Below are 104939 nucleotides of genomic sequence, written 5' to 3' on the forward strand. Positions count from 1 at the left end.
TTGTGTATGCTATTGTATTATTGTATTCAGGTGTAGGATATTTATTGTATTATTGTATTCAGGTGTAGGATATTTATTGTATTATTGTATTCAGGTGTAGGATATTTATTTGCGGATGAATTGTCGTTGTTGAGTCGTCTAAAGTGTGTCCAGAATTTCTGGAGTAAGCTTTATCGTTTAAATTTGAGCAGAAATTATCCCATTTATCTTGTTTTAGTAGTTTTATTTGTGCTCTAATGTGATTCCTTATATTGTTTATTTGTGCTTTGGTTTATCTATCTTTTGTTATCATGAACTGTCTTCGTTTTTTTATTAGGTTTATCATTTGGGTGTTTGGTTTCCATGTGATATTTGTTGTTTTATGGTTTTGTTTCGGTATTGTTTTATTGGCAACTTTCTGAAGGCACTCCGTTATTGTTTGACAATAGTTATCCAATTCAATATGGTTTTTACTTCTTCTGTAACGTTACCAGGTAATATATTGTTTAATTCCTTTTGATAGTCTTGCCAATTTGTTTTATTAAAATCGAATTTTTCTTTTCTGTGGGTTTTACTTTTATGAGAGACAAGACCGAACACATAACATATTAGTAAAAGGTCGCTATCAACATCCCCCCCCTGAAATTTTATTAGCTTCTGGCTCTTACTTTATGTGTTAAGACACAGAACTAGTACGTCACTGGTGTTAGTAACATACGTTGTGTGTATGTGTGGGTGTTATCATTCAGTAGGGCAAAATTATTATCATTTATACTGTCTTACACTGCTAAATTAAGGACAGCTAGCACAGATAGCCCTCGAGTAGCTTTGTGCGAAATTAAAAAACAACAACAACAAATATAACAAAATTGAACGGAACATACATACAATGAGCCACTATGGTGGTTCATAAAAGGGATCGACCCGGAATTACAAAAAAAAAAAAAAATGCTATAAGAGAATAGAATGTTCGGGCAAGAAGAACCTTGAACAGTAGAGTTCAGTTCAAGTAACATTTCATAACATTTAATAGTGAATGCTAGAACAAGTAAATATACGAAAATTCCGAGAAAAAAACAACAACACGTATTTTAGATTTACAGGAAGGAGACATTACATTTGGTGACGTCAAAATAGCTATCTATAGTCTAAGTAAATAATGCTTCCCTACTTTGTACATTCCATATTTCCAACTTCTAAAATGTATAATTTTATATTTATTTGGTAACAAAGCCACGATGACAATAATTTTAACTGTATTTGAGTCAATTCTAAAAGGAACGGAAATATCCAGCATCAGTTAGGGTTTCAAACGTAATTATAAAAAAAAAAAAAAAAACTTGGTCATCTAATTCAAAGGAATTGTTGTCCCTGCAAGATATAACCCTGTAGTCTATACTGACAGAATCAAAATACAGTTACAGTTAAGGGAAAAAAATCTCTAAACAAAGGGAACAGTAACTCCTAAAAAAAAACTCATACTTTTGCACTTGTATGGTGCTCACGTCTATAAAACTTCCAGTTAGTAAGTATTGCCCCATTTCCAGCCATACGATGCAGGGTAAATTTGGGCAACACTACAGAGTTTCAGCTTTTAGCACACTCCTTTGAGTAATCTATGAAACACGTGGTATCGCAGTAGGCTGAAGTCGAGCCACTTACAGAATTTGATTCTTTTTTGTTAAATAACCCTACACAATAATAACCCACCTGGCATGGCCAGGTGGGTTAAGGCGTTCCCCTCGTAATCTGAGGGTCGCGTGTTCGAATCCATCCTCGCACCAAACATGCTTGCTCCTTCAGCCGTGGGGGCATTATAATGGTACGGTCAATCCCACTATTCGTTGGTAAAAGTGTAGCCCAAGAGTTGGCGGTGGGTGGTGATGACTAGCCACCTTTCCTCTTGTCTTACACTGCTAAATGGGGACGGCTAGTGTAGATAGCCCTCGAGTCACTTTGCGCGAAATTCAAAACAAACAGTCGTGCAGAGCTACACGAGTTTCCTAAATTTCCAGTCAACACTATTACACACCAAGAAAAAACAAAAGACTGGAGCACCCATCAACTGGTAAAACATATCACTGTAACAGAAGTAGTAACTGCTATTAACAACACAAAAAACAAAGCCCCGGGAGAAGATGCTATTCAAGCTATCCTCCTAAAACAAGGCACTCGGAGATTATATGAACACCTAACAGCGTTATTTAATCTCTCACTATCAGCTGGATATATCCCCGTTTCTTGGAAGGAAGCAACAATATTAATGTTCCAGAAAGAAGGAAAGCCAGCGAATAAACCAAACAACTACCGCCCGATTAGCTTAACCAGTTGTATTGGCAAAGTATTAGAGAGGATAATTAGTAATCGTCTGTCAGTTTACTTAGACGAAAATTCAAAATTACCAGAAATTCAAAACGGATTTCGAAAAAACCGCCAAACTACAGACCACCTGATTCGACTTACAGAATCAATTACCGACAGCTTCAACAAAAAAGAATGCACTGTAGCTTGCTTTCTCGACATTGAGAAAGCATTTGACACAGTGTGGCATAACGGCTTACGACATAGATTGCTTGAAATGGCATTACCCCAGGAAACTATTCGCTGGCTGTCCAACTTCCTGGATAACAGAATGTGTAAAGTAAATGTAAATGGGGCCCACTCAGGGTCCTTTTCACCCGAAGCAGGAGTCCCGCAGGGAGGGGTTGTTAGCGCTATATTATTTATCATGTACGTGAGTAATATGCCTCTGTCGGACATAAATTTAGGTTATGCATCACAGTTCGCTGACGATGTAGCAGTCTGGAAAAGTGCCCCCACTCCGTCAATAGCAGCAACGAACCTACAACCAGTCCTAAATAACATCGAAGAATATTGCCAGAAATACAGAATCAAAATTAATATTCCAAAAACCCAAGTCATAGTATTCAGCAGACTGAATAAGCTGAAAAAAGATCCACCAAAACTCTATATGAACGGATCACTTTTACTGACTGCTACTTCTGCTAAATTTCTAGGTCTAACCTATGACTCAAAATTAACGTGGCTACCACATATCAAAAATGTACTGATACGAATCTGGAAAAGAGCAAACTATGCAAGAAGTCTTTCAGGTAAAATCCAAGGAACATCACCAGACAACATACTTAAAATCTACAAAACGTACATTAGACCAACAATAGAATATGCATCACCTGCCTGGATTAACATAGCACCCACACATGTACAGAAACTTCAACGTATACAAAATTCTGTACTAACTTCAACGTATACAAAATTCTGTACTAACTTCAACGTATACAAAATTCTGTACTAACTTCAGCATATAAAGTACCACGTAGCACCTCAACCACATTCATGCACAAGTATGCAAACATAGATACAATAGCTGAAAGACTCTTGCATAATTCTCTAAAATATTTCAATAAGAATTGGCATAAAAATGACTTAATGTGTGATCTCGACAGATATCACGTACATGATGTAAATGGTCCTAAATACCTCTCCCCTTTTAACATATATTTAAGAAATGTAACACAAGCTGGCCACTATGCACTAGACACTTAGTCCTTGTTTCTTTTTATTATTATAATTATTATTTTCTTTTTAATCATTATTATTTTTTTATTTTTTTTCTCTTTTTGAATTATTATTCAAGTATTGAATAATAATAATTATTACTTTCTTTGTGTGTGTGTGTGTGTTACTACAAGTAGTAGTAGCATTCTCTCAATCGAGAAAAAGGAAAAAAATACAAAAAATATATATATATGAAAATACAAAAATATATATATATGGAAAAAATTAAATTAAATGAAAAAAACAAAAACTTCTTGTTCGTCCATGCATGGACTGAGCCATGAAATGGACCTGAGTATGATGTTATACTTTTACTCTGGCCCAAAGCTTAAAAAACAAACAAAAAAAAACCCCTAAAGACAGACGCTATAATCGTTCGGGAGGGAGGAAGAGGTCAAATGTACCTGACCCGCCTGGGTATTTAACAACATCAATACCCAAATACCCACACAGTCAAACTACTCGAGGTCGATCTGTAATCAAACAATCGGTATAAAACACTAACTTACAAGTTAATTACGTTTCCTAACCATTCGCACTGAAATCGTCCTTAAAATGATGCTTAACTAATTCCCTTGTTCTACATTTCTATTAATACGAAAATAGTCCAGAAAAAAAAAAACGTTTATTAAATATCATGTAATAAATAATTAAAACTTATATTTTTACCAGTTTGACTTTATTATATTGATATAACTTGACAATATTCATAAAAGTTTACATCATTTATTAACCTTACATGCAACATTTGAATAAATTGAAAATTCGTTGATAATATATTCAGTTTTCAGTGATGTTATATAACGTTCAGTGACATTCAAAATACGTTCGTTATTTCTACAATGAATGTATGGTGGACATACAGTTTGGTTTGGTCGCAAAGTTTAATCTGAAATGACAGACATTAACCCAGTGTTTCAGTACGTCTAATACTTTAGAAATGTGTACTTACTTGTGTTGAAGATAACACCACAGTTTTAAGTAGGAAGGAAGTGATATGTCAAGGTCAAAACATTCAGGACGACGGGGGCAAGTCAGTTTAGATACAGATTTCAAGTGCAGAATTTTTGTTTTTACATTTTTAAGTTGGAGGGAGGTGATATGTCAAGGTCAAGACGTTAAGCACGACGAGGGACAGCCAGTTTAATTACAGATTTCAAGTGCAGAATTTTTGGTTTTACATTTTTAAGTTGGAGGGAGGTGATATGTCAAGGTAAAGACGTTAAGCACGACGAGGGACAGCCAGTTTAATTACAGATTTCAAGTGCAGAATTTTTGTTTTTACATTTTTAAGTTGGAGGGAGGTGATATGTCAAGGTCAAGACGTTAAGCACGACGGGGGACAGCCAGTTTAGTTACAGATTTCAAGTGCAGAATTTTTGGTTTTACATTTTTAAGTTGGAGGGAGGTGATATGTCAAGGTCAAGACGTTAAGCACGACGGGGGACAGCCAGTTTAGTTACAGATTTCAAGTGCAGAATTTTTGGTTTTACATTTTTAAGTTGGAGGGAGGTGATATGTCAAGGTCAAGACGTTCAGGACGACGAGGGACAGCCAGTTTAGTTACAGATATCAAGTGCAGAAATTTTGTTTTTACATTTTTAAGTTGGAGGGAGGTGATATATCAAGGTCAAAACGTTCAGGACGACGGGGGACAGCCAGTTTAGTTACAGATTTCATGTGCAGAATTTTTGTTTTTACATTTTTAAGTTGGAGGGAGGTGATATGTCAAGCTCAAAACGTTCAGGACGACGGGGGACAGCCAGTTTAGTTACAAATTTCATGTGCAGAATTTTTGTTTTTACATTTTTAAGTTGGAGGGAGGTGATATGTCAAGGTCAAGACGTTCAGGACGACTGGGGACAGCCAGTTTAGTTACAGATTTCAAGTGCAGAATTGTTTTTTATTTTATATATTCCGAAATAGAGAAATTTTGATTACTTTGGATAATTCCCTTTTATGTTTAATTTATGGTGATTTATTGTATGTTACTAATAGCCTGCTAGAAGAAGCGTACACTGCAGATATTGTTACATTGGTCTGTAAGTTATTACTGTAAGCACGTTGGATTTATAAAATATGAAAGACAGTATCTTTTATTGTAAGAAACAAAAATTAAAATAATTTATTAAGAAATGTTTTATTCTTATCACATTTATTTTACAGATTTTATTTGTTCTTCAAAGGAAGGATTCAAACACATTTTGTGTAATAAATCTTGGTTAAAGCTGTTTTTATCTATATTACTCGAGGACCCCGGCATGGTCAGGTGGTTAGGGCACACGACTCGTAATTTGAGGGGCGCGGGTTCGATTCCCCGTGACACCAAACATGCTCGCCCTTTTAACCGCGAGTGTGTTATAATGTGACGGTCAATCCTACTATTAGTTGGTAAAAGAGTAGCCCACGAGTTGGCGGTGTGTGGTGATGAGTAGTTATCTTCCCTCTGGTCTTGCACTGTTAATTTAGGGACAGCTAGCGCAGATAGCCTTCGTGTAGCTTTGCGCGAAATTCAAAACAAACCAAAAATATAATATCATTCCAGAAAATTTCTTTTATAGAACCTGGTAAAATCAAGTTTAGTTAAACATAGATTAAAATACATTGCTTTACTCTTGTCGATACTGATATCAAATATAGCCATGATTTATGGATGACAAGTTTGTTGTTTCTTCAGAACACTTGTTTAACCTATGTATCAATAAGGTTTAATGTTTTTATTCAGTCACTTTTCACTAAGCATTAAAATGATAAATCTGTACATATAAGGTCTGCCATTCTGAATTTTAGAAAACAAAGAGAATCTTATCAGATCCACGACAATGACCCTTAGCACACATCGAAATATATGCAATCCTGGTTGCAGAGGAACCATATAAGCGTTCTGGAGTGGCCATCGCAGTCACCCGATCTCAACCCAATTGAAAACGTTTGGCATGAGTTGAAGACCAGGATTCATCAGCGTCATCCGAAAAACCTTCAAGAGTTGGAGGCCTTCTGTAAAGAAGAATAGAAGAAAATACCAGTCGAGTACTGTCAAACGATTATGGAGGGCTATGAGGAGAGATTGCACCAAGTAATTCACCTGAAAGGCTACACAACTGACCATTAAAGTAGACACACGAACACTTTCTGCCCCTCCTATGTTTGGTTATTTGTTTATAAACAGTTTATTTTTCGTTCAATTTACATAAAAATTTATGTAGATGTGTGTTAGTATAATATTTATAATATACTTTATTTTCGTTATCCTAATCATGCTACATTTTAAGTTATGAGGAAAAAAGTACTCACGACGCAGGGGTACGAACACTTTCTGTCGTAACTGTATATACAGTTAAATAATTTTAATACGCTAAGTTAAACATAAGTTTTGAATGTACATATCATGAAACCATCTTGTCTTCGCACTACACAATATTCAAATTTGATTAGGAACTGCACACAAACAGTGTAATCAGGATTTCAACGTTCAGAACACTAATAACGGGTTTGTCCTCCATTCGTCGCCAGAAGAGCCTGGATCCTGGTGACATATATGTCACCAGCTTGCCAATCTGCCTCTGGGGGATGATGTCCCACTCAGCCAGAAGTACTGCACATAGATCAGCGAGAGAACTGGGAGCAGGAATCCGATAACGGATGCACTGATCCAGAATGTCCCAGAGATGCTCAATGGGATTTATATCGGGCGAATATGGAGGCCAGTCCAGAACATTCACATTGTTGTCACTCAAGCAATTTGTACACACCCTTGCCGTGTGCGGACGTACATTGTCGTGCATGAAGGTGCACCACAAAGTGTGCCGCGACCCTGGCTGGTGTCATCAGCATCCCGACCCCCTGATCTCTGCTTTCTTGCGTCAGCCGTGACATCTTTCTTTGTGGCGAAATTAAACTTTTAAAATCCGGCGTTTTATAGGCTGAAGGAACAGTGTGTACTGCATACAAAAGTTCTTTCTATACTCTCACATTATGTACAACAGCAAGGGATGAGTAAGTTTTGACTGGTTTAAATACTGACACGTGATCACGCTGATTAAAATGATCTGAACTACTGAACTGTTTTCAGAGAATATTCATGATTAAAATCCAGGCGTGTTTGTACCGTTATTGCTCAACCTGTATGAAACAACACATTTTATGACTTGTTGCGTTTCTAATGCCGCTCACTATAAACGCTGCTGTAATTTACTAATTACGTACTATTTTAGTTTATTGTAAATAAAATAAGTGCTGCTCACAATAAGGAAGTGGTTAAAAAGATAAAATTGAACAGTGAAGAAAAAGCAGTAAAAAAGGTCAAAGGTCAGTTTGTTACACAGAAGTAGCTGATTCGCCTCGCGCATATGCTATTGGGATTGGTCATTGCATCACCTCAACTTACGACAATTAAATATTCATGTTCGACAATTCAAGGACTTTGGAAAAGGAAATCCGTATCCAACCAAGGAAGGTTTCACTTTTAATACGACAGAATGGTAGGAACTTAAACAGTGGAGCTCAAACATTGGTGTTGTTGTACAGAGCACAAAGAAACAATACTTTTGTCTAGAACAGAATCGTGTAATTTGTATTGCATGTATTAATAACCTATTATGTTTTACGTATCAATCTGGTTATCGTGGTATTGATATAATTATCTGATCCAGTGACGCCCAAGCCACAAGTTCCGAGCATCATTCTTGATATAAGTCGTAATATATCAACGTACTTTTCTTTTTTCGTGATTCCGTTGACGCGGTGAAGGCTGCCTGCACCAAAAGAGCTGAAGGAACCCCATAGCATGATCGTGCCACCTCCGTGTTTAACTGTAGGGACAGTGTTCTTTGGAAGATTTCGTTCCCCCTTCTTACGGAAAATATAGCGAACAGCATTGTGGCCGAAAAGCTCGATTTTAGTCTCATCTGACCACAAAATACTCTCCCAATAGGTAAAGGGTTTATCTACATGCTTTCTTGCATACTTCAATCGTGCTTCTAAATGAACAGGCTTTAAATATGGAGTTCTACGAGGAAGGTATGCTTGAACTCAGAAGAACGTAACATGTTCGTAACTGTCAGTTTCCCTTACCAGTTTCTGTATGTCATTATGTGTTAAACGAGGGTTCCTACCAACTTCTCCGAGAACCTTCCTCTTGGTTCTCTCTGGAATTTTGGTTGGGCGTCCGGAACGAGGGAGGTCAGCAGTTGATCCTGAAACCTTAAACTTGGCAATTATGCTTTAAACAGTAGATTTCGACATTAAGTTGTGTAGCAATACCGGAAAGAGACACACAAGAATTATTTTACAATAATTCGTTTTTTTTAAATCACTGGACAGTTGTTTCCTGTTCGTCATGATGACCAAGCAGATAATGACGGAGACGGCGCTAAATTGCCGGAAGTACATTTTTTGCTGGCTAAATTCCAATAATTATGAATCCAGTGTCTAGTTCTGGAATGGTATAATGTAGTTTATTCACCAAACTAAACAATATTTTTACAGGAATATCAGTTTTTTTCACACGTACTGAACTGTACGAACACTTTCTGCTCCTCCTATTTTTGGTTATTTCTTTATAAACAGTTTATTTGTCGTTCAGTTTACGTAAAAATCTATGTAGATGTGTGTTAGTGTAATATTTATAATATATTATACTTTTATTAGCCTACTCGTAATAATTTTTATGTTATGAGCAAAAAACCACTCGGGACGCAGGGGTACAAACACTTTCTGTCTTAACTGTACGTTGTTACGTTTTTAATGTCGTTCAGTATATTTACAATAAACTAAAATAGTACGTAATTAGTAAATTACAACAGCATTATTTATTATTTTCGTGAATATGAATGAAAACAAAAATTTCACTGCGTCAAAGAAACACATAAATGTAACAATATACTTAGGGTTAAAGGTTATTAAAGTTTCATTATTCTTTCGTCTGTACAGTAAAACTTTATTAGTCTGATTACACTGGGGAACACTTTTTCAGTAACTTTGAGTTGCATTGGATATTGTAACTGATTCTGAAGGAGTTTTAGGCGCTGATTTCAAATCTGAAATTAGTTTTTCTCTACAAGCTCTAGTTTGTATGCAATTTGAGGTTAATGAAATTGTACAAATGTGAACTTGCGTAAACCATGTATAAGCATTTTGACGTCCATATATATAGATAGCTTCTAATATTTTGATCATTCTTCTTTTGTTTCAGATCAAACATGGCTTCCAAAAATAGATATCATTGCAGAAACAAGCCTGATGCCTTCTGCTACATATGTGGATGCTACACACTCAATCTTCAGAGACGTAACATATCCTCGTTCGTCAAGCGTGCCTACAAGGCATATTTTGAAGTTCATCTTGGTGATCAAGACAAGCAATGGGCTCCTCATGTTGTGTGCCACAATTGTGAGGAAATGCTTCGAGACTGGACCAAAGGAAAACGCAATGGTCTGTCTTTTGGTGTTCCAATGATTTGGCGCGAACCCACCAACCATGTAGGACCTGGCATGGCCTAGCGCGTAAGGCGTGCGACTCGTAATCCGAGGGTCGCGGGTTCGCGCCCGCATCGCGCCAAACATGCTCGCCCTCCCAGCCGTGGGGGCGTTATAATGTGACGGTCAATCCCACTATTCGTTGGTAAAAGAGTAGCCCAAGAGTTGGCGGTGGGTGGTGATGACTAGCTGCCTTCCCTCTAGTCTTACACTGCTAAATTAGGGATGGCTATCACAGATAGCCCTCGAGTAGCTTTGTGCGAAATTCCAAAACAAACAAACAAACAAAACCAACCATGTAACTGACTGTTATTTCTGCATGGTAAACACTACGGGTGTTGGGAAGAAAACCGACATAAGATTACGTATCCGAACATTTCCTCAGCTATTCGGCCTGCTCCGCACTCTGAAGAAGTTCCTGTTCCAGTTTTCAAAGGCTTGCCTTCATTGGACGATAAAGACATTGGACATGATACAAGCGAACAAGTCAGTTGTGACAGTGAATTGTCAGAAAAGTGTACACAATCGGAGAACTGTTCTTCAGACACTGAACCTTTCCCCGTCCCCAAGCCTCTTCCCCAGGCTGAACTGAATGATTTAGTGCGAGATTTAGGTCTTTCAAAGAAAGCAGCAGAGCTTTTGGCATCAAGATTACAAGGCAGAAATCTTGTTGATCACTCTGTTAATGTATCATATTTCAGAAAGCGTGACCAGCTTTTAGTGACCTTCTTTTCAGAAGACACACAGTTTGTTTACTGCCATGACATCCAAGGGCTTCTCAAAGAACTGGGTGTACCTTACTATAGTCCTGCTGAATGGAGACTCTTTTTAGACAGTTCAAAACGCAGTCTAAAGTGTGTTCTTTTACATAATGGGAATTTTTATGAGCAGTACCTGTCGGTCACTCAGTGCATTTGCGGGAAGACTATGATGATATGAGAATGGTCATGGACTTATTAAAATATCATGAGCACAATTGGATCATTTGTGTAGACTTAAAGATGGTCAACTTTCTTCTTGGACAACAGAAAGGTTTCACCAAGTTTCCATGTTTCCTCTGTATGTGGGACAGCCAAGCACGAGACAGACATTGGGTCCAGAAGGACTGGCCTATTCGTGACACCCTTGAAGCAGGCATGCCAAATATCATACAAGACCAATTGTAAGCAGACATAAGATCATCTTTCCTCCTCTTCACATCAAATTAGGTTTGATGAAGCAATTTGTCAAGGCACTGGAAACCGAAGGTGAATGTTTCCAACACATCATCACAGCTTTACCAGGGTTATCATTTGAGAAGATCAAAGCAGGCGTGTTTGATGGCCCACAGATTCGAACCCTAATTCGTGATGATCAGTTTGTTGCTAAGATGACCGCTTTAGAAAAGGCAGCATGGTTATCCTTTGTGGCAGTCGTTCAGAACTTCCTTGGAAACAATAAGGCGGAGAACTACAGTGAACTTGTGAACAGAATGCTCCTCGCTTTTCGTGATCTCGGGTGCAACATGAGCATCAAGCTTCATTTTTTGAACAACCACCTTGATAAGTTCCCTGACAACCTGGGGGCTGTGAGTGACGAACAAGGAGAACGATTCCACCAAGACCTAAAGGTCATGGAAGAACGCTACCAAGGGCGCTGGGACAAAAGTATGATGGCTGACTACTGCTGGAGCATTAAACGAGATTGTCCAGATGAAGTGTACAAACGCAAAAGTTACAAACGCAAATTCCTACCTGAATAAAATACACAAACAAATTGATAAGCTATTCCTATAATTTTTTATAATAACGAAAAATTAAAAAATAAATAAAAATGTCAAATTGCATAAAATCTGTAGCTTGCAGACAAAAAACCGACTTCAGATTTGAAATCAACACACTCAAATTGACTACAGAAAGGTCTTTTTTTAAATGCAACGAAATGAGTGTTCCACAGTGTTATTAGTGGTCAAGGGAACAGGGTATTTATTTTTGAAAAGTGACCCAATATGACTGGGTGTAAGACTATTTATTATAGACTTATATTAAAAATTAGAAAAAACCTGAACTTGGAACGTATCAATACTAATCATAAAAGCTAAACGTGTTACCATTCAAACATATGATTCATTGTGTTGTTTCATGAATTCTCAAACATTTTACACGTTTTAGTAAATATACATTTAGTGTTCTGTATGACAATGTAATGTGGTTTGGTTTGTTTTGAATTTCGCGCAAAGTTACTCGAGGGCTACCTGTGCTAGCTTTCTAATTTAGCAGTGAAGGCAGCTAGACACCATCACTCACCGCCCACTCTTGGGCTACTCTTTTACCAACGAATAGTGGGATTGACCGCACATTATAACGCCCCCACGACTGAAAGGGCGAGCATGTTTGGCGCATAGAAAAAGAGACCTAAATTATAAAATAGCACATGATATAGTAAGAACTAACGACAGATTAAACAGATAGAATGAAATCAGACAAACGTCCGTACTGCCAGAGCATACAAACAACAAAACATGCTTTCTGTGAGTGTGCATATGTAAAAGTATTTTGGCGGAAGATTTCCGCCATTTTTCACACGGGTTTGATGAGTTACATTACAGTCCTCTTCAATTCTCCTCTACCTGTAAAGAATAATCAGAATTTCTCCTTCATCTTTTTGATACCAGATATGATCCGCAAGATGTAAAGCTGTTTACTAAAACGTACAGGAAATCGTTCCGGTGGTGATGAGAAGAATCAGATCAAATACGAGAATTAGGTTAAAAATCGATAAGCATCGGTTAACGAATGAAGAATTTAATAAAAGATGAAAATAATGGAAATGAAAGGTGGATTCATAGATCTCAAATTATAAATTTACTATGTTGAAGCAAACATCGCACGCTGACTTCAAAGTAGACGACGGAGGAGGAAACCACGGCGGACCAGCCAACGTTGGAGGTGCAAATCTGGTTACTGAATGTGTTTGTGTGTTCACATGTGTAGGTGCTTGGACAAATGACTCGTGGACCGTAATAATAGTGACTTTGACTACACATATGAAGTTGTGTATTTTGTTCCCCAAATGTGTTCAACCCACACGGCAGGAAATCCAGAGGCAACTGTGATAAAGGAAAACTACAGAACAAGAAACAAGGAAACTAAGGTAATTTCCATAACTTACTTTGTGTTGACTGGGGTTGCAGGGTAGGCTGGAGATATGCCCTATCCTCTTCTCACAGTAAGGGCTTAGTTAGAATAGTTAGTGTGTTCTCTAAGCTGACGGAATGGAGGCAGGATACAGGAGATAGAGTTAGGAAGCCTACTTCTAGAGTACAGACCGTACCCTGGGGCCTGTTGGGTGGCGGATGGTCCTTGGCGACGGACTGCGCAAGAACCCCTGTGTGGTTAGCTGTTGAGTGGATAGTTCGTCATGCTGGCGGGCGTTGGTTCCACGGAGGTGAGCCCGGAATACTCAGGTTAGTGATGGAAGCCGAATCTTTGAGGAAGGAAAGACCTACATGATCATGTATCGACTTGGAGTACAGAGACCACACAAACTTGATAACTCGGAGTATTGATCCGAAGTCGCTCAATTTAAATTCCGAACAGAAATCGAATGTAGACTACAGCCGAGTTCCAACGGCAAAGTCAACACGTAATGTTAAAAAACTGATATCACTGGCAAATGTCGTACATAAAATAATATGTAATAGTTTCTCTAGCACAGGGATCTGGGTGATAAAGAACTATCCTTATCACTCAAGCCCTTATCGTTCTTAGAGCAAACATGTGTGGGAAGATGACGTTTAAAAGTAGGAAAATAGTAGGTATGGTTGTTGACCTAACCACAGAAACATTGTGTGTTAACAAGAGTGTGGAGTGAAAGTGATCACTGGACATGGTGGGGTGTTCTGAAAAGTGTCGGGAAATAGGTAGGGTTGAGTCGAGGGTTATTATAAGGTCTAGAATATCATAAGAGTCAGTAGCCATATGACAACCTGTAGGAGTATTACTGTTGACGACGTACGTATTACTATTTTGTAGAGAAGTGTAAAGGAATATGCAACCAGAGTTAGTGGAAATCGGTCTGTGTGAGTACATTGAAATCTCCTAGTAGAATGGGTTTAGGCTACATTAGGAAACAGATATGTTTATGTCTCATGGTTTACTCGATGAATAATACATGGTTACAAGTCAGATCAATTGATTAAGCCCGATACTGCATCGGATGTTTTCATTTATTTATGAAAAAGTTCTTGTTTCCATAGTTTACGATGTGAAAGATCGTATTTTCAAAATAAGTAGTTATTCAAAATAATAGTTATTCCGCTGTTTTAAGACGTGTGAATGACTTAGAGCGCAAGAGGTTTATATCAAATATTTTTATTCGCTATAGTTTCTGAAATTATAATTATTTCTCCACGTAGAAGACCTCAAGTTTATTGGTATCTAAACCTCCTTGGCAGTTTGTGTGTAACATGTTGAATGTATTTCTGAATGTTGTGCCTTACACTTAAGAGTTTTAATGTAAAGTTTGGTGTGGCTTGGCCTAAAATTCAGTAACAACAAACAGTTTCACTGGTTTAGAAGGTGATAACTGAACAGCTGTACTGAATATACAACAGTTTCACTGGTTTAGAAGATGGTCTAGGATAACTGAACAGCTGTACTGAATACACAACAGTTTCACTGGTTTAGAAGGTGGTCTAGGATAACTGAACAGCTGTACTGAATACACAACAGTTTCACTGGTTTAGAAGGTGGTCTAAGATAACTGAACAGCTGTACTGAATACACAACAGTTTCACTGGTTTAGAAGGTGGTCTAAGATAACTGAACAGCTGTACTGAATATACAACAGTTTCACTGGTTTAGAAGGTGGTCTAGGATAACTGAACAGTTGTACTGAATATACAACAGTTTCACTGGTTTAGAAGGTGGTCTAGGATAACTGAACAGTTGTACTGAATATACAACAGTTTCACTGGTTTAGAAGGTGGTCTAGGATAACTGAACAGTTGTACTGAATATACAACAGTTTCACTGGTTTAGAAGGTGGTCTACGATAACTGAACAGTTGTACTGAATATACAACAGTTTCACTGGTTTAGAAGGTGGTCTAGGATAACTGAACAGTTGTACTGAATATACAACAGTTTCACTGGCTTAGAAGGTGGTCTAGGATAACTCAACAGCTGTACTGAATATACAACAGTTTCACTGGCTTAGAAGGTGGTCTAGGATAACTCAACAGCTGTACTGAATATACAACAGTTTCACTGGTTTAGAAGGTGGTCTAGGATAACTGAACAGCTGTACTGAATACACAACAGTTTCACTGGTTTAGAAGGTGGTCTAGGAAAACTGAACAGCTGTACTGAATATACAACAGTTTCACTGGTTTAGAAGGTGGTCTAGGATAACTGAACAGTTGTACTGAATATACAACAGTTTCACTGGTTTAGAAGGTGGTCTAGAATAACTGAACAGTTGTACTGAATATACAACAGTTTCACTGGTTTAGAAGGTGGTCTAGGATAACTGAACAGCTGTACTGAATATACAACAGTTTCACTGGTTTAGAAGGTGGTCTAGGATAACTGAACAGCTGTACTGAATATACAACAGTTTCACTGGTTTAGAAGGTGGTCTAGGATAACTGAACAGCTGTACTGAATACACAACAGTTTCACTGGTTTAGAAGGTGGTCTAGGATAACTGAACAGCTGTACTGAATATACAACAGTTTCACTGGTTTAGAAGGTGGTCTAAAATAACTGAACAGCTGTACTGAATATACAACAGTTTCACTGGTTTAGAAGGTGGTCTAGGATAACTGAACAGCTGTACTGAATATACAACAGTTTCACTGGTTTAGAAGGTGGTCTAGGAAAACTGAACAGCTGTACTGAATATACAACAGTTTCACTGGTTTAGAAGGTGATGTAGGAAAACTGAACAGCTGTACTGAATATACAACAGTTTCACTGGTTTAGAAGGTGGTCTAGGAAAACTGAACAGCTGTACTGAATATACAACAGTTTCACTGGTTTAGAAGGTGGTCTAGGATAACTGAACAGTTGTACTGAATATACAACAGTTTCACTGGCTTAGAAGGTGGTCTAGGATAACTGAACAGTTGTACTGAATATACAACAGTTTCACTGGCTTAGAAGGTGGTCTAGGATAACTGAACAGTTGTACTGAATATACAACAGTTTCACTGGCTTAGAAGGTGGTCTAGGATAACTGAACAGCTGTACTGAATATACAACAGTTTCACTGGTTTGAAGGTGGTCTAGGATAACTGAACAGCTGTACTGAATATACAACAGTTTCACTGGTTTAGAAGGTGGTCTAGGATAACTGAACAGTTGTACTGAATATACAACAGTTTCACTGGTTTAGAAGGTGGTCTAGAATAACTGAACAGTTGTACTGAATATACAACAGTTTCACTGGTTTAGAAGGTGGTCTAGGATAACTGAACAGCTGTACTGAATATACAACAGTTTCACTGGTTTAGAAGGTGGTCTAGGATAACTGAACAGCTGTACTGAATATACAACAGTTTCACTGGTTTAGAAGGTGGTCTAGGATAACTGAACAGCTGTACTGAATACACAACAGTTTCACTGGTTTAGAAGGTGGTCTAGGATAACTGAACAGCTGTACTGAATATACAACAGTTTCACTGGTTTAGAAGGTGGTCTAAAATAACTGAACAGCTGTACTGAATATACAACAGTTTCACTGGTTTAGAAGGTGGTCTAGGATAACTGAACAGTTGTACTGAATATACAACAGTTTCACTGGCTTAGAAGGTGGTCTAGGATAACTGAACAGTTGTACTGAATATACAACAGTTTCACTGGCTTAGAAGGTGGTCTAGGATAACTGAACAGCTGTACTGAATATACAACAGTTTCACTGGTTTGAAGGTGGTCTAGGATAACTGAACAGCTGTACTGAATATACAACAGTTTCACTGGTTTAGAAGGTGGTCTAGGATAACTGAACAGTTGTACTGAATATACAACAGTTTCACTGGTTTAGAAGGTGGTCTAGAATAACTGAACAGTTGTACTGAATATACAACAGTTTCACTGGTTTAGAAGGTGGTCTAGGATAACTGAACAGCTGTACTGAATATACAACAGTTTCACTGGTTTAGAAGGTGGTCTAGGATAACTGAACAGCTGTACTGAATATACAACAGTTTCACTGGTTTAGAAGGTGGTCTAGGATAACTGAACAGCTGTACTGAATACACAACAGTTTCACTGGTTTAGAAGGTGGTCTAGGATAACTGAACAGCTGTACTGAATATACAACAGTTTCACTGGTTTAGAAGGTGGTCTAAAATAACTGAACAGCTGTACTGAATATACAACAGTTTCACTGGTTTAGAAGGTGGTCTAGGATAACTGAACAGCTGTACTGAATATACAACAGTTTCACTGGTTTAGAAGGTGGTCTAGGAAAACTGAACAGCTGTACTGAATATACAACAGTTTCACTGGTTTAGAAGGTGATGTAGGAAAACTGAACAGCTGTACTGAATATACAACAGTTTCACTGGTTTAGAAGGTGGTCTAGGAAAACTGAACAGCTGTACTGAATATACAACAGTTTCACTGGTTTAGAAGGTGGTCTAGGATAACTGAACAGTTGTACTGAATATACAACAGTTTCACTGGCTTAGAAGGTGGTCTAGGATAACTGAACAGTTGTACTGAATATACAACAGTTTCACTGGCTTAGAAGGTGGTCTAGGATAACTGAACAGTTGTACTGAATATACAACAGTTTCACTGGCTTAGAAGGTGGTCTAGGATAACTGAACAGCTGTACTGAATATACAACAGTTTCACTGGTTTGAAGGTGGTCTAGGATAACTGAACAGCTGTACTGAATATACAACAGTTTCACTGGTTTAGAAGGTGGTCTAGGATAACTGAACAGCTGTACTGAATATACAACAGTTTCACTGGTTTAGAAGGTGGTCTAGGAAAACTGAACAGCTGTACTGAATATACAACAGTTTCACTGGTTTAGAAGGTGGTCTAGGATAACTGAACAGCTGTACTGAATATACAACAGTTTCACTGGTTTAGAAGGTGGTCTAGGATAACTCAACAGCTGTACTGAATATACAACAGTTTCACTGGTTTAGAAGGTGGTCTAGGATAACTCAACAGCTGTACTGAATATACAACAGTTTCACTGGTTTAGAAGGTGGTCTAGGATAACTGAACAGCTGTACTGAATATACAACAGTTTCACTGGTTTAGAAGGTGGTCTAGGATAACTGAACAGCTGTACTGAATATACATTTTTTTTTGGCAAAAAATTACGATGTTCAGATTTTATCATTTTACTTCCCAACTTCCATTTATATATACATCCACTAATTAACAAATTATAGAACTGAAACTCAAATACTGTATTCCCTGCTACGTTTTAAGTCTAAAAGATTGCAAAGTACAACAATAAATGGTTTGTTTTGAATTTTGCGCAAAGCTACTCGAGGGCTATCTGCGCTAACCGTCCCTAATTTAGGAGTGCAAGACTAGAGGGAAGGTAGCTAGTCATCACCATCAGTCACCAACTCTTGGGCTACTTTTTTTACCAATGAATAGTGGGATTGACTATCACATTATAACACTCCCACTGCTGAAGGGGCGAGCATGTTTGGTGTGATAGGAATTTGTAAGGGTGCACCACAAAAACTTTCACACAAACAAACTTTTCACTAGGCAGCTCTGGAAAGTTATCAATAGCTTCTTAGAAAGAGAAAACAAACAACATCATATTCTTTACTACAACTAAATTTTAGAATCAAATGTGGCATTATTAAAGTTCACATCCAGTTCCCAAGTTTAATACTTGTTTGTTTATACAACTTTATATTGCTGTACCAGCACCCATCTTTTTATCTCAACAGTTCTAATGTTATAACATATTGCTGAGATGCTTGTCAGAGGAGCTTGCTAGGTTCTTAAAAGATTTGGGACTTGGGCCCATAGATGGGATAACTTTTGATAGTTCAGTATGAAATTTACCATAATTTTCTATTCTGAACTTTCAAGACACCAACAAGGAACTTGGGGCACTGTCAAATAAAATTTGGGCACAGGCCTTGTGTGCCAAGGCCTAGTGATGCTTGAGACAGTGAAAGTACTATTTTGATGTAGCTCATAGTGATCTGTGTGTAAAGTCCGTATGTCACCTAATTTAAAAACCCAAACAAAAGTTTCACCTACATTGCTTACATTAGTTTATTTACAATCAAATGAATTAGACAAGATCAACAGTATAACAGCCACATTTATATGTATATAGTAGAACTTCATACTTAAAAACAATGATTAATACAGTTAATAAAGCCCTTTTACATTCCAAATATCATATAATTCATATACAAAAGACCTGACCAAAGTTTATATATATATTACAACTGCACAAAATAATTATGTACATGAAACCTTTAAATTAGTGCAATTAAAAACAATTTGAAGTTAAAGATAATTGCAACTGTTTACAATTTAATATTTTATTTAATAAAAAAACAAAACAAAAAACTACAAAAGCAGTTTAAAAACTGGTCTGCCACTGGCTAGTTTCATAATTTTACAGCATTAATCTAAACAGGTGACAAATTAGAACTCAAATGTACAAGCCTTTTTTTCATCTATAAAAATATTTCTAATAATTTACTACCTAATCCATTTTTACAAAAAGTTCTGGTATGCTTAGTTGACATTACATTTCTTCTAGGGTAAATAACATCGTTTTTTAACCAGTACAACTATCCATTATTCATTCTTTAACAGTGTCATCTGAACAAGTTCTCTAGCTGAGAGAGCCTGTGTTTGTTGCCTTCTTCAAGACTCATTAACAAGAATTCCTTTTCATGAAGTTATAGTTTAAGTTGGAATGTTACTGTTAAAATTTAAAATCATAATCTTTAGCTATAGCTGGTTACTTATCTAATATAAGTATCTTCCAAATTATGCTCTATTTCTCATGGGGATATTACTTTCATCAAACAGAATTCAAAAGTTTATTTTTCTACCTTTAATTACAGAGCCTTCTATTATTCGTGGATAGTACAATCTAAAATAATTTATCTTTCATCTGTAAACAGTATTTGTAGGTATGATGAAGATATTAAAAATCAATCTATATACATGAGGAATTACACTTCAAATAACATCATTTGTATACTCAGTGAAGAAAAATGGTAGCTTGAAACTTTCATTAAAACTACCACCAATTTCACCTGTGACGTCAGACTGAGTTAAAGATTAAATACAACATTAAAATATTGAAAATTTAAGACATGACTTTTAGGGAAAGTTTATTAAACTAAGCAACTCCTTGCATTATAAAACCTGATTTTCAAATACTGTTATAAAAGAACTACAAAATATAATATATCCACTATCAATGTGTATAAAAGTGGCAAGGTATGTTTACCTCTTAAACAAAAAGTCACTGAAACTGAAGATCTGGTGACACCAATCTTCAACAATTAAACACATAAATAGGAAGCATAATTTTATAAAAATGTCTTAGAAAAATTTGACCCAAACAATCCTAGATACAGTTATAACTGTGAAATTAAATCCTAGTGTTACCAATACACAATGAAATGTGTGTTGTACGAAAATTAGCTGCAAGGAGGTAGAAGTATCGTACATTAAGGAACAAATTAATTCTGTAATTTGGTCTTCACAAAACCACTTACATGTTCCATTAAACTTAAACTTCAGACTACCCCAGTAGGTCAAAATGGTCACAAAGTGTTCAAGCTGATACTTGCAACAGATCTGGAAGAATTTTAACAGTCTTGAAAGGGAATAAGAACAGAAACTTTTGGTTAGAAGACCCTGGAAGCCAGATGGGTCTGTGTGTTATTAGAACATTCTAAGTGATGTTGGAGTAGTAAATATCCACATTATTTCATGATAATATGATCACTAGATACTGAACTTTCGATACAATAATTCTTCTGCCAATGGCCATTTCTTGAAATATTAACACAGGCATTACATAAAAGTGTTCGTAACTGTATAGAAAATATCAGTTAATTAAAAGCTTGTGATTTTATGAAATGTTGAGGCAATTCTTGTACAAATCAGTTTTCACTAGGACAGATTACCAACCAGTCATTTACAAACCGAGTCTTACATATGTTTGCATATGTATATCCCATTGAAACAAACTAATGCTTACCATAAATTTACATACTGTGACAACTTTTTCTCATTAGTACCAAAAACAAACTTCGAGATTCCTCTGGACAGATCTTTAATAATACTCAGAAAGGAAATCAGAGTTAAATCTTAAAATTTTAAATCTGACATTACAGTTCAATGTGCTATACAAACACATATGCAATTTGAACATCTTCCATACTTTGAACTGGAAAAAAACTCATACTGCTAGTAATTACATAAAAATTACCAACCCTATTAGGAACTTTCACATGAGGCATGTGCCCAGAAAACATCCAAGCATCTTACAAAAAATAAACAAAAAGTATGTAAAAATTAAACACAGACAGAGACAAACATTCCAAAGTGAGGTTATTCTGACTGCTAGTATCGACAAGGGTGTTTTCTTAAAGCAAAGTGATATGGAGCTATCTGTTGTGTCTGCCGAGGAAAATCAAACTCCTGATTTTAGCACTGTAAATCCGAAAAGTTACTGCTGTCCCAGGGGAAGACAGTAATGTCAAATCTTAACACTTTAATCACATACTATCATACCTAAATGAAAAAATACATATACATATTGTGCTGATACAGAAAACCAAGCATACTTAAATAAAGACAACAAATTATACTTGTGATCCCAAAAAAAATCAGATGATATGATGCTTATTTACCTTGATAAACAATTTGACTATAAAATAACCTTTCAAAAAAAGAAAAAAAAAGACTACCATATGATAAACGATTTAAAATGTTCAACTGCTTTTAAAGGAGTTTGCCACATTAATACTTATTCAATATGTTGTTTGTCAACATTGCTAAGTATAATTATTATTATTATGCCTCTCGATTCCATGAAGGAACATAGGGCCGCAATCACTTGCGGATTCATTAACAGGCTGGATTTTTAAGTGAGCAGATTGTTAGCCTACTGCACAACCCCCAACCATAACGGTTTGTTTTTGTAAAATGCAGTGACTTAAACCACATGTAGTAAAAACCTCTTAATGCTCTACTCACATTACCTTTTCAAAGGATACTTCAGTGTTTAAAATAGTGTGAATTCAGAATAATTAAGTATTTCTTGTGTTAAAACATCAACTTCTACTTGTGATTACAATAATAACTTGCTTTACCTCAAATGTATAACGTAACAATTTGATATCTTTCTTATTAAAGGATGTACAAATAAGTAAACTTAATTTTTATACATTTTCTCTCAAGGTCATACATGTGTAATTTTGCTTTGGCCCAAACTTTTTTATTGAATAGTATTTTTTTTTTGCCAGACTTAGAATTATTATGTATAAATATGTTTTTTGTTAATTTCAAAAAATGAGTGACATGGGACTCTAAGAAAGTACATTCACATCCAAAATCATGTCACTCATACACGAGCAACATTGGAGCAAAAGCGTTAAAGATACTATGAGAATAACACTTTATTAAATTGTTCTGATGAGATACGACACATCATCCAATGTTTGGAATGATGTAATAAAAAAATTAGTAATGAACAGATAGACAATAAATGGGACAAGAAGACTCAAGATTAGAGAAACATCTTTGTCTTACATCACCTAATTTAGTCTTCTGTTCATTAGTAATGAACAGATAGACAATAAATGGGACAAGAAGACTCAAGATTAGAGAAACATCTTTGTCTTACATCACCTAATTTAGTCTTCTGACAGTTTGTTCCACTTACCATAGGTTTTATTTATTAGCATTTTCCAACTTTTACACATGATACTGTGTGCTGTTGTTACATTCTTAACACTACTGTATAACTTGATGATGCACCTAACATGAATGTTACATTCTTAACACTACTGTATAACTTGATGATGCACCTAACATAAATGTTACATTCTTAACACTACTGTATAACTTGATGATGCACCTAACATGAATGTTACATTCTTAACACTACTGTATAACTTGATGATGCACCTAATATGAATGTTACATTCTTAACACTACTGTATAACTTGATGATGCACCTAACATGAATGTTACATTCTTAACACTACTGTATAACTTGATGTACCTAACATGAATGTTACATTCTTAACACTACTGTATAACTTGATGATGTACCTAACATGAATGTTACATTCTTAACACTACTGTATAACTTGATGATGTACCTAACATGAATGTTACATTCTTAACACTACTGTATAACTTGATGATGTACCTAACATGAATGTTACATTCTTAACACTACTGTATAACTTGATGATGTACCTAACATGAATGTCACATTCTTAACTACTGTATAACTTGATGATGTACCTAACATGAATGGCAGGATGTGAACATTTCTGTGGTATTATTCACAAACAAACAGATAGATATTACAAGGACATAATACAGGGCTAATTTTATGACTTGTGTATAAAAAGAGATAGACTTTGGTACACAATTAGAAGGATTCTAGCTTACTTCTGTCACATAATGTACAAAACACTAAAGTGGAGATAGGGAATTTAAGAAAGAATGCCCTTAATATAATGACATTGTAAAATTCACTTTAAAAAATAAGACATATAATCACTTAAAATTGAAATGTTTTAAAAATTCAATTGAACATTCATATTAATAGCTATGAAACTAGTTTCCACTAGGAAAGACATGATTAACAAAAACAATTTATTCAATAAATTTTATTACAGGCCCATACTTCCATGAATAACAGTATTATTCCATGTTATTCAGAAAGTTTTAAATTAACCAACATCAAAATATAGTTCATTAGAGTCACAACTCAGACAGCAAGGTTATGTTGAATCAACTTTGGCACATGGCTATAATATTGGGCTTTTTTTGGCAGTGGGCTGCAGCTACTGTAGCCCACTTGTAACAGAATAAATGCAGGCAAATGTTTTATTTCCACTGTTGGCTTGAAGTGTCTGCCTTGTACAAAATATTCATATAAATGTCACATGGTTCAGTCAATTGGATACTTTGGGTATTTTATGGGTTTTCTGTTTTACCATGTGCTTTCAAAATTCCTTTGACACAACAACAAGAGAATTTTCCTTTTAATTTTAAGACCTTTTGAACCTGACTTCACAATTTTTACAATTATATATTTATTTTATCCAAACAGCCACTTGGGAACACTATACCAAATACTGATTCTAATGACTGCAATAATTCATAAGTATTTATTACATTTTAAACCAGAAAAACTGTATTCACAAATTTATCATTTACTACTTGAATGTCTTGTTACAGCCACACACAAGCACAATAAATCATTTAAAAATATTCAAAATGCAGTAACTGTGCTCAGTACTAAGACATCATACAGAATTCACAGTGGTAAACATTTTGGATTCTTTTTTAATTGTAAGCTCTAACAATTCCAATACTGATATTCCAATAAATAGCAATGGACTACTCTTTAAGAGTTCCAGCTTTCAATTCTGGCCAATACTAGACACTGCAAAAATGTTTTCAGGTAAGAAACCATTCATATAGATATATGAAAAAGTAACTGATAATGTTCATCATAAAAGACCATCAACTATTACTTAGACACTGGAATGGTCTCTGCTTTCTCAGTACATTACATGCATTTAATGACCTTAGGTGTTACAAGTTCTGTTTTAACTTTCTTTATTGAGAGATCTCATTTAAGTCCTTCTCCAAGATAAGATTCTTTACAGAATATAAAACACCCTTTATGGCCTGAAAAAAAAAACACCTTTTGTGGGAGTTCTCTAGAAAACCAAAAGCACTTCCTTAGATTGACAACTGGAAAATCACTACATTCCAGAAATTTCTTTACACTGTATTGTTGTTCTTCGAGAACATGCACCACAAAGTTTTTATAGCATTTCATCCTAATATGAGTCATAATGGTCACTTTCCCTGGTTCTCACTCTGACCTATGCACTGCAACTATGCACACAGTTGATGGTCTTGTTTGTGAAACACTTTGAAAAAATGTATGGAAGATACCAGATGGTATACAATAATCATAAACTTGTCATTTGGCACAAGATGCACATATGCTTGTGGCTGCCTTGGAAATATCTCTGCTTTTCCATCCAAAAATGTTCTACAAGATCTGAAAGGAATGGTGTGTAAACTAACAACTTTTTTAAAGTAAGTTATTTGCAAGTTGTCAAAATGACCTGAGGGTGGCTTTAAGCCTACTTAGCCACAAGGTGTGCCAAATGTGAAGAAAGTGTACAGTGCTGAATCCATGGAGGTAGGGTTTTAATAATACAGGTAGTACAAGAGGCCAATATCATACATTACTGAATTTCAAGTTCAACCAGTGAAAGACACTAGACTGGGGAACACCATGGGCCATGTACACAGTATACTTTAAAAAACATACAGATATTTAAGTTGTATATAAATAATTTTGTATTATTGAGAACTTCTATGAATAACTTCTGTCATCAACTTCAACAGATACACAAAATTACCAATCCTGAAGGGCAAAGTAAAGTATGAAGCTGAATGATGTAAAGTGCAAAAGGCATTTGTGAACTGTGTAACTGAATGATGTAGAGTGCAAAGGACTTTTGTGAACTGTGCAACTGAATGATGGAGAGTGCAAAGGGCATTTGTGAACTGTGCAACTGAATGATGGAGAGTGCAAAGGGCATTTGTGAACTGTGGAACTGAATAATTTATATTGAGAATTAAATTTATGACCATTGCAGCTAAATGATGTTGAGCACAAATGCATAATTTTTCCATAGCATAACATATATATTGGATTTTCTCTAGTTTCTTTAAGTATACTACAATGATACTGAGCAATGTTTATGTGTTTTTTAATTCTTTTGAACATGAACTGTGAAACACATCAAGTTCCATATTGACAAATGTCATCAAAGACTTCATTATAACTATGGCTTGTAAATTTGATTCAATTTGATATTGGCATTCTAATAAGAGTTGTGTAAAACAAAAATGGTGATCTGTAAATAGAAAGTTGAGGGTGACATTGGTATACTGGGTTACTCAAAACAATGTATTTGGAATAGAATTTTTTTACAATGTTTTATCACACCATTCTAGTCATGATAAATGATTTGTCATGTGTTGAAGCATTCTTTCATTTTGATAATTTAGTATAAAAGACAAGTTAGAAAATAATCAATGCCATTCAAACATACATTTTGCCATGTATACATGATGCAAAAATACTGGTAAGAATGCCATAATCTTGGATGAGATGAAAGGACAAAGAAAGTATTTGGTCCTCACACAAGATAAGCCAACTGATTGAGTGGTGAGAAAAAGTGGAAAAGTCACAAGGGGAATAGGATTTCCATCCTTGTCAGAAAGGATAATGACAGGAGGAATATTGTTATACTGCACTCTGAGGCGAGACAAAGAGGTCTCGATACAGTATCCCTTAACTGACACCAACAGCTATTCCCAATAATTTGTACGAGTCTTTGCACCCCTCAAACCTTGATATGGTTTGCCCCATTCTACAGAAAGAACATAAATAAAACTGGTACAAGGACGTCAAACTATTATAGAACATTGGTTACGAAATATGGTAAAAAAAATATGGTGTCCTCTATAAAATTGCTTAAATACATAGAAAACTATTTGATTTTAAGAATTTAGATATTAAGTATACACATTTGTTTTATTGGCAAATAAATAACTTATTACATGTATTACATAACCCTTAATATTCTGTGAATGCAAATATACCAGAATACACGTTAAGGACAAGTTTATATGATTTGATGTAAAGTTATTACATTAACCCAATCAAAAATGTTTTGCATTTTTTAAGAAAGAAAAGGGTAAAAAGTTTGGGTTTGAAAATTGCTTCTGTAGCAGAGAAAGAGCAACAAGAGGAAATGATTTAATTTATTGAAAATCTTTATATAAAAGTCTTTACATCACATAATATGACAAACTTGATGGTATTAACAAAATATTCACAGTACTTAGTCCTTAGTAAGTTCAATTATTGATGGTTTCTTAATTTTATCTCATTTAGATTAACTTTTATTTACATAAGTATTTCTCAAACAACACCTTCACCATACACCGAATGTACTTTTCTATTTACCTGAATAGTTATTTAACAAGGCTGTAAAACATAAATTATTTTAATTAGATTAATTCAGTGGATTCACGGCTGCCAAAAATAGGTTTGGAATCTCAAATAAGTTTAAAAACTTTGACTTAAAGAAGAAGAGTGAAACTCTCAGTGACAAGGTTAGGGACATATGCTTCATCAGTCTGCTTACAATGGGTTATAGCAGTAAGATAAGGGCTACCCCATCATCAGTCCCCACAAGACACCCACAGCAGTCAGGTACAAAATTTGAAATTTGTAGTTTTTTTTATATTATACATACACAATAAATTATTTTAGATAACTTATATATGAACATGTTTCATGCAACATTAAAATGTCTTATTATTAAGAAGAGAAAGTTACATCTGAATTCCTATTGTCATAGACATACCAATATTGATCTGCCTTTCAAATTTAATGTATTGCATTGAGAAAGATAACTAGTTCTCTAAGTTCCCAACATCTTGAGCAGAACAGGTACAATCATCCATTTTTACCTGTTCTATAGGACAAAACAACTGTCTGGAAGAAGTGAAAAAGTGTTGAACCCTGACTGTAATACTAGAATAAAACTAACTAGGCTTACACTGTGATTTTAGAGACAGTAAGAACTCCTCCTCAAAGAAGGTTGTCAAAGTTCAAGTGAAGGCTGCCAAGGGTTGGATGTAGTACACCAAAGGCCACATGCTGCAGAACATACCAGCAGCTTTTTCCTCCTTCCCAAGACGTTGAAATGATGGAGACCAGTACAAGAACAATGGAAAAATAGTAGGAGAGTACAAGAAGAAAAAAAATAAGTTTGTTAATTGTTAATAAAACCAACACTGGAGCCAACAATAAGTCAACTAAACTGGCATGACTAACAACTTAATATTAAACAAACAGTGGAGCAAACAACATAGGCCTAATGAACAATATAAAGGTGGTTCAACATCTCATTGTTATCTGGGATGTCAAAATAGCTCAAAAATATTTTCTGCTCATTGAATCATTTAATATTTCGAAGTAAAATGGAAAAAAAAAGTACACACACTATTTTAAAAAAATGTTCTTCTACTTTCAAGAGTTAATTTTTTTTTTTGTAATTATAAGGGTAAAAATAATTTTTGCAAACTCAATGGTTATAGGAGTGCAACTACAATTTTAAAACGAGTTTTAGAGTTTCAGTGATTATAAAGGTATGGCCAATGATATTTCCCATACAAACTATGATAGTTCTGAAATGTAACCAAACTGACAGCATAGATGTTATACCAATGAAACTTAACTTTGAACTTCTTTTACAAAATTGTTTATTCATTTTAGAGCAAAGTGACAGTGGGCTATTAGGTGTGTCCATCATGAGGGATCAAACCTTGGATTTTAGTGTCGTTACTTTGTAAACTTACCACTGTCCTACAAGAAGACATTTCAGAGGTGAGTGAATTGCTTGTAAATTCAGAGTAAGATAACTATTCTATCTATTTCTTAAATGAGACAAAATGCAGTGTTAATGCACTTTACCAAAAAGAAATCATAATTTTTCATACATGTTAATTATCTCATTACTTTCTTTACTGGCATTCATTATTCGACTGGTTTTTAATCTTAATTTAAATGTTTGTTTCAGACAAAAAATACAAAGGAAACCTTTTATAATAAACTCAGAGATGTCAACCATTATGATTTTGGTGTATACATTATGACTATACGCTCATATAGACAAATATTACGACTTGTTGCAACTCCCAAATTATTATATATTTTATAGGCCTATACAATAAAGAGATAAATTGTTCCCCAGGGCTTGAAATGGGTGAAAAGAAAATTTCTAGTGAGATACAAATAAATTTTGATAATAAATAAAAAACATAGTCCAAATGGCAACTTGCAATAATCATGTTTGTGCTTGAAATAATAAAAAATATTTGTATCTCCAACGTCTACCAACAGTTTGAGTGCGGTGCTTCTCCATACTGGGTACGTGGGGGAATCCATAGTTACGTCATCAGTGCTTGTCAGCCAATCAGCGCTCGCATAGATGGGTATTTCTTGTTTTCTAAGTGGCATAGAAACACAAATGTGATCATTCACAAGATGGAAAAAAAGAGGTCTCGTTCACCAGATTGTCTTGTTTCTGACAAATTTAAAAGAACTAAAACTGTGAATCAAAAATTTAGGAAAGAGTATAGTGCAAAATATCTGGTCATTGCATCAAAAGTCAGTGAAAGTCATGCTTTTTATACAGTTTGTCACATCAATTTTTCTGTGGGATAAACGATTGTTCCAGACATACAAAATCGGCATCTCACTGAGGCGAAGACAAAAACGATGCAGATAACGACATTTATGAGTCAGAATTCAGAATATGAAACCATAAATGAAGAAGTGATGTTCATGCAATTCGTCATTGCTCATAATTTACCCCTAGCTGTAGCCAATCATGCAAGACATCTATTCAGAAAAATGTTCCCAGATTCTGATATTGCAAAAAAATATGGCTGTGCTAGAACCAAAACTACAGCCATTGTACAAATGTTGGGTTGTGAAGATGGCAAATTGATTTCAAGCATACTTACTAACAGTGTTTACAGTTTAGCCACAGATAGATCCACAGACATGGATGACTCAAAACTAAACCCAGTGGTTGTACGATATCTGTAAGGGCTCTGTCTACAATCATTACGCTCAGTCATTTGAAATTGTTGGCATCTCTGTAAACTTAATAATACTGCAAGGTAGTCTAAAAGAAAAGCAGAACACATACTAACAATGTAATATATATATTGCAATTACTTAAAGATAAATTAATTTCTAAATTCTAAAAAAATTATTGCTTCAAGTATCCTGTAATTTTAAAAAATAGTATTTTATTATCAGCTAAATATTTTCTTTAAGCTACAGCCAAGAATCAAATGTTTATTTTCATTCAAAACAAAATTCTTTAAGGAAAAACAAAGAGACTGAAAGTGTATCAAAATACATGACAAGACAGAACAATGCGTCTTTCAGTTTCTTCAAGTCCTATACGAAAGGGAATTTTTTCACAAAATAAACAGCCATACTGAATGCAAGATGAATTCTTCAATTCATCATGTGAAAGCTAATTTAAATACCACTTGCAAAAAAATGCTTATTTTAATGATGATAGTTTATGTATAATGGAATAAAGTACAATCTGATACCAATGGACGAATCAAAGCTCTCATCTGAGGCAGACTTGAGGAATTAGAATATATTCATTTACAAATTGATAATGTAGATTACAAAAGAAAGTTCAATTTCACACATATGCTGTATATCTTATGTACTATAAAACCTTTTAGTGATAAACATGAAAAAAGAAATGAAGAGAGGTTAAAATCACATTTTTGGGATGAAATTCATTCCTCCCAATGTGCCCTACTTTCCTACTTTTTAAATAATTTTTGTAGAATCCCCAACTTCCCCTTATTTTTAGGGAAAATTTGAGTTTTATAACTACATTTTTGGTTTATCTCAACATGGAATGCAAAACTGTCGTAAAAACTACACGTTTTGAGAGCTGTCTAGCTGCCTATGTTATTAATTCAATATGGCAAATGGTGGTTTGTACAAAAGTCACAGTTTCTTGGCTGCATCAGAGATAATTATTTATCTTGCAAGACAGACAAACTGTCTTCTCTGCTTTCTGGTGTGTGATTTTAGAGTGAAATAATCTCCATCCCAATAAAGAATAATTGAGGGATGATCAAATGTTCATTTTGAGTTTTCAAATTAAAATGTGTGCACTAATTATGGTTAAATTGTGTTTCTTGTCATGGTTACTGTTTTATGTAAGCTTTAGTTGCAAGATGTCTGCTTTCTTTTCCCCAACATCACATTCAACATGAATGTTGACTCCCTTGAGAAGACATCATCATTAAATGCATCAACCCACTAGATTATGCCTTGGCCTTCAGATGCCTTCAACTGTAGTCCCACAAGCTCTCATGTACCAATGAACAAGGAATCCAGGAAAGTAGTCATAATTTGTGGTATCCATCGTAGCATCAAATTCTCAACTTTTCCCCTATTAGATCCATGAAGACACAATGACTAACACCACTTGTCAGAGATCACCAATGCTATGCAATCATCACTGATCCTATACTCTGGTTCTATAGATCTTAACATCGAAAAACCCAACTTTGGAAACCATACTGTCCTGCAATGCTTCAGCCATACCAAATCTGCCTGCACTGGGAAAGCACAAAGTGTTTTTTTTTTTTTTTTTTAAACTAAGCATGAAGCTACACAGTGGGCTATCTTTGGTCTGACCACCACAGGTATCAAAAACCAAGTTTCAGTGGTATAAGTCTGCAGACATGTCACTGAAAACTAGGGGGTGACACAAATTGCATCAACTGCTGAGACCAGCATGCTGCATACTACCAAGGATGTCTGCCATTCATGTCCTGAAATAGCTAGATCCTCATAGTTTTATTACACATTACCAGTTTTATGTTAATCTAACATACATGCACTTGATGTTCTGTTACTTTGTGTCCATGGCATTTGAATTAGCTTCCTTAACAAGTTTTATATGGTCAAAAAGTTTCTGATGTTGGTATCAGACTTTGCCAGATAAACAATTTAACTCTTTCTATGGTATTTATTAAAAGACAGTCGTTTGTAATAATAATATCAAGTGGTAACTTTTGAAACATGCATAGGGAGATGAACAAAGAAAAAGTTCAGGTCTTATCACCAAATACAGTCCTACAGAACAGACAGTGAAAACAAATCTATCAGCAATATGCTTTTCTAATACTTCTTGTTCATGTAATACAGTGATTAATACTTCTATGCTTTCTCAAAGTCCTGTTTTGGATGATCAGAATAACTCTTTGAAGAGCAGTCCTTTACATCATTTGATAAAGTTTAGAACAACTGAAAGCAACGTTCTCAAATAGTGTAAACAGTGTGTTTAACACAGCCCACAAAAAACATCCTGCCTTGAAGTCTGGTTGATTTGACCCAAACTTGCAGCAAAGTTTTGCAAAGGTTACTTTGAGATTTGATGAAACAGCAAAAACATAACAAACACATGAGGTGACCAAAATTGTAGTTCATTACCTGATAAGTACTTTCTTTTGAAATGTTAAAGGGCTGATGAGCACGATACAATCACGTCTACTACGAGCACGATACGATTACGTCTACTATTAGCATCATACGATTATGTCTAGTATTAACATCATACAAGTACATCTACTGTGAACATGATATGATTATGTCTACTATTAGCATCGTATGAGTATACGATTACGTCTAGTATTAACATCATACAAGTACATCTACTGTGAACATGATATGATTATGTCTACTATTAGCATCGTACGATTACGTCTAGTATTAACATCATTCAAGTACATCTACTGTGAACATGATATGATTATGTCTACTATTAGCATCGTATGAGTATACGATTACGTCTAGTATTAACATCATACAAGTACATCTACTGTGAACATGATACTATTAGTATGTCTACTATTAGCATCTATTAGTTGGTAAAGAGTAGCCCAAGAGTTGGCGGTGGGTGGTGATGAGTATGTCTACTATTAGCATCGTACGATTACGTCTAGTATTAACATCATACAAGTACATCTACTGTGAACATGATATGATTATGTCTACTCGAAATGGAAATAAGATATTAGAGAACAACAGTTTATACACGTTTTCCAATCAATGGACTAAATGTTAACAGAATCACATTTAAGATTCTAGGAAAAGTAAAGGATTCCATAGTATGCTGTCATATGTTTCAAGCAGCTTAAATGTTGATAATGATATATTCCAGGCAAGGCTAAGGAGTATGGATTACAAATTGAACAACTATGTATTCTACTGGTTTAAACAGTCCTTGGGCCAACAAGAAAATTTTATAACTGTGCTAAGAGAGGTGGATCTTGAAGAAATATTCTTATATGTCATGTCCAAATCAAATGGTGAACTTTAGGGTTAGCTGTTGAAAGTGCTTAAATGTTTTGAGACTCAAAAGTTAATTCTCTGAGAGTCCTCCATAACTGAAGGACAACTGAAGTACACAGCTGAAGAAGAATAACAAATACAGACAGCAAAGCAGCATTACACAAGTTTAAATTTGTTTCTTTTCTTGCTAAAATATTTGAGCTCTTATACAACTCTCAGTCTTGAGGTTTTAGTTGTTCTTCTATTATAGAAAGAATGTACCAAGCTTGTGAAGACAGTTACAGTAATATTCTCAAATCAGACACAATGAAAGTCAGCCTAAAAGGAGTTAACAAAAAAGAATCAACTTGAGAAAGCTGAGGTACAGTTAGTCACTCAAATTACCATTAGATCTGGATACAACTTGAATGAAATTAAATTATGTAGCAATCATGAGATATCCATTAAGAAACTTACTCACTGACAGCCAGTTGCTGGAAGAAATGTCTACTTAGCACCTGTGGTTAAGAGTTGTCAAGTAGCACAAGGTCTAAAAGGAATTTGACCAATGTTGTTTGACACAGATGTGGTATCAGGCAAATGGAAAGCATCTTAATCTGAGGAAATTTCAAGAAAGTGGATTATTGAATCTGAGTCCAGTAAAAATGACCATTATTACAAACAATTAGAGAAAACAAAAATGGTGCTTATCAGCCAAAAGTATGGACATCTCATGCAAGCCATGTATTACTTTCTAACAGTTGCAAATGAAAATGCTAATATGAAATGGTCTCTCTATTACAACAGGAACGTTCCCACTCGAAAGGGAGTTTCAATCTCAGATTGCAGCTGAGCTCTGCTGTCTTTTCCCCAACATCATGTTCAACAACTCTATGTTGACTCCTTTGAAGAGGCATCATCATTAAGTGCACCTATCCACAGGATTATATTACTCTTCTCAAGCCTTGGCCTTCAGATGTTATCAATGGTAGCCTCATAAACCCTCACGTACCTATGGACAACATACTGGGGAAAGTAGTCATAATCTGTGGGATACCACAGACCAGGAAATCTCAGAAAAACTCAACCATTATGGCATCATATTCCTCAACTTTCCCTGTATCAGATTTTTGAAGATACAACAACTAACACCATTTGTCAGAGTAATTATCACCGACACCAGGCAAGCCTTACTGATCCTACAAGAAGGAATAACACTCTTGTTTCATATGTTTAAAGTTGAGGCACCCAACTTTGTAAATCCTATTGTCCTGCAATGCTACAATTGTCAATTGTTCGAACATACCAAGTCTGCCTGCACTACCAAGGCCTGCTGTGTACAGCGTGCTGGCAAACATCCATTTAGTGAGTGCCTAAAGACAAAAACAACACTAAGTGTTTGTTTGTTTTTTAAGCTAAGCACAAAGCTACACAATGGGATATCTGTGCTCTGCCCACCACAGGTATCGAAACCTGTTTTCCAGTGGTATAAGTCTGCAGACATACCACTGAACACTGAGTGGCAACACAAAATGCAGCAACTGCAAAGGCCAGCATGCTGCATGCTACCAAGGATGTCCCAAATTTCAGTTAATTGCAGGAATTAGGGCAAATACCTTCACCTGCCAACATGGGCAACCAGCACCTCCATCAAATGAACACTTCCCCCCACTACCACAGAAGCCCCAATTTAGAAGCTCAGGTCATTCAACAGCAGCCTCTCATATATGCCACTGCCACCAGACTACAATCCCAGCCAGTGGACCAACATCAAGAACCCATAGACCCACAAAACTAGCCAGTACTATACCCTATTTATGTTGTTGCCTTTATTGTCGAAGTAATGCTTACAGCTTCCAAATTAGAATGCCATAAGAACACATTCCTTGAGATTGTGAGTCATGCTGCTCACCAACACCTCAACCTCAGAAATCACACCTGAATCACTTAATTAATATCCAGCAGTCTCCCAGAACATCTCTCATAAGGAAGTCACCCAAGACTCCATCTTGCACGTGAATATTCAATGAGGACTTGACTACTAAAAATTTGAACTTCTAGAACTGAACTAGACAATGAAATTAATGTCTCCATAATAACCATAAATGGAAGCCTAATAAACAATAATTCTATTTTCTGACTTCCTAATTACAAAACTATCTCTAAGCCTAAAAGCTCAGAAACTAGAGGCATCACACTTTTGCATGAATACAACCTAAATATAACTACAATCGATCACAACACTCCTACACACCACAAACATATACTGTACAATATCAAGAACCTTTCACTACCTGGCATCACTTTTCTAGCCATATACATGGTCATCCAAACTTCACCCAACATCACTTTTCTCTCTTCAACACCAGACTCCTACAACATTCTTGTCCTTGTCTTCACTTTGTCATACCAACCAAATGAGCAATCCCCAACACAGTTCCAACAATGTGAACCCATTAAGTCCCATAATTACCTCTAGCCACGGAGCTCAAATGTAAACTCATCACCACAAGCGTGTTGAGGGAGGATTGCTTAATCTCTGAGCACTCTTGGGGATTAATTGTTTTCTAACAATTAATCCTATACCAAAACAACTGCCAGACTTAAAAGTAAAGGGATTTTCACTAACTAGTCTTCTCCCACAACAAGAATGTTCCCATTCCAGGGGAAGTTTCATTAAACCCAGAGACTCTGACTGGCTTAGAGTCACAAAAAACATGCTGCAAAACACCACGTTTAACCAAACTCTACAATAATTCCCAATTGCTAAATGACTTCTTGTTGTCCACAAACATGTTGCAAGTGTATACAAACTAAGACTAGACAAGGTAAGGGTAAGAGAGAGGATAAACAAAGAGCAAGAATGAAAAAAGAGACCAAGAGAAAAAGGATGTTCAAAAACAAAGGAAAAACTCATGCAGAACAGTTAGACTTAATGTAGTGACCACTGGTGTTATTACAAACTATTAGAGATTGTGTTCTTCATAAGAAATAATTGTCTTTGTTTGCAAAAGGTGGATGATACTGCATTTTGTGCTAGTTGTTCCTAACTGATGGCTGGATGCATGCATGCAAAAATAGTGCTCCTATTTACGGTTTACATGTTTTATTAGTTATGTGCTTAAGTGTTTGGCAGTTTCAATGTAAATGTTTGCATTTGTTTGTTTTTTTGATATTGTATATGTGATCACTGAATGTAATCAGATAACTGTCACACCTTAATCTGCTACTTGTTCTTCCCTTTGCATACTGCTGCTTGCACTATACACTTCATGTATTAACCATCATGTATATGCATCGTGCATGTTGTATGTATGTCTGAATTTGGGAGGCATGCTTAGCTTAACAAGTAAATAGTCATGAAGTGGCACAATTAGTGTTCTACATGGAAACTAGAAACTACTCTTTAATAATTAGAGATAGCACTTTTCACTGTATTGAATATTTTTTCATTCAGTGAATACTCTAGAGTCAATAACTGTAACTTTGTACATACATGAAGTTAACAATGTGTCCATTTCTGTTCTACTTGTAGTTGTTTTAATAAAATTTTAGATGTTTATAAAGGTTAAAAGTGGATCCATCTGAAAAACAAAACTATTCATACTTAGGTTTGATAAAAAGAAGAGACATGTATGTATGTATGTAAGTTTGAAACATTTCTTAATATTTTAATACAAGAACTGCTAAGGCCATCAACAGTTTTCTATTTTAAATTTTAAGTATCTTTCATTTCTCTACTAGTTCTAGGACTAATGGCTTTGACAAAGTAAATAAATATACAAAAACATTCTGGTAAGTACCATACAAAATCTAAAATATCCCTGTCTTTTGAAAAACTGCACTACTGAAGTCCATACTTTTCCTGAGAGGACTGTTGGAAGGCTTGCAGTAAAAATAAAACTGTTTCTAAATGGCTGTTCATCACTATAACATAACTTAGATCATAAGATGGTAAAACAAATTTATAATTTCTTCATGAATGTTTGATGATATTACTTTCAATGAAAGATACACCAGAAGCAAGTTTATTTTTTGTTACATGTACCCTACAGACTGGAGGGTGACATAACCTTGTTGAACTGGCACAAGAACATCCATAAATGATGAGGTGATAGTGGGTTTCATCCAGATGGGACATATTCGAGCCTTTCTCCACATCTGTGGAGTTTTCAGGTGCTGGATTCTTTAGGGCAGTAAACTAACTGTGAGCACATAAGTAAAGCAGATTTCTCTGAGGTAGTACTTGAGTTCTTCCAATTTGGTAATTTTTTATTACAACAGCCATAATTAATTTAAAACTTTAAACACTCTTGAGGTCTATGTTGCTTTTCAGTCAATAACTTCATGTAAAGTGCTCACCTGGAAGTAATAACACATACAATTTTAACTGCATGATTGATGTGTACACAAAACTTAATATACATATAATTAATGTAAATTTTCTCAGTTCAATTATACAATTAAATGTTATATACTTGTAAAATATTGAAATTATTAAAAGTTACAAATAATCTTATAAAACACTCACCCTTAAGCTAAACTTATCCTGTTGATCATCTAGAATTATGTAGTTGGTAATTTCATTTGATCAGAATCATTTGCATTAGATTTCTGTATTGTTACAACAATTCTTGGTCACATAGCTCTGTTGTTAACAGTTAGAAACAATAAAACTATAAAATTATGTCATTAGCTTAGTGAAGGAAAGTAACATACATTTAAGTTTTAACATTCAAGTAGAATTTGTTAAATCAGTGAAGCTCAATTACATAACAGAGAAATATTACTTTCGTTTTTTTTTACAGGGACTATTCTAAAGTTCATAAAACATGGCAGTCTGGAATTATGTATACATTATAAAAATGTATTTAATTTGATAAAATGTTGAGTCATTCCACGTCAAATCATCCAGGGGGCTGCAGGTGACCCCCACAGAATGCCTTGAAAAAAATTCACATGTGCTCATTTACCCATATAATGAAAAACTACCAAAGATTAGATCAATATCTCTAATAGTTTCTGATTTACAACCCTGTAAATTTTAGTTCATTTTTTTATTTTTGATTAACTCAATTATCGGGCAACTTTGGCTGCTTAAAGCTACAAGAGTAATGGTGGTAGAAGGCTGAAATTTGCTACACTGACTGAATTAATCTCACAAAATTAAAAAATGGTCTTAAACCAAGTTTATCTCTCTTAGGATTTGCATAGTGAGGCAGTAAAATAACCTGAAAACCCAAAATCTTAAAAATATTGGTTTTTTGAACTTAGTCATTGTGCTCCTTATCATATTTTGTTAAGTGTATATTATGCTCTCTTTCAATCTTTCTTACAATATTGTATTTCAATTTGGGGTGGCACATATAAGACTTTTTTAATTCCTATTCACAAGTTGCAAAAGTGTTTTCTCTCTTATTTTACTCATAGGCTTGATACCGATTTCAGTAAATTTAAGTCCCCTCTTTCATATGATAAACTTTATTTATATTTTTTAGCTTTATCTACATTGCATGTTTCTTTTAAAAGGCCTTTTAAAGTCACTTCATATTTTACACGACTTCAATCTTTTTCCAATTAATGTACCCACACCACATTAAAACAGTTACACTTCATCAATATCTTTATTTGGCACCTCGTATTCATAATTTTATTCCTTATAGTATAAGATCTTCTATTAATCGTGTTAATCAAAAGAAATACTTAAAACAATGGATCTTAAATACTGATGATAATATTTTGGGAACTTTATATTGATTTTGTAAGTTTTGATTTTACTTTATTATGTGTTTAACCATCACAGGACGAGTTAACTCTTTGTTGATGGTTTTATATTGATATTTGATTTTTTGTGTCTAATTTATTGCTTAATAAATTTATTATTATTTATTATTATTATGTAACAAGCCATAGCTCTAAGACGTAATATGATACAAAGCTGAATTTTGTTTTCTAATTTCCTATAAGTTGATAAATCAGCAATTGTTGTAATTAAAAGTCTATTGGATCTCCTGTAAAAAAATTTAGTTGCATGCAACTTTTTATGATTTAGCTAAAATAGCCTTACTTCAGGTCACAGTTTGACCATGTCACCAGTTATTCAGCCTTTTCAGATTTTTACCATATATTCTTACCTCTCTGAATATGATCTACAAATAAAATCAGGATGGTGTTCAACTTTTTGCAATATAATTTTCTAAAGTATCCTCTGACCATACGTTGTTTATTAAAAAAAATTCAGTTTAGGTGTGTTACTGTGTGCAAATATATCTACACAATTTTGAAAAATACCTGTCAGAATTTTATGAATCCCACAGAAATATTCTAACCAGCCTTTCACAATGTTAAATAATGAAGTTGTAAGAAACAAGAAAGAATTAATTCATTTCTGAACAAGTTTATTGGCATAACTAGTTAGATCAGATGGCAATGCAAATATATTGTGTATGCATTACAGTTATGCAGATATGGCTGAGTTTAAGATTCATAATATAGTAAATACAAAGGTAAATCAGACACAAAAAGCACAGTACTACAACATGGGATAACTGAGAAAGAATATAGTCACACCAAACTGCAATAATCGTGACAATGAAATGTTTCAAAAACTGCTTTGGTGATAAATTAGCTTAAACAACATCAAATAAACATTGCTTTGTTCAAACAGCTTGAATAAATTTCTGAAATTCAAGTTTGATTATGTTGAGATCGCTTTGACTTAGAACATAGTGGTGAGCACTACTGCCTTGCACGGTAGGTACACTTATCAGACAAAGAATATGTTGGAAAGGAATCCAGCTTTCATCTTTACGTGACATTGCAGGCCATGAGAACAGTTTGTTTCTTGATTTCTTCATAAATGACACCAACACATCAGAATGTTCATCTGATCTATATTTTATGTTTCCCACATACCATTCATGATCGTAAATGCATGCCACATATTTCCCTGGGTGATAATTGTCATTGTTATCATTAGACCCTATTTGAGCTGCTGTAGCATCACTTTCATTACTACTACCAACAGTTACAACTGTGTACAGATCATCACCTTCTCATATAGAATGTGTTGGTACAGTGGAGAATAAAGCTATGATGTGACCTGATACCTGACACAGTTTTGTATTTTTCATAGTGCTCAATTAGATCAAACTTTACACAATTCTGCAGGACTGATTCCTGTTTGACAAGAAAGAACTGAATGCCCTGAATGTGGTCCTTTGCCCAATAATACATATCAAAGACATTTAAAATTTGATAATTTATTATTTTTCATAACCTTGATTTTTTGAAGATCATGTTCCAAGATGTAAGAATATATGGTAAAGGCTGATTAAAATATTTCAATAGGTTTCATCAATTATTTCCAAATTGTTTGGAGATATTTGCACACAGTAACACACCTGAATTGAAGTTTGTGTTTCAAGTAAACAACGTATAGTCAGAGGATACTTTAAAACTTATAACTCAAAAGTAGGTTGAACACCATCCTGATTGTTTTTGTAGATCATATTCAGAGATGTAAGAATATATGGTAAAAATCTGAAAAGGTTGAATAACTGATGACATGGTCAAGCTATGGCCTGAAGTAAGGCTATTTTTAGCTAAATCATAAAAAGTAGCATGCAGCTAAATTTATTTACAGGAGATCTAACAGACTTTTTATTACAACAGTTGCTGATTTATCAAGTGATATGTTATAGGAAATTAAGCTTTGTATCTTATTAAGTCTTAGAGCTATGGCTTATGGAGTCAACAAAACATTTTATATTGCCCGATTTAATAATTCTACCTATTACAACACTCAATATAAAACACAATAAAGATCATAGTCATAAATGAAGTAATTACAGCTTTGATGCTATCTTTGGTGAAATCATTTTGTGAGGTTCACATTATTAAAAACTCTGTAGCCAACATAGTCATGAGCAATGAGAAATCTGATGCATAAACATTTATAACACCGTGTTTCAAAAAGCAACAGACTTCCACACCCAATTTTAGGGTTAAAGAGCTGTTTTGGTATCAGTCCCATTGTTTCATGCTGCCAACTGAGTATTTTTATATTTCATGTCTTGATTTGTTATTTCTTCATATCAGTTTCATACAAAATAAAATGCAGTTTTGTACACCTGTTTCCAATTTTCAAACTATTCTTTGTACCTTTTGCCACACCCACATAACTAACGATTACTTTATCCTACATGTGGCTAGTCATCTTACTTCCTATTTTTCAACTGTGTCATACTGTTATGCTCAACTTAATAATCCAGATTCTACATTGAAAATGATAGGTTCACCTCTAACTTTCTTTAAGATCGCTTTATCAAACTGTTTTTACACAATCATGAATATTTATTATTATATCACTACTCAGCTAAAGTGTCCAAGAAACAGTCAAGAACTAACCAGTTGTTACATGGGATTCTGAGCCTGAGTTTGGGGTAAGAGATTTGTAGAGCATCTTTATTCTTTCTTGCAAACAGCTGGCCGAAATTCTTGCTTCTGCATCGTGATCCCAACACTCTTCAATAGTACTGCATAATACTACTATACCCTAGAAAATGTTTAACATAAAATACACTCAGCACTGTACATGCACCACAATCATAACATTTTCAAACATTGTGAACTACTACACATGTAAAACAAAATTATAAATATAGGTTACACATTTATAAAGAACTAGGGTTGAAAGTATATTGATACCTCTTTAATACCTCTTCATCCAATACAGTGGATGAAGAAAACAAAAACATGTGGCAAGATATCATGAAAATACTTAGCCACTTGCTCCTTTAACATACCATAACATTATAAGACAGGAGTCCATCTAGGCTGACCTATCCAATAAATTAAATCCTAAACAAGAGCAATGAGAGAGAGTGTATACCATACCCTGCTGCTACTGGAGATTACAAGCATTTATATTGTATAATGTCAAATTTCACCTTTGAAAAACTTCTTCTTACATCCAGAATGATCAATGATTATGATCATTTTTGTAATGTGATGAATCTTGATGTATCCATGAAGTTTAATAAAAATCTAATCACACTTTACAGAGTTATTAACTGAAAACTACTAAAATGTCCCATCTTCCTATTATAAAAAAATCTTCAAAGTGATCCAGAACCTCGAACCAGACAAAATTTGGGAAGGACTGTTCATACTGATTTTCCATCTTGTATAAACTTTTAAACTTTTCGCATACATCAGTCTATTAGTGTGAGATGTGTGTGTATTAGATACCGGTATAATACCGCCCTCTACATTTCGACACACAGTTACACAACCCCTTTCAAACATGTGGTCAGCTTCTGGTCAGTTACCTCTTTCTTTGTGAACCTGACGATGACCGAAGAAGGTCGAAACATTGTTCGCTCTTCTATGTAAAATATTTTCTCAACCCAAACGAGCCGTTTTTGCATATAAATTTCTCAACAAGTGGGTTTCTCGACATTACTGATTATCTGTAATACATGTGTCAGAGCTTATGCTAATTGGTTCTACTCTAAATCCAAGACCCAGCCACCTGGAACTAACATCCACATGGGGATAGGATGAGGGATCCTAACTGAAGGGGAGAACATCAATTTTAACATCTCACTCCCATTTGTTTTTGTTTCATACCAGAAGAACTCACATCACCTACACACAGCAGAACACTGCTAAGTTACTCTCAACTGAATGGTTTGATAATTATTTTATTTTTTGTTTGTATTTCCTTAATCCATTCATGGTCAAATTCTTATTGATTCTGATATTATAGAATGGCTACAGGTGAAAGACAATAACCTGATGAAGAAAGAAACCATATGATATGATGCAAACAAGTGAGAGATGAATATCTTAAGGGTGGCCAACATGCCTGATTGAAGACGTACTTCCAAAGGATGAAAAAGATAAAATGTCAATTAAAAATGGAGGGGGACAAATTGGATGAGAAGACAATCGGAACAAAGTGCAAGAGGAAGAACCCAACTGGATGAAGAGCCAAACCCAACTGCTGAAGAATAAAGAAAACAAGATTGCCAAGAAAGAAAGAGGCAGGAATAGATACCACAGAAGGAAACTTACGGAGTCAAATAAACAGAGAAGGGCTTATAAAGGACATAAAAGTCTATACAGATTAGGATAAAGATAAAGTTGTGAAACAGAAGGAAGTGAAAGAGGCTAAATGGAGGAGTTATGCAAAAGAATAAAGAGTACATGAAACATTAACAGTAAATAAACAGATCACTAATGTCCACAGGCACACAGAAGAATGAAGGAAAACATAAGGGAAGGAGAAACAAAGGGTACTGGGAGAGTGATTTGAATATATGCAAAGTTAGGTAGCACAGGACCATGTTAATATTGTTATCCAAAAGAGCAGCATGTCATGGCAGATAACAATACTGGAAGAAATACATCCACAAGTAAAGTGTAGGAGAGGTGCTGGATTGAGAGTAATGAAAGATATGAGACAACTGAAAAAACCAAAACCAAAGAGATAGAAAACCTCAGATCCAAAAGTTAAGAGTGAACAAATCTGCATTACTAATAATATTGGGTTAATCAGGGGAAAACCATGGACCAAGAAACCAAAGACAAAAAATGTCCATGTACAAACGGTGAAGGAAACATGACAAAAAATAGGCTAACCACTGAGAGAAACTCTAACACCTCAGCAGTAAACAGGAAAACCAGGTGTGAAGGTGGAGAACAGGTTGGTCTGACTGAGGGTGGCAAAGAAGGGACAGAGGCAGAAGGAAAGGTAACAGAAAAGAGCTATTATAAGGACTGGACATGGAGTGTAAGGATGAACAAAATCACCCAGAGAAAAAGGAGAATGAGAGGACAGAAATACGTTGGACCAATTCCAGGTTAAAACATCAATAGCCAGAGCAAGAAGACGAGTAACATAACTGCAGATGAAAACTAAGCCAATTTGTAGTGAGGGGATGTAGCAAAAGCCTCAATGGGAGGATTACCCCACTGAAGCAACAGCCACTGGAAAGCAAAAGGATCGAAATACCACTCTGTCAGATAAATGTCGTCTGGACGAGAAACTAATCCACAACAAGAGCAAAAGCACCCAGAACATGATACACAATGACAGGAATCTCAAGCATCTAAGCCCCAAAAGATGTTCTAACATGACAAGATGTTGGATAGGTTCCAGTAAGAACTTCTCCAACCTGATTAATAGCCATTTATAGCCTCCAGAAGCAGATGATAAGGGTAACAGGCAGTCTCCTATTTGGAATTAGTGAATGGTAGCCAGTTGGCCAAAGAAAAAGTAAAACACAGTTGAAATTCACTTAAGCAATAAATGAATGCTCTAAACACCCAATAAGACATATAGATCCAAAGTAATCTGAAGGGCAGTGCATGAAACAGAGAAACCACCCCATGGAGACTAAATCAAAGAGAGAGTTGCAAAAAATGAATATTTAGATATGCAAATAATCAATCCCGACTTTTCTCTCTGTCTTCGATAAATCTGAAGATAAAGTCCACCTAAGGGTTAGAAATAACTCAAAGGAAGATGGGACAGATTGAAAATTAGAATGAGGTGGGTTAAACATAGTACAGCTTGCCAGTCTCTGGTTTGATGAGAGAGACAACAAAAAGCCTGATGAAAGATGATGTACAGGTGCAATGACCCTTAGAGATGTAAAATATTGTATTGCCTCAAATAAATGCAAGTTGGTGGCAGGATACAATGTCATGGAATAAGTGAAAGGGTACCAGGAAGGAAGAAGGTGGGGAAAGAAACAGAAGGACATGTCCCTCTGATAAAACCCAAAATGCCCATGGAACTGTAGTAAAAGACTGCCAAAAGGTAACAATATAATATAAACAAGCTCCCAGTGGGTCAAAACCCTTAGGTAGTCTTTAGTACTGTTTGTGACATGTCTACCAATGAGAACTAAAATAATGAAATTAGAAACCTTGGAAGGGAGACAGGAATAGATAGTTGAGGATTAGGATGAGAAAGGAATGGAGGTGCATAATGGCTCCAACTGTGACAAATGTGCAATCAAAGAGGAAAGGGACACAGACAACACAGAAGATTCTAAATTCTTAGAAACATGATTAATAACACATCAACCAAAAAATACAGAAATCTCCAAATGAAATATGTGTCAAGTGTACTTGATACAAGATCTCCTTGCCACCTGAAAATCTCAACTACAGTGAAACGACATGTGCAAAGCAAAAGCTGAAAATGACAAATGAGCCAACATGTAGGTAATAAGGAGTCATACAAAAATAGGAGATTGGATAAAACATACAATACCTGAGAAATCATGTTGAAAATGTCATATTATATCTCAGAATTCATTGTAGATAAATCATAAATCAAACAAGTGTTCATAAGTAAAATATGCAAATATGTGAAAGAATATAAAGACTAGGAAATTAAGTTAAACGAAAAGATTTTTTTTCAAAGAAACGGAAGTAATAATGAAGAATCCCATTATAAGAAATTAAACTATTTAAATTACAATTCATAGCAAAAGAACCAAAAGAAAAAAAAAGTCTAAACATAAGTACTTCCAAATGAGAAGCGATAGTTTGGTAGACTTTAATAGAGGAAATCACATGCATTATGAGAGTTTGTTGAACTGTTATTAGTGGAAGGTTGACACATGAGGATTTGCATGAGAGATTCATTGGAACCTGCCAATTTCAATGAAGAGAAATAGAAGTCTTGTGGCATGTGTATAAAATGTTTTTGCACATAGAGGGCAGTACTGAATGAAAATCGCAATTTGTGCGAGAAGATGTAACGCACTGTATGAGAAAATTAGAATTTAACAACACATCTATCTCATGATCATCCTTCAGTATCATCCTTGAAAAACCTCACTCCTAACATTTTCCTTACTCTTTATTTTGATATTATCAGCCAACTATTTTCCTAATTTATTGTTCGACCAATTCTCTTTATCTTCTTTTCTCTCCAAATCTCTCATTATTGCAGTGGATTTAAAATTGTACATGTATACATAACACTTTAATTTTATCTATTATACCATCTGTGAGCTAACCTAGTTTTTACTTGTAGTTGCCATTTTTTTGTCTGTAAGAAACAAACACATCTACAATATCTAAAAATTTAACTTTAAACTTTTCTCCACGTTTCATCTGTGTCTCCATCCAATTCTTGTCCCATCTCTTCAGAATTGATTTTTTTGAAATTTAGAACCAAAATTTCATTACTTCTTACATAACATAAAAAACACTTCATGAGCACTGGAGTTTAACAATTCTTAGAAAATATCAGTATGATGTTTCTACAATAATAACTCACAAAGGGGGAGACCTCTGGTGGCTGATATTGCAACATCAAAACATTTTATGAAAATATAATTCTCAGTATGTTGATAATGAGGACCACATTATGATAATATCTGATACATTATAACACAGAGTATTACACATCTTTCAGGTATTGATACAAGGACCACATTATGATAATATCTGATACATTATAACACAGAGTATTACACATCTTTCAGGTATTGATACAAGGACCACATTATGATAATATCTGATACATTATAACACAGAGTATTACACATCTTTCAGGTATTGATACAAGGACCACATTATGATAATATCCGATACATTATAACACAGAGTATTACACATCTTTCAGGTATTGATAATGAGGACCACATTATGATAATATCTGATACATTATAACACAGAATATTACACATCTTTCAGGTATTGATAATGAGGACCACATTATGATAATATCTGATACATTATAACACAGAATATTACACATCTTTTAGGTATTGATACAATAGTTTTTAATTGTTTCAATGGCCACAGTATAATGGGATCAGTTTTCTTGATGCAAAATTATAAAGTTTTTCTTTCATGGGGGATTACAAAGACACTTTAAATAACTATTCCAATCAGATGTTAGTTTTTTTTATTAAACATTCTGGTAAAAATGAAAGATTAAAAAAAAAAACCTTCTTCCCATGAATTTCAAAACCAAGTGGTAAAAATGCTTTCTGATGCATTTTAACCAATTCTAGGGCACTAAACTTGTGTTCCAATGGTCAAAACTTTAGATCAGTTAATGCACAAATGGTCACTTCATGAGATATATAGACAGATACCACACATAAGTATTTATAATTGAATGATTAAGTAAAAACTGGTCATTTAAAAAAAATATTTAAGCAATAATTTTAGAAACCAGTTTTCATTAGGTCAAATTAGTGATGAATCATTTAAAGACTTAGTCTTCTAAAAGGCACACCTAGTTACTTTAATTTACCGAGATGGGAAGATAAAGAAATCTAGGCAAATTTACATGGATTTTTAACTAATTTTGCATGTCTGGAATTTCATGGTGTTACAATTTTTTCTCCTCTGTTTTGTATAACATAATTTGAAACTGATAAAATTTCAGAATCTGTGACATTGAATATGTTTGTAATATGTTTCAGTTGACAAAAAGTTAACTAATTATTAAAAGAAATTGTCTTATACCTGTTCCCATCTAATAATTATCAGCTCATGTCTGCCTAATTTAGGCTCAATCTAAATTACTTCCAACATGAAAATAATGTCTGACGAAAGCATAATGTTTATTAGATGCAAGTTTAAACAACTGAATGAAAAAGATTACACCATTGAGGCAGATAGTAAGATATTTAAAGCCTACCTCTATACTAATCATTTCCAATTGCCTACCATTGTCTTGCACCTCAGTAATAACATGCTAGTAGTTATTTGTTTTGTACATAAAACCAACTGCAGTAACAATATACACTAGTTTTCTGTCATTGCTATCACCGATCAAGGATAGTGTTTGAAAATATATTACTTAGTTTTATTTCTTGTTTCAATTAACAGCTGTTGTTTGGTGTGAATTGCAGGAAAATACACCAATGTTTATACACATTGTTCGTATTATTAGCTGTATGGATCATATTAATAACTGAGTGGGATTTTCACTTACTGTTTTTACTTATTCATGGTTAGTTGTATTTCTATTTTTACTAGTTATGGAATACTTTAATAATACTGCCTTACTAAGTTAACTTTTTTCTACGTGCTTACAGGATGTTTTTTCCATGTACTTTTGAATTTTGGTCTTCCTTTCCTTTGCACCACTAGCTCCTGAATTTCTTCGAGGTTTGGATGTTGACCGACTTCTTCTTCAAATGGAAGCATGTATTCCTCAACAGGACCTGCAGCAAAAGTTACAAATATATGTCAATTTGATTATTGTATCTTACCATTTAAAACCTTTTACACTTGTAACAGTCATATTGCTTTTCTCAATGGTCTCATGCTTATTTATTAAGTGACTTTCTAAATGGTATACCTAACTGACATCCAATAGACAGTATCCTAACATATAAAAGATGAAGATTACTATAATAGATCACATTGCAATAACTTGTGTGGAAGGAAGGATGGGAAAAATTGAAGAAAAGAAAAACATGAACAACACTGTCAACTGAAAAACACAAAGTTAGAACCAAAAAGTGGGAAATAATACCACCATATGGCCCACATCAGAAGAGAAACCAAAGAGTTCTATTCAAAAAGCCAAGGCAAAAAATATAGTATGTGAGGAATTGTATAGTGGGAAGGACCAGAACTCTTAAGAACAGACCAAAAGCAGTATGTGTACCACTTATGTAAGAAAACTTCCACAGAGGAAGAAACAAGATATAAAATGAAGGAAGTCACACATGAAGATCTGGCACTCATGATGAGGGGTTGGACAAAAAACCACAGACTGATGACATCCTCTGTGGTGGAACGACAACAGGCCCTAGTACAGCAAATCCAATGTGAGAAAACAGAGGTTTGTCAACTGAGTGCCCCTTGCCCAGTGATGTACAAAACTACCATTGAAACAGTGGAGTAAACAATCACAAATAAGCCACTACAAGTTTGCAGGAAATGAAGAAAATTTGGACAAAAGACAAGAATTTCCACGAGTGATTTGGAGAGAGGTCTTGGAAGGATTCCATTGTCCCAAAACCTCCTAAGTGCAATACACACCTTTAAAAGGTGACATTCCAGACAATGAGAAGGAAAACTAATGGTAATATTGTCCAAATCCAACCACCAGTTTAAGTTGGTCTATAAAGGAGAGATAAGGGTATGAGGAGCATATAATGGATTCCAAACAAGGCCCCATTGGTCTATCAAAGCCCACTATGATGACACATAAGGGCACAAACAAGAGGAATGAGGGCTTCCTGAGTAGCCCAGGCCCTCAAAAGATACAGAACCTTTTGTGCAGTAGTAGAATGAGAGGATGGGATGCTGCAAACAAAACATTCTATAGCTTGCAAATGAGGTAAATCAGGTAAAACCCATTGAAGGAGGGAGTGGAAAAATACCTCATGATAAACCAAAAAACTGTGTGGGTGTAAAAAAAAAACTTGCTCCACTTTGACAATCCAAACCACCGGAAAATGTCCTAGAGAAGAAACTGAGGATGTAGGGCAGAAGGTGAGGAGGTAACAAGTAGCCATATTTCTATAGAATGATGGAAACAAAGGCACCTGTAATGAACCAGGCAGGTACAATGTGGCATCCCACAGATGAGGGAAGGAAATGGGAGTGAAAGAAAAAGTGAGAGATTAATGGAAGTAGAGGACCAGCTTAACTGAAACAATTTTCAGAACTCATTACTTTACTGCCAAACATGAGTAAATTGAAGGTGTCTGTCCCTCTTAAACACTGACCAGAGAAAGGTGGTCCATAGGGTTCGAGGAATACTAACCTTCAAATGCAAATGCTTCCCAACACAACTTGCATGAGCCTCAATATCCACAGGAGAAGAAAACACCAAATAATGATCCAAAGAATAATCTTCAATTAATAGCTGGAAGTGGTTAAATCTTTATTTAGCAAAATTAAGTCTCAAATGAGCAAAGCTAATAAGGCTGTCTGCTGCAATCTCTAAGTTTGAACAATTGACCAGAAAAAAAGGCAAGTAGCAAACAGCAACCACTATCAACTCTTGGGCTGCTCTTTACTAATACATAATGGGATTGCTTATCACATTATAACGTCTCCACAGCTGAAGAGACAAGCATACTTGGCATCATGTTTTGATTTTGCAACTAGAAGATTGCAAATCGAGCAGCCTCACCATATCAAATGAAATACACTGATGAACATCAATCAAGCTGAAACTGACTTGTACATAAAAAGGAAAATTATTTTATGATTTTTTTTTAAACAAGTGTCTCCCAATAAAATTTTGGAAATCTCACAAAGTGAAACAATTATAGCAGAACTAAATCATGGTCTTCTGCAAGCCAAAACTAGACATTATTTAGTAAGTCAGTACCAAGCTTCATGTAATTTGGTTAAATATTTTCAATTTTGGAAGAAAGAATCAAGGGATATCAATGACACTCTCGACTAAGAAGATAATCATGTAAAATCAAGCATTCGAAAGTTTATTTCTATTTCTCTGTTACATAACCCATACAAAACAAGACAAAATACTAATACAATTAACTTACCATCTTGGGATGAACATCTATTCAACAGCTCCCATAAGACTAGCCCACAAGCATACATATCTATCCTTAGAAATGCATCCCTGTTGAAATTGATGGCCCCTTCCAGGACCTCAGGAGCCATGTATCTTCTTGTCCCAACCTGAAATTGCCAATAAATACAATATTTATCTGTTTGAAAAATAAATATTCTACACAATGCTTTTAACATATGGAAACTGTTTACAATGGTAGCTTGACTCTGTTTTTTTTAATATATTAATTACTACTAAGCTGGAGCTGAATAATGTCTTAGCCACTCAAGATAATATTTTTATTACAAGTTACTATGCATCTACCGTTTTCTAACTCTTAAATCACGTTCTGTACTTTGGTTCTTCTCTTCTCTTTCCATACATATCAATATTTTAAATACAGAATATATCATTATCACACAAAGCTCAAACTTAGATGATAAACTTTCCAAATTGATGAGAAACTGTTTTAAAATGCAACTAGTTGCTCATCAGTGGCACACAACTGTTAACTCATTGAAGATTTCTTTTTTTATGATCATTTTCGTTTGTTTTTCAGAATTATTAAATGTTTGAATTAACAAAATCTCTTCCATACCAGTGCTGGTAAGGAAACTGGTCTACTATTGCACCAATTTCACACTGGTAAGGAAACTGGTCTACTATTGCACCAATTTCACACTGGTAAGGAAACTGGTCTACTATTGCACCAATTTCACACTGGTAAGGAAACTGGTCTACTATTGCACCAATTTCAAAGACGTTCAAATTCTTGTTCTTTGATTTACAGGGAACCAGCTAGCAACTAATATACATCTCACTTGTTATACATATCTTATTCATTCACTTCAGTATTTCATCCATAATATTATTTTCATGAAAAAGACTGAATACAGATAATTCTTTCTTGTGTATCCAGTTGGACTGATCCTTCTTTAGAAATACTTGTATGTAATCTTCATATTGTGAGGTCTTTTTTTTTTTTACAATAACTTTGACTTCTTTTCATAAGTATCATCATAACTTTCATTATTTGTCTCACTTTCAACTGAGGTTTTACCTTTTTCACTTTCAATAAATGATGTCGTACAGTTATTAGCAACAATTTCATTCCCACCTTCAAATTAATATTTTTAGCCAGCACACTTTAGACCCTTGAACTACATTATTTACTGCAAAAGTATTTAGAGAAAGACTCGGAAATAAAAACAAACAAACTAGAAGTTCACAGTAGAAGTGCTGGTCTTTGATATAATGTGAAGATAAGTCATTGTGTTGCAACTGGTTACTGTATACTGTATCACACTGAGTAATATTATGTTTTAACACTCAGAGCAAAGAACTGAATGAAACAAACTGGGTAAAATGTACTGACTCTAACAGCAATTAATAAAATTACAATATTCATGATAGATTTGTTTATATTTATTTTTGTATGGCTCACATGTTACTGAAGAGTAGGTAAAAAAAAAAAAGCCAGAGGTCTACAAGCATTATGGTAAACAAAAAATTAAAACAATTAAATAAAAATGTATTTAAATCAAAAAAATGTACTTAAAAAAATCCAAAAGGATTCAACCTTTCATAATTAAGAAAAACTCTGAAACACTTCAAAATTTGCAGTTAAACCTAAATGACATTATTTCTTTTATTTGAAAATATTAATAAAGAGGATATCTAATTAATGAGCAATAAATTCTAACATTTACAAGCCTGATTTTGAACTTTGCTAAAACAGGGAACTTGCTATAATCAGAAGTTAATATTAACTGCTCCAGTTAAAAAGAGTAACATTGAGGTCATTTATTTCTAAAAAGATGGGTGTTCCATTTAGTACTTTTCTTGGAAACGGCTACTTTTAGGTTTGAAACAAAACTTATCGAACTTTCCCCAGTCATTGTTATTTCAATGTTTGAAATCTACACAAACAATACTTGAGTATCAAATTAATTTACATAAGATCTGTGGAATGATAATTTTATTCTTTCATTTAATAATTCAACAATCATTTAAGGTTCTTTATAGTTAAAAACAGAACAAAAAAGCTAACTGCTGTTCATATATTAATGTTTATAAAACTAAAATCCTTTATATATTTCATGCAAACATGGAATATTTTAAAAAGAATTTCCAAGGAGTATTTCTCTCCAAATTTTGTACCTCATAAAATCTTTTAAAGAAATTACACAAAACTGGCCCTTATGATACAAAAGTAATTTTGTTTTATACCTGTAAATCCAAATAAACAATGTCGAATGAAGCTGTGAAAGAAGAAAGTTATATTCTACAAATTAAAATATTTTACTGCAAATTATGCACTTCACATTCACTGATGACATTTATGTGAGCTTTGTACACAAAACCTTAGTGTACCAATGAACAATCAGGACAAAAAAACATCACACAAGAGATACTGCACATACTAAGTACTGACAGAAGAATGTCATGTGAACAGACTTTAGCTAGCTTAAGTTACCATCTAACTGCAGTGCTGTGCAGTCTCAAGTAAGTCATCAAATCTCTTAAGTCTGCGCTCCATGTTCTGAAACCAACTGTTGTGATCACTAAGTGATTTTTGTCATCTTTACAAATGTATGTGGAGTGACAACAGTGTCAAATTTTGTTCTACTTTAACAAATTATAAATAAATGCTTACTTGACCATGAGTATCTCCTGGAGATTCTCCAGCATAGAAAACTTGGGCTAAGCCAAAATCTGCAATGCAGGCTGTTAAGTCATCCTTTAAGAGAACATTCTTACTTTTGAAATCTCTGTGTGCTATAGATGGTTTGTAGGCTTCGCCTCTGGTTGGTGGTAATTCTTCATGTAAATGCGCGAGACCTTTTGAAATCGAGTCTGAGATAGTTAATACTTCTGCCCATGAAACAACATTTGCCTATGAATAGTTGGACAATATATACTATGTAATTAGGTTATCTAATTTCCATACAAAATATGCTATCTGTTTAAACCTTATGACAGCTTAACTGTTACATAATCCTATATCAAATGAAATTACTATTATTAATCCACAGATAACATCATACTACAATATCATTACATCTTAATGAATTATACTTTAAGTACAAGCCTTTTCACAAATGGTCTAACTTCAATAGTAGCCTTTGCTTGTGAAGTCTCAAACAATCAACGACAACAGTATAGATAATGTAATGATATTTTACGTTTTCATATAACCATATAATTCCTACCGTACTACATGAAAATACGGAATGTTTTTATTGTGACACTGAAATAAACAAAGCATTTTAATGATAAATAATTATACAACATCCACCCAAGAATAATCAGAATATATCGATCATTTTACAGGAAAATTCAAAATTTTGCTATCTTACCTTACTATCATCTATACTATTTCTATTATACTCCAATCCCAAAAGAATTAGGCCACAATACCAAGAGAATTCACAGTATCTTTTATTATACAAGATAACAGTCCAAAACTTTTCTATTGTATCCAATGAAGGCTTATAATATATATAATTTACCACTGAAGGAAAATCAGAACAACTGCTATGGTCTAAGTACCTTTTTTAAGCTGGCAAAGTAGGATTATAATTAATTACTATTTCATATTAGTATAAGGCCCATTACTTATATTTTTTAGAGTCTATTCTATACTTGTACCCCAGAGATTTTCAAAAATTAGAATAGTACACTAAATATACTTATAGTGATACTAATGATAATACAACAACAAAGAAACTACCATGAAATTAATGTACCAAGGTTAAAGTTAGCCAATAGTTATAAAATTAACAGTACATCAGCTCTCTCTCTCTCTCTATATATATATATATATATATATAAATTTTTAGTGTTCATTACTGAGAAATGCAATATGAGCATACTAAAAGCTTTAAGTTTTCTTTAATTTAGTTCAATCTAATTGTTTTTACTTTTTTAAAACTTGTGGTTTATGAATTTTCTTTAATTACTATATAATACACAAGACTTTATTTATAAAGTGAAAAATAACACTCACTACACTGAACAAAATAAAACAGCCCAGGAATATTACACACTTAGGCTCTTTACAGATATTGTAAATACAATAACTAATTTTACCCGAGTGTTCTTTACATTTTTAAAATGACAGTTACGACATTACTTACTTTTATTACCAATATGAAGAAACATTTAGTAAGTAGTAGTATTACACAGAGAGGTTTTGAAAAATATACTTTGAAGCCAACGAACACAATGTACCTTCATATTCTTTTTGCATTTACTGAGGTTAGTGCTCTTAAAACAGATGAAAAAATTACCTGATCAGATTAGATAAGGTGCACTTGAAACAAATGATAAAATTACCTTATCAGATTAGATAAAGTGCACTTGAAACAAATGATAAAATTACCTGATCAGATTAGATAAGGTACACTTGAAACAGATGATAAAATTACCTTATCAGATTAGATAAGGTGCTCTTGAAACAAATGATAAAATTACCTGATCAGATTAGATAAAGTGCACTTGAAACAAATGATAAAACTACCTGATCAGATTAGATAAGGTGCTCTTGAAACAGATGATAAAATTACCTGATCAGATTAGATAAGGTGCACTTGAAACAGATGATAAAATTACCTTATCAGATTAGATAAGGTGCTCTTGAAACAGATGATAAAATTACCTTATCAGATTAGATAAAGTGCACTTGAAACAGATAAAATTACCTGATCAGATTAGATAAGGTGCACTTGAAACAGATGATAAAATTACCTGATCAGATTAGATAAAGTGCACTTGAAACAGATGATAAAACTACCTGATCAGATTAGATAAGGTGCTCTTGAAACAGATGATAAAATTACCTGATCAGATTAGATAAGGTGCACTTGAAACAGATGATAAAATTACCTGATCAGATTAGATAAGGTGCACTTAAAACAAATGATAAAATTACCTGATCAGATTAGATAAAGTGCACTTGAAACAGATAAAATTACCTGATCAGATTAGATAAGGTGCACTTGAAACAGATGATAAAATTACCTGATCAGATTAGATAAGGTGCACTTGAAACAAATGATAAAATTACCTGATCAGATTAGATAAAGTGCACTTGAAACAGATGATAAAATTACCTGATCAGATTAGATAAGGTGCACTTAAAACAAATGATAAAATTACCTGATCAGATTAGATAAGGTGCACTTGAAACGGATGATAAAATTACCTGATCAGATTAGATAAAGTGCACTTGAAACAGATAAAATTACCTGATCAGATTAGATAAGGTGCACTTAAAACAAATGATAAAATTACCTGATCAGATTAGATAAAGTGCACTTGAAACAGATGATAAAATTACCTGATCAGATTAGATAAAGTGCACTTGAAACAGATGATAAAATTACCTGATCAGATTAGATAAAGTGCACTTGAAACAGATGATAAAATTACCTGATCAGATTAGATAAGGTGCTCTTGAAACAAATGATAAAATTACCTGATCAGATTAGATAAAGTGCACTTGAAACAGATAAAATTACCTGATCAGATTAGATAAGGTGCACTTAAAACAAATGATAAAATTACCTGATCAGATTAGATAAAGTGCACTTGAAACAGATAAAATTACCTGATCAGATTAGATAAGGTGCACTTGAAACAGATGATAAAATTACCTGATCAGATTAGATAAGGTGCTCTTGAAACAAATGATAAAATTACCTGATCAGATTAGATAAAGTGCACTTGAAACAGATAAAATTACCTGATCAGATTAGATAAGGTACACTTGAAACAGATGATAAAATTACCTTATCAGATTAGATAAGGTGCTCTTGAAACAAATGATAAAATTACCTTATCAGATTAGATAAGGTGCACTTGAAACAAATGATAAAATTACCTGATCAGATTAGATAAGGTACACTTGAAACAGATGATAAAATTACCTGATCAGATTAGATAAAGTGCACTTGAAACAGATGATAAAATTACCTGATCAGATTAGATAAAGTGCACTTGAAACAGATGATAAAATTACCTGATCAGATTAGATAAAGTGCACTTGAAACAGATGATAAAATTACCTGATCAGATTAGATAAGGTGCTCTTGAAACAAATGATAAAATTACCTGATCAGATTAGATAAAGTGCACTTGAAACAGATAAAATTACCTGATCAGATTAGATAAGGTGCACTTGAAACAGATGATAAAATTACCTGATCAGATTAGATAAAGTGCACTTGAAACAGATGATAAAATTACCTGATCAGATTAGATAAAGTGCACTTGAAACAGATGATAAAATTACCTGATCAGATTAGATAAGGTGCTCTTGAAACAAATGATAAAATTACCTGATCAGATTAGATAAAGTGCACTTGAAACAGATAAAATTACCTTATCAGATTAGATAAGGTGCTCTTGAAACAAATGATAAAATTACCTGATCAGATTAGATAAAGTGCACTTGAAACAGATAAAATTACCTGATCAGATTAGATAAGGTGCACTTAAAACAGATGATAAAATTACCTTATCAGATTAGATAAGGTGCTCTTGAAACAAATGATAAAATTACCTTATCAGATTAGATAAAGTGCACTTGAAACAGATAAAATTACCTGATCAGATTAGATAAGGTGCACTTAAAACAAATGATGAAATTACCTTATCTGATTAGATAAGGTGCACTTGAAACAGATGATAAAATTACCTGATCAGATTAGATAAAGTGCACTTGAAACAGATGATAAAATTACCTGATCAGATTAGATAAAGTGCACTTGAAACAGATGATAAAATTACCTGATCAGATTAGATAAAGTGCACTTGAAACAGATAAAATTACCTGATCAGATTAGATAAGGTGCTCTTGAAACAAATGATAAAATTACCTGATCAGATTAGATAAAGTGCACTTGAAACAGATAAAATTACCTGATCAGATTAGATAAGGTGCACTTAAAACAAATGATAAAATTACCTGATCAGATTAGATAAAGTGCACTTGAAACAGATGATAAAATTACCTGATCAGATTAGATAAAGTGCACTTGAAACAGATGATAAAATTACCTGATCAGATTAGATAAAGTGCACTTGAAACAGATGATAAAATTACCTGATCAGATTAGATAAGGTGCTCTTGAAACAAATGATAAAATTACCTGATCAGATTAGATAAAGTGCACTTGAAACAGATAAAATTACCTGATCAGATTAGATAAGGTGCACTTAAAACAAATGATAAAATTACCTGATCAGATTAGATAAAGTGCACTTGAAACAGATAAAATTACCTGATCAGATTAGATAAGGTGCACTTGAAACAGATGATAAAATTACCTGATCAGATTAGATAAGGTGCTCTTGAAACAAATGATAAAATTACCTGATCAGATTAGATAAAGTGCACTTAAAACAAATGATAAAATTACCTGATCAGATTAGATAAAGTGCACTTGAAACAGATAAAATTACCTGATCAGATTAGATAAGGTGCACTTGAAACAGATGATAAAATTACCTTATCAGATTAGATAAGGTGCACTTGAAACAAATGATAAAATTACCTTATCAGATAAGATAAAGTGCACTTGAAACAGATAAAATTACCTGATCAGATTAGATAAGGTGCTCTTGAAACAAATGATAAAATTACCTGATCAGATTAGATAAAGTGCACTTGAAACAGATAAAATTACCTGATCAGATTAGATAAGGTGCACTTAAAACAAATGATAAAATTACCTGATCAGATTAGATAAAGTGCACTTGAAACAGATGATAAAATTACCTGATCAGATTAGATAAAGTGCACTTGAAACAGATAAAATTACCTGATCAGATTAGATAAGGTGCACTTAAAACAAATGATAAAATTACCTGATCAGATTAGATAAAGTGCACTTGAAACAGATGATAAAATTACCTGATCAGATTAGATAAAGTGCACTTGAAACAGATGATAAAATTACCTGATCAGATTAGATAAAGTGCACTTGAAACAGATGATAAAATTACCTGATCAGATTAGATAAGGTGCTCTTGAAACAAATGATAAAATTACCTGATCAGATTAGATAAAGTGCACTTGAAACAGATAAAATTACCTGATCAGATTAGATAAGGTGCACTTAAAACAAATGATAAAATTACCTGATCAGATTAGATAAAGTGCACTTGAAACAGATAAAATTACCTGATCAGATTAGATAAGGTGCACTTGAAACAGATGATAAAATTACCTGATCAGATTAGATAAGGTGCTCTTGAAACAAATGATAAAATTACCTGATCAGATTAGATAAAGTGCACTTGAAACAGATAAAATTACCTGATCAGATTAGATAAGGTACACTTGAAACAGATGATAAAATTACCTTATCAGATTAGATAAGGTGCTCTTGAAACAAATGATAAAATTACCTTATCAGATTAGATAAGGTGCACTTGAAACAAATGATAAAATTACCTGATCAGATTAGATAAGGTACACTTGAAACAGATGATAAAATTACCTGATCAGATTAGATAAAGTGCACTTGAAACAGATGATAAAATTACCTGATCAGATTAGATAAAGTGCACTTGAAACAGATGATAAAATTACCTGATCAGATTAGATAAAGTGCACTTGAAACAGATGATAAAATTACCTGATCAGATTAGATAAGGTGCTCTTGAAACAAATGATAAAATTACCTGATCAGATTAGATAAAGTGCACTTGAAACAGATAAAATTACCTGATCAGATTAGATAAGGTGCACTTGAAACAGATGATAAAATTACCTGATCAGATTAGATAAAGTGCACTTGAAACAGATGATAAAATTACCTGATCAGATTAGATAAAGTGCACTTGAAACAGATGATAAAATTACCTGATCAGATTAGATAAGGTGCTCTTGAAACAAATGATAAAATTACCTGATCAGATTAGATAAAGTGCACTTGAAACAGATAAAATTACCTTATCAGATTAGATAAGGTGCTCTTGAAACAAATGATAAAATTACCTGATCAGATTAGATAAAGTGCACTTGAAACAGATAAAATTACCTGATCAGATTAGATAAGGTGCACTTAAAACAGATGATAAAATTACCTTATCAGATTAGATAAGGTGCTCTTGAAACAAATGATAAAATTACCTTATCAGATTAGATAAAGTGCACTTGAAACAGATAAAATTACCTGATCAGATTAGATAAGGTGCACTTAAAACAAATGATGAAATTACCTTATCTGATTAGATACTGTTAACACAATTTCAAGTGTTTACTCATTTCTTAGAATAAATACTCCAGCATTCTAGATGTTAGCCAAAGAACAAGCTGTTACATACGTGAAGGAAAGAACTACGTGCCTTTGACTGACAATTATTTTATCAAATTTTATTAATATACAGAATTTATCATATAGCCTTATTTAGGTATAAGAGTGTGTTATCTGTTTCAAGAAACTTGGTTAATAGCTTAACTCTTATGGAAGAATATTTTGCATATCTCAGGAAAATCTGATGTAAAATTACAAATTATTTATGAACATTTCATATGAGTACCTTTAAAAAGTCATAAAGTGAATTTGTTTCATGGTAAGCTGTAATCAACCAATATTCCAAATGAAGATTATCTGTCCTTTCTTCTGCTGTGATAAAGGCCAAGATATTATTATGTTTCATCTGGGGCAGTTGGAAAATCTCTTGTTCCACTTGCCAAGAGTTCTTGTCCTACACACATTCATGAAACTTTGTTAGTACACAAGTAAGTATTGGATTCATTCATTGTATACAGTGACCAAAAACTAATAATATACACTAACATGGTTCAATACACTAAATATGTACATTTGTGTATAAAATCAATCAAGATGTTCTAATTTTTTAAAATGTTGTTACCCTAATACTCTTTTTCAACATATTAAATATAATCTATGATCTAACAGAATGTGACAGATAGATATGGCAAGATGTGTTTGATTTTCTGTATTATGGCTCTGTAGTTAAATATGATTGAAAACCTAAAACACTTAACATTTTCTTACATTGAAGAAGTATTTTCAGCGAGTACTTACCTCCTCTCACAAATAGCTTTCCTCAACTTATACTGCCCTCTACTGGAGTCAATTTTTGCTCAACATTAGCCTTGATACCCTCTTCTACCCTCACATGCATTCATAAGAGACATCTGCATGCTATCATAGAAACAATCATGCTGTAACCCAACATTAAGATCAGGCATTATGTACAAAACCTACACTGAGGAGGTTGGGTGGGAAATGTAAGAAAAGGCAAGTATCTATCAGCAACACACTTCTAGTGCAGAAAAATGTTAACTTCCCATACGATATCTTACCTCTCACAGATAATTAGAATCACACACTAAGTTGGTAGGGGGTCAAGGAAGAAAATGATTCCTCTTTAGAAAGCTCCCAAAGGAAGAACATGCTAATAAATGAAGGCAACACACCCATGAGAGACTACACCACTTTTGAGCAAGGTATTCTTTATGCCCATGTAAAAATGTATCAAAATAAGGGCAGAATCAAAGGAAGAACTTTGGTAAATTAATTAAATTAAAGCAAGGGCCCCTAGGGTACAGTGGTGAGAACACAATGGACCATAAATGGGAGATTTTCATCAACCAACGTTAGTGGAACTGTGATAGGGATTTCTAGCCCGCAGTAGGAAGAGAGCCCTCAACCTTTGGCTCAGATGGAAAAACTGATAGAAAAGATAAGCTTTCATACCAAGAGCCCACACCATGTGTGCATATCCAATACAAGCATCACTATATCCACCAAGAACCAACATTCAAGGGATGGTAGGAAAATGGACACCAAAGTAAGATTAACCTAAAGTCCAGAACCATCCAGAATTTGGAATTTATTGTGCAGCTTGTAGAACAAGTTAAGGATGTGATGCTGCCAAGTGATGGTTGATGAACTCTGTCAACTTGCATTTCACAACTCTAGGAGAGGCACCCTCCTCCTTAATGTCCCTCAAAATGTCAGTTCCTTGTATATATGGTGATGATTGGAGTTGGACAAGCCACATAAGTGTCCTCAGTTAGAAGTAAGAGCAAGCACATTCAGGAGGAAGCTTCTATGGTCCACCACTTCAGTGACTAGACTCCGCCATGTGAGCAGGTCTCTGATACTCTACTGGAAGGAGGAGGGAAACAGTGCAATGGGTAACTGTGACAACTTACTTTTAAAACAGACAAATCCAGTGACCTACAGTACACAAATCATCAGGAGCAGGCATTAATCTCCCTCAGATTTTCTTATGTTGGTCCACGAGTGTACAGTCTGGGGTGTGAACAACTTTATGAAGCAAAATACCATAAGGTATTTCTCACAAGCAGTTTTGCAGAACACCCCATCTCAATAGTGGAGGTATTTTTCACATAATGTGGATTTAAAAATATGTACAAGAAAAATGTTACCTTTCAATTTATCTTACCTCTTACAGATAACTAGAATCCCACACTAAGTTGGTGAAATATTCAGGGAGAAAATGATTACTCTTTAGAAAGAGCCCAAAAGAAGATCAAGGGGTGTGCTAATAAAAGGAAGGCAACACACCCATGGGGGACCACATTATTTCTGAGTATGGTAGTGGGGTATTTCACATACAGGTCTTACAGTGTGGATTTAAGACTAAGTACACCTGGTCAGACAACACTCACAACAAAGCAGGAAACAGATACCCGAAAAAGTCTCTACAAATAAAAGGTAATAACAAGGAACACTTACCCAATCATAGAGAAATTGTGAAGTACATAATGGTGATGGAAGGAATACAAAAATTAGTAGAACAGGAAATGGCCAGGTGGTAAAGATAATGAGCAGTGAAGATAGGGGGAGTGGTCAACATATCCTCCAAGGGTTGACAGAAATGGGCAGCCACAGACATGGTAAGTTGATGTATTTGATGTAAAGAGACATGAAAAAGAGGACAATTGTTTGGTGAAAGGGAAGAATAAGTCAGGCAAATACATCGTTGAGTTTAACCTGAAAGGAAAAAAATCACAGGACTGGGAAGGATTCCAAGGAATAAACAAATGAAAACCAAAGCATGCCATGTAACAGCAAAGAGCCCTGATTGGACTGAGATGATGATCAGCAATGGAATGGATATAAAGGCATAATTACTTTCCTGTGTGATTGAAGTTTAAGACAGGAAGAAATGATCAGGGAAAAGGATAAGAACTTTAAAAAGAAAAGAAAAGAGGGTGGTGGTTAAATGCCAATTGGAGAATGAAAAAGGACATCAGGGAGAGATAATATAAAGAACAGATGGACAATGGGCACTAATGGTAAGGGCATGGACATCTACAGTGAAGTCTAAATCTGGAAGAGAGATGTAGGGCAAGATGGATAGGTGAGGCAGAGTGAATGAAGCAAATGGAAAGTATGGGAATAGTGTGTGAAATGAAATGTGGTTGCCAAAACATTGTGACAGCCATGATGCAGAAGACTGAGAAACCATGCTATAGAGTCAAGTAAGAAAAAAAAGTGATGTGGGGAAGAACGTGACTAGAAGAAGTATAACCCCAATGTATGGACCAATTACAGTACATGTGCAACTTTTATTGGTACCCAGCCATGGAGAAAAGATAAAAAAGAAGGGAAATCAAGGAAGTTATATGCTGTTAAAGACCAACACAGTTGGTTATGAACTAGAAAAGAGATAATACAGAGTGGACCAGGGATGATACAGAATGATGAGGAAATGAGGAAGCAGAAGAAAAACCACTACTCTGTCAGCCATAGGAGATTCACTGAAAGAACACAACCCAAGTAGCCAGGATGATGGAAAGTAATGAAAGGGTAGACATAGAGGTAGAGGCTGTCCAATCCAGACAGGAGATCAAAACCCAAGTAGCCAGGATGATGGAAAGTAATGAAAGGGTAGGCATAGAGGTAGAGGCTGTCCAATCCAGACAGGAGATCAAAACCCAAGTAGCCAGGATGATGGAAAGTAATGAAAGGGTAGGCATAGAGGTAGAGGCTGTCCAATCCAGACAGGAGATCAAACCCAAGTAGCCAGGATGATGGAAAGTAATGAAAGGGTAGACATAGAGGTAGAGGCTGTCCAATCCAGACAGGAGATCAAACCCAAGTAGCCAGGATGATGGAAAGTAATGAAAGGGTAGACATAGAGGTAGAGGCTGTCCAATCCAGACAGGAGATCAAAACCCTAGTAGCCAGGATGATGGAAAGTAATGAAAGGGTAGGCATAGAGGTAGAGGCTGTCCAATCCAGACAGGAGATCAAAACCCAAGTAGCCAGGATGATGGAAATTAATGAAAGGGTAGGCATAGAGGTAGAGGCTGTCCAATCCAGACAGGAGATCAAAACCCAAGTAGCCAGGATGATGGAAAGTAATGAAAGGGTAGGCATAGAGGTAGAGGCTGTCCAATCCAGACAGGAGATCAAAACCATGGGAGCTGGAAAATGAGGTGTCTAGCAAAAGCATTCAGAAATGGAACACTTTAATGGTAACAGTGCCACCAAAACACTAGTGGATCCAAGGGCTACTCAGAAGAGAAAAACTTATAAGGATAAAATAAGCAATCTGCACCATGATTCAAGGCATCAGAATATTATAATGAATACGATGGCTGCGTAGTCAAAATCAGGAGGTTCAGTATTGGATAACAGACCTCGTGACTGAGTGCACTCTTGTTACAAGCTCAAAGTTATCACAAACGAACCATCACCAACCAGTCTTAAATAGCCTGAAAGAGGTGTACTAGTGTCCAAGAGCCTGTGAGGAGCTCCAAGAGATTTATATTGAAAGAACACTCTGATAAGAGTTCAGTGTGCCAAGACCTACTGAGCATCCAATTAGGTACCCAACTGGAAAGAGAGATGATTATCTGGATGAGGAGGGAGAAGGTAAACATTCATAGTGGTGGGGTTTCAATCAATCCATCAAGCAGGCTTGATCTGTATGGAAGGAGAAGTTGGGCATTCAAGAGATTCTAAACTAAGCTCCGATGGGTTATGAAAGACCACTGAAGGTGACACATATGGGCATGATTAAGAGGGATAAGAGCTTTCAGAGATGCCCATGTCCTCATAAAAGATAGAACCTCACACAGTGAGAGGATAGGTTGAGAACTAGTAGCTGCATAGCCTGCAAGTGAGGGGGAGATAGTTGGGCATATTTGATGAGGGATTTAAACAATACTCCAATGTAAAATGAGGTACTGCATGGGATCAGGATAACTTCTCCACCCCCACTAACTAACCTGAGCAGCTTTACATAAGAGAAGCAGTATAGAAAGCTGAGATGGCCTGCAAAGGAGCTTTAAGTAGCTTAGTCATCTATGTAATGGTGAAAACAAAGTCCCTGAGAATGAAGAAAAGGGCAAATTAAATTCTACTGAACGATTACTTTTAGCAATACTGGTGGTAAGTCAACTGCAATCCAAAACCTTGATGCCAGGTACTGAAATCCATGTGAGAGTAGGAAAGAGGATTTTACCATCTTCATCCCAAGTTCACAAGACTGGAGGAAATCTAGTACCCCAGATTCAAGAATGAGGTGTAGGTGAATATGATAAACTTATAGATCAATCTCAGAACCTGACATCCAGAATCAAAAAGATGCCTACATAATGTAAATTATCTTCCTAAGATGTGAAAGTGACCAGAACCACACCAAACACAATAACATCCTCAGAACAAGAAATATCAAGGGATAGTAGAAGGGAAAGAATTATGACAATCTCCTGTTACCTCCACCTTTCTACTTTAAATCCCAAACCAAGCCATGGGGTAGGATGAGGGATCCCAATCAAAGGGAAAAGCTGCAATTTAGATGTCTGTTTGTTTCTGAATTTTGCACAAAACTACACAAGAGCGATCTGTATTAGCAGTCCTTAATTTAGCAGTGTAAGACTAAAGGGAAGGTAGCTAGTCATCACCACCCATTGTGAACTCTTGGACTACTTTTTTACCAATGAATAGTATGATTGACCATGACATTATAACAACCCTATGGCTTAAAGGGTGAGCATGTTTGGTGTGAAGGGGATTTGAACCAATGACCCTTGGATTATGAGTCAAGTGCCTTAACCACCTGGCCATCCCAGGCTTACAATTTGGATGTCTCACTCTCATTTTTTTTTATGCTTCATAATAAAGGATATCATGTCATCTACACACAGCAGAACACCAACATCTAGAATCAAAGATGGGATGATTAGAGGAAAACTCTGTACCCAAAAGAAAATAACCGAAAAATTCCATTTGTATTCATAAACTTCCATGTAGGAATGTGAAATGAAATAAGCAATAAAATATGTTAGTGTCAGGAATCATTTCTCCAATGTCCAGAGAACAGGATAAAACACCAGTGACTGAGAGTGGTAAAGAATGGACAAAGCAACAGAAAAAGGAGAAAGTTGGAGCTGTAGAAGCCATGGAAATCACAACTGAGATAGCCAGCAAAGAGCTATCAGAAGGATAGAATATGGAATGCCAAGAATGATTAAAATCACCATGAAAAGAAGGAGAACAGAAGAATAGAAAAAACTGTAGGTGAAAACATTAATAGTCACAGCAAGAAGAGGAGGAATCAGAGACCAAAACCAAAGTAATTTGTGGTGAAGGGATATAATAACAAAAGCCTCAATGTAAGGATGTTAGAAGTACCCCACTAGAGTGAAAGCCGCTGGGGAAAAAAAAAATTGAAGACCACTTTGTCAGATTAGTGCTGTCTAGACCAAACTCTAATCTACAAGAGTGAAAGCACCTGGAATGTGATACGCAGTGATAAAAATGTTGAGCGTGTGGGTCCAAAAAGAAGATTCAATGTACAAATACAAAGGAATGGAGAACTGAAGCTGCCATGATAATTGAGATAAGCAATCATTGAAGAAAAGTCAGAATGGATCATTATTTGATAATTTCTGAAAATAACTTAACAAAATGTGACCTACAGGAAGAATCTGCAAGACATTGATAGGATAAGACTTCGTGCCTGCACACCAAAAACCCCAAATCTTCAAGATGATCAACCATACTTCCTATCCCCAAAGAGATGTGTCATTGAAATGCAGAAAACCAGATAAGGAAGAGGAAGTGGGTAACCCACCAACATCTGACTCATACCTAACCCTAACCACCAATGCTGATTAATTAGAAGGGTAATAAGAGTTGAAAAAGGATTCCTGAAAAATTCCACTGGTAACAAAAAGCCAACAAAAGAACCTGTACATAAACCTTACCCAAAGGGATTAGGGCTACCATGAAATATCACATCCCTAAAAGCAATAGAACATCACAAGTTGTAATCAAATTGAAAACCCATTAAATGAATTTGAAGAGGAGAAGGGCAGGTCTCACTGAGATGTGTGCAGAAAAATAAAAACACAAATTGCCAAGATGCTGTATAGGGTGCAGTAAGGACTTTCCCAATTTGACTAACAGCTTATTAAAAACCAGCTCCAGGAGTAATAAGGGTAACATGGGGATTCCTGTTTTGGAACAAGCAAATATTAGCTTGTTGATCACAAACAGTGGAAAGTACAACCCATGAGCATTTAAGTGATGAATTAATGCTCTGAACACCTGAATAAGTATACAGGGCCAAAGCATATCCAAATGGCAGTGTATAAAACAGAGAAACCACCCAACACTGAATAAACTGAAGAGAAGGTTGTGAGTCATGAAACATTGAGATTTGCAAATAAGCATTTATGACATTCCTCTATCACCAATAAATCTGAAGCAGACTGAAAAATTAGAAGACAATAAACCTGGTTTGGTGTGAGAACAAAAAACAGCCTGGAATAAAAACCTGGAGAAGCAGAACATCCTGTATCACAGATGCAGATTGATGGCAGGATCCTAAGTGATGGGGAAAGAAAAGGGTACCGAGGACAAAGGAAATGGGAAAAGTACGACAAGTCCTTCTGATAAAACCTGAAGATCCCATAGAACTGTAGTAAAATATTATGAAAGGTAACATTATAATAAACTCAAGCTTTCACTGGACAAGATGAGAAAATCCTGGAAGGAGGAAAAGGATGGGTATATAAGGACCAGGATAGGAATGAAATAGGGGTGTGTCATGATAAAAAATGCAACCAAAAAGGAAAGAGTTAAGTGTTGTTATGTGGGATTCCAAAGTTTGAGACAATGATCAAAAACATATTCCTCCCCGAACAAGGTCTCATTGCGACCTAGAAACTCCCAACCACAGTGAAAATGCATGTGTAAAGGAAGAGTTGAAGATGATAAATGAGTCAACATGGAGATAATAATGAGTCAACATGGAGATTATAAGGAGTCATAGAAAAACATGGAACTGAATAAAACATACCTGAGAAATAATGTAAAATAGTGCTGTATTAAGCCTAGCCACTTCTGCAGAATGGGTAGGGAAAAACACAGCAAAATTCTATGATGTATCTCAGAATGGCTGGTGTGGGTATTAACACTTATTGATAAGGAGAGAACAATGTTTCGACCTTCATTTTCAGGTTAACCCATACCAGCCATTCTGAGAGACATTTTTATTTCTAGTGGGTTTTCTTGTTATCAAGAAAAATTCTGCAATGTAAAAGAAGACTGTTATAGCAGAAAAATTCAATGATGGGTCTCCCTCACCTGCAGCCTGTGAAAATAGCACTAGAGGTATGACATGGTAAACATGAACTGCAGAATTCATGGCAGAAATACATTAATAAATAAAGAATGGGAAATTTAATTAAATCAAAAGAAAAAAAATAATGAAGAAAAATTAAATTATTAAAATCACGACTTACTAAACACAGAGCTACAAAAAGAAAAAAACTTCTGAACATGAATACTGCCAAACATGGAGTGATAGTTCAGTAAAATTGAATGAAGTCACATGCATCATAAGTCAAATTCTTATTGGTGGAGTGTTAATGCATGTTGATTTGCATTAGACACACAATTAAATCACTCAATTCTAACAGAAAGAGAGAAGAAAGCTTGTGGCTGTGTAATGATTCTTTTGTATACAAAAAGGCAGCAATGAAAATAGCTATTTATATGAGTGAGATAATGTACTGTATCAAAATAGAGCTCATTTTATACTATAATCTAATGATGGTTATTTCGAAATTTGCACTAACAGTCATCACAGAGTAGACATAACTGCTTACACTATTGTTGGGTGCATTGTTCGCAATAGCACCTCAGTTGTTTATCATCCAAATATGTTATAGTAGAGAGACAGTTTGTAGCTTACCACAAAGCTACACATTGTGCTCTTCCCACCACAGGTATCAAAACCTAGTTTCTAGCACTGGGGAGGTAGGCAGCTAAATTACATTTAGGTTTCACTTTAATATCTCAGTTAATTTTGTATTATTTATGTTTTAAAATTGACAAATATTAACATTCTTAAAATTATCTCAAACATTGCCCCAGTGTAATGCTTACACTCTTGTGCAAGTGTAAGAAAATTTTGTGAAAGGCTCGAGTATCTATCTGAAAGAAAGTGTAATACACGTCAATAGTGTCGTTAACTTGTGTTGAGATGAATAACAAACTCGAGTATCTATCTGAAAGAAAGTGTAATACACGTCAATAGTGTCGTTAACTTGTGTTGAGATGAATAACAAACTCGAGTATCTATCTGAAAGAAAGTGTAATACACGTCAATAGTGTCGTTAACTTGTGTTGAGATGAATAACAAACTCGAGTATCTATCTGAAAGAAAGTGTAATACACGTCAATAGTGTCGTTAACTTGTGTTGAGATGAATAACAAACTCGGTATCTATCTGAAAGAAAGTGTAATACACGCCAATAGTGTCGATTAACTTGTGTTGAGATGAATAACAAACTCGAGTATCTATCTGAAAGAAAGTGTAATACACGTCAATAGTGTCGTTAACTTGTGTTGAGATGAATAACAAACTCGAGTATCTATCTGAAAGAAAGTGTAATACACGTCAATAGTGTCGTTAACTTGTGTTGAGATGAATAACAAACTCAGTATCTATCTGAAAGAAAGTGTAATACACGCCAATAGTGTCGTTAACTTGTGTTGAGATGAATAACAAACTCAGTATCTATCTGAAAGAAAGTGTAATACACGTCAATAGTGTCGTTAACTTGTGTTGAGATGAATAACAAACTCGAGTATCTATCTGAAAGAAAGTGTAATACACGTCAATAGTGTCGTTAACTTGTGTTGAGATGAATAACAAACTCGAGTATCTATCTGAAAGAAAGTGTAATACACCTCAATAGTGTCATTAACTTGTGTTGAGATGAATAACAAACTGTAACACCTCAATAGTGTCGTTAACTTGTGTTGAGATGAATAACAAACTGTAAAGGCCAGGAAATGGAAAACAAAACAACAACAAAAAACTATATGTGACTAAGAGAGGATAGTTTTTGGTTATTGAATGAAAAGTAAAAAGATATTTACATATTCCTAATTCTTAATTTCAAACATTCATTGCACTCTACATTGATGATAACAGAGTTAGTGATATGGTAGAGAAATAGGAACATAAAATATAAACATTTATTTTATAAGTTCTTAAAGTTATATAAAAGAAATTTGGAAGCTATAGAATGAAGAAAATAATTTTTATATTTAAAACAAGAATCACCTTGCACTGAAGTTATTTTTTATATACTTTCAGTGCAAGTAATTATAATATATAAATAAAAATATGTTTAGTGCAATTACGTTTAATGTGATATGATTAATGTTCATTACTTATAATAATGTCATTCCTTTTGTTGAAGATACTCATAAAAGTTAATAAAATTTTAACTAGTTTTGTGACAATATGTAAAGAAAGCTCAGAATTGCCGTATGCATTGTTGCACACGTATCCTCAGACTTAATTTGCATCTGCCTATTCTGAAAGGGTTAAGGTGAGTAACTTTGAACTTTCTTTCATCAATACTGCAATCAATGCAGAGGAGAAAACGTTATTGTTAAGTGAGCTCATATTATTCAACTTTTCATTTCACTGTACATTTCACTAGTTAAGTCTTAGGAGACAGAAAGTAAAAGATATAATACAGAAAGACTTGCTGATCATTTAGAAAGTTATTCTAATGAAGAAAGAAACCTGAATGATGTAAAGAAGTACTTTTATTCTTGACACAGAAATGAGCTTTCCTTCAGACTAACTCAGTAAAGGCTTTGGAAATCTGCAGACTAAAGTTTAGTGAAAATGCTTAGTTAAGAAAGAAACTTTTGTATACTTGTTACACGATATTCTTTTGTTTATTTATTAAAAATATACAAAACTTTGTGATGTTACAAACAGAAGATCCAGAATTATAGCAATCATTAATTATTATGAATAACTTTATGTATACAGGGCTAATTAACTTGAGCAAAACCATGAACTGGTGATTACATCACAAACATTTTGTCAAGCAACTTATACCTTCACACAGGGTATATTGATGCAACATACCAGTTACACAATGTGTAAATACAAAATGTGCAATCACTCTTTAAACTGATTACAAAACAACACATACCTGTGGAGGGAATATTTTCACAGCAACAAATTCATTTCTCAATTGAGCTTTCCAAACAGCACCAAAACGACCCTGAGCTTTAACTTCTAAAAGTTGCACAGGTTTCAGATGGAGATAAGATGAAGGAACAGAAAGATCAACAGTGGGAATTTCATTGAAGTAAGTCATCTTATGGTGTCTATACAACCAATAAGAAGCAATGAGAATAAGTGTAATTACTAGTAAAGGTACAAGTGTGTACAACAGTGTGTTAAATACTGGATTTCCTTCCTTAAGAAGTGGAACAGGAACATTAGTACTGTACTCCACTGCTGAAAGTAAAAAATAAATAAAAGTAATCATTTAATAATGTCACACAAACAGTAAAAATCAATGTTTGTATATCTTTGAAAACAGTTAAAAAGCCCACATACATATTCTGCATTTACACAGATAAAATATTACTGAAGATGGTTTTTAAGGAACACACAATATGTCTGCAAGTTTTTTCATAAAAAATACAATTTCATGTTTGAACATTTATATTTTATACATTTTTATCATACTTACACACATACTATGAGGTTTTTTCATACAAAATACAAACACACATACCAGGGATATTCCATACTTACAAAATACATACACTCATACTAGGGGTCTTCCATACTTACAAAATACATACACTCATACTAGGGGATTCCATACATTATCCAATAATAAAAGCTGGGAGATCAGTGGAATATACTAATTGATTAATCATTGGACTTGTTCAATTATTACATTCAAGTAACTGTTTAATATCACGAGACTCAAATATTTAAAATAACTGAAAAATATTAAAATATCAGAAACCCTAATTTTGATTTTGTGAATAGTGACACTAAATGATTAAACTCTATACCCATGGGAGGATAAAAGTGCACAACATATGATAATAGATTTGGCATTGAAACAGTTTATAATTCTACTTTTTTGTATTATCCATGTTTACATTTATTTACTTCAAAAGTAATTAGATAAATTTTCAATCTGTAGTCTGAGTCACACAACGTGGCACTCTATAACACGTCTGAGTCACGCAACGTGGAACTCTATAACACGTCTGAGTCACGCAACGTGGCACTCTATAACACGTCTGAGTCACGCAACGTGGCACTCTATAACACGTCTGAGTCACGCAACGTGGCACTCTATAACACGTCTGAGTCACGCAACGTGGCACTCTATAACACGTCTGAGTCACGCAACGTGGCACTCTATAACACGTCTGAGTCACGCAACGTGGCACTCTATAACACGTCCGAGTCACACAACGTGGCACTCTATAACACGTCCGAGTCACACAACGTGGCACTCTATAACACGTCTGAATCACACAATGTGGCACTCTATATTTACAGGTATTTTATTTTTCTTTATTGACAGCTTCACACTGTTCAACCAGTTAGAAATGCACATTATAGGTATTCATAATTCAGATTATAGGACTTGCTTCACTGAGATATCCCTTTATTTGATCAACCTACATAATACATTCTTCACAAAAGTATATATTTCTCTCTCTCATTTCTACATTTATAACCAATAGAAAGAGCACATTCTAAAGTACAAAAATTAGACAAATGTCTGTTTTGCCTTACTGGTGAAAACTAATAGTTTGTGAGGAGAGCTTTGCATGTTTAGACAAAAGATGTTGCTTTCAGCTGTTGTTGACATGAGGCAAGTTATCATTTTAGAATATTAAACACAAGGCACAGTACATTCTGATGAGCATGCAGCATTTACAAAATAAATAATATTTGTGTTGATATAATTAATGGTATTGAATTTAGTCAATTAACCCTTCCAAAGAATGACAAATCATTCCAGCTCTATGCACCAATGGACTGTGTTTCGACTTGTACCTCACCCAGCAGTACCATTATATGTGTATATTACATTTTTATCATGAATGCTCTATTCCACCAACACATGCTGTAAATGTTCAACATTAAGTAACATTTTTGAGACAAAATATTAGAAGCATTGTTGTTAAGTTTGTGGTTACAGTAACAAAGCTAACCTGACTCAAGTCGAGATCAGTGCACTAAAAAAACTAACAAAAGTACTAATCTGGTAATTTAAGTGTCTGATAAGGGCAGTAAATTTGTTGTAATGGATAAGGGTGTCCATGTGAACTAAGATATGGTCCATCTTAATGATTAAAGTATTTATGATTCTAACTTTACAGGAAAACTCAAAAGAGCAGGTAATAATCTCTTTAATGATAATTGCAAAGATCTTCAAACACAGAGTTATTGTATGGTCTTACATATCATCACAGTAAAACAAACACTGAGATATATGACCCACCAAAGGACCACAAATCTGCCACTTAGATTTACTGTCTCAGCCTTATTTATTTATGAGTGCACTCAAAATTTTCATATATCATGAATGAAGTGTCACCATACTAGTTGACCTATCACAAACATAGCAGTGCTAACTATGTAATCAAAGTGTTTTAACAACAATTATTGGGGTATGAATTGGTGTTAGTTAGTGAATTGTAAAGTTTAAGTTACTACAAATCAGAAAAAAGGACAATAATTTTAAACACTATATTACTAATTTAACATTAAAGTTATAATTTTCCTATTCTGAAAATGTATTTCCAACAGATAAATAAATAGCTATTCTCATTCAGTGCTGCTCTCTATGTGCAAAAATATTTTTAAGCATGCCATAAGCCTTTAACCTCCAACTCAACTGGAACTGACTGATTCCAATGCATCTCTCATGAAAATCATCGTACAGTAACCCTCTACCAATAAGAATGTGGCATACATGATGTATGTGATTTTCATTATTCAATTCTACCAAACTATCGCTTTGAGATTTGGCAGGATTTTACAGAGAAGGAAGGGTGGGAAGTGTGAGAATAGATAAGTACCTTGCAGTAATATATTTTCATCTTGGAAAAAAATTCACATATATGGGCAGTCAAGTGGGACAGAACTTTAGCAAGATATGGATCCAAACAATATGATACTTATGAAACTCAACCTCAAGAAATATGAAAGTGGGCATAAATAAAAGGATGAGTTCTAGATGTAAAGTGGCTGAGGCATGATGGACCATACACGGCAAGTCAACTACAACCCAAAACCCAGCCATCCAGTGGGGGTAGGAAGGAGGATTACACCATTTTCACCTCAAGTTTATGAGATCTGATCCAATGAACATGGAATGTGATAATACGAAAAATTAAAAGATTGATCCAGGAGCCTGACACTGAAAAGATGTTGGTTTAATGGAAAACACCTCCCTCAAATACAAAATTGACTGGAATTCCCCCTAGTGCAATAACATCTTCAGAATAATAAGCATTGAAGGATAGTAAAAGATGAAGAACTATAATGATCTACAAATGCCTTAACCTTTACTCCCAACACTAACGGAGTAACAAGAATATAAATGTGGGAGAAAATATAGACATCTGTACTACATATTTGAGGACTTATGGTGATTAGTTCAAGTCTAAATCCAATCCCCAGTTCCTGGGAACTGACATCATTGAAGTGGACAGGATGAGGATCATACTACTGGTTAAGCCAACTATGATCCACAACTTGGCTGCCAGGTACCAACATGCATGTGGGAATGTGGGATCACAACTGAAGAGTAAACTGCAATTTTGATGTCTCACTTCCATTTGTTTTTGTTTCATAGTGGAAGATATTGCATCATATACACCAGCAGAAAACCACCACCTTACTCTCAAATAAATGGTTATATATATACTATATGTATTTCATAAACACATTCAGGGAAATGCCTCTATGATCTACCATCTCAGTTGCAAAGTGTGGAGAAGAGTCCAGAGAAACAACACCTAAAACAATGCAATGGGTGATCAGAAAAACCTATTTTTAACAGCAGACCATACCAATTTATTTAATACAAAGCATGGCAGGGATGGGCAGCTATCCTGTTCTGCTTTACCCATGTAAGCCTACAAATGATTTTGGGGAACACTCCATCTCTGCAATGTGCATTAAATAGTAATGGAATGATAAAATGTAAGTCAACATGGCTTACAGTGCAGAGTTAAGCAGTTAAAGAATACCTGGTCAGGCACAACCTGCCACAGAGAGTAATGCAGAAAGAAAAATAAAAGGTAAATATACTAAAGGGTGACATATCCAGTCACATTCCTATGAAAGAGAGGACGGCAAGAGGTGGATGACAGTACCCAAACAAAGAAAGGAAGAGCTATCTAAAGCAGAGAATTGGACATTAATCCAGTAGATTAATGCAGATCCAGTACTTGACATACAAAGTACCCCCAAAGGACAGCAGGAAAAAGAAAGTTCATGATCAGGGGAAAGATACCACGATGTGATGATGGGAAAAAGGAATAAAAGGCCAAAAAATCCAAATCCAATGAGTAAAGGAGGAAGGGAAAAATTGCAGAAGTAGAGGAAATCCAGGTCCTCTGAAAATGGATTTGGTTGTTATAGGATGAAGGCAAGTAACCCTGGGAGCAGGTAGGGTGGACCCCAGTCCCTAGGTGCTCTAACAAACAAAAGTAAATGGTAAGATGTAGAAATAGTCAAGGATACAAAATTAAAGGTAAGAAGTATAGACTACAAATAAAGATGAAAATTAAATTGTTGAAACAGTGGAAATGTTAAGAAATTGTGTAGCAAGTTAAATATATGCATGTGATGAAGAAAAGATATTTAACCTACTTATCAATTAATCTATAGATAAAACCATGAACAAACCAAAAATGACAGTTATTAAGCCTAATAAAGATATTTAACATAATTTATCAACTAGCCCACAAACAAAACCATGAGTAAACCAAAAATGACAGTCATTAAGCCTAATCAATCAACATATTTAAAATAATCATTGATTAATCTTGAAGTAGAACTAAAGGTAAACCAAAAATAACAAACACTTGTGAAGCCTAACTGACAATGCAAAACAGAGAATAACATTAATCATTAAAATAAAAACTTAACCAAATAATAAGATGTAGAATATAGGGAGAAGTTTGTGTAGACACCAGCTCAAAAATTCCACACAAACCAAATGATCAAGTGAACAGGAAGGAAAGACAAATAATGAAAATGAAACAGGTGTGATTGTATAAGGAAGTGTGTAGTAACCAAAACAGATATAAGACATGATGTATGGAAGAAAAACAATACAGTTAAACTAATGATTGATATACCAGTAAGATGAATTACAAGTAATCCTAAAGTAATAAAGAGAGTGGCAAGCCTAAATGAATGGTATAGGATAAAAGGTACAACTAAGACTAATTACTAACCTGAACTTAAATATGAGTATCAACCAATCTAATGAAACTTATCTTATGGAACCAAGTAACTACAGATGATAATATTAACAGTAAGATTATTCACAAACCATAACAGCAGAATGTCTTATCTTTCCACAGTTGGTGGACTGTATTTCAAGTGTATGGGCTCCCAAACCCAAGGCAAAACCAGAGGAACGTCAGTTCCTTGGGTGATCAATCTCTCTATGTAGTAAAGCCAAAAACCTTCCTGCAGAGTACTTCAACCTGAAGGCTGTGTAAAGGTATTAATAGAAAATATAAACTCTGAAGTGGTAATGTAGAATTCATAATGCAAAATGAACAACCAAACACAACTGTGTTGGTAGAAACAGGTAAGTTTTTGTAATGAAATAAGTTCAGTAACCAGGTAGAAATGTAAAATAATTCTACTCTGGAATAACTCAACAAGTTACAAATATTGTATAATAAAGAGTCAACTTGTTGAGAGAACTTAATACAAAGATATTAAAATACTTATAGAGAGCAAAAACTACACATTATAACATGGGTAAAGCCAAACGAGAAGTGACAGTAAGGTACGATTTAACAGGAGTCACATGATCATTTGCATAAGAGATGCATTGTAATTGGTCAAAACCAGCTGAGTGGGAAATTAAAGGCTTCTGGCATGCATAAAAATATTTTTTGCATATAGAGAGCAGCACTAAATGAAAAAAGCTATTTATGTGAGAAGACTTAATGTGCTGTAACGGTATGTTATTTTACAGAATCAACCTACTTATTATTAGAAAAACTGACAAACCAGCAATCTTGTGTTAAGTTTGGTGATAATATTGATGGATTAAAAAAAAATGAGGTAGACTTAAATTACAGCCTATTTTTATTATTTTTAGAACAAGATCTGATTTACGTTTTAAAAGATAAAGATACATCTTGGATAAAATATGGTTATATGTGTAAGCCTAATGATGAATGACACTATACAGCAAAACAGAAGTTCATATAAAGTACAATATTAAAATATACTTTTACAGAAATCATATGATTTTTAATGTTTTTCTCTGCATGCAAGGACATGGTGCAGTATTTTTCAAAATTTTAAATACCCAGGACAATGTGGTAATCAAATTTTGGCAAAATATTTTAAGGCAATAATAATAACACAAAATTTCTGAAGCTCTATTTCAAAGAAACAAAACTTCATTTTATGATGCATTAGAAACCACCTACACTGTATGTACATTCGACAATATTTAAATAAAATAAAAAAACTTATTAACATTCTCCAAGAATCTTACAAACGTAGCTTATGAATTATATTGTATAAATTATCCAGTGCTGTATATTGTCTAAATAGAATGTAATTTTTTCTTTTTATTTTGTGCAACTCTACATAAAGAGTATATAGAGCACTAGCTGTCCCTAACTTAGCACTGTAAGACCACAGGAAATACAGCTAGTCAAAACCACACCTCCAACTTTTGGGCTACTCTTTAATTACCAGTAAATGGTAGGATTGACTGTGACACTATTATGACCCCACACAGTTGAAACAATAAGCATTTTTAATACTTAATTCAACCCCTTGATCTTCAGAATAGGAGTTGAGCACCTTAACCACCTGCCCATGCTGGGCCAAAAGGAACGTTAAGTAAACATTAATGTTGTAATAAAAATGGAATTATTTTTGTCAGCATAATATGTGTTTAAAATAATACGTAATTTAATATTATGAGAAAACCCAAAAATGAAGTTATTTATTTTAAAATAATTACACGAAAGATTTGTTTTACACACAACATGAATTCTGATTAAATCTTTCCACGCCATTGGATAAAAGTTTGCATGTCACGACCTTTTAAGGCATTAAATTTGAAATTTAATTAGAAAACTTAATCATCAATAAACGTGGAGAGGGAACATAGTTTTTACTTCAAATATTTATGTTATCAGTTTTAACTTTGTCATTAAAAAAATGTAAGAGTATCTTAATATTCATTCTTCTGTATTATGCGACATTTTGAAGCTCTAATTTCTCCATTCAAAAATTTGCAGCTGCAATTCCAAACCAACTAAACCTATAAGCAAGAACCAAATATTCCAACCTCTTACCTTCTTGATCTGCAAAGATCTCAATAAATTATTCAAACCTAACAGATAAGCACTTCCCCCCCAGAATTTTGAGATTTACTAATCAACCTAACATGGCTGATGAACATGTTTATAATTATAGAAAAAGCAGTTTATTTCTTACAAAATCTTCTATTTCCATGTAATAAACTGATGAGAATTATTTGGTATTTACAAAAACAAACTTTTAAACCTATTTAACCTTATGTAAAAAAACTGGATAATTTATAGTAGTTTTGATATATTTTATTCTAGTGATTTATGTATTTTTTATGTTCTAAAATATATACTTAAAGCTACATGAATTTGTTTAGAAGACCAAAATCTGTAAAACTCAAGACTTAGAGAAGAATGTCACATTATTTTACTTGAGTGCAAGTGGTTTGAACATGCAGCGAGTACAACAAATCCTGACTTGCAATTATATTTTTATTTATTGTTGCATAGTTTGTAACAAAAGTAACTAATATTATTAACTTATCAGTTTACCTCAACCAACTTCATTATATTAGCTCTTTGGGAAACAGCTATGAGCTTCTGTGATTTCTTTTGATACAAGAAATACTTCTGCACTTGCTACAAAGTTAATTAATTAATATAACATGGATGTGGAAAGGTTAACAAATGAAACTGTTGAAATAAATAACTTCTAGGTTTTAATTAATACTGCAGAAGTTTGATTTGCATTTTCAATTTTTCATACCAGTGTAGATAGATGATCTCTGTACAGTTGGTGTTAACATAAAGAACATAAAAACCTAAATATAAAATTTTAGCAAACTTTTTTTTATACTCATTAAGTAAGTTCTAGTTTATGCAAATGAAATATGAAAACAACAGTATTTTTATTGTGAGCATTAAAATCACTTTCACTCACAATGACTCAGTAAAGGCTTCAGAAATTTGGAAAGAAATCTATACTACAAACACTGTACTATAAAAATCGTTCTTGAACAAAAGATTTATTGTCTATTAAAACCCTGCAAAATTTCATGAAAACATATTCAGTAAATACAGTTATAGTTTCACAGTTTCAAGGTTTGTTGGTTCTTATAGTGTCAAGCAACATTTGGAGAACATATATTATCTCAATTAAATGAAAGTAAATAATCTACGTACCCTTCACTTTTGTTTAAACAATATTACATGTTAGATTATTAAACAGCACCTTACTACATACCTACAACAAAAAATCTGCTTGGTTAACTAAAATATTTCTATTATATTTTACTTATTTCTCAATTTTTCTTTGAAGCATAATAATTTTTCTCAAAATTTTACTATAAACCATTGTAAGTTTCATATCATTAGCCATGATTTCAGAGAATATATGAAGTATAAAATTGTAACTTATTGGACAACTTGTAAAATATACTTCAAAACTAAACTGTATGAATTACAGAAGAAAACATGCTATAAAGAACAACTTAATGAATATCAGAAATTGAGTTCAGTCAATTTGTAATACTTTTAAGATTATAACATTTTCTGTTTTTCTAAGAATTAATTGATACCAATTCCAAGTTACTAATACTGGTTCAAAATGACTACAGCCATTCACAACATACAATAAAACATAATGTCAGGTGACAACACCAAAATGCATGTAAAAACTGACATGTGTAAAGACAAGTACAACATATTTTGAGATGTTCAATGAAACAGTGAAAAGCGCATAAATTTTCATTAACAGTTTGAGAACAAAAAAGTTACCAGATGACAGTGTTACATTTTCTTAAACTGATAAAAATTTCTTTGCCCTTTGAACTAAAGACTGGAACTTCTCAAGTTGTTTGAACTTAATCTTTTTTACAAAATAACAAAATTTAAATAGTGGATTATTATTTAACATCAATATGTTCTGGACAGTATCAACTTAAGCCTATTTACTTTTTTTTTTTAAACCACAATCAAACCTGCCAGATTGATCTGACATCTTTTTTGCAAACCCACGTTTATCTCTGTATACATTGAAAAATAAAGAAACTTTAGTACATACCAGACTCTGTCGTTAATATACTTTGAAGATAAACTGTAGTCATATTCTCATTACACATATCACCCTCACAGCAGCAAAACAGTAATGATATATCTGGATCTTTTTGGGTTTCTGTGCATCTTGACCCTGAAATATCATTAAGCTTGCTTCCAACCCAGCATCCTAATGTAGTAAATACACACAAACAGTGAATAATTACAGGTTTGAATACCTTTATGTAATCTTATTACTGCAGTGTAACAGCCATCAATATAGTGAAAGAAAAAGGCATTTTTCATATCCTCAAGAATGCAGACATATTTTAAAACATTTTTTTGAATATTTCAAGAAGACAATTATAGTGTAAAGCTGAAGGCAGGCAAATAATCAACTCTCTTTTTTAAAAGAAAATAAAACCAAAATACACTAGTATGTCACCTTTATATAATATTTAAGGAATGTAATCGATTTTTATCCCCTTTCTGAAGTTAACCTACAAGTGTGTTTTTACTCTTTACATTAATCCTTGGATTTCTATGGACTCAAAGTTTACTCCAGTGAATTGGCCGTATAGTTGCTTCAAAATGTTTCTTTTTCACATAAATTGAAAATATACAATTCTATGCACAATAATAAAACATTATGTGGTTAATATAAAACTAATTAATTGTTTCACATCAATTAAGTCAAACTACACATCAGAACATTTAACAGAATTACATATGAAATTCAATTAAACCACTTTATTATCAATGTATAATAATAAACATGGCATCAAAAGGTACCTAATATTTAATATTATTTTAGCTTTAAGTTTGAATTTTAACAGGAAATATTCAGAGAAACCTCAATCTATAGTAGGATGAGAACTGTGATGTTTCTTAACTATCTTTCCTTCCCTCTCTAATTTATATACCACCTATCTGAGAAGTAAGGAATTCATTATAAATTACTCATTATAATATGGTTATTGTTCAGGAAAATCATAATTTTTATAGCATTCAATCTTATTTATAACAAAGAGAAAGTCAAGATTTCAATTTATCAAATGACATTATTTTATGTTCTTGTCTGTACAGATAATTGTAAAATTTCCTTTCAGTTCAAGAGAAACACACTGACAAACTTGGCTGAATATTTTTAATGACTCATGTTGCAGTTGCATAGCTACAAAGCCAGAAAAATTGTGATAACTCTGGGACAGTGTGTGCTCTAGTTTAAGAAAACATTGAAACCAGACTTCTCTCGCTCCTACTGGATAGACAAGGTTTCATTTTGAGTCCTTGGTATTAACAAGGAAGAGGACAGTGCTGAAAAACCAAAACAACAGATACAATGGATTGTGGCTAGGGTAGGAACATTTTCTCAACTGTAGAACAGGGTTGCATACTGTCCACAATCAGAATTACAAAATGGATGATGTCCATTAAGCTTAAATTATAAAGCAGGCAAAGGAAAACTTTTGTGACCAGAATTACCAAGACAGAAACTATACACTTAAACTCAGAGTCAAAATAAAGCATGAATTGCTACTGGAGGAAGACAATACTCACCAGAAAAGAATACAATTAGGTGATGAACGTAATGAGACAAGAGTATGAGTAGTAGCTCACATTCCAACCCAACAATCTCCTCCACGGGATGACAAAAATTAGTTACCAGAGGTATGGCAACGTGTCTAAGTTGACGAGAGCCAGCCGAGTACACTAAATAACTTGACCCATAATGTTGATGGGTAAAATATCACAAAATATAGAAGAAAAAAATGATAATGGGAACCGTAAAAGTAAAATGTATGAGTAACCATAAAGTCTGCACAGGATACAGAAGGTGATCAGGATTTGATTGGGAAAAGGAATAGAAAGAAATGGGAGCAAAGGCAGACTTGTCTCCCAGACAGCATAAATTTTGGGGAAGAAGAAATGGTCCAATTAGAGCACAGCATATATATTGCAATGAAATAGATGAGAAACGTAAATGGCAAAAAGGCCAGACAGATGCTGACTGTGAGCCAGCAAGAGAAGAATATAGATCTTAAGAGAAAAAAGTTAAGGGGTTACAGGGAATAGGAAACCAAAGGTTTAAAGGGAAGTTGGAAAAGTACAAAAAGGACAACATTGAGATCCCAATCAAGAACAGGAAAGAAATGGTGAAGACAAATAAGACACAATGACCAGAAGGGGAAGAAAAGAAAAATATCTGGTGAAACCTGGTAAAATTGAATGTGATTGATAAGGAAACCAGAAACAGTCAAAAATGAAAGGTCCTGGTTAAAGAAGAAGATAAAAACCAGGAAAGATGAGGTACAGTAGGATGGAAAGCCATGGAAGATAAGTCAATGATGAAAGGTAGACCAATGGCATTGGTAAACTAGCAAAACAGAGAAAGGGACTGAACAAGAAAGAGGAGAAGCAACATGGTTTCAGGCCCAGGCATCTCACAAAGAACCCCAGAAAAAGCCATTTGTAAAGCCAGAGAATGGGAAAGGCAAGATGAAAGACGTTCAAATAAGGTTGACAGAAGAGTCACAGAGACAGAAGTAGGGGCAGAGGTGATCACATTTGTAGTTGTACCATAAGAGAAAAAAATCAAGGTTCAGCCAGCCAATATGGAGCTACTAAAATAACCTTATAAAGTGATGTGGATGAGGGAGATAACTTTGAGGATGTGGCATATAGGAGAATAGGTATAAATATGAAGGCCTCTCAAATACTGGCTAAAAACATCAACTCCTGAAACCCAAGGATGAAAAACCAGAGATCAGAATGATTGCAAACTGGGGTTGCAATGAGCAGCAAATGGTACTCATCCACTGTAAAACCCAAGAAACTAAGAGCTAGTCTGTGAGAAGAACTTTGTTTGGACATGACAACTGATCTACCACCTGATTTAGTGCACCTAGGAGATGGCAAGCTACTAATTGTATCCAGTGTTTGTGGGCTCAGAACAGGAGTTAGTTCCAGCATCTGAAAACAAAGGGACCTGGACTTGGTACCCCATTGTTTGGTTTGTAGGAGATTACCGAGGAGTTATCAGAATGTACCATAAGTACCATCCCAAGTAGAACTTCCAAGAGCTTCAGAAGATTGACATAGAGTTCAACTAAAGAAAGCCCCCAAATGAACTAGATAAAGCATAAGAAAAATAACAGACCTCTCTGCTGTGAACAGCCAACACACTGTCACCATGAGAAACAAGTGTGAGTGTAAAATACCAAACAGGAAGAAGGCAAAAAAAGTTAGTCATTCATGTATGATGAGTCCAATATCCCAAAAACAGAGGTGTCGAGTACAGGATCTGAATTCTCAACAAAACACTGAAGGAGCTAAGACATATCTGAATGGAAGAGCCAAGAACTGGAACATGCATTCCATGTAAACAAACTGAAGAAAACAATATAAGGAGATAATGGGTACATGAAGATTCACATTGAATTTGGTCATCTATAGACTTGGAGTGAAAACCCAATGAGATGACAGAAAAGACTCCATAGTGAAATGAGAGGGATCCAAAAACTCATTGAGACAGAAAATATCAATGAAAGGTCTTCAATTCCTTATTTTTTTTATGAGGGGAGTAAAATGAAGGTTTAAGTGGAACTACAGGCTCTATAGCATTTTTGAGAATAAGCTCTCTCACAGCCTCAGACAGAGGAATACAGGAAACCAATTTTTACAGTGGCAGGTAAAAAAATGGAAGATGTAGAAAGAAGATAAGGAGATCTAATGTGAAGAGACAGAAACCTTATGTTAAAAACTATAGAGCCCACTTATCTGTAAAAGTCTCTCATATATCCACAAAAGAGTAGTGCCCATCTCCAACAGGACCTGACCCCACAAGGCAGCTATTGGTGCTGGTGCCAACGTTTATGACAGGTACAGGAAAAATAAGAACACTGAGACAACAACAGAACCAGGTGTGTAGGAAGGTAGGGTTAAACAATTGGCAATGGAAGATAGTGAATTATAAATCTGGTGACATCCACCCACAACTCCAAGGAATTAGTGCGTCTCCTGAACACAGTGTCATGCAACAATGAAGCAGTCCACAAGTTCCTTTAAGGAAGGTGAGTCCTGGCAACTAACAAATGAGTTAGGAAAGGGACAAGAGAACCTCACCAAGGTACACTACAACAGTTACCTTGTTGGGAAAAAAGTGTATAGAGTAGATATTAGTAAGGGTAAACTGAATCTTCAAAAAGAGAGTAAAAAAGAAAAGACTGAAGTCCCAGGAGTAGAGCCCCAAAGGGTTAACAGTAAACTTAATCACTGAGAATTCAAATAAAAACTGGCAGAGTGGTGAAAAGCCTCAGCATGGTGTTCAGAAACATGCAGGGTCAAAGCATACTTTCCTTAGAAAAAAACTGTGACATAAATCTCTTAATCAGGGGAAGGAAGAAAACCAAATTACCTGAGGAAGAGGAAACATCAAGGAAATAGGAGAAGCATGAAAAATATGGCAAACCTCAGTGACCAACTGCAGAAACAGAGTTGAAGGGCAAATTTCCTCCAAAAATACCTGAATTGATGACATAGTAAGTAAAGGAACAAGAAAAACATTGTCAAAGCCATCATCTTCCTACACATTTTGATTGGCTTGAAGGAATGCTGAACTATAGGGAAAAAATATGGAACAAGGCCCAATTTAGGAAGCTAACTCCACAGAAACTAAAGCATATAACCTCTCAATCGATAGCATCTAACTTAATACTTGATTGATTGAAAGGATTAAACATGTTTCAAGAAAGAGGAGTCACAATGGTAGTCATATGAAATTGTGAATTCATGATTCATAGTAATCATGAAAAAAAATCTGAAGAAACGAGCACTCAAAAACCTGAAAGGAAATTAACTTAAAAGGAAAAATAAATATGTGCAAGTATGAAACCCAATACAAATAAATATGTGCAAGTATGAAACACAATACAAATCCCCACAAAGGATGGAAATTTAAAAGCAAGCAAGAAATGTGTCAAACTCTCAGCATATCAGCTGAAAATGTGAGATACACATACTGGAATACAGAGAAAGCCAGCTGCTTTGGGAGTGGATGTCATGCTCCCATTGGTGGAGGGTTGTAGCATTGCATTATCCATGTTAAATGAACAATTTGACTTAAGGGGATATAAAGGACAGTGCATCAAGCAAGAAACTATGTTTTCATTGCATTTGAGGGCAGAAGAAGATTGAGAGAAGTTTTTTGTGAGAGAAAGTACATATTGTACTGGAGATAAATATTTTTAATCTTAACATGAAAACTATTTTCCACTCAGAGAAGCCTACACTCTGACAACATATAATTAAAGACACAGTTTTAGTAAAGTTACATAATTAAAAATCCTGATTTTTTTGCCTATGAAAGGTTTTAAAGTCTACTGAAATCTTAACAAAGTTTGTGAAGATATATTAAGCACTTCTAGAATAATAATATGTATACCACCATAGTTATAAAGATGTGTACAATACATGAACCAATTGCATTAAAATATCAGTAATAACAGAACATTTAAATATATATATAATTTTCCAGTTTACTTCCAGTGTTTCACAATGTTCACTGTCTTCCTTTATGACAAAGATAACATTTTAAAAAAAGCATAAATATACAAAGCAACAATTTTCAATATGATGCAATGTTGCTCACATGATGGCTTTGCTAGCGTAAAGCAGTTTTAACATGTTACAATCAGCACAATACTAGTAAGGATTATGTCTTATAAATGACACCAAATCTGAAAATTAAAAGTCTTAAAACAAGTTCTTGACTATAAACATTTTAACTCACCTTTCTGTTTAATACTAAAGCCATGCGATGATTTCTGCCATAACACATAACACTGGTTTCCCTTGTCAGGAGTTAAAGATTTACAGTCCTTAGTTCCACTGCAGCCAACACTAAATCGACTGTTTTTGCATACAGTTTCATTATAATATTCACATCGCATGAGGTTGGAGTCTGTTGTCACAATCACTGCTAAAAGTATGATTAGTATTACCAATCAGTTCTTAATCAGTACTTCACGTAATATATCTTTATCCTTCTTTTAATATGGCAGTTTTTATGTATTACCAAAAATGCACAATCCAAACTATCTTATAGGATCTATCATATCTAATATCAGATGTTATAAACACAAACCATAAATTTTTGAGTAATGGTTCAAAGGAGTTTGTTTGGAATGAATACACTTTGAAAGTGAGTTTGCTGACATCAAAGAATTTTAATCATGATGTGATACTTGTTAGCTTTGATGTAGATTCACTATTTACTAATATATCATTTATAACAAAGAATTCAGTTTTAATGGTTTACCCAAGGAAATGTGAAATTTTAACATTTGCCTACAATGAAAATGTATTTCCAATAAATCTTCACCTGCATGATAGTATGCAAACGAACAAGCGACATCCCTTCATCAACAGAAGTATGACACAACTCCTAGCACAGATGACTCCCTCCATGCAGCTTAACTCAATTTCACTTCAAGACTGAGCAATATAACACACAAAAAAGACTGGAAGTAAAGACAAAGGGTGGGAAGTGTGAGAGGAGATAAGAATTTATCAGAAGTACATTTTCAGTGTAGGAAAATGTTAAATTCTGACAGGATATTTTACCTCGCAACAACATGGTATAACATGATCTAGATGAGTCTTATTCAGAAAGTACCCAGAGGAAGCCCCCATGGTGTGTGTAATGAAGAACATGTAAAAAACACCTGTGGGTGACTGGATCAGTACTGAACCAGGCATATTCTTCATCCATGAAATTGATGTGTTGTGATAACAGCAGAATTATAGGAAGAGCCCAATAAATTAAATGAAGGGATCCTTGGTGTAGAGTGGCTGGGAAGCTGTGGACCTTTAATGGAAATTCTATCTCAACCAACACCAATTGCATTGTGATATGATGATATGAGTATGACTCCATGAATTGAGCAAGTGGTTAAAAAAAGATCAATGATGAGTGAGTGTTTGTGCTGAAAGACTCCTACACAGTGGTAAAACACAAAAACCTAGCACCTAACAGACCCATACCTACAATATAGTCAGTGAGATCACCAGAGGCATTGAGGCCATTGAAGAAAAACTGACAGTTGACCTCAGAGACCATGAAGCTGGAACTAGTAAAGGACAGGAAGAAGGGAGACAAGTAATGGAAACAAGCTTAGGAAGAGGTTGAGAGAAATGAAAATCCAATGAGGAGAGTGAGATGTGCAAACAGGCAGATAAGACTTAGTTCTGAAGACAGATACTCAAAGACATTTTACACTAAAAAAGAGAGACATACACAAGTCTTCTAATGAGACTGTGGTAGAAGGACATGGAACATAAAAGCATTTTGACCCAAAAGATCTCAACAACAGAGGAGCTATATTAGGAGGGAAAAGACAGAACAGGACAATTGTGCCAGAGTGGAAACCATCAAACTATGAGACTCCACCAAAAAACACTCAGGAAAATGATGAATGGTCTTAGGCAAAAGGTTTAGAGTACAGGTACACCAAAACAAGGCATGACAGGATAATCATCACACAAATATGAAGCTTTCATGAAAGTAATCAACTCTCAGAAGAATCAAATCCATAACATTTTCTGCCAATAAATGCAGACCTGAAGCCAATATAGACAAATTACAGGTAACTGCTGTAGAACCAACTGAGAAATGAAATTGGGTTAAGCTGCAGAGAGGTAGTCAGCTGTGCTAGTTGTGTTGCACTCATTTTGATGGAGAATGACCACATGCTCATTAGCATGCTATAACAAAGTTACCACATGTGACAATAGGTGGAAGTTTTAAGGCTAGTGGCAAACAAAATTCTGCACATATAGAGGGCAATAAAAATCAATAAAAGTTATGCGAGTTGATATAAGATATAATATTGGAAAGCAAGTAAAGAAACAAATTTCTTGTTTACTGGAAAGGCATATAATCATATAGATGGAGGATACAGATTAACCCCAATATCAGTAAATATATTTGCATTTTATTATGAGAAGGTTTGGTTAAAAGACTGTCCTAAAAAATTTAATTCACGGTGATATAAAAGATATGTGGATGATGCTTTTACTGTATTTCACAACGAAAACACGTGTAACCATTTCTTGATTACGTAAATAACATGGAAATATTAAATTTACTATGAAAAAGGATACTTATTTACCATTCCAGGTAATCAAAAGGTGTGGAAATTTTAGAAATGGTATTCACAATAAGCCTACATTTTTCTGGCTTATATTTTAACTAGAATAGTTTTATTGTAAAAGAATTTCAGAAAAATGTTAATAAAGTTTTGCTCTACAAAGCTCATAAACTTTCCAGTTATACAGAATTGTTAAAAAAATCCAAAAAACATTAATAAGTTATTTGAATAAGAATGGCTTCCGAGTGAAAGTACAAAATCAACAAGGACATCAAGAAAGTTTCTACTCTTTAAATAACGTATACCAAGTATCAAAAAAGATTCTTCCTATAACAGTACCATTCATTAGTAAACATGTCCTGAAAATAAAGTAACTCAAGACTGTACTAGTGTCATACTTAAACCCATCATCAGAATAAAGAAACATATCGTGCTTAAAAACAAATCAGTAAACCATACCGCTCCAATGTTTTCTAGATGTATAAACGGTTTGAGTGTTCTAGAGCATATAAAGGATCAGTTAGAAGAAAACAGGCAGACAGAGTACAGGAACACAGTTTACTATGATACAGAAAAGGATCAAACATTTTGATTCTGTGTGCATGAGTTATAACAAAGTCACAACATCGAGCTATCTGCTGTGTCCACTAAAAGAAACTTAACCCTTGAATTTAGAGTTGTAAATCCAAATAAAAGTTTCAAGTTACTGACTGGAACTACAGATAATTATTAGTTACTATAAAGTAAAGAGATGTTGGTCATTAAGTGTCTAAAACCAGAACTAAATAGACAGACTTGTACTGGAAAAATTTGACTGAAAGCTTCTTGACTTTATTAAACTCTAATTAGCCCTAATTTAAAATATGATTCATCAGCCTACAAAAGAAGAGTGTCCAGTGGAATGCTTTAACCTGTTCAGTGCCATAGATGAGATTACTCGTCCAAGCCGATCGGTAACACAGTGCCACAGACGAGTTATTGTTTTGTGTTTTGTACATATTTCTATATTTTGTGTACTACTATAAGTTTGGCTTAGAGAAAAAATAGTATTTGTTGCTTATTCCTTTTGTTTTAAAAATTACTCAATTTTGCTGGAAAAAAACCTGGCATAGGAACTGCCGTAGCAGCTGAAATACTTGGCAGTCAACAGATTAAAGCTTCTTGGGCTTATTAAACTCTAATTAGCTCTAATTTAAAATACGGTTCATCAGCCAACAAAAGAAGTGTCCAGAATGCTTTTAGTTGTCTATCTTGACTGTTTCTGAAATGTGACCATAAATATTTTAATTCACACAGCTTGCACTGAAACAGTATACGGTATATTAAGGTTATTTTTGGAACTCATAACCACCATGTCATTTAATCCATGTCACAAAATTGGTAATGCTTTACCTCATACCAGTGCATTTTGACAACAACCATGAAATATATTTTTCATCACAAAAGGCTCCATCCACAAGGCTGTTATGTTCAAAGCACATGACTCTTTTCTATTAGCTTTCCATAAGCCATTTACTGTACAAGAAGAATGATTTTTCATTGTCCATTTGAAAAGACTTATTGTACAAAATTCCATAGTAAGCATATCTGGCAACTTGACTTAAACAGCGTAAGTGGCTATGGCAGTCTTCAGCTGCATGAGGTTTGTGATAGTTGAATGGGAGGCATGATGAGAAGCCTTGATTAGACATTACCTCTTTGGCTTCATTTACAGCTGAAAATCTTTCTTGATTGTGTCAAATATTTCCACCTGCACATGGATAGGTTGGCCACTGATCTTTGTTTTTCAATTCTCATCTGTCACAAGATAATGAACTTTGCTTAACATGGCTGGGATAAGACTTGTTGAAGGTCTCTTTCTGGATGGTTTAGTTTACTTTGTTTTCTATTAGCATTAAGTACAAAGGCTATCTCTGTATTGGAAATTCTAAATAAATGACCTGAATACATTCTTACAAACTGAGTGAATGAATATTTTGTGTTAGAAAGAACTATTACCCTTCCTTAAAAAAAAAAAAAAATTTTTTTGTGGTATCACACTGTCTATGAAGTAACAAAAAATTCAAAATGAAATTTTGACACATCCTATTCTGCTACAACTTTTATCAGTTGTGGTTGTCACATGATTTGGTGATTTGTAAATACAAAATAATTTTAATATAATGTTTTAAACACTGTACTAGCAGTTCAACCACTGAAATGGTTAAGAGTTTCTCAGAGTTTATATAGTATCAAGCTGTACATTAAGTAATATAGCAAGAGACGATGAAACACAAAACAAAGACTAGCCTATTACTTTTTTCCATATGTTTAAAGTCTTTCCATTACTGTCCTGGAAACTGAAAGTCTTTCAAAACCAGCATTATAAAAACAACAATGAAAAACAAAGTATTTGCACATTTTCCCACATTCTTGTATATGTATAGAACTTATAAACAAATCTTTAAATAGTCCTCATTGGCTGAGAGAATACTCATTCTAGTAGGATTTGGTTTGTTTATAATTAAGTACAAAACTACACAATGGGATATCTGCTCTGTCCACCATGGGTATTGAAACCCAGTCTCCAGCATTTTAAGTCTGCAGACATAACCTCTGTGTTACTGTGGGGGTCATTCTGACAAGAAATGTAATGTGTATGTGATTGGTTTTATAAGAATACTTTACTCCTAGGTGAAAAACATGAAAATAACTGAATGTTTTACTGACTTACCAAAGAGCATCCCTAAGGAAAATGCAGAAAGACAGTACTTCTGTGATATCATCATCTCTTACAGAAAGTTGGTCACATGATGCTTAAATTGCAGCTGCATAGGAAATGATGGCTACATCCTGTGAAAGAAAATACTGCATGAAAAATTTGAAAAGACTCAAAGAAAATCTGATAAATAAAAACCTGGTATTTTTTAATATAATTTTTGCAATTAAGAGATGTTTAATGTCACAATATAGAGGTCCACCTTTCGAGAGTGCTTGAACTATAGGTTTTGTTTTTATCTCTATAAGTTTGGTACCTTCTTGATTCTTTAACAACTTGAATGTCACAATTTACACAGAAGTCCTCAAATATTGTCAATACAACTAGCTGGATATATCAAAACAGTTGTTTTCTTAATCTAAATAAAATATTCTCTATATATTTGATCAACAATAAAGAATTCACTGAAGAAAATCATATTAAATAATCTTTAAATATAAAAAAATGTAAATAAAACATCTTACACGAAAAGAAACCCTCTTGAAATAAAAATGTATCTCAGTATGAGTATTAGCATTATTGATAAGGAGAGAACAACATTTCAACGTTCCTTATGAATACCAACCGCTCTGAAACACAAAACACCTCACACTCCTTCCTTTTGATAGAACAACATTTCAACATTCCTTATGAATACCAGCCGCTCTGAAACACAAAACACCTCACACTCCTTCCTTTTGATAGAACAACATTTCAACATTCCTTATGAATACCAGCCATTTGCCGCTTGAAACACAAAACACCTCACACTCCTTCCTTTTGATAAAACAACATTTCAACGTTCCTTATGAATACCAGCCGCTCTGAAACACAAAACACCTCACACTCCTTCCTTTTGATAGAACAACATTTCAACATTCCTTATGAATACCAGCCGCATTCTTATGAAACACAAAACACCTCACACTCCTTCCTTTTGATAGAACAACATTTCAACATTCCTTATGAATACCAGCCGCTCTGAAACACAAAACACCTCACACTCCTTCCTTTTGATAGAACAACATTTCAACATTCCTTATGAATACCAGCCGCTCTGAAACACCTCACACTCCTTCCTTTTGATAGAACAACATTTCAACATTCCTTATGAATACCAGCCAGCTCTGAAACACAAAACACCTCACCTCACCTTCCTTTTGATAGAACAACATTTCAACATTCCTTATGAATACCAGCCGCTTTTGATAGAACAACATTTCGGAAACACAAAACATCTCACACTCCTTCCTTTTGATAGAACAACATTTCAACATTCCTTATGAATACCAGCCGCTCGGAAACACAAAACATCTCACACTCCTTCCTTTTGATAGAACAACATTTCAACATTCCTTATGAATACCAGCATTCCTCGGAAACACAAAACACCTCACACTCCTTCCTTTTGATAGAACAACATTTCAACATTCCTTATGAATACCAGCTGCTCTGAAACACAAAACATCTCACACTCCTTCCTTTTGATAGAACAACATTTCAACATTCCTTATGAATACCAGCCGCTCGGAAACACAAAACACCTCACACTCCTTCCTTTTGATAGAACAACATTTCAACATTCCTTATGAATACCAGCCGCTCTGAAACACAAAACATCTCACACTCCTTCCTTTTGATAGAACAACATTTCAACATTCCTTATGAATACCAACCGCTCTGAAACACAAAACATCTCACACTCCTTCCTTTTGATAGAACAACATTTCAACATTCCTTATGAATACCAGCCGCTCGGAAACACAAAACACCTCACACTCCTTCCTTTTGATAGAACAACATTTCAACATTCCTTATGAATACCAGCCGCTCTGAAACACAAAACATCTCACACTCCTTCCTTTTGATAGAACAACATTTCAACATTCCTTATGAATACCAGCTGCTCTGAAACACAAAACATCTCACACTCCTTCCTTTTGATAGAACAACATTTCAACATTCCTTATGAATACCAGCTGCTCTGAAACACAAAACATCTCACACTCCTTCCTTTTGATAGAACAACATTTCAACATTCCTTATGAATACCAGCCGCTCGGAAACACAAAACACCTCACACTCCTTCCTTTTGATAGAACAACATTTCAACATTCCTTATGAATACCAGCCGCTCTGAAACACAAAACATCTCACACTCCTTCCTTTTGATAGAACAACATTTCAACATTCCTTATGAATACCAGCCGTTCGGAAACACAAAACACCTCACACTCCTTCCTTTTGATAGAACAACATTTCAACATTCCTTATGAATACCAGCCGCTCTGAAACACAAAACACCTCACACTCCTTCCTTTTGATAGAACAACATTTCAACATTCCTTATGAATACCAGCCGCTCTGAAACACAAAACACCTCACACTCCTTCCTTTTGATAGAACAACATTTCAACATTCCTTATGAATACCAACCGCTCTGAAACACAAAACACCTCACACTCCTTCCTTTTGATAGAACAACATTTCAACATTCCTTATGAATACCAGCTGCTCTGAAACACAAAACATCTCACACTCCTTCCTTTTGATAGAACAACATTTCAACATTCCTTATGAATACCAGCCGCTCTGAAACACAAAACACCTCACACTCCTTCCTTCATATGGGGAAGTTGCTAATGTTCCTTTCTACGACTGCATTATTTCAACCTAATACATTAATGTGATTTACATTTAGTTTCCACATTATCTTTTGAATATATCAGCTTTTTTCCACTTTCAATTTCAATCCACAATCTCAGTAATCAAAGAAACTGTAAAGAATATAAAAACTACCACACTCAAATATATTATGGTGACAGTAAGAGTAAATAGCATGTTGTAGCATTTTCTTTTGTTGGGTTAGTTCTTTTAAACTGATTGGTGCAAATAAGCACAAGTACAGTCCATGTAATTATAATAAATTACATCTTCTTTAACCTGCAGTCTACTATCATTTACACACAGTTGTACTTATTGTCCTAAGTTGACAAAGTTTTTATTTTCAGAGAGTTACACACTGATGGAACTATGACTAATGTATGTATAACTTACACAGTTTCACAGCTAAGTGATTAAGTGAATATTTGTGACAACAAACACAAAGTTAAATACTTCACTGAATGACTAAGTACTGTATCAACTGAGGACTCCATGTTTCTGTGATTTTTGAATTTATGATGTAGCATTGTACTCAAAAACTTTATCAAATCTCTCAGTTATCTTCTACGACCCATGGTGTACTGATGGAATGACTTTTGTTATCACTGACCTTCATGTGATTGAGGGAGTTCTTCCCAGCTAGGTGGTCATGTGAACCCACTGCTGGTTTTATCCTTGTTGATTACCAGCAAGTGGTCTTAAGAGCAGTGCCAAGTTCAGGATGTGGTCCTTCCTTTGAGAAAATATATGTATATTCTCTGGAGTTATTACCAAGTTCATCTATCTCTAGCTATTGTACTTCCAAAAATAATCACAGCAGAACTATGGTTTTGGTAAAACAAGGGTTCTCAGTAGGATCACACAGTGAAGGGTCTTGGATACACAATTTTTTTTTTTTCAAGATTCCCAATTAGATTTCAGCATCCAATCAAAGAAAAACTATGTACAATGTACACTACAAATTCACCTTCTGGAAGTAGAAAAAATGTATTTACAGTTTACACTGCCCGATTTCTTCTCTTTACTAGTGCAAAGTAGTTTTCCTAAGTTGAAAATGTACTTCCAATAATACTTACATCCCCTACACTTACCACTATTATTTGAATACCACAGTTTCTTCTTTTGCCCATCTAAACATTCGTCTGATTTTTTTCTCACTTGTTCCAATCTTTTATAACACATTCAATTACCCTTAGTGATATTTATTTTGTGATACTCTCCACATATGTCAATGTGCTCTTTATCCTGGTACTGTATACAAGCATCTCCCTCAGATAACATTATCAATTTTTTATCATGACTCAGTCTCTAACACTAGCTCTTAGGAGAGATGAAGGACAGGAGAGTGTCAAGTGGTTAAGTACTGTTTAAGTACATTTTTAATTCAGGAAAATGTTAACCTGCAAAACATACATATTTATGTTCAACTTACAGCTAGAATCCCACACTGATAAGGCCAGTGAAGGTATTATCCATACAGAAAACATGAATATAGATTATAGGTATGTCAATAGAAGATCTGCACCCTAGTAGGGAAGAGCCACACTACATTAAGAACAAGTATGTTCATCACTCAGAACTGAGTTCCTGTATCATGTGAGTAAAAGTACATTCCACTAGCCCCTGGAATAAGAGAGACAATGTGGAACAACTGTGCTAAAAACAAAGTACCCAAGATGGGACCACTCTTCATTTAGAATTATGAGAATAGTGGATCTCCTTCCAACAACCTGAGGGAAACATCCACGTACACAGTTAGGAGGGCCCCAACTTTACCCTTTTCTCACAATCTAACACTTCAAAAGAAAATCCTCAGTCCACCAACCCAGCCACTGAAAACTGGGTGTGGTAAGGACTCCCTGTCCTCACAATTAGAGTTGGAGGGGAAAGTAGTGTGCACTGGGATGCCCTGAGCAACAGTGCAATAGCTAAATTTTTAAAAGTAAAACAACCTTGATTTGTTCAATCTAAAGATTAGCAGAATATTCTTTACTCATTAAGTCCACAGTTCATCCTGTTTCAGGTGTTTTTGAACACCTGATCTTATGTAACACCTCACTTCTACACAGCCTGTTGCAACCTGTATAACGAATGCTAAATTAGTGGTTGCTACTAAAGAATTTGTTTGATAAAAGCACACACATCTGGACAACACTTGCCACAGTCTGGTATCTGAAAAAGAGGGCTTTGGAAAGTAAAGAAGGGACAAAATTAATATTGAAAATATTCATCTTTCTTTGTCATCTAGTGGATGTGGTTAATACAGCTACAGAGGGTAGGCAAGATCTCTCAGATGAAGAGAGTGATAGCTCATACAAGTAACGTGGGATAAAGGTAGAGGACAACACAGTGACCTCCACAAGAACATTCAATCAGGCCCCTAAGGACATAGAAAAGTAACAAATTTGATTAGATATGACTTGCAAAAGATTCTTCACTTTCAAAGAGAGACCAGAATGAAAATTGTTTTCTTGTACTTTTAAAAGTATTAGAGGAGACAACAAAACTTTCAAGACTGTCAGTGGACGTGACAAAGTTCAAAATCTGATTGGATATGGAAGAGAAATAGTGATCCTATGAACTGAAGAAAAGGACTGAATCCCTTTTCCATTTTACAGTGTGTTGGATAATAAGAACTGGTCTGAAGATACAAAGAAAATGAGAAAGTCATCTATGAACAAACAGTGCAAGTCATTCAGTCAAGTGATGTCCATCGGTCTGGAGACACAAAAAATAAACCTACAGGTAAATAGGATACATGGCATATAAGAGTCAAAACACAAACAGGTGCTGGAAGAGAACATCTAACCTTAATATACCAAGTAGGTAATTGGAATGGTCATTTGGGATCAAGTACTCAAAGCAACTTGAGGAATCTGGAGAGTATTGAGGACTAAAAAAATACATAATTGTAATAATTAAAAGGTAGCCAATAAGGCTACTTTAAGAAAGATGAATGTGGATGATGCAGAAACCTCTACCAAAGAGCCAGGTCATAAAATAAGTTATTATTACATAATGTATTATTATTTATTGTGGGCGAGTCACCGATTTATTGTGTTACATATGTTATGTATTACAATTTCAAATTGTCTGAATGAAATTTCAATTTAGAAGTTAATTTGATTTCAATATATATCAAATTTATAATATTTCTCAACAAGATTGATATATACAATTGTCGTTTTTATCATACATATATTTTAATATACAAACAATTTGTAATAATAGTTATTACAAGTAGTAATTTAAAATATTGGTTTACATACAAGAGTTTTAGAAATTTACAAACAATACTGAATCTTCTATGTGATCTAGAACTAAGTATTTTATTGATGGGCCAGGTCCACAATTAGCAAATTAACTCTAACTTGATATTGTTACACCTTGCTTAAGGTAGATAGCTTTTTTTTCTTAACTGGTCACACACTACTTATAAACTGACTTCTACTGATAAAGATATTTAATGTCCTCATAGAAATACTAACATCCAAAGTTGATTCTCTGAAGTTGAATGGTTTATAACATTCAAAATCTATAAATGTTTCTGGTTAAATATCTGTAGTTTAATTAGTATTTGACACAATTACAGTATTCAAGGCTTATAATATACTGAGTGTAGCCAATCAAACAGTATCTCTATCTCTTAGCACACAGATTTATAAGCATTTAGGTGAGGTTCGAGAAAGTTCAACTGACAACAATACTGGCAAACACTAGCATTTTACATACACACAGTACATTGTTGATTCTCACTATCGAGAATCTTCTACAAAATTTAGAGACCAGGTAGGACTTGTTCAATACACATTTACCGACATGTTATATGCATTAAACTGAAACAAACATGGATACTAAAATAAATGTATAACAATAAATTCATTTCAGTTGCCACTACTGATTGAAAAGACTTCACCCTCCTCTCAATACACCATTGATGATATCAATGTCATAGCTGTTGATAAATATGTTTTTTGGATTAAGAACAAACTGAGAGAGATACATAGCAACCTTAGAAATTAAGCCCCAACTGTGGCAGCATAGCCTCCATGCCAGAAGTACCACATGAGATCATGACTACTTCTACAAAGAGAGCCCAAAGGAAGTGAAAGGGACCATGGAAGCAGAAACCCAAGTATAGCAGCTAATCTGGTGCTATCAACAGTATCTGACAATGGGTTGAAACAAATAATATTTCATACCTTGGGTAACATATAAAGGTGAAAGAAGGCCTAGAATGGTAATCCCATTCTGTCCAGATGGAATGCATTCATTGCTAAAGTCCAAAGATAAGATAGTGGAGGTCAAATTGGCAGTAGTTGTATGACCCAGTGAGAGGCCATTCCACCAATCAGAGAAGCAAAATGGGAGCCAATCCAACAGAATCTAAGATGCAACATATATTCTGTCAGGAAAATCTGTTTGGATTTTGACATTGACTGCTATCAAAAGCACCACCTGTGGAAGATGTCAAATTATTAGGGTGAGAACACAGGACTGGTCTTAAGAGAGAAGGTCCACAATTTGATAAATAGTTCTAAATCATGTGCCTCCTTGATGAGAAACACAAGACACCATCACAAAACTGTTAGGGCGACACCTGATAACTGTCCCTATAATAAGCCAAGACTATGAGGCATTGCCTGTTGAAGAGGGAAAAGGACAAAAACATTCTGTATAGAATTCCTGACTGTTAGTGTATGTATCTCATCCTTGAAGTAAGGTAAAGTGCAGATGGTAGCTGACGATGACCAAGTTGGATATCTACACTTCCAGTAAAAGAATTCTATACAAACTGAGAGATGAGTAACTTGTGAATCTTGAAAAATCCAGGTATTCATATAGATAATGAAGACAAGTTATCTACTTATACTCTTTAATGTAGAATTATTATGCAATGCTAAGCACTATTTTTGTCGAATGTTTCTGTTTAAAAGCATTTAACATGAAAATAACATATTAGCTTACAGTTTTCGTTCAGTTCACAATTTTTTATTTTTTAACCACACAGTGCAGGTAACAAAAATAACATACAATGTATTGATTTAAGATTTCTTTACACAATTGCTTCCATCTGGGTTTTATGCAAAAGTACCTAAAATGTGTTTTTTTTTTTGCTCATTTTTTTCATTACAACTGTATCTAAATATAAAACCAAACATAAATGAATAATAACATACAGAGGAACTCCTCCAAGCAGCCACCCCTTGAAAGCAGTCATTCAATCACAGTCCCACTTTTTGTTTACATAATCCCTTATTATGTACAGTGGAACCCCTCTAATCAGGCCAGTTTGTTTCAGTCCCAAAGGTGGCTGCTTTAGAGGGGTTCAACTGTACTATGTTTTATAGCTTTTTAAAGAACCTTCTCTGTCTGTGTTAATAACAATATGGGAAAAAACTATGAATTAACAGGTAAATATGTCTTAATACTGTTAATGTTTAAATACTTTCTTTTAAATTATTTATACTCTGAGGTTTCAAAGTAATAAAACTACTGATGTTATAATTATAGAGTAACTGTCACAATAGACATATGAATATACACACTCTAAACTGGTCCTGAAACAAGCCTTTTTAATATTATAATTTTCTACATGTAATAATTGTGTTATTATGACTAAATCACACTTGATTTCTTCTTCACATTATTGTATTGTGAGAATCTAATTTTAGCAGGTAGAGGTAATTTAATGTAGGTATTGCTTGTAAAACATGTTGTTCAATACAATGTTGTTAGGCCCCCTCAATGCTGACTGTTTCAGCATCACTTTACATGGTAATTAGGTTCAAAATATCTGCAATTCTTAGGACAACTGATGCATCGAGCTCCATTATTGAAAGTTTCAAGCATATGCTGAATCAAAAATTGACTTGATTTAACATTGTTCTCACAATCAAATCCTCAAAGTTTCTGAATAGGTGATTAAAATAAATGTTGAAAGTAATATTTTAATAAATTTCACCTGCATTGTACCAAGGCTTAAAATAAGCACTAGTTAGTTGGCAAAAATCTTGTATTTTGAAGTTGGTCAGTAAGTACTAAGAGGCACACTGGCATTTTCATGATTATGAGAAACCTGTTTGAAGTAAAATTGTATCTCGGGATATCTGGTGTGGGTATTAACACTTTTACTAATAAAGTAGAGAACAACATTTTGACTTTATCAGGTCATTTTCAGGTTAGCGTTTATGTTTGTAACGAAATTACATTTAATAACATTAAATGTAGTGAAAGATTAAAAACTAAAATCCTACTTCAGTATGCTGTATTTAGTTGCCATGTTAAACTTAAGAAAGGAATTGCATTGAAAGATGCATTAGAACCTTTTGTTAAATGCTTCAGGTTAACATGAAGATGACCCGAGGAGGACGAAATTTTGTTCTCTGCTTTATTAGTAAAAGTATTAATACCCATATCAGCCGTTCTGAGATACACTGGCATTTTATTTTGCCTATTGATAATCCAGACATGAATATAAATATTCTGATCAATTCTAAACAGAAAAATATATTTGAAAGCAAAACAGTTATGAGAAAAAACTGACTGATAAGCATTTAACAAAAAATACTAGAAAATCTTTTAATGGAATTCCTTAAGTTTAAAATGGCAATGAAACACAGCATGCTGAATTACAGTTTCAGTTTTCTAATCATTCACTGCATTTAATGTTATTAAATGAAATTTCATTACAAACATAAATATACTATTTGACAGTATAATATAAAATTGAATATATGATGGTTTCTGGAAATTTGTCAGTCAGGTACCGATATTAGAGGATGTCTGAGACTGGCAAAGTTGGACTGTTACCTACCCTAAAAGATAAAAAAGTTTAAGCTTTATTTTCCACCCAGAAATTTAACTTATCTCCAAGGATCACATTTCTCCTGTGGGTACCACCATTTCTATTTGCCACAATGCCTTCTGAAAATTTCAGAGATTTGTCAAGCCCCTGATGAAGGAGTTTGTTCTGAACTTTGTGCAAAGCTACACGAGGGCTACCTGTACTAGCCTTCCTTAATTTACCAGCGTAAGACTAGAGGGAAGGCAGCTCATCATTACCATTCAATGTTAACTCTTTTACCAATAACTAGTTGGACTGACTGTAACATAATAATGTTCCCATGGTTGAAAGGGTGAGTATGTTTGGTGTGACAGAAACTCAAACCCGAGACCCTCAGATTATGAGTTGAGCATCCTGACCACCTAGCCATGCCAGGCCAAGATGTAGGTGAGAGACATCATCATCGGAATTTAATCAAACTGAAAAACATTGAGTAAGAACGCAATAACTTATTTTATGTTCTATTCAATAAGCCAGTTTTAATATTCATGCTGTTTTCTACTATTCATAGCATACTTATATTTTCAGTCATGTCAAAAATAAACTATTATCTATACTAAAAATAAACAAATAGTAATTTAAAAATACAAGGAACAGTATACAGATAAAGATATTGTGTTGAATATTTTACACATTACTATATGTGGTATTCTTTATAAGCATTAAAGAAATATATTAGGCACATAATGAAGAATTCCTTATGTACAAATACATGGCAAGCTTATTAATTAACCAGCTATTATACTCTTTCAGTATTTCCTTGAAACAAGTAGTTTAAGGTTAGTCACAATTTTTTAATAACTTTTGTACTTTTCAGCAAAAATTATGTAATTAAATGGCTGAGTCTCTATGGTAATATTGGATACTGTATGTAGATGACTTGTTTCGATAAAAAAATATACTTTTTGTACGTTCTAGAAATCTCACCAATGCTATTTGTATGACCAATAGTAATATTATGAGTAATAAAGTAATGCTAGTTGTAGTAGTACCAGTAGTATTCATATTTTATTAACAAGATATAAACATAAAGCACATGTGAGTAATACTATAGTATTATACGAGTTTTTGCTTTTACTAGTAATGTTAATGTCCTATGCATATGATGTTTTTGTCCTACCGCATTTGCATTTATGATTTACCTGAGGTAAGCATAAATTAATTAATTTTTTTCTTAGATTATTCACCATCATAGAGCAGTATAAACAAAAATATTTCAATTTTTCAAGACTTCTGATGATAATGACTACTTATTTGAATAATGAAGAAATATTAATTAAAAGTAATTATTTGAGATACATACACTAAAAATTATTACCAGTCATATTAATAATAAAATGAATTACAATAAACTGAGAATCATAAAAAAGCAAACAAAATTATAATTCTAGATCTCTGCATAATATATAATCCTGTAAGCCCTTACTTACCAATGTACTGAGTTGAAATAAATACTACAGAAACATGACAGTTTGCTTCGTAACCAAAACTGTAAGAAATCAAAATAATTTTTACCTTTAAGTTGAGCTATAAAGATATAAAGTTCAATAGTCAAATTCTATATGCAGCGATAAAACCAACTCTTAATACCATACCGCACAAAATATTTAACATAATATGTGGCAAATTACAATAACTTCATCTAAAAGACTACATAAGTTAGATTTACCTTTTTTTAAAAAAAAAAAATTAAGAACTCAATTATATTTCTCTTTGCTTACATCACAATATGGTGTTATTTTTTACACCGCTGCTGTTAGAGGGCGCTACACCAATAGAAGATGATAATAATTTTTTTTTTTTTTGGAATTTCGCACAAAGCTACTCGAGGGCTATCTGTGCTAGCCCTCCCTAATTTAGCAGTGTAAGACTAGAGGGAAGGCAGCTAGTCATCATCACCCACCGCCAACTCTTGGGCTACTCTTTTACCAACGAATAGTGGGATTGACCGTCACATTATACGCCCCCACAGCTGGGAGGGCGAGCATGTTTAGCGCGACGCGGACGCAAACCCGCGACCTTCGGATTACGAGTCGCACGCCTTACGCGCTTGGCCATGATGATAAGAAGCTAATCTTGTTAGAGATTTTAAAATATTATTCATTATTAATATTCTCATCTGTAGTATTTTGGGTTAATTTACAAATTAATAACTACATTTAAGAAGCTATGTAAATAAAATTAGTATTATTAAAGTTTTAAGTTGATGTTTGAAGGTGTAAGATGTACTACACTAATAGATTAGGCTTAAGACATGTAATGGTGCTTATACGTCAATTATAAAGCAGGTTAAAATAACCTAAAATACACAGATTAAATGATTGTCTTTTCATGGTTTAAAGGATAAACTTGGTTATTTGGCTTTAGATCCATTAGTTTTAATTCAGCTTATAGGGATGTTATAAATTTTCTTTATTAATTCATCATTTGTACATCCTTTTTTTATTCAAGTCATAATTTCACACTACTTTGCCCTTCCATGGAAACTTATCAGTATACATTAATGAGCTTGGTTTGGTTTGGTTTGAATTTCGCGCAAAGCTACACGAAAGCTATCTGCGATAGCCGTCCCGAATTAAGTTTGAGAATTTAATGTTTCAAGATTGATTAATTTATAGCAGAATGTTGGAGGTCGATTGTTTTAGGAGGGGTATTTATGGAAAATTTCGTTATATAGCTCCGTACGAGCCCTGTATTGTGTATGTAATTTAATTGCTGTAATGTTGTTGGTGTCATTCTTTCTCCTCTAAATTTTTCTCGTTATGTAAAATATTATTGCTACTAGAGAGTTGTTTGTTTATTGTTTATTTCGCGCAAAGCTACACGAGGGCTATCTGCGCTACCCGTCCCTAATTTCGCAGTGTAAGTTAGAGGGAAGGCAGCTAGTCATCACCTTCCACCCCCAACTCTTGGGCTACTCTTTTACCAACGGATAGTGGGTTTGACTGTCACATTATAACGCCACCACGGCTGAAAGGACGGACATGTTTGGTGCGACGGAGATTCGAATCTGCCACCCTCGAACTACGGGTCGAGTGCCTTAACCACCTGGCCATGCCGGGCCCTACTAGAGGGCTAGAGACTTCTAGATTTTTCTGTCCTGTGTTATAAGTACATACAGATGCAGAAAGTAAATCAGAACAAGTTAAGTTAAGGAAACTGAAGCAAGAATGCATGATTCTCATTTTAGCTGTAATGGACGATTTACAAAATGAGAGTTTCAAAGTTTAGCAGAGACAACTTGTCTTGTTAAAGAGTTTTCTAAAATAATTGAACCCTTTTGTTTGGACTTTGATGAAAAAAAGACAATTATTTAAAGTTCTAAATATAACTGTATTAACCCACAGGGTAACCTAAGTGTATTTGTCATTGACTTTATTGTGTGAAATAGAAATAAAGAATACCAATTCGTCTTGTCAATTGAGCTCTAGAGTAACTGAAACGACTAGTGTGGACTTTTGAGAAGAAAATTAACAAAAAATGAAAATAATATAACAAATGTGTAACGAATTTGTGTACAAATCTTTCACTTATTTTAAATATGTTATTTTAAAACAAGTGGATTATGTGCTTCCGTATATTGTTTAAATTTATCATCGACAAGTCACAGACACCTGCTGTAAATACTCTCGTCTGCTATATAAATATGTGTGTGTATATAAATGTAAAAGTGATGTGCCTGTTGCAGTGTCTTTGGACAAATTATTGAGGCTTAATATGGTTCACAGTATCCAAAGTATTTAAGGGGCTTTCCTTTTATTCACAGAGACTCTACATTAAGTTTTATGGCTTTTATCACAGAAGCTGTCACAGGATGTATTCAAATGTCAAAACGCTTAACCATAGAGGCCTTTGTTATTTCATGAAGAGAGATATCAGCTAATATTAATCACC

At 34.3% G+C, this 104939-nt stretch overlaps 1 protein-coding gene across 12 annotated transcripts; it reads right to left on the reverse strand.

Moving 5' to 3' along the window:
* Positions 1 to 5978: 5978 nt before the first annotated feature.
* LOC143249904 (activin receptor type-2A-like) lies at positions 5979 to 102797 on the reverse strand. 12 transcript variants are annotated; one of them, XR_013028029.1, is made up of 13 exons: positions 94809 to 95053; positions 91511 to 91629; positions 86439 to 86627; positions 80676 to 80837; positions 71251 to 71561; positions 60303 to 60470; positions 53407 to 53646; positions 50740 to 50878; positions 48302 to 48432; positions 41630 to 41777; positions 33698 to 37582; positions 13185 to 13499; positions 5979 to 6555 (listed from the first exon to the last, which is right to left on the reverse strand). XR_013028029.1 is itself a non-coding variant. In XM_076500504.1 (11 exons), exons 2-11 carry the CDS (start codon positions 91563 to 91565, stop codon positions 37566 to 37568), a joined length of 1557 nt encoding a protein of 518 aa, XP_076356619.1. In that variant the 5' UTR covers positions 91566 to 91629; positions 102715 to 102797; the 3' UTR covers positions 32859 to 37565. The 12 variants fall into 12 exon arrangements, 11 of the variants coding, with proteins under 11 accessions (XP_076356619.1, XP_076356616.1, XP_076356618.1 ...); XM_076500504.1 differs by lacking the exons at positions 5979 to 6555; positions 13185 to 13499; positions 94809 to 95053 and adding an exon at positions 102715 to 102797 and having other exon boundaries at positions 32859 to 37582; positions 86439 to 86624; XM_076500501.1 differs by lacking the exons at positions 5979 to 6555; positions 13185 to 13499; positions 94809 to 95053 and adding an exon at positions 102715 to 102788 and having other exon boundaries at positions 32859 to 37582.
* Between the last annotated feature and the right edge of the window lie 2142 nt (positions 102798 to 104939).

Source organism: Tachypleus tridentatus, chromosome 4, assembly GCF_004210375.1.
Source record: "Tachypleus tridentatus isolate NWPU-2018 chromosome 4, ASM421037v1, whole genome shotgun sequence".
In the NCBI taxonomy this organism is placed as follows: domain Eukaryota; kingdom Metazoa; phylum Arthropoda; class Merostomata; order Xiphosura; family Limulidae; genus Tachypleus; species Tachypleus tridentatus.

Bases quoted from the DNA above. Each gene is read 5' to 3' on its own strand.
- LOC143249904 (XM_076500501.1), bottom strand. From the start codon at position 91,565: ATGATGATATCACAGAAGTACTGTCTTTCTGCATTTTCCTTAGGGATG. The intron at 71,562-80,675 runs GTATGTACTAAA...TTTTACTTTCAG, and splicing joins TATATTAACGACAGAGTCTG to CAGTGGAGTACAGTACTAAT. The intron at 60,471-71,250 runs GTATGTGTTGTT...GAATGTGTGTAG, and splicing joins TGAAAATATTCCCTCCACAG to GACAAGAACTCTTGGCAAGT.